Here is a 144,179-nt window from a genome sequence, read left to right as displayed (position 1 = left end):
AAGAGGGGTCTCTATCAAAACTCTCGACAATTTTTTCAGTTTGGTATAAATTCGAAAGTAAGTGAACTCTGTGGGAAGTCCCATAAGGGAAGAAGGCATACAAGAAAAAGTTATTGCAGAGGCTACAGTGAAAGGGTCATGAGTGGCAAAAGTTGAGAAAAGTTGACAAAAGTTATCGACAGATGTCCGAGCAAGTTCTAATGCCATTGAGAGGGCATAGGGCGAATTCATGAAGTTAGATGGCGATGTGACGGTTGAGGTCGAGGAGTTGACGACCACAGTCTAAGAGTTGATGAAATAGTTGGGTACCCAAGAGACCGAGATATGTGAACTCTGAGAGAGATATAGAGTTACTGGGAAATGGAATTGGTGGCATGGGTAACACCAACAATTTTGGAAACATTGGAAATGGTGGAAACGTGATGGTAGTATGTTGCAAGAAGCCCAAACTAAAGGCGATCGAACTAGCAAAGTTCAAAGGAGAAAAGGAGGCAGGATCCTTCGAAAACTTGATGTAATACATGGAACAATTCTTCAATCAAGCTAAGATTGAAGACGATGCTGAATAGATATGCACTACAGATAGGTATCTGACCAATGATGTCACAGTATGGTATAAAACACACTGCCAGAACAAGGAATAAGGAAGATTTGTGATCGAGTCGTGGGATGACTTTAAGAGAGAAATGAGAGAATATTTCCTCTTGCAAAATGTGGAGAAAATGACTCGAGACAAGTTGATGGCATTAAAGCATACATGGACTATTCAAAAATACATCTCATCCTATTCATCCCTGATGCTTGATATTGAAGACATGGTCGAGAAAGACTGTGTATACTTCTGCATGAAGTTTTAGGCCCAACAAGAGCTGACTAGGTTGAAGCTGACTGATTTGACTAATGCTTTGGTCGTGGCAGAACAAATGATTGAACACAACACACATGATGGACCTCAAACAAGGCCAAATAGCAGAGATGATTGAGGCAATGCAGCAGGTGGCCAGGATAGAAGTCAATATCGCGCACCTCCTTGATATTAAGGAAACCTGAATTACACTCGACCAGAGGTGCCAAAAGGGAACATATCAATACCATATAATCAATTTCAGAGAAATCAAAACATTCTATGTTGGTATTGCAATGAAAACCATGCCCCACTCAAAATCCAGGGAATTTCGGGAATAGAGCTGCAAATGCCATAGAAGTTGAAGATGAACACGTAGGAGAAGAAATCAAGATGAGAGCCTTGAGGAGGGTGAACACGTTAGATGGATCTACCACCATGGTGCCCACGGTCAACAAAGAGTTGATGTACTTAGAAGTGACCATCAATGGTAAGGCTACTCAAGCGATGGTCGACATAGGAGCCACACACAACTTTATCGCCCAAGAAGAGGCAGAAAGGCTTGGTTTGTGATGGGACAAGAAGGCAAGTTGCATGAAGGTGGTGAACTCAGCTGCACAACACATCTTGAGGGTATCTCAAAACATGGCAGTCAAGACTGAGAATTGGACTGGTAAAAGTGATTTTTCAATTGTTCCTCTAGATGATTTTAAGGTAATCCTAGGCATGGAGTTTCTAAGAGCAAACAAAGTTGTGCCATTGCCACATCTGAATGTCATTAGTTTTATGGGTGAGGAATCCTCGTGCATGATCCCTGCATCGACCTGACCTCAGTTAGACACCCTTGATGGGCCCCAACCCTCTCTCCTTGCTATCCTAATAAAGCTTACAAACCTAACCATACAACTTTTAGTTGAGACTGAAAACCATGCTTCTCACACCTTCACTCTCTTTTCAAAATCATGTTACTTTCATTGGATTCTTGAAAGGAGATATAGGGATGTGCCCGCTACTGGCTCAATGAAATTGAGTTGAGTTGATTTTCTAGAAGGAAGAAAAGAGGCTACGAAGATCGGATATCACCTGCTACGTCCTGGATTCCCCACCACACTATCCATATGATATATGACTATAGCAGGATACTTTCGATGGCTAGAAAACCTATAGCACTAACTCTCCCTAAAACCTGCTAGAAGACTAGCTTACTGCTGGCGTATGGCTTCCCAACTCTCCTAAGAGCTACATCCCTTCGAGGGTTTTGATCTCTTGATTCCTTTCAATGACATGGAGCACCTCTTACACTACTCGATATCTCGCTTGATTCTGCTTCAAATTTAGATAACAAGATTTCATCTCGTCAAATTTGATCTCACGGGATAATAGAAACTTTCAAGACTTTAAGACTGAGGCTTTACATTCCCTACTTGGGTGTGAGCTTTCAATTCTATCAAAACTGGCTAACGCTATTGGAAAGCTACTACTAGGCGTGGGTTGGGGGATTTTGACTTTTGAAACTCAATTTCATCGACACAGCTACTGGCATGATTACTGATTCTCTACCATACAAGATTTCATTCATAGTGTGCATTCTGTATGATGCCTTATTTCAAGAATAAGAAAAAAGCTTCATTTCATCAGGCACAATAATCGGGTTACGCGAGCTGTAGAGCTTACTGACGTGGGACATTTTTTGCTACATGAAAGCTACCCTTGCTTCGCTACTAGAACTGACATGCGAGACTAGAACCAAGGAAAGAGAAACTACATCTCTAGCTGCAAGAAGCCCTATGTCTGGGTCACTTTAAGGCATTCAAAGGAAAAGAGGATGTCCTCCCAATTTATTCTTGGATTCACGATAGAGAGGAGAGGCCCACCTATATCTGTGTTATTATAGAAACATATAAGTCCAGATGTCATTTATTAAGGACTCTCATCAATATAGTAGTCCATACCTTTATAAATGTGATTGGATTCCATACCTTTATAAATGCGAGTTGCAAAGCACGTAAACAGTTCTAAATGTAGTCCGGTAAGCTTTTCTCATGCCAGCTAGAAACAAGACCCACGGGATGTAATTAAAGTTGAGGTTCAAAATATAGAAAGCAAATAGGATGTATAAAGCCTTCTAACCGGTTTCGATCCAGTTTTCATATACGAGTCCAAATGTTTTCTCGAAACAAACTATCAAGAAGAGAGAAAAAAGAATAGCTAGTGGGAAGACAAAATAACTAGCTTGAAAGAACTATCTTTTATTAGTTGATGATCTGCCTTTAGCTAAATGACCTCTCTCATTGGTTCCCTCAATCAACTCTTATTTTGGTCTCTCTAGGAATGTATTACACATATAGCTCCAAGGTCTCGACAAATATAATCCAAACCTTCTTATTCTATAGTCGAATGATTGATTCTCTAGAGGGTACACTACTTGATTGGATATAAAGGACTGCTTCATAAAGGATCTACTGCTAGCTAACTTGACCAACTACTAAACTCACTTGATAGGTCCAAACTATCTCAAACTTGGGCATAAAAGACTTGAATAAGATCGAGACTGAGTAGGCTTGAAAGCAACATGGACGGAAAGGGATGGTTACAGAGCGAGATTGATACCTAGTCTTGTTCAAGTTTCATAACAAACACTAGTGTCATAGACGCCCATAGATCCATCAGTTGCAGAGAGAGTAGTTGATCCAAATGTGTTCGGGGATAAGTTGGGGTTATTGATACAGTTTAAGCAGTACTCCTGATAGTTTACTTTGTTTGATTATCACCAGCAGTATCGACCTACTTTGGAAAGGACCACCATAGTGCCAACGGAATCACAGTCCACTGAAACAAATTGAACCTTATTCCAAGGCTCTACTACCCGCCCAAAAGCTACTCTCTGATCCATCCTAATAATTGGCACCTGAATCTAACTAATTGGATGGAGGCCACTTAGTAGTGGGGAAACCTCTTTCTACCAGACCAATTCTTTCTATTTTGCCTAAATGTCCAGAAGCTGGGTGGTCGATAATGGTATAGTATAGTCATTCGGTTAGGCATATCCAAGGGTTATCATTTCATTCCGTTTGATGAAAAGGGTAAGTCCTTATTAAAGCCTAATTCATGGGATTGGACTGTCTTTCTTGATTTCTCTCTCCCCACAACCAAATTTTTTCCCAAAACACAAAAATGGAGAATTTGATATTGGTGTTCATTCAACTATTGAGCTAGCTAGTAGTAGAATGAGGGAATGAATGGGATGTTTGAGGACTGTAATAGGGAGTGAGAAGAGATGGGCCTCATGTTCCTTTCCCCAGACAGCAAAGATAGGGGGGAGGAATCATTCTTTGTTAGTCGGTGATGGCAATTAAATGAATTCTAGTGACGGTTCCCCCATCCAAAAAAAAAGTGCCCAATAAGGCTAGGAAGACACCTGCTTTGAAAAGTCAATCTCGGACTATGAAAGGCAATTGACTCGAAAAAAACCTTCCTCTACTCATTAATCCATCTATCTATCCTTCTTTTCATGTTATTCGCCGAGAGTTGACACTCAGATGGAAAGTGCAAGGGATCGACATTTCAAGGAATATTCTAACAACGACTATTAAAACATACCCTTTTTAGGATCTTCCCAATACTTCCCCATGTGCTTCAAGGAACAGGCAAAATCTCGGTCTGACAAAGGTGCTCTACATGATAGATAGGTGGCATACTTGGGGAATCTGATCACCACTACAAAGTGGGAGGAGGTGGCATAAATTGTTTCTATGAAGTCCGCACTGACACACACCCACAATCCAACATGCACTGCCAACTGGTTGTGAATAATCACTTAACTCTAAGTTTTATGCTTTGCCCTGCCAACACATGAAGCAAGTTCTTGCATTGGAAAACATTTCCATCCGTTCTTAGCCAATGCCTCTCCCCGACAAAGCTCATACTCTACCTCGACCCGACCAGCCTCATGATATCCCTTTTACATTTCAACCTCCTCAAGTTATTCCACTTGGCACTTGCGCCCAATCGCTCGCCAAGAATCTTATAATAGCATGATCTGCATTGAAAAAACTCATGTGCTTGTTTTTTTCCGTCAATGAGCTATGCTTCAAGTCCATTTTTTTGGGATAACTCAAAATGGACTTGCTGAGATGATTTGACGTACCCAAGTCATATCATACACTGTCAAGAAGTCTTGCCACCATGCTCACTTTGGTGAAAACATTTTTTTTTCTCAAAATAGCTCTCCTAGTCATGATCACTTCCACTCCTTACCCCCCAGGGAGCAAGAGACACATTCTTTTGTAATACGCACCCAACAACATTGACCCATCAATGACAGTTTTCAATCAATAGTTATATGTCATTCCATCCACTCCCTCAGATGGTTCACTCTTTGGATTGGATTTTGGGGATTAATCCAACTCGCTTGTATCATCAATTAGGGAGACTAAGTAGACACTGCTCTTGGTAAAGGCCTCACAGAATTCACACTCATTCAACACTACCGATACTTGGGTTGGATGAACTGCTCCTCCAGAATTCTACTTTATCTGAATATGACACCATAAGCATACTCCATAAGCTTGCTAAAAATCTGACCAACACTTTCTTCAGTCCATCGACATGGAGATGGTGGCAGAGGTGACTGCCCAACTACATCATTAGGAACTCACTCCATACCTTGTTGCACAAGAAGCTTCCTCTTCAATAACTCTCACTTAGTAGTAACCATGCCTTGGGTGCAACTTGCTGCTGAAGGAGGTGACTCCAGTCTGTTAGAACATTTTCTTATCAGAGGTAGTGAGTACTCATTCATCACTAGAAAAATATTGGTGTACGGTTAATCATGTTCATATCCAATTGACTCTTTTTCTTCTCAAATAGCATAGGTGCCCTGAGCTAGCCTCAACCCATTGCGAGGAGTTCCTCCAAATCAAACTTTACTGCACTACCGAATACACAACTTTTGTATGCTCGACCCACAGGCAGTGCCAACACCAACTCCACTCATTAATGACTTCCATCCCCGGCGGCCTGTAGCCAGGCATCATTTTCTTGGACTTGTGAGGAACATCACCATGAGAGGGGGTTCGGGGCCTGATCTTGCCCCCTTTACATCACCACCTGAATGTACGAGTGATTAACACATCCCTTTCTCAATCAACCTTTTTTTTCACTGACATCATTTTGAAACTGTCGGCAGTTCTCTGGACCGGTTCAACACAAGACAATGGTGTTATGCATTTATGTCAAACAACTAGCCCTTGCATTGGGCCCGACCTTAAAAGCTTACTGGACCTCTCACTAGAACCATGTTAGACTCATCGGTATCAATGCAACAACAACAATGGCATCACATCCACCCACTCCCCCACCCTGGGTAGTTGCCTACCGAGCTTGCCAACACACTCATTGGCATACAAATCCACTATTCTGGAGTTGTCTTCTCCAGGTTCCACACTCCACCCCAACTTCTTAACTCATTTTTAGGAGACATTGGCAAGTGTCATCTCTGCCTCGAACAAGACAACATCCACATGTTTGAGAAAACTTTACAAGGTCCACCTACTTGAGTCTCTACTGACAATCTCATCTTACCAAGTCAATACAACGCCGGTCATGTTGCCTTCTGCCATGGCCTTGGGATTAGTCTAGCCCACCCCTTACATAGTTTCACTTACCACTGACATGGTACACAGGCACATCGTCACTTATCACTTGCCAGTCATGCTACTCAAGCTTGGCTTTTCGAAAAACTTCCTTGCTATATCCTTCCAATGATTCTAAATAACCTGCGGCATCATATGACTAATCGTAGGAACATCTTGTGTGGGACGGGCCTAGCCCTTTTTTTCAATTAGTAATAAAAGGCCCTTACCTACTTCTGCCTCAATGAGGCTAGAGATTTTTGCTACTCACCAATGAATGAACAATTTCTTAAGCACACGCTCAAGGCGTGCCAAAGCATACCATGAAAAAAGTTAGTCGGGCCAGCTCGATGAAAGCCCTTGCTTTGCGAAGTGAAACAATCTTGTTCCAATAAGAAAGAAGGTTTTGAAATGGTGCATCAATTATTCCCCAGGTCTTCATTCCAGTTTCTATTGGTAACATTCAATCAACAAATAAAGGTTTCTTTCTAACCCTCTGACTCCCCTAGTAGCTGGGTAGAACTTTTTTGGGGGAAATGTTTGTGCTAGGCACATCTCTATCCTAGCTGCTTTTTCATCGCTCGACAAAAGAAAAGTAGATAGATGAATAGATTGATCTTGTTTTATCGGTGCGAAATGAGACTTTGTCCATATCCACATCCTTTTCATGCTTCTACTTCCCCTGCCACCACTCGTTGGGGTAAGAGCATAGAAATTCCATTATGTGATTGGGTCAGCTACCTTGTTGGTTGAATGTTTAATTGAGAAAGAAATGTGACAAGGTAAGCCACCAACTGCATGCTCTATAGTCGGTGCTTCCTCGTGGTCCAGAAATTCCTACTTCCGTGAAGTTTATTCAAACTAGACCGTGTAGAATGAATTGGGTTCATTGGTGTGATAGTAACCATGCAAAGCACGAGAAATAGGCATTTCTTTCTTCACCTATGGTGGGCAAATCCGATGACCACTAGATGAGAAAGAGGTAAGGTTTTCTATCAACCAATAAACAACTATTGGTGGGGTGGGAGGGGCTCGAGTCCATTATATACGTATGCACAACTAGTTGTAGGCGTAGAAGGAAAGATGCTTCTGGCTAGTAGCTCTGAATCCTTGTAACTTCCTCCTAATCAAGTCAGTCTTCATTTCATCATTAGAGTAAGAACTCTTTCAAAAGCAAGAAATAGAAAGAAAGGGGGTGAAATAGTCAATGAGGGTAATGATGGAGAAGCGAACCAAGTTGTTTGCGAGTGAAGTCATATGGGAGTGAGCAAGAGACGAGGAAAGAAGAAGTTGCCTAGTAACTGTACGTCTAAGGTTGCTTTCTTTATAGTTGCTAGTGGAATGCCGGCCTCACTGAATGAATAACTCAAATTATCGATTTGCTCCTCCTCATAGAATGGATTTCTTTGATGGTTTGGTGCAGTGGGTGGCTTTTCTTCCTCTTTCTGCTAGTATTGATGATTAGGGTCAGAATGAGAAGAAAACTATGACCCTCACTTGGAGTTGGGTTGATAGACTCGAGTCAGTAAATCTAATGTCTTCCCCCACATCTTCTTCGACATTATTCTTCTCTGAAGCATGCTAGAAGTCAAGTTGATACGTCTATAAAGAGAGACTCTCCCCACTCTCCTCTCTCCCAATACTATTCTTTCTTTTCTCTCATGTCGATCGCTTGAAACAATTGGTTAATACATAGATAAGAGACTTGACTCGTATATACGTATATTGTTGAGAAATTATGTTTTGATGATACATAATAAATATGATATGCTGTCATGATAAATAAATATGATACATGATAAATATATGATATGCTTTCATGCGATATGATAAATATGATATGCCTTCATGAATATGTTATATTATGACTGGATATGATATGTCATGCATTTAACGAGTATTTGATGCAAGGTTATTTCACCTAAGAATGGAGACAACCTGATCAAGTATAACTATTTGATGCAATCATACTACTCTGAAGAAAAAGCTTGATGGGCCATACATTCATAAAGATTATCCAAGAAGATCAGCTACTTCAAGATGAAGACTTTTTTCTTCTTTAGAGTCATATGTAACAGAACCTTCAGAAGCATGCATATTTCATATTACACTATATGCTTTAATTTATTTACAAAAAGCTAAGCTATCATAAAAGGATATGTTATTTCAAAAACACATTTTTGAAACAAATCATTGTACTTCCTACAAGCATTTATAAAATAGACATTTTGACAAGATATAATAGCTCATGATTTCAAAAGCATTAATTGTACCATCTAACAAGCATTTATGAAAAAGACAACTTGAAAAGATATAAAAGCTAATGATTTCAAAAGCTTTTATGAAAGAAAAAGATAAAATGTATTAACTCATAATACATAATCGTTCATCTTGAATTGACGATTTGAGAAAACAAATATTATTTTATACACAACTACTTATTGTTTAACAAGACAATTAAGTTTGAGAAATGACCTTTTATTTATTTAATGCTAAATACACACCCAAGAATGTCGACTTATATTTAAAGTCATTATTCTTTTTATAAACATTAAATGTCACCTCAAAAAGCATTTGAGAAATGACCATTTATAAATAAAGTACTTAACAAGCATTTATTGTACTTACATACATTTAACCAAAGAAGTGACGATTTGTAAGAAAACTATTAATATACTACAAATCATTAAATTGAGTAAAGACAAAATTACATTATAAATTACACTTCAACGTTCAATGTACTATAAAGCATTTATTTTGAGAAAAAACCCATTACAAATTAAATCTCATTTTTAATTACAAACAACGTATAGTGTACCTCAAATATTAAATTTATGGAATGATGACTTTTTGAAAAAGTAATATAGTACACATATCATCTCACACACTCTTTCATAAAAATATGTTTTGAGATGACCTGACACCTCACATCTCAAAAGGACAATCATTTTAAAAAGCAACGACTAATTTTAAAAACCTATATATATACAAACAAAATAATATTTCACAAGACACATGTGAGCTTTCAAAGAGAAAAACTCCTACTCGATACACTGAAAAAGAGCTTAGAAAAAGAAAGAGAAAAAGACAAGAAAATCCCTCTGACAAAAGAATCAATTGTGTGTAAAAAAGAAAAGAACATTTTGTTCCTCTGAGAGATTATTCTGCCCATTTTCAAAAGAGAGAACATTCTGAGAATCTTCATACGTGCATTCATAATCTGCATATCATTCTGAAGGTTCTTTAGGAAAGTGTTGTAACTTTCTGTTATCTATTGTTTCCCTTCTATGTTGAGAGAAGTAGACCTTTAAGAAAGAGGGTGTTTTCCTTCTCTGCTGAGAGAAGTAGACCTCTGAGGAAGAGGGTGTTTTCCTTCTCCGTTGAGAGAAGTAGACCTCTGAGGAAGAGGGTGTTTTCCCTTTTCTGTTGAGAGAAGTAGACCTCTGAAGAAGAGGGTGTTGTACTATTTATCTCGTAACACGGATTTTATAGTGAAAGGCTCAAGTGTTTTACTTGAGGACTAGATATAGGTCAGTAACTCGACCGAACCAGTATAAATCGTATGTTTATTGTGTTGTAATTTATTGTCTTTAATTTTTATTTTATCGATCTGTATCGTATTTCACTATTCACCCCCCTCTAGTGGAATTTCATTTGGTATCAGAGCAGGTTTTGCTGGTTTTGACATAACAAGTCTTCCAGCACAAATGGCATCAACCTCTTATGTTCGTGACATCGAAGGTCAACACGCATCTTGCCCTCCTTTCTTCAATGACACCAACTATGAATATTGGAAATGCATGATGGCCATTATCCTAAAATCTATAGACTTTGTTGTATGGAAAATTGTTGAAAGTCCATACACGTCCTCATCTTCAGACTATAGTTTATGGTCTGATGAAGAAAAGAAGATGGCAAACCTAAATGCAAAGGCTATGAATGCTTTGTATTGCGCCATTGATCAAAATGAATTTAACATAATATTAGTCTGTGAATCTGCATATGATATTTGGCACTCTCTGGAGGTTATCCATGAAGGAACTAACAGAGTAAAAGAAGCTAATATCTCATCTCTGGTTCGAAAATATGAGCTATTCAAAATGAATAAAGATGAGCCCATCACAGAGATGTTTACCAGATTCACCAACATCACCAATGATCTTAAATCTCTGGGAGAAACCTTTTCCCAAACCGATAAGGTGAAAAAGATCTTGAGATCACTTACAACTGACTGGGAGAAAAAGACCACAGCTATTGAAGAAGCCCAAGATTTATCCAAGCTTACTATGGATGACTTAATAGGCAATCTCATGGCCTATGAAGTTCATATGAAAGAAAGAAGGGAAAATAAACAACCTACGAAGAAAAATCTAGTTTTCTCAGCCATTTCTGAGAATGAGGACTCAGAAAAGGAATCTGGAATTATGCTGCTTACTCGAAAATTTCAGCGCTTTATGAGAAAGAACTGGCTATCAAATAAGCACAAAGAAAGGAAAGACTCTAAGGAAGACATCATGTGCTATCAATGCAATAAGCCAGGTCACGTAAGACGTGACTATCCTCTTCTAAAAAGAAAATTCAAAATCGAGGAACCAAAGAAAATGTTCTTCAAGAAAAAGGCTCTGCATGCTCAATGGGATGATTCAGAATCATCCACCAATGAAGAGTCAAGTGACGATAAAGCCGAAACTGCAAATATGTGCTTCATGGCAGAAGAAAGCTCTGTAAGTGAATCTTCTAAATGTTTTTCAAGAACTTTTTGAAGAATCTAGGAAAATGATTCTCAAAAACAAAATTTTAAAGTCCAAGAACTTAGAGCTTTCCCAGAAAAATGAAAAACTCAATATTAAAAATTCTGAGTTGAAAAAAAAAATTTTATTCTTACTTCTGAAATCAGTTCTACTAGTTCCAAGACTAAAAATCTTCAAGTAGAAATTTCAGAATTAAAAAGCAAAACTGAAAACCTTATGAAAACAGTTTTCAAGTTTACCAAAGGAAAAGAAAACCTGGACAAACTCCTATCCTCTAAAAAAATCTCTTTTTACAAGAATGGTATTGGTTACTCTCACCTAAATAGACCTTCTTGTATGAATCAAAATACTGCATTTGTCAAAGGTTTTGTTGAACCTAAGCAGGAGTGTTTCAACTTCAATTTTAATACCATGTATCCTCTAAGTCTGTAGACAAACCCAAATCAAAATGGATATGGGTTCCAAAGTCTAACAAAAATGGACCCGATCAGGTACCAAAAAGAAGTTTTACTTGATCTTTTGCAGGCACTAAAAAAGAAGAACAGATGAATACTAGACAGTGGATGTTCAAAGCATATGACAGGACATCGGGATCTTTTTGTTGTTGTTCATCATAAATAAGGAGGAATTGTCACCTTTGGAGATAACAACAAAGGATTAATAATTGAGATTGGCAACATTGGTAACATCGATAAACCTCTTATTAAAGACGTTCTCCTTGTTAAAGGTTTAAAACATAACCTCTTAAGTATAAGTCAAATGTGTGACACGGGTTATAATGTTAGCTTCAAACATGATGCATGCCTCATAGCAGACACCAACAAAAATATTATTTTGAAAGGTATAAGAAAAAATAATATATATGAATTACACCTAGAGAATATTACTGAACACTGTCTTATAGCTAATAATGACTCTCAACATTTATGGCATATAAGAATGGGACATGTTAACTCTAAATATATGTCTAAATTAGCTAAAAATAACTTGGTACATGGGTTACCTAAAATATCATTTAAAAAGGACTATTTTTGTGATGCTTGTCAATTAGGAAAATTGTCAAAATCATCTTTCAAATCAAAAAATATTATGTCAAGTAAAAGACCTTTAGAGTTTCTCCACCTGGATCTTTTTGGTCCTTCTAGGGTAGCTAGTCTTAATCATAATAAATATGCTTTTGTCATTGTTGATGATTACTCAAGATTCACTTGGGTAATATTTTTGAAAAATAAAAGTGATACGTTTTGTGAATTTGAAATTTTATGTAAAAAATTACAAAATGAAAAATCTTCTACAATTGTTAAAATTCGTAGTGACCATGGAGGAGAATTTAATAATGATCTTTTTTGTAAATTTTTGTAACTTGCATGGTATCTCTCATAACTTTGCCTTTCCTAGAGCTACACCTCAAAATGGTATAGTAGAAAGAAAGAATAGACCCCTTCAAGAATCTGCTAGAACTATGCTCCAATATAATAATCTTGCTAAATATTTTTGGGCTGAAGCTGTTAACACTACATGCTATATCTCAAATAGAGTTCTTATCAGGCCCTTATTGAATAAAACTCCTTATGAACTATTCTATGACAGAACTCCAAGAATAGACTACTTCAAAGTCTTTGGGTGTAAATGCTTTATCCTAAACACAAAAGATAGCCTTGATAAATTTGATGCTAAATCTGTTAAAGACATATTCTTAGGATATTCAAGTCATAGTAAAGCATACAGAGTTTTTAATAAGAGTACTAATACTATTAAAGAATCTATGCATGTCAGTTTTTATGAATCTGTTGATCAATCTGTTCATAAGCAAACTAACGATGATGATCTTGAAAGTACAGATTTTTTCTTAGATAACATAGCTAAATCTAATGAAGATGATCATCAAAGGATATTTGCTGAAATCAGAGATCATCCTCAAAAGCAGAATTTGGGAGACCTGACCAAGGGGGTTCAAACAAGAGCTCAGCTGGAACGTATTGCAAATATGGCTTTCATTTCTCAACTTGAACCTAAGAAGATCGATAAAGCCATCATTGACGAGTTCTAGATGCTAGCCATGACTGAAGAACTTAATCATTTCCAAAGAAATGATGTGTGGGATCTTGTACCAAAACCAAAAGATCATCAAATCATTGGGACAAGATGAATCTTCAGAAACAAGCTGGATCAAATAGGTAATGTTATAAGAAACAAGGCAAGGCTAGTGGCTCAAGGATACAATCACGAGGAAGGTATTGATTTTGATAAAACATTTGCTCCTGTTGCTAGACTTGAATCTATAAGAATGTTTTTGGCATATGCAAGCTATATGGATTTCAAACTATACCAAATGGATGTTAAAAGTGTTTTTCTAAATGGTTTTATAAATGAAGAAGTTTATGTAAGACAACCTCCAGGTTTTGAAAATGAACAATTTCTGGATCATGTCTTTAAACTAAAATGTGCTTTATATGGTTTAAAACAAGCACCTCGTGCTTGGTATGATAGACCTAAAACTTTTTTATTAAAAAACGGATTTTCTGTAGGCAAAGCAGACTCAACTTTATTTGTAAAAATAGTGGATGATCATACCTTAATCATTCAAATATATATGGACGATATTATCTTTGGATCTACTAACAATGGTCTTTATGAAGACTTTTCTAAGACCATGCAGAAAGAATTTGAAATGAGTATGATGGGAGAACTCACCTACTTTATTGGACTGCATATTAAGCAAACCAAGGATGGAGTCTTCATCAATCAGTCTAAATATGCTCATGAGTTTCTGAAGAGGTTCAATATGAACTCAACTGCTTCAAAGAATACTCCTATGAGCACAACCACTGTACTAGACAAAGATGAAGATGGTAAGACTGTGGATACAAAATTATTCAAAGGTATGATAGGATCACTACTATATTTAACTATTAGCCGTCCAGATATCATGTTCAGTGTGTACTTGTGTGCTAGATTTCAATCAAATCCAAAGGAATCACATCTTAAAGCTGTAAAAAGAATAATGAGATATCTAAAATGAATAATTGATTTTGGGTTATTTTATTCAAAATCTTCTACATTTGATTTAATCTCGTTCAGTGATGCTGATTTTGCTGGTAGTAAACCTGACAGAAAAAGCACAAGTGGAACATGTCATATGCTAGGGCATTCACTAGTTTCATGGTTCAGTAAGAAACAAAATTGTGTATCATTATCAACTACTGAAGCTGAATATATTGCTGCAAGCCTAGCATGTACACAAGTCATCTGGATGAAACAGACATTAAAAGACTTCAGTTTAAATTTCGAAAACACAACTATTTTGTGTGATAATACAAGTGCAATCAATTTATCTAAAAATCCTATTTTTCACTCACGAACAAAGCACATTCAAATTAGACACCACTTCTTAAGAGAACAAGTTTTAAACAACATAATCAAACTTGAATTTATACCCACTAATCAACAATTAGCAGATATCTTCACTAGACCTTTAAAAAATGAAGACTTTATACGAATTAAAAGAGAACTAGGTATCTGTAAACTAAGTGACTTATAATTAATCACACCTATTTGTAGTTTTACTTAGATAAATCTTTGCAATATCTTATGATTTTTTAGTTTATCATTTATATATATTTTAAGTTTATTTTCGAATTCGACTCTTTCTTGTCAATTCTTATTTTTTCTATTCTTATCATTTCTTTTTGAATATATATTTTTTATTTTTCTTGTCTCATCATCTCTTTTACCACTTTTCAAAGTCAAAGAGAGTCATTCTCATATTCACGTACATTCATAAAAACCACAAGTTTTTAAATACAAGACAAACACTTTATGTCACTCATTTCTTTCAAAAATGTTATATCTTTTAAAGTACATATCACATGATGACCTATCTCCTTTCACGCCTATCCATAAATACCAACTTGTTGTTTGTCTTATTAGGACATTATTCAACTTTCTATTTCACATGGTATCACTTTATAACATTCTTACTTCCATCTCTTCTCAAGATATCTTTTATTTTCCTCATTCCAAGACTCTTCATGTCTCGTCACCTCTATAATCGGATTCTTCAAAATCCGTGGGTCATTATTTATCATCGTGCAACACACTTCTTTGTTTCTATTCATCCCTTCAATCTTGTCCATCCTTTTTCAATCACACATAATAATCATGCTCTAAAAGAGCACACCATTCTGAAACCATGACTACTCTCTCAATTCAATGGACTCTCCTATATCAAGTTTACATTTTAATAAAGAATAATTTTTGAAACTATGCTTTTTTGTCATCTAACATAATATAATAAATTCTCATTCACACACTCTTCCATAGAGTGATTTGATCTCTCATTCACGAGTGCCTTAAGATATACTATTCACTCTCCACGAATAATGAACTAAGCTAAAATCCAAATTTTATTCACTTCAATTGTCATTCACAAAGCATCAAATTGTTATTAAAATAAATTTCATCCTTCTATTTAATATACTGATTCACTCCTCACAAATTCATCACCTATTCAAAAACTTCTATCAACTTACATCTTTTCCAAGTTCATTTCTTATTTTTCTCAAGTTACTTGCCATGGCCTCCTCTTCCAAATCTTTCTCTGATGATGTCAACATGATTGAATCTGCATAACTGAGATATCCAGATCTCATTCACAACTACAACTACGTAAGCTCTCTTCCCATCCAAACAAGTAGGTTAGTCCACTTCCAAGACTTCACCTCCTTTGATCTTGAAACTTTCCTACAAGACTTGGTTCCAATTTTAGGATCATCAAACACTGCATCATATTATCCCCATCTCATCAAGATTTTTTATACCAACCTCTCGATAAACCATGACCAAACGGCTGTCACCACCATGGTTCATGGTAAAATCATTTCCTTTGACATTCATTCCTTAGGATGCATTCTGAACCTTCCATCCTATGACATCAAACTCCCAAATATAGTACCTATCGATCATACCGTATTTAAAAAGGTGCTTCACTCCACACGATCCACCCACTTTCTGTGGCATTTGAGCAATCTGAAACCTCATGCTCAGCTTCTGTCATAAATCCTATCCCACAATGTCTTTCCCAAACAACCGTCCAAGGGATTCGTGCCAAACGAAATCTCTCTTTTAATCTATGTGATTTTTTGTTCCTTCCCCATCAACTGTTTGAGCATCATATTCAACAACATGATCAATTTTCGTGTCTTTTATTCACTTTCATTTGGATGTTTTATTACTCCTATTCTTAAGTACTTCAATGTGCCACTTCATAATGACGTTGTCTCCTATTCTACACATGCGTTTGATGATACCTACTTCTCTGAAGAAGGGTCACCCCCACAACATACTGACGACGAAGGCTCTGGTGAGGCAGATCCTGCTCCGACATTTGAACTAGATATATTCTCTGCTCTCGTAGATGTCCAGAACACACAGGATCTCCTGCTGAAGAATCAAGCCTCTCTGCAGCAAGCCTTTCACTCACTGAAGATTGGCCAAGATGCTCTCCTTCGCAAATTTCATTCCTCGTCTGATTTCGAATGAACTATATTTTTTTTGGTCTGTAATAATAAATTTCCTACTCTGATCCCTCCTTTTTGTCAATGACAAAGGGGGAGAAAAACCTATTTCTCCTATGTAGGAGAAATTCGATTTCTTGAACTTAAACTTTTACTTATGTTTTTATATACTATTGTCTTATGCATTTTTTATGTATGATATCATATTCAAATTATCATTATGCATATGGCTTATTGACAGGGGGAGCATATATTGTTATCATCAAAAAGGGGAAGAATGTTGAGAAACTATGTTTTGATGATACATAATAAATATGATATGATGTCATGATAAATAAATATGATACATGCTAAATATATGATATGATTTCATGCGATATAATAAATATGATATACCTTCATGAATATGTTATATTATGACTGGATATGATGTGTCATGCATTTAACGAGTATTTGATGCAAGGTTATTTCACCTAAGAATGGAGACAATCTGATCAAGTACAACTATTTGATGCAATCATACTACTCTGAAGAAAAAGCATGATGGGCCATACATTCATAAAGATTATCCAAGAAGATCAGCTACTTCAAGATGAAGACTTTTTTCTTCTTTAGAGTCATATGTAACAGAACCTTCAGAAGCATGCATATTTCATATTACACTATATGCTTTAATTTATTTACAAAAAGCTAAGCTATCATAAAAGGATATGTTATTTCAAAAACACCATTTTGAAACAAATCATTGTACTTCCTACAAGCATTTATAAAATAGACATTTTGACAAGATATAATAGCTCATGATTTCAAAAGCATTAATTGTACCTTCTAACAAGCATTTATGAAAAAGACAACTTGAAAAGATATAAAAGCTAATGATTTCAAAAGCTTTTATGAAAGAAAAAGACAAAATGTATTAACTCATAATACATAATTGTTCATCTTGAATTGACGATTTGAGAAAACAAATATTATTTTATACACAACTACTTATTGTTTAACAAGACAATTAAGTTTGAGAAATGACCTTTTATTTATTTAATGCTAAATACACACCCAAGAATGTCGGCTTATATTTAAAGCCATTATTCTTTCTATAAACATTAAATGTCACCTCAAAAAGCATTTGAGAAATGACCATTTATAAATAAAGTACTTAACAAGCATTTATTGTACTTACATACATTTGACCAAAGAAGTGACAATTTGTAAGAAAACTATTAATATACTACAAATCATTAAATTGAGTAAAGACAAAATTACATTATAAATTACACTTCAACGTTCAATGTACTATAAAGCATTTATTTTGAGAAAAAACCCATTACAAATTAAATCTCATTTTTAATTACAAACAACGTATAGTGTACCTCAAATATTAAATTTATGGAATGATGACTTTTTGAAAAAGTAATATAGTACACATATCATCTCACACACTCTTTCATAAAAATATGTTTTGAGATGACCTGACACCTCACATCTCAAAAGGACAATCATTTTAAAAAGCAACGACTAATTTTAAAAACCTATATATATACAAACAAAATAATATTTCACAAGACACATGTGAGCTTTCAAAGAGAAAAACTCCTACTCGATACACTGAAAAAGAGCTTAGAAAAAGAAAGAGAAAAAGACAAGAAAATCTCTCTGACAAAAGAATCAATTGTGTGTGAAAAAGAAAAGATCATTTTGTTCCTCTGAGAGATTATTCTGCCCATTTTCAAAAGAGAGAACATTCTGAGAATATTCATACATGCATTCATACTTTGCATATCATTCGGAAGGTTCTTTAGGAAAGTGTTGTAACTTTATGTTATCTATTGTTTCCCTTCTCTGTTGAGAGAAGTAGACCTTTAAGAAAGAGGGTGTTTTCCTTCTCTGCTGAGAGAAGTAAACCTCTGACAAAGAGGGTGTTTTCATTTTCTATTAAGAGAAGTAGACCTCTGAGGAAGAGGGTGTTTTCCTTTTCTGTTGAGAGAAGTAGACCTCTAAGGAAGAAGGTGTTTTCTTTCCTTGTTGAGAGAAGTAGACCTCTGAGGAAGAGGGTGTTTTTCTTCTCTGTTCAGAGAAGTAGACCTCTGAGGAAGAGGGTGTTTTCCCTTCTCTGTTGAAAGAAGTAGACCTCTGAGGGAGAGGGTGTTGTACTATTTATCCCGTAACACGGATTTTATAGTGAAAGGCTCAAGTGTTTTACTTGGGGATTGAATGTAGGTCAGTAACTCGACCGAACCAGTATAAATCATGTGTTTATTGTGTTGTGCCTTATTGTATTTAATTTTTATTTTATCGATCTATATCGTATTTCACTATTCACCCCCCCTCTAGTGGAATTTCATATATGAGATAGAGGAGTTCTTCCTCAGTAACTTTGTGGTAGAGTGGTCAGTTGTTAATTGATTGATCGTAGGTTTAAATCCTACTTAGGGAGATTTTATTCACGGGCTCACAACTTTTTTGACCAAGCACAAAGCCTAGCAGTGAGTATAGTCAACCTATAGTGTGTGTAGCCTTCCTTCGAGTGTAGCCTACCCTTTCTCCACTATGAACACAGACTACATGGAGCGAGCTTCTACATGTGTAGTCTATGTAGAGCAAGTTGTAAATGCGAGTAATGATTCTTCTTCTACACAAGCCGCCTTACTACTATGTAAGCCTAGCAGGGTCATAAAGATGCACATAATTCAAGCAACAACCTAAAAAGAAAGAAAGCATGAGTAGTAGAGTAAACAAACATAGAAATAGGAAACCGGCTTGCCGAGTAATAAGGAAGAAACCACACTTAACTTAATTAATTAAGAAGAAGGACAAAGGGCGATTAAGCAAAAAAAATGGAGGATTTTTTGTTTAACTTGACTATGGTGTTTGTAGGCTTTCCATTCCATTGTGAAAGGTGTCATACTTCTTTGGTTAATAGTTAGTAGTTGTGGGCTTTCATACAGACATAACAGGAGATAGCTTTGCTCGCATCCAATCTCGCTTTGTTTTGCTCTTATAGGCAGAGCCTACACTCTGTGCTCGCAGTCTACTTGAGAGCCTTCATAGGCTGAGAACTCCGGTTGCACTTTGGTTAGCTTTCTCTTATAGCAACATTGGTCTATTTTCTCTTACTTGATTTAACCTACTTGACTCAGTAGTTAGAGTATCACTTTCATACAACGAGAATCATTGGTTCAAATCCAATAGTAGGTAAAACCAGCGGAAAACCCTACTTGCTAGCACGACAACAAGGAGTAAACAGAATGGCCAAAGCATCAATTGCTTCCACTTGTGGCCTGACCAACAAACAAAGAACCTGTCTCGCCCCCCCTCCCCCTTTTCTTCTCTTCATATATCTGGGTTGTCTGCTCTATCCCGGATAGACGAACAAGAAGAAGGGAAAGAGGGAGGGGACAAATAAGGACAAATAGGGAAGGAAAGTCATTCTTTAGGGATGGAGAGGATACGTATGAAGTAACTCATATGAATCTAGCCGCCTACCTATGAGCTACGAGAAGATCAAATCGGTGGAATGAACTTTTTGCTTACCACGAAAGATGACTTCACTCCACTTTCCACCTCAAATGCTTTAGTTGCCAAGAAACTTGCAAAGCATAAGGAAGATGACTTCACTCCACTTTCCACCTCAAACGCTCTGGCTGCCTTTCCATAGTGCCTCACTTTGCTACAGGCTTTGCTCGTTTCGTGAAGCGAGTGCTTTAGAGGTATATAGTCAAATTCTTGTTTGCCAAAGTCCACTCAGTCAGAGTGTTCTCAAAGCCAATCACCCTCTAGTCAAAGGCCTCCAACGAGCAATAGTAAACTTCACATCACTATTTAATCAATAGTGTGTGCTTCTTAAGAAATGAAATGGGCGAGTGGAAGAATTCGTCAAGCCGAATACCCACTTGCCGAGTAAAGTTTACATTGCACTCAAAGATCTTGCGGGAATTCCTTCCGTTCAGGTAGCCATAGTCACTCAAGGCTATAGTACTATGGCTTGAATTCATTTCGTTGTTGAGCTCGAGACTCATCGACATTAGTCGACTTCCTACAATAGTTGGTCAGATAAAGCTTTTGGGTTCCTTCCCCCATTTCTATAATGCCCTGACACTTCGCTTTGCGAGTACTTTTTGAGTAAACTTCATTCAATAAAGTCTTGTACCCCCTTTACTCGAAACAATTCATTGAGGGTCACCTTTTTTACTTGAAGGACCATCTCTTTTCTAAGATAATAGATGAAAAATCCCCTTAGATATGGTTTTAGAGGTCAACCTCTTCCAAGCAAAAAAATAGATATGCCATATCCTTTGATGGTGTTGTATACATACGAAAGCCATTGCTTTTTGCTTTCCATATCTTTTTTTATATTTTCATGTCTTTCCTTTGTGTGAGTTGGTTTATGGATTGGATGAAGTTAGCCTCACTCCTTCTAGTCGTGATGCTGCGGGAACCAAAAAAATGTTCCGGTTTAGTTACCGAAAATAAAACTAAGTTTATTCCCCTTTGAATCTTTCATAGGGCAGCGCAGTGCCAGAATGCTTGGTGGGCCTTCACCCATAATGCCTAAAGATTAGAAGTGACTTGTTGAGTTTTCTAATGCTTTGCTTCTTGGTTTGCAATAGCGAATCTCTCGGACAACACAGGTTTCTTGCTTGCGCAAAGGACCCAATCCAACCAATCATAAATGCCCCCTTTCTTAATGACTCAGAGCGTTATGGCTTGCTCCACTATGAGCTAAAAGGCATGTGTGTTGAAAAACCATTTAGTGGAAAAAAGTCAAGTGAATTTCTTTCTTCAATCATTTATTCGATAGGCGTGATTTTCTTATGACAGGACACATGCAGTTCACTCGGCCTATTGTTATAGCAGGATTGATTATGCTAAAACTTCCTGTGAGAGCATTCATATACCCATGGGGAAGAGGACCAAACAAAACCTACCATGGTTTAACAGTTCCACAAAAATGAAGATTTTTTGAAAGATCATTAGTGGATGTCAAGTGGAGCCTTGAGAACGTCGACTCCATAGGGCAGGCCTAACCATTTACCTTTTTGTTAGTTAAGCACTTCAGGCCAGGGCTTGTTATAACCAACCTCATTGATCCCACTCAATCTTTTACACTGATGTATCGTACTCTCTAGATCAGGTCATCATAATATAATACGGAACTTCTTTGCAAAGTGAGAGAGGTTTTGCTCTCAGAAGCTCGCTTTCTCTCCTAGTGGTGTAGTGGTCAACATTCCTATGTGCTCCTCCTTGCCCCCTACGAAAGATGAAAAAGGAAACCTTTCCATCGTGACACTAACTTGGTTACGAAGGAACTATAGAAATAGTTAGTTATAAAGGAGTTAGCCTCATTCTGAGTTCCGCTGACTTGGATGAAGTCAGCCTCACTTCTTCCTTCCAGTCATGATAGATCCTTGGCACTAAGAATTCATTTTTTTTTACTTTGGTTGAAAATAAAGTGAGTTTTGGGGGGTTTGGTTCATTGATTAGTAAACCTCTGGTGCTGGTAAGGTCAGGACCGGTTTGTCGGTTGATAAGATCTCTGAGATTGACCAACCAACTAGGTTGGTTTGGGTATTCCTTTCTATTGAAAAGGAATCAGCTATCAGCGCGAGTCACCTTCTTCTAAACTTTGTTGGATGACATGATATTCTCGTTCAAATATAGGTCGATCGTACTTGTGATGGTTCCCAAGGATCAAATATTCCCACCTAGTTTTATGTTGCCACAATATTGTTTTATGGAAGCAAGCGGGTGAAGAGTTCTACCCGGTTTTGGTTGTCATAGGGGACAGGGATTGACCTTTCTAATGCATATTTTGTTGTACCGGCATAGCCCCACGAATTATTTTCGATCGGAGCATCAAGTAGTGCAACCCGGTTCTACGTCTGAAGTGCTTGTCCAAGGAGGGAGTTTGCTTTACCCAACTTCCCTTTTTTTATAATAAGGCAGAAACCCCCTACCTGAAATTCATTTCGAAAGAAGAATGAAGCCCTGTCCCTCAACTATTATCTTCCCTAAAATCAATGATTTTGAAGTTGGTAAAGATCCATCCCTTGTTTCAGTCAAAATTAGTCCCCGGGACCCCGGGACATTGGCTTCCGCCAACAGTGAACTATAAAAGATTGCATCCCATGCATATTCTACATTATAGCCTGCAATTGATTCACCTTTCGCTTCTAGGAGATCAGACAAAACTTGATTAGTTTCTGCTAGACAAGGAATGAGGAACATAACCATTACAGGGAACAAGGGGATACCGAACTGTATCTACTTTTTGCGCCATGACAATCTCACTCAAATTACGGGGACCTATACATATTAGTACAATATCCTGGGGTCCTCAACTAGAACTACACATGCAAGTTTTCATGTATGTGACTTGTTCATACTTTTCGAGGTGTTGCCTATAACTCAGGGGAAGGGAGCATTCAGAACGAAACAAAAAAGTGTGAAGAGCATTGTCTCAGTGAGTAGGAGTGCCTACCAAGCTTTGCTTGATGGCAAAGACCTTCAAACCCCTTGTCAATGATGTTGGGGCAAGGCAAGCCCAAGGAAAGTCTAGGTTGGTTCCCAACTTCATCTCGGCCGGCATCCAGCTCCCGAGGGGGTGGGGTCCTGGAGCGAACTACTCATTTGCTGTGTTGCCCCAACCCAAGGGCATTTGGTGAGGAGGTCCGGTGGAAGCCACTTTGAGGAGGCGACTAGACTAGAGTGCTTTCTTTCATCAAATGATCCATGTGGGCTTTGCCATTCCCATCCCAAGTGGAGAAAAGGCCGAGAAGAGATTCTAATAGAGACTACTGCTATCCAGAAATGAATTTCTATCTATGTTAGCTAACAGTGGTGGGCTTTCCTATGGTAGTCCCGCTTTGGCCTCTGACTGTCCATCTCGTCTCATCTTTCTTTGGCTAACCTTTTTCAATTATCCATCATGCTTTTTCCTGTCTCTTGCTTCGCTTTACACCTCATCATGGTTCTAAAAAGCTCCACATGAGAGCCTTTTTCCATGCTTGTGGACCCCCATGTGCTTACTTGAACCTTATGTAATACACCACATAAGCCACCTAATATGACTATATGAAATTTAATACATATAGTTATGTAATATAGTAAGAAAAAATTAAGAAATAAAAAGGAGAGATAATTTAGAAAAAAATAGCAAAATTGAATTTGGAAAGCTTGGGCTGAAAATTTAAGAATTTAGAAATGTTGTAATGAGAAGGAACAAAACCTATAAAGAGCCAAGGAGGAGCTCATGCCCCCCCCTTATTGGTCTCTTTAGAATTTTCTAAATCTTTCTCTCTTCTCTTTTCTCTCCTTTTTCTTTTTCCCCCTTGCTTCTCTCCCTTTTCCATTAGGTGTAGGAGGTTTGAACCTCCATTGAAGGTGGGTTGATCAAGGAGTTGCAGTCACACATCAAAAGAGTGGTGCAGATCGAGTCATTGAATCGGTCGTTTCAACATTCACACCTATAATTTTTGACAAAACAAGGTAGGGGGTTCTATTCGATACTCATAGATCGAAACTCACATGCACAAGCATATTTCGAGGCTGAATAGATTCAAAATCATACATTGATAATCACATATGAGAGGTTGATGCCGGTTACAACTTATTAAGGATCAGATCAATCTTCAAAACTGATGACTGAATTCATGTACCGATTCAAGTAGGAATTGGTCGTGAATATAGTTTGATGTGACATTGCACACTACAAGAAAAATGTTAATTAGCGATGGAAATTTGTGGTGGATTATTTTCATCCCAAATTTGTGACAGATTAGCTAGAGAAAACTACATGTCCCTAAAATTAAAATTAGTTACAGAATTAGCGACGAAAAATTTCCGTCGTGAATCCGTCGCTACTTTTCGATAAAAAATGGCGCAAAATTTTATTTCTGTCGTAAAGGTGTTTCAGATCAAACTTCAAATTTTATTTCTGTTGAACATATTATGTTGATTTTATGGTGAGTTTTGGTGAGAAACTGACAACGAGAGTGTCGACCACCATAGGTGTCGGGAAGCCAATGCCAGCAGCCGGTCTAAGAAGCCCATTTCTTGATTCTGTCACCAGCCTTCTTTCTCTCGGTAATGATGGTGGTCTTCACTCCGAGAACTCTCCAATCTGTGGATTTAATTGGAAATGGGCTCCGATCGATTTCGAGACGTCTTCCATAAAATGCCCAAGAGCCTTGTATCGCCTCTCTGGCCGATTGTTCTCGGCTTCGAGCAACTTGCCTCTGGATCATCATCCTTGCCCTCCCAAGACTCCTCGATGCATTTGCAAAAAGGCTCCTGCTTCTTTGGACACAGCCGAGTCTGTTCTTCTCTTGTGGGTCCATCAATTTCTTTTGGGAAAATCAGCAGACCTCTAAAACCTTTGACTATTGTTCTCCTTCAGAGTGGCATCCAGTTTTGCCATCTTTTGCCTGTACCATGTGGGTTACTGTTGGTTATTATGAGATTGATTTTGAGCCACTGTTATAAAACCATTAGCTACTTTCTAGATGAATACTATTTTGCAAAATACAACATTTTATTACTACCTATTTTTTCACAATGGGATTTTCTCTGAAATTTTACTACATACTCTTTTGATATGTAGATAACGAAAATTGAAGCCAAGGGAGGGGTTATGCGGCTAATAGTTGGTGGTGGAAGGGCAACAAAATCTCTCGAGTCACGTAGATTTGTCATAGTTGGTGTCTGCACTCTGAGTGAGGGTGGCAAAGTTGGTATTTTTTCAAGGGAGCATGTATACTCTGCCTTTTTAGAATTATGATCAGAGAATAAGTCCAATGTTAATCTGTTGCTTTTTAGATTGCTCTATGTAGAATTTTTCATATTTTGTTTAACACAGATTCTCTGCTGAATCAATGGCTTTTTTGTTATTGCTTAGTTGTTACCTCATAGGATTTTTGCTCTTTTAGCAAATAGCATAGCAGTTTTTCTTGCATGTTGTATTTGTGGCTTGTTTTTGTTCTTTGAACTAGATGAATATCTTTATGACAAACAAGCATAGTGTGATTAAGATTGTGACTAATATCTGAAAGCCCCATAGAATTCATCCAAATGTCATGTTTGATACTTATATCCATTCAACGGTTCTTGATGTGTTTGGATCGTATTTTGGTCAGTGTCCAAAATCTTGATGTTTGTTTTTTTTTTCTTTTTCCTCTCCTTTTCTGAATGGTAGGTACTTTGCTGAGCGTCCAGTATCTTGAGATATGTTTTTTTTCTTTTTTCCTTTTCCTTTTCTCCCCTTTTCTGGAAGATAGTTACTAGTCCTTTTCAATATACTCAGTTTCAACATGTCTTAGTGCGACTATACTGTGAGTTGCAGCCTATAAAGATGCCAATGTACCATGTTGGTTAAAGTTCATCAAAGATCTATTTTTTTTTATGATGATGAAACTCCTCAATGGTTATGCACATTTTGGGGTTGCTAGATTACTTCATTTTATATGTATTTTACCCTTGATGAATAATCTAAGTTGCCATTTGAAGTGCACAAAACATCTACTAATTGGTTATAGTGTATGTCATGCAGTTTTTTATTAATATATATTAATATAGTATGCTTCTGTGGTAAATCATGAATCTCTGACTAATGATAGTTGTAATTCTCTAATGAGTTGGTAATGTTGAATACCTTAGCATAAATTAAATAATTAAAACATGGGTGCCAATTCTCATTTCCTATGTTCATGTTGCTTTAATTATCTACTTGAAAATACTCTTTTTATACATGATTTGATCAGGTAGAGCTCTTCTATGTTAATCATCTAATTAATTGCTTTTTCGATTCAACTGAGGAGTTTATCTACATGGAATTCCGGTTTACTCTACGAGATGGTGGAATGTGTGCAGCTTTCTAGCTACTGCATATGGTGCTCGAGGTAATTCACTTTTCCAGCTTTAGAAAATGATTCTTTGGTTAGACTTTGTGATCATGATCATTATCCTCTTAGAAGAAGGTTGACAAGCATTGTTAGCTGCATATTACTAATTCTCTCCTTTTTCTTTTCTTAGACTTTTCAAATTCGCAAGATGGTAATTCACTCTCTTCTTTTCTTTTAATCTATTCAGATTTTTCCTGGATTTATAGAATCCCTCGTTGCGAAGATGGTAGCTTTCTACCTTCCGTATATTCCAAAGTTCCATGCACAAATTCCTAATAAGCTCCAATTCTGCAACAGGCAGATGACAAACTGGTAGCCCAGTGTGAGCTAGAAAATGGAAAAGGAAATGAAGATGGTGATGGAGTCAAACAACTTAAGTTGAATATTTCGTTACCACTGAAAAAAACTTCAGTTGAAAATTTAGCACAAGCTTATGGAACATCAGATGAAAATGTATGTTGGAATATGATGTGCACGCACATGGATGCACACACACATAAAGAAAGAAGGAAAACTTCAGATGCCATTAACTCATCTTTTTGTGGGTATGTGATCTGTAAACACAATTCAAAAATTTTCATTGAAATTTACAACAACCAAATAGTAGTTAGTTTTCTCCATTCAGAATTCAAATAGAATTTTCCGTTTAGGTGAAAAAAATAGTGAGAAATAAAACACTAAACTTAGTATATTAGACCCTATGCTCATGGAGAAGCACCTTACTCAGACACCACAAAACTGACATGTCACACCAGTTAACCAACTGAATTTTTAATATATATATATATATATATATATATAACAATAATAAGACTCGGTCAAAGTTGTGGAGCTTGATTCAGAGTTTTTTTCCTTACAGGAGGGGGGTCCGGGGGTTCCCCCCGGTGCGGGTCCTGCTGCGCGGTCAGCGGGCGGGGGTCCAGGGGGGTAGCGCCCCCCAGACCAGTTTTTTTCTTGGGCTTATGTTTGAGACCTGTGAACACCCCAAATTTTCAAAAATTTGTAAAAATGACCTTTTTGCCCCTAACCCCATTTTCTGAAAAAATCAAAGCAATTTCAAAGCTGAATTTCAGTCATTCTTCAGATTTTCTGAATTAAATTCCATATTGCTATATTCAAAATTAATTTCGGATCCGAATCCAGTACTTTAAATACATATTTCCTCCAAATCTGGATCAAAATGTATTTTCTGAAGAAATTTTCTCAAAAATCGCATTGAGTTCTCAGAAAAACCCCCTTGTGTAAATATTTTACAAAAACACAAGAAAATTGGTTTTAATCTTTGTTTTCTCGCAAATCTTAGGATTGTTTATCTAAAAATACAAAAAAATGGAAAAATAACATGAAAACCAAAAAAATGGGAAAAGCTACAAGAAAAATGAAGGATTTTTAAAGCCTTTCGAAGCCATTTTGCCGAAAACCTCATTTTTAAAAACCATTTTATAAAAATTTCCTAAAAAGGGGACCTCTTTTATGAAAAATTGGAAAATTTTAACGAACTCTCTCCCACGCCTCTCTCCTCTCTCCGTCGTCCGATCTGCAACAGCCTGCCTACTCTCCACCCTCAATCCTTAACAAATTTTCTTCCTGAACTCTCCATTTCCCTTTAAGAAGGAGCCTCCATCGCTTCTGTAGGGATGGAGAACAAAAACCCATCATCATCGCTTCTCTGAAAATCGTGAACCAACCTTCCCCTTTCCCTTCTTCCTTTACACTATCTTCTTCTATTTTCGGCATAATCAACTGAAGGAAACAGAGATTGCAGCAACCCTCCTTCAGCATCCATCCGTTTTCCTCTTCAAATATCCATTTTCCACATCGACCATCAGGAAGCACCATCCGTCGATCGACTGAAGTTCTCGCACCTCCCTTCTTCAATCAACTTGTCTCTTCGTTCAGCAAAAAAAAAAAAAAGGGGAGCCCTCCAGGGTAAACACGAAGCCTCTTCTTCATCCCTCGGAACTTCAATAGAACCCTGGTAAGTCGCCAATCCAACTTCATTCTAATTTCTTCTTCTGTGATTTCCTCTGAGGTTCATTTTTCTCGTTTTATTTTCCTTGAACGCGCTATGGGTGGTGTTGGGTTGTTTATACCAACCTCAATCCATCCTGTGCAATAACAACGAGATCCTTTAATCCCGACATTTTTTTTTTACTTTCTTTTCCCTTTTGTCGTTCATTTCTGAATTCCTTTTTAGTTTAATTTGCATAAATTTGTCATTTATATCTACTTGTTGAGAAACTCTGTTTTGATGTCACATAATATGATACACTGTCGGATTTGATTTTATATGATATGATAATATGTCTTCTTGAAAAATATTATATTATGACTGGATATGTTTTGCCATAAATCTAACGAGTATTTGATGCAAGGATATCTCACCCAAAAAGGATGGAGACTTCCTATTCAAATACAACTATGGTGCAATCATACTCCTTGAAGAAAAAGCTTGATGAGTCATGCATTCCTTAAGATCAACTGAAGAGATCGGCTACCTCAAGATGAAGATTTTTTTCTTCTTTAGAGTCTTATGTAACAGAACCTTCAGGAACATGCATATTGCATATTACATACTCACTCATAAAAGCTATTTCATAAAAGTATACGATAGTTTCAAAAAGCTCCTTTTTGAAAACAAATAATTGTACCTTCTTACAACCCTTTATGAAAAAGGTATTTTGACATGATTTCAAAATGTAATAATTGTACCTTATATCATATACAAGACAACTTGAAAAGTAATGTTTTTAAAAGTAGGAAAAAGAAAAAACATGAAATCGGCTACACAAAGAAAAACAAATATAATATGTTTTGAAAAGACTCTAGTCACCTTCTTTAAAGAAATTATTTCAAATATAGGAAAAAGACAAAAACATGAAATCGGCTACACAAAGAAAAACAAATATAATATGTTTTGGAAAAGACTCTAGTTACCTTCTTTAAAGAAATGATTTCAAATATAGGAAAAAGACAAAACATGAAAATCGGCTACACAAAGAAAACAAATATAATAAAGGTTTTGAAAAGACTCTAGTTACCTTTTTACAAAACCATAGAATGTCGACTTACTTGAAGTCATCATTCTCTTTGTATAGCATTAAATACCTCCTGTAAAGAATCCTTGTTAAATATCCTTCACAAGAATGTCGACTTTCTTGTAGTCTTCATTCTCTCTGTAGACTTTGAAAAATACAACATAAAGAAAACACTTGACATGACTATGTATAAATATATATCTCAAAGCACTCATTGTACTTACACTCATTTAAAGTAAAGAAGTACTTATGTACCACAAATCATTAATTAGAATAAAGACAAAACTACATAATAGCCTACAATCCAACGTTCAATGTACTATTGTAAGAAATAGACTTTTTACATAAAAAATGTATTACCTAAAATATTACAACGACTAGTGTACCCTATATTTTACTTTTATGAAAAAAAGACTTTCTCGAATTTCTCTAAAGATGTTTTTGAAATGACATAACATTTCACATCTCAAAAAGCTACGATTTTAAAAACTAACGACTACTTTTTTAAAAGCTATATAAACACACTCAAATAAACTATTCAACATGGAATGGACATGTGAGCTTACAACGAGAAAAATTCCTATTCAATATTTGAAAAGAGAGCCTTGAAAAAGAAAGAGAAAAAGAAAAGAAAGAAAAGAGAAAAAATCAAGTCTAGCTCTTTGACAAAGAGTATCCTCTGAGTGACAAACAGAACATTCTGAGAATCCTTCATTCGTGCATTCATATCATTCTGAAGGTTCTATAGGAAGTATTGTAACTCTGTTATTCACTGTTTTCCTTCTTTGTTGAAAAAAATAGACCTTTGTGAAAGAGGGTGTGCCCTTCTCTGTTGAGAGAAGAAAACCTCTGTGAAAGAGGGTGTTGTCCTTCTCTGTTGAGAGAAGAAGACCTCTGTGAAAGAGGGTGTGCCCCTTCTCTGTTGAGAGAAGAAGACCTCTGAGGAAGAGGGTGTTGTACTATTTATCCAGTGACTCGGATGTTATAGTGGAAAGCTCAAGTAATTTGCTTGGGGACTGGATGTAGGTCTGAATTTTGACCGAACCAGTATAACTTCTGTGTTTTATGTGTTGTGCCTTATTGTCTGATTATTTTTATTTTATCGATCTGCATCGTAATTCACTATTCACCCCCCTCTAGTGGAATTTCATTTGGTATCAGAGCAGGTTTGCTGGTTTCGACATAACAAGTCTTCCAGCACAAATGACATCTACCTCTTATGCTCGTGATATTGAAGGTCAACACGCATCTCGTCCTCTTTTCTTCAACGGCTCCAACTATGGATACTGGAAGTGCAGAATGACTATATTTCTCAAATCCATAGATTTTGCTGTATGGAAAATTGTTGAGCATCCATACACATCTTCATCCGCAGACTATAACTTATGCTCTGATGAAGAAAAGAAAATGGCAAACCTAAATGCAAAGGCTATGAATGCCTTATATTGTGCCATTGATCAGAACGAATTCAATAGAATATCTATATGTGAATCTGCATATGATATTTGGCATTCTTTAGAGGTTATTCATGAAGGAACCAACAAAGTAAAAGAAGCCAAAATCTCATCTCTTGTTAGAAAATATGAGTTGTTCAAAATGAACAAAGATGAACCCATCACAGAGATGTTTACCAGATTCACCAACGATCTGAAATCTCTGGGTGTAACATATTCCCAGACAGAAAAGGTGAAGAAAATCTTGAGATCTCTCACAACTGATTGGGAGAAAAAGACTACAGCTATTGAAGAAGCTCAAGATTTATCTAAGCTTACTCTGGACGACTTAATAGGCAATCTTATGGCCTATGAAGTCCACATGAAAGAAAGAAGGAAAGAAGAACAACCGATAAAGAAAACTCTAGCTTTCCCAGCTCTATCTGAGAATGAAGACTCAGATAAAGAATCCGAAATTGCGCTACTAACCAGAAAATTCCAGCGCTTCATGAGAAGGAACCGGCTTCCAAACAAGCACAAGGAAAGAAAAGATTCTAAGGAAGATCCCATGTGCTATCAGTGTAATAAGCCAGGTCACTTGAGGCGTGACTGTCCCCTTCTCAAATGAAAGTCCAAGACCGAGGAACCAAAGAAGAGGTTCTTCAAGAAAAAGGCTATGCATGCTCAATGGGATGACTCGGAACCATCCACCAGTGAAGAGTCAAGTAATGATGAAGCCGAAACTGCAAACATATGCTCCATGGCAAACGAAAGTTCTGTAAGTGAAATTTCTGATTTTTCCTTTGAAGAACTTCTAGATGCTTTTCAAGAACTATTTGAAGAATCTAGAAAATTAAGTTTCAAAGATAAAACTTTAAAATCTGAAAATTTAGAGCTTTCCCAGAAAAATGAAAAACTCAGCAGTGAAAACTCTGAGTTGAAAAAGAAAAATCTTCTTATTACTTCTGAAATCTCATCTACTAGCTTCAAGACTAAAAATCTGCAAGTAGAAATTTCAGAATTAAAAAGTAAAACTGAAAACCTTATGAAAACGGTTTTCAAGTTTACTAAAGGAAAAGAGAACTTGGATAAACTCCTATCTTCTCAAAAAGTCTCTTTCTACAAGAATGGTATTAGCTACTCTCATTTCAACAAGCCTTCTTGTATGAATCAAAAGACCACTTTTGTGAAAAGTTCGTCTGAACCAAATAAGGAGTATTATAATTTTAATTTTTTTAACTTCTCTAAGGCTGTAGACAAACCCAAATCCAAATGGATATGGGTTCCAAAGTCTATCAAAAAGGGACCCGATTGGGTACCAAAAAGAAATTTTACTTAATGATTTGCAGGATCCAAACAAGCAGAACAGATGGATTCTAGACAGTGGATGTTCAAAACACATGACTGGACATTCAGACCTCTTTGTTGTTCTTCATAAAAAGGAAGGAGGAACCATCACCTTTGGAGATAACAACAAAGGTTTGATAATAGGTATTGGTAATATTGGAAATATAGATAAACCTCTTATCAAAGACGTTCTCCTAGTTAAAGGCTTAAAACATAACCTTCTAAGTATTAGTCAAATGTGTGATACAGGTTATAATGTTAGCTTTAATCATAATGTCTGTCTTATAGCAGACACCAACGAAAATATTATCTTAAAAGGCATAAGAAAAAATAATATATATGAACTATACCTAGAAAATATCACAGAACATTGCCTCATAGCTAATAATGACTCTCAACATCTATGGCACATGAGAATGGCTCATGTCAATTCTAAATACATGTCTAAATTAGCTAAAGATAAGTTAGTACGTGGGTTACCCAAAATATCTTTTAAAAAGGATTATTTTTGTGATGCATGTCAATTAGGAAAACAGTAAAATTCATCTTTCAAATCAAAAAATACCATTTCAAGCAAAAGACCTTTAGAGCTTCTCCACCTGGATCTTTTTGGTCCTTCTAGGGTAGCTAGTCATAATCACAATAAATATGTTTTTGTCATTGTAGATGACTACTCAAGATTTACTTGGGTGATATTTTTGAAAAACAAAAGTGATACGTTTTGTCAATTTGAAATTTTATGTAAAAAATTACAAAATGAAAAATCGTGTTCTATTGTTAAAATCCGTAGTGACCATGGAGGAGAATTTGAAAATGAACTTTTTGAAAATTTTTGTAAATTGCATGGTATTTCTCATAACTTTGCCTTTCCTAGAGTTGCACCTCAAAATGGTGTAGTAGAAAGAAAAAATAGAACCCTTCAGGAATCTGCTAGAACTATGCTCCAACACAATAATCTTGCTAAATCTTTTTGGGCAGAAGCTGTTAATACTGCATGCTACATAACAAATAGAGTTCTCATTAGACCCTTATTAAATAAAACTCCCTATGAACTATTCTATGACAGAACTCCAAGAATAGACTATTTCAAAGTCTTTGGTTGTAAATGCTTTATCCTAAACACAAAAGATAGCCTAGATAAATTTGATGCTAAATCTATTGAAGGCATATTTTTAGGATATTCAAGTCGTAGTAAAGCATACAGGGTTTTCAATAAGTGTTCTAAGTCTATTGAAGAATCTATGCATGTTAGTTTCTGTGAATCTATTGATCAATCTGTTCATAAGCAAACTAACGATGATGATGTTGAAAGTACAGATTTATTTTTAGATAACACAGTTAAGTCTAATGAAGATGATCATCAAAGAACATTTGTCGATATCAAAGATCATCCTCAAAAGCAGATTTTGGGAGAACTGACACAGGGGGTTCAAACTAGAGCTCAGCTAGAACGGATTGCAAACATGGCTTTCATTTCTCAACTTGAACCAAAGAAGATTGATGAAGCCATCATTGATGAGTTCTGGATGCTAGCCATGACTGAAGAACTGAATCAATTCCAAAAAAATGAAGTTTGGGATCTTGTACTAAGACCAAAGGATCATCAAATCATTGGGACAAGATGGATCTTCAGAAACAAGCTAGATGAAACAGGTAATGTTATAAGAAACAAAGCAAGACTAGTAGCTCAAGGATACAACCAGGAGGAAGGTATTGATTTTGATGAAACATTTGCTCCTGTTGCTAGACTTGAATCTATTAGAATGTTTTTAGCATATGCAAGCTATATGGATTTCAAATTATATCAAATGGATGTTAAAAGTGCCTTTTAAAATGGTTTTATAAATGAAGAAGTTTATGTAAAACAACCTCCAGGATTTGAAAATGAACAATATCCAGATCATGTTTTCAAACTCAAACGTGCTTTGTATGGATTAAAACAAGCACCTCGTGCTTGGTATGATAGACTTAAAACCTTTTTATTAAAAACTGGTTTTTCTGTAGGCAAAGCAGACTCTACTTTATTTGTGAAAATAGTGAATAATCATACCCTAATTGTTCAAATATATGTGGACGATATCATCTTTGGATCTTCTAACAACACTCTTTGTGAAAAATTTTCTAAGTCCATGCAGAAAGAATTTGAAATGAGTATGATGGGAGAACTCACCTACTTTCTTGGACTGCATATTAAGCAAACCAAGGATGGAGTTTTCATCAATCAGTCTAAGTATGCTCGTGAACTTCTGAAGAGGTTCAACATGAACTCAACTGCTTCAAAATCTACTCCTATGAGCACTACTGCTGTTTTGGACAAAGATGAAGATGGTAAGTCTGTTGATACAAAGGTATACCAAGGTATGATAGGATCACTTCTCTATTTAATTGCTAGCCGTCCAGATATTATGTTCAGTGTTTGCTTGTGTGCTAGATTTCAGTCAAATCCAAAAGAATCACATCTTAAGGCTGTAAAAAGAATAATGAGATATTTAAAAGACACAGTTGATTTTGGATTATTCTATTCAAAATCCTCTACATTTGATTTAATCTCATACAGCGATGCTGACTTTGCTGAAAGTAAATCTGACAGAAAAAACACAAGTGGAACATGTCATATGCTAGGGCACTCACTTGTCTCATGGTTCAGTAAGAAACAAAACTGTGTATCCTTATCAACTACTGAAGCCGAATACATTGCTGCTAGCCTAGCCTGTACACAAGTTATCTGGATGAAACAAACCTTAAAAGATTTTGGTTTAAATTTTGAAAATACAACTATTTTTTGTGATAATACTAGTGCTATAAACTTATCTAAGAATCCTATTTTACACTCACGAACTAAGCACATTCAAATAAGACACCACTTCTTAAGAGAACAAGTCTTAAACAACATAATTAAACTCGAATTCATACCCACTAATCAACAGTTAGCAGACATATTCACTAAACCATTGAAACATGAAGACTTTACACGAATTAGAAGAAAACTAGGAATATGCAAACTAAGTGACTTATAAATTAATCACAATTACTATAATACTTCTTATAAGTTTTGTTAAAAGCTTATTTTAACAATTTTTTTCTTCTTATCGATTTTTGTTAGTCAAACTAGGTTTTCATATTCACGTATACTCTAAACTCTTATAAAACACATTCTTTATGTCTTTCAACTTGTCATCTTTCAAGTACACATCCATTATGACTCCTTGTCCTATCTCCTTTCACTTATATCCATAAAAACTAATTATATTAAAAGCTATCATGACATTGTTCACATCACTCATCTCATAACTCCTTTATTATTTTTGTCCTTTTGTGAAAACTTCTCTTACGATAAGTTGATTCACCTTCAACATGATAACATATTAGTTTATGAGAAATCTTGCTTTTCAAATTGTTAGTCAAAATCGAATGATTTTTTTTTTTGGTTCTCTTACCTTCTTTTAAAGATCTAGTTGCTATGTTCTCACGTAAATTTTTACTATATCATTTGATATATCATATATTACGTACACTCTATTATATCTCACGTAAATTTTTACTATATTATCTTTTATATCATAGCCTAAGAACAATCTATTATCATCTCTTCATGCTTTACATCTTTTACAAAAAGTATTGTAAAATTCTCTTTTCAAAACACTTGTACTCCACTCATTAGTACGTTTTGTATCACCTTTTTATCTCTCTCTCTCTCTCTCTACATTATACGAAGTTCATTTTCATCCGTGACCATGACTTTCTCATATATTTTATATCTCTCTCCAATCGAGACTCATTAAAACCTTGTCCTTCATTTTTTTCTCATTAGTACCTTTAGTACTTTCTCTCTCTCATACGAATTGAGCCTTCATTCTTGTCAATCCGTGTTTTTGACTCCTTTACTAGTTTAAAACTTAACTTTATTCTCTAAAAACTATGAACTTCCTCCAATCGAGTTTCTTTAAAAATATGTTTATCAAATAAACATTAATTCATGTCAATCATAACTTTATTTTATGTCTTTTATCTCATATCAATCATGATTTTTTTTTTCTTTTTTATTATTCCTATCCTACTCGAAAATCCATATGTCATCTCACTTTTCTCTATGACTACTCTCACTCCTTCCACACATATCCACAAAAATAATTCTTATATAAGCAATTATTACTCTTCACTCATGAATATTTTTTTGTCTCATCATCTCTCTTACCACTATTCATAGTCAAAGTGTGTCCTTCTCATATTTACGTATACTCATAAAAATTACAAATGTGAAGACACATTAATCATGACACATTTTTTAAGTCATTCTTTTCTTTCAAAAAAATGTCATATCTTTCAAACTACATATCCGTATCACCCTTCTTTATGTCTATTCATTCTTCTTCCACGCATATCAAAATATATACTTCTTAAATAACAAATTATTGCCTCTCACTCACTTATCTTTGTTTGTCTTATTCCAAAATCACTCTTCACGAATTTGGAATGCTTCCACATAAAGTAATATCTTGTAGAAAAAGTTGTTTGTTTTATTAGGCCATTATTTTATTTCACTCTCTTCAATATGACACTCCATACTCAATTCATGACACTTCTCACTACTCGATAAACTCTCCCATAGTATATTTGTTCAAAATTATGTCCTTCTTAACATACATACCAATATAATACCCTATCTTCCACCATTGATTTGATTTGTCATTCACAAGCCCCTTAACTTACAACTCACGAATTTCCTTATTCAAACTACAATCCAAAAATCATTCACTTCCATTGTCATTCAATTCTTATCACAATTATTTTCTTTCTTCTATTTAATCGATTGGTTCATTCCTCACCAATACCACTCGTATCCCACTATCTTCATACATCCTTTCAAACTCATTTTTTCTCTCTCAACTCCCTTTTACAATGGCTTCCTCCTCAAACAAGGTAATCACTGTTGCCGATCTAAGGTATCCAGATCTTTTTCACGACTACAACTTACTTTGCTCTCGCCCAATTCATGAAGGTAAGTTGGTTCACTATGAAGACTTCATGTTATTTGATCTAGACAGATCTCTCCCCGAACTCAAACACCTACTAGGATCTTCATCCCAAGCTGCCTACTATCCTGAACTCGTCTGACTCTTCTATACAAATTTTTCTTCTGATCATGAACAAACTACCATCACCACCAAAGTACGCAGACGCCTAATGTTCTTCGATGCTTCCGACCTAGGTAGAATTCTAAACCTTTCTTCCACTGGCACAGACCTCAACAACATCGTACCACTCGATCGCTCAGTGCTTCGAAAAATTCTTCTCTGCACCAACTACTTATAACTTCCCTGGCACATGAGGAATCTCCAACCTCATGCTCAACTGCTTGCCCAGATTCTTCTCCACAATATCTATCCCAAGCCTCCACGCAAGGGATCAGTACCAAGAAAAATCTCTCTCCTTCTCTACGCAATTTTTTCTTCTACTCCGATAAACTGGTCCAATATTCTTTTCGACCTTTTTATTCGTTATCAAAAATTCCAGTCTCTTCTATTTGGGTGTTTTATAACTCCCATTCTAAAATACTTCAAAGTACCCATTCAAAACGAAGTTATCCTCCATCCCTCTCAGGTCCTCGATGCTACTTCCTTCAATCTCAGGTCTCTGCACCTGCCCGGCTCTGATGAAGAAGCTTCAACATCCAACTTTGATTACTTCTCTGCACTGATGGATGTCCAGCATTCTCAGGATCGCATACTTCGCCGTCAAGCCTCGTTGCAGCAAACTCTACAGACCCTCCAGCCGGATCAAGTCAACCGAACACATCAACCTACTCCACCTTCGGAATAAACTTATTTTTTTTTACTGTAATATTTATTATTGGTCTGTAATAACTCTCTTACTTTGATCTATTCCTTTTTGTCTATGACAAAGGGGGAGAAAACCTGTCTCCATTATTGGAGAAATACTCTCTTTAAACATTTTTCAATATTTTATGATATTATTATTTCTATGCATAATGTCTTTTTGACAGGGGGAGCATACTTTGTCATCATCAAAAAGGGGGAGAATGTTGAGAAACTCTGTTTTGATGTCACATAATATGATACACTGTCGGATTTGATTTTATATGATATGATAATATGTCCTCTTGAAAAATGTTATATTATGACTGAATATGTTTTGCCATAAATCTAACGAGTATTTGATGCAAGGATATCTCACCCAAAAAGGATGGAGACTTCCTATTCAAGTACAACTATGGTGCAATCATACTCCTTGAAGAAAAAGCTTGATGAGCCATGCATTCCTTAAGATCAACTGAAGAGATCGGCTATCTCAAGATGACTCGGATGTTATAGTGGAAAGCTCAAGTGGTTTGCTTGGGGACTAGATGTAGGTCTGGATTTTGACCGAACCAGTATAACTTCTGTGTTTTATGTGTTGTGCCTTATTGTCTGATTATTTTTATTTTATCGATCTGCATCGTATTTCACTATTCACCCCCCTTCTAGTGGAATTTCACTTCTATCTTACTTTGTGTCTTTAGTTTAATTTTGCCATTCATTCATATGCATATATATCTAGCTCTCGATCTACCGTGAAGGAAGATCTGAGCATTCGCCCAGCATGGCTCCATCCGTTCTAATTAACCATGGGGTTCCATGCGATCCAATTTACCATGAAATTCTCATTTGATCTTCATAATGAATCTGATTTCAGGCAATGTTTAATCGGGTGTTGTTAGCTCACTTGCTGTTTTAAAATCTCTCCCCTCTGCCTTTCTTTTCTCATTGTCTTCTTTCTTTCCTCTCATTAGTTGCATCTCTGTGTTAATATCGCTTTTCAAATCAGACACATTATCTTGTTGATGTCGTAAGCCATCTCTTATCATCTCATTCTCATGTCCACACTTGACATCGCGTCGGTAGATAATTGGATTCAGTTTTATAGTTTCATTTACATGAGTTTGTACTCATCCATTATTTGCACCTCACCACATTCATATTGTCTTTGTCGTATCTAGTTCATGAAGTCAATTGTTGCATAAAACCATATTTGTTGGGCTTGATATACTACGAGTAAATTACTGCATATCTTGCATCAGATTGACATCTTGATGGTGAGGTTTGATTTACATTAGATTTGGTTCATTCGGTCGGCCAGGTGTTGAGCGAAGGATTGGTGTGCTAAGCAAAAAAAAAAGAGAGATAAGGTTTACTCGGATACTTAGCATACATCCACAGGGTCCTTACCTTTTATCACGGTCATGGGTCAAATGGGTATCATTGTGAATCATAACGGGTCCAGCATCAAGCTTGATCGACATCATAAGCACACAGTACTTCGTTTATATCAAGAGTCCTATTGACCAGTTCTGTTCTCATTCTGTACGTAATGGGAACAACGTTAAGGAAGTGGGGATATGGGGGCATTGGAAATTCAAGACCAATCTCCTGTTCCAGCATAATTATTTCATTATCTTTGTTTGGTTTACTGGTGTTGTGGTTTGGAATTCATGCAGTACTAGTTCCATTGTTCATATCATATACTTTTTTTTCTCAGGTTGTATTTGCTACGAAAAAAATTCTTTTCTTTTTTTTCCTTTTTTTTTTACTGCAGAATTATATTGTCCAGTTTTCCCTGTGCTATCCTTGCATGGTTTACATTTGTCAGTGCTCAGGGAATAATTTGTGTTCTTCAAAACTTTGGCATTATAAAATCCTATCTCCTAGCATTTGCTAAACTTATGTCTGATTCCATCACCCATCACCATCTGCCTCCTTCAACACAACATTTATTTGTTGTATCCTTGCTCATGGTATATGGTGACCCAAGTCCATCTCTTGATGAATATTGGTTTAAGGTTGTAAAATTCATTACAGTATTGCTAAGTTTGGAGAGTGAAGGTATTGCGAAGAAGCCATACGCCATATATAGATAATGCCATCCAGTCAGAGAGTTTCCTGCTGCTATTTGTGAGAAGACCTATATATATGTGTTGAATGGGCAATAATGTCATGTCCAGAAACAGACAAAATTTTCCGGTAAAAAAAAAAGAGAAAAGAGAAGAGAAAAAGGGTGGGGAATGTGAGCCTGGTTGCCAGCCTTCAAACCATGACTTGCAGCATTCTGCATATATTAGGACTTGATTAAATGATTACCTTGCCTCATGGTTGTCAGCGGTAAGCTTCTGGTTCCCGTTCATTTGATTTCTCTAAAAATGGGATATGCATCTTCTGAAATATGGGGTATTAGCCCTTGGATAGCCATTATTGTATATTCAGACATATGGATGAGGGCTTCAGTCATAGCAGAATTATAACTTGTTCAGCCCTCACATTTATATGCCTTGGGAAAGAGAGCCATACCTATAGTTTTGATATACCACTTTTTTTTTTCTCTTTCTTTTGTTTTGTTTGTTTATGTTCATATCTGTACTAGCCATTGAATGTTTTACCATCTGTCTTAAGTCAAAAAAATTACTGAATATTGCTGATGTTAAATCGACCATTTTATTCCAGTTGCAGGAATCTTCAATGATTATTGTTAAAGTAATCTGATAATTACTGAACTGCGTCTATGTGCATGGTCTTTCCGAAAGGAATTTGATAACTGATCTCCAGTAGAGCATATTTCGTATTCGTCAGCAGCTGCTACAAGGAACAACTATATCTGTGTTTGGCAGCAGATTCATAGCATGTTATATCTGTGTTTTGACATCTGATATTTTTTTTTCTTTTTTTTTTATCACATATGAGCCCCATTATGATTTCTCTAAGTTAGAAAGTAGAGTATTAGGTAACCTGCATGTATAAATAAATAAATTGGTGCTGAGCACTAAAGGTTGATATAGATTGTGTTGGGTGGCCTCTTACAGTCAGCACATACATTAACAGTTAATGTGCTGGCATTATGTAGTATGTATTAATATAGGCTAACAGTTAGTCTGTGCTATTATGTTAACAAATCAGTAGGTTAGCGAGTCTGCATCAGTATATAGGTCAGTCTTGGCTCGACAACATGCATTAATCTATATTAGATATTATGTGTTAGTAAATTCAATCAGGTACAATTAGAGGTAAGAATATATCAGTAATTCTGTACTAACAATGTATCAGTGTTGAGCAAAATAGTGTCGATGTGTGAGGTTAGCATATGTTGTCTATTGAAATTGGAGTGTCAGTTTGCATGCATGATTGGTCAATATAGGTTGTGTTGATATAGGTGTTGGTGGGTAGTGTACATCAACACCCTAATATTCAGTTATAGGTCATATTGATATAACTTGTCTGGCATATCATTAGACCATTTTTACACAGTCACTGCATTCCTGATTGAGTACCACCTGCTACACTTGTGCCTTCTGCAGCGTCACATGTTCAAAGCACACTACCTTCCTCACTAGATATCTCCCATATCCCTCATAGTACACACACACATTGTGTGCATACTCCACTAGTTGTACCTATAGCCTATACATAAGCATTTGCCATTCCCCTGTTCCCTGCTACAAACCACCAATGTCCCACTATCATTAGCTACAGCAGTATCACCTCGATACCCTGCACATACCCCATCTTCATTCACAGCCCTGTACCCCACTAATATTCCACCAACATATCCCATTTGAAAGCCCCTATATATTCTCTGCAAAGCTATCATTCACATCTCATCGTACATATTATTCTATATGCATCTGCATCAAGATATTGGCATCTATGTTAAAACCCAAACATGTATTCTGCATTCATATACATATCCTTCATATATATAGATATATATTGCGTGTATGGATGCACGCAGGCTCTTGATGTTTTATTTGTCCATCATTTATATCTTCCATCATATACTAACTTGGAATTCTGCAGGAATTGTTGAAGTTCCTTCCTAGATTCAGAACTTTATCATTTTAAACTTCGATTTCAAATAATGTAATAGTTAGATCTTAAATGAGAATCTACATTTCCTGCTTTAGGTAGAATGAATGAGCATTGTGAACATCATGAATAACTTGTTTTCATGCATTTTTTTTTATTTATTCCTCAAATTCTCACAAATGGCAACACGAATGGCACATGCACCATTTCATAAGAGGTAATTAATCCTAAGTTGATGATTTACATCAATGGCCATAGTCAGGATGTAAACAAGACTTAGTGTTTTTATCTTTTATAAAATACCACTGGATCCACACTGGATCCTTTTAAAAAATCATCATATTTTCTTTAAAAACTTTCCTCTTTTATCAGAACTTAATTTAAAATTAACTCAATATATATACCAATGGCCATAGTCAGGGTATATTGAGAGTTAATTTCATTTTAAATTTTATAAAAGCACCAAAAATGTATTTTATTCTTCACTTGAATTTAAATGTAGTTATTATATAATATATTCAATGACCATAGTCAGGGATATATTATATCTTCAACTTCATTCTTAATTCATTTAAAGAATGGAATAGCTTTTTCAAAATCCAATTTCAAATTCTTTAAATTCATTTCATCAGTTAGGATAGAATTGCATCATATTTTCAAAAATTCCTTTTCAAAATCAAAGTGATTGTGAATATCCCTTCTTCAAATATTTCAAATTCATCAATTCTATTTTATCTTCAAAGTCTAAATTTTGACTTTGAAACCAAATTCAAAGTTCAATTTAACTTTGAAATTCTTGATTCATTTTCTAAATTCCAAATTCGACTTTCAAATTCAAAGTCCAATTTGACTTTGAAATTTATTCTCAAATCAATTTTGAAATTCCAAAATCCAAAGTTAAAACTTAATCCCAACTTGGATCCAGATTTCCAAGTATAAATCCAATTCACCTTGAATCTCAGATTTCAGATCCAAAATCATTCTAGAATCCAGATCCCCATTCTACATTGGATCTCAGGCTTAAGATCTGAATTCCATTTAGGATCTAGATCCCAATTCTACATTGGATCTTAGATTACAGATCCAAATTTCATTTAGGATCCAGAACCCAGTTCTACTTTGGATCTCAGATTTCAGATCCAAAATCCATTTTAGAATCCAGATCCCAATTCTACTTTGGATCTCAGACTTCAGATCCAAATCCATTCTAGGATCCAGAACCTAATTCTACCTTGGATCTCAGATTCAGATCCAAAATCTATTTTAGGATCCAGAACCCAATTCTACTTTGGATCTCATGAAATTCCACTAGAGGGGGGTGAATAGTGAAATCCGATGCAGATCGATAAAATAAAAAATAAGGCAATAAGGCACGACACAATAAACACAGGATTTATAACGGTTCGGCCGAGTTACTGACCTACATCCAGTCCCCAAGTAAAACACTTGAGCCTTCCACTATAACATCCGAGTCACCGGATAAATAGTACAACACCCTCTTCCTCAGAGGTCTACTTCTCTCAACAGAGAAGGGAAACACCCTCTTCCTCAGAGGTCTACTTCTCTCAACAGAGAAGGGAAACACCCTCTTCCCAAGAGGTCTACTTCTCTCAACAGAGAAGGGAAACACCCTCTTTCACAGAGGTCTACTTCTCTCAACAGAGAAGGGATACAACAAAGATCAGAAAGTTACAACACTTTCCTATAGAACCTTCAGAATGATATGCAGAGTATGAATGCACGTATGAAGATTCTCAGAATGATCTTTTTCTTTTCTTACACACTCTTGTATTTTTCTGAGAGCTTTTCTTGACTTTTTCTCTTTCTTTTTCTCTTTTTTTTTCTAAGCTCTTTTCTCAGAGTGTCAAGCAGGAATTTTTCTCGTTGAAAGCTTGCTTGTATTTTCACACTGTTTTGTTTGTATATATAGTCTTTAGAAAACTAGTCGTTGTCTTTTTGAAATGATTGTCCTTTTGGGATATGAGAAGTCAGGTCATTTCAAAAACAACTTAGTGTGAAAAGATAAGTGTACTATATTGCTTTTTCAAAAAGTTTTCTTTCCATACGAAGCATTTTTGGAATACACTATTCGTTGGTGTATTTTAAAATGAGTTATTTTTTGTATTAGGTCTTTTCTCATACTAAATGTTCTGTAGTATTTTTGAACGTTGAAGTGTAGTTTTGTCTTTATTCTAATTAATGATTTGAGGTACATAAGTACTTCTTTACTTTAAATGAGTGTAAGTACAATGAGTGTTTTGAGATATTTGTTTGTACATAGTCATGTCAAGTGTTTTCTTTATGTTGTGGTTTTCAAAGTCTTCAGAGAGAATGAGGACTACAAGAAAGTCGACATTCTTTGAGAAGGATATTAACAAGGATTTCTTACAGGAGGTATTTAATGCTTGTACAAAGAGAATGATGACTTCAAGTAAGTCGACATTCTATGGTTTTGTAAAAAGGTAACTAGAGTCTTTTCAAAACATATTATATTTGTATTTTATGTTTATGAGTAAGTCGACATTCTATGGGTTTGTAAAAAAGTAACTAAAGTCTTTTCAACATATATTATATTTGTATTTAATGTTTATGAGTAAGTCGACATTCTTGAGTGTGGGTTTTATTTATAAATAAATAGACATTTCTCAAATGCTTTTTGAGGTGACATTTAATGCTTAAAGAAATAAATGGTCATTTCTTATTTTAATAAAATAATATTTATTTTCTCAAATCGTCAATTCTAAAATGAATGGTTGTGAAGTACACTAAATGCTTGAGTAATACTTATATTACAAATAGTCATTTCTCAAATAAATGCTTGTGTATTATCTTTTCATAATTTGTCTTTTCTTACATAAATGTTTATGTATTATGAACCAAAATTTCTTACGTAAATGTTTGTGTATTATGAACTAATGCATTTTGTCTTTTCTTACATAAATGCTTATGTATTATGAACCAATACATCTTTTCACATTTTGTCTTTTCTTACATAAATGCTTATGTATTATGAACCAAAATTTCTTACGTAAATGTGTATTATGAATTAATTCATTTTGTCTTTTTCTTTCATATTTGAAATCATTAGCTTTTATATCTTTTCAAGTTGTCTTTTTCATAAATGCATGTTAGAAGGTACAATTAATGCTTTTGAAATCATGAGCTATTGTATCATGTCAAAATGTCTTTTTCATAAATGCTTGTAAGAAAGTACAATTAATGCTTTTGAAATCATGAGCTATTATATCTTGTCAAAATGTCTTTTTCATAAATGCTTGTAGGAAGTACAATGATTTGTTTCAAAAAGGTGATTTTGAAATGCTATAATATACATAACGTATCCTTTTATGAAAGCTTAACTTTTTGTAAATAAATGGCTTGTATGATTTCAAAGCATATAGTCTAATATGAAATATGCATGCTTCTGAAGGTTCTGTTACATATGACTCTAAAGAAGAAAAAATCTTCATCTTGAGGTAGCCGATCTTCTTGAATAATCTTTATGAATGTATGGCCCATCAAGCTTTTTCTTCAAAGTAGTATGATTGCATCAAATAGTTGCACTTGATCAAGTTGTCTTCACTCTTCTTAAGTGAAATAACCTTGCATCAAATACTCTTTAAATACATAGCACATCATATCCAGTCATAATATAACATATTCAGTTTCACATATGAAAGCATATCATATTTATCGTATCTCATGAAAGCATATCATATTTATCATGTATCATCAAAACATAGTTTCTCAACATCTCAGACTTCAGATCCAATTCCATCTTAGGATCCAGAATCCAACTTCCACTTTTGGATCTCAGACTTCAGATCCAATTTCATTCTGTGATCCATAATCCAACTTCATCTTGGATCTCAAATTACAGATCCAAATTCCATTTAGGATCCAAAACCCAACTTTACTTTGGATCTCAGACTTCAGATCCCAATTTCATCTTGGATTCCAAATCTTGAATCCAATTCCATTCAAAATTTCAGATTCAAATTACATCTTGATTCCAAAATCCAATTCCATTTTCATCTCAAATTTCAGATTCAATTCCCATTTGCAAGTTCTAAATCCAGAATTCAAATTCAAAATCTCAATTCTATTTAGAATCCATACTTTAGATTCAAATTCCATTTTAAAAGTTCCAGATGCCAAATCAACTTCTATTCTCAATTTCAAATCTTAAAATCCAATTCCATTTTTTTCAGATTTCAAATCCGATTCCTATTTTTGGGTTCTAAAGTCTAAAATTCAACTTTGGACTCTATTTAGAGTCCAAACTTTGGATTCAAATTTCATCTTGAATTCCAACTTTCAAATCAATTATATTTCTCAATTCTATTTAGACTTCCCACATTCTGATTTCAAACTTCAAAAGTTAGAATTCAATTCCATTTCATCTTTATTCTAATTCAAAGTCCATTTACGACTCTGAAGTTTCCTTCCTTCTCCTTTATCTCAGCTTTAAAATCATTTCTCTTAAAGATCCAAATCTATTTTTCCAAGCTCTGATTGTTCCAAAAACTTAGAACTTTAAATCTTAAAAGTTCTAAGTTAGAAACCATTTCTTCACTCTATCATCATTTTCATCTCAGAAACACTTGGAAAATTTCAAAAATCATTTTCAAAAGAGAGCATACATCTTTATATTGCACAAGCATGATTCTTTGTGCATTTAGACTTGGAATAGATTCTTAAATAATTTTGTTAGCAAAGCAAAAGGCATAAATTGGACCCTTGGTTCGATTAACCCTGGTAAAGGCGTCAGGAACGGTCAAACCTCGTACCGACGAGCGGATCCCGTCTCCCAGTTTTCTTGCAAATATTTCAAAACGGAGGTGAGTTATTTTCTCAAATACTTTCAAAATTAAGGTCAAGTGAGACCCCGCAAAAGAATTCCTCTTCTTTTCTTTTCTTTTCTCTTCTCTCTTTTATTTTTCTCCCTTCAAAAAGGAAGAAAATAGAGGTTAGAAAAGGAAAAGAGAAGGAAGAGAGAGAAACCACAAGAGAAAAATTTTTGCGATGATCACAAGACCCGATTTATTATGAATCATACCTGATTTTTTACTAGCAGCTTAGTTAAAATTGCGTAAAAAAACTCTAATTTTTGGTCAAATAAGGACTTTGACCCTCATTTGATTAAAATATTCAAGGCATGTACGCCTCGGATTGAGGCGCGCCTCGAGACTCTTTTTTTAAATATTTTTTTTTAAAATTTTGTGACTGATAAAATCCGTCGCTAATATTTAGCGATGAATTTTTGATGGTTTACGACAGATTATATTCTGTCACTATTTTAGCTACGGAATTAGCGATGAAATATAATCCGTCGTAAACCCAAATCTGTTCTTATTTAGCGACGGACATGATCCATCGCTAATACATCACAAATTAGTAATGGAAGTAGCGACAAAAAAGTTCCGTCGCTAATTAGCGACCACGATTATGCGATGGACGATATCTGTCACTACTCCATCGCCATTCTGTCGCTAAACTGTTTAGCGACGGATATCATCCATCGTTAATCCACATTTTTATTATAGTGGCATACATATGTTGTATATATACATATGTATTGATATGTATAAGTACATATATGTATATAAGTGTGGAGTTTTTAAAAAATTAAAATCTAGTTTTTTTATTGCACTATGAGATTTATTCAGGTAATTCAGGCATAATCGATTGGTCAAAAAGCAGTTGTGTGAAGGATCACAAACTGATCCACTTATGGATCAATTTTGATCAATTAAGGAATAGCCTGACTAGACCTCATTGGGTTGGGTCGGTTCAGTTCCTAACAAAGAAAAAAAAAGATTAAGATTACACAATTTACGAAAACACCAAAAATGTTTTATGAGAAAACTGTTTTCATGGTAAAAGTTGTCTTGTTCGTCAAGGTGGTTGTGTGTGTGTGTGTGACTGTCATAGTCATGATCACATGCTGATAACATGTCAATTTAATATGGGTAATGATGTGTACCATCGACCATGGATTTAGACCATGACGATGATGTGAAATTAGAAAAAAAAGCATTTCCAAAAATAATTTATGTGAAAAATGTTTTTGAAATCATGTATGTATTTCTCAAATCTTCATCCTTAGGCGTATTAGAGTCATCCTTGTCATACATATTGATGTTGTGAAACTTATATGCTTATGAGTATGCATGCATTCAGTCCGTCATGACTGAAAAAAAATGATGAGAAAAAACACTTCATGATGTTTGTTTCTGAAAACCAAATCGGTTTTTGAAAGAACATACATGTGATTTTCATTTCAAAACCATTGGTGACCTTGAATAAATCAAAATTGGAGTTTTGTTTAAACCCAACCCATAAAAAGAAAAGAAAAGAAAATAAAAAATTTACAGGTTTTTTTTTTAAAGAATTAGTGAAAAGAAAATAAGAAACATATGTTAGTGGTTTCACCCGAATGTGTTATTCCTGCCTGTGTATGTAAAATATGACATTAGTCCAGTAAATCGATCGTATCTTTCTCGTTTGAAGAAGTTTTTATGAATGGTTTGCAGTGTTGAAAAGTTTACAAAATTTCTCATATTGTATAGAAGTTTGATCTTTGTTCTCAGATTGTGCACAAAATAGTGATAGTCAAAACAACAAAGTATGTATAAGCTTAAATTGATCGTATTTTCCTTGTCCGAAGAAGTTTTTATGAATGGTTTGTGGCATTGGAAAACTGATAAAATTTTGCACATTTTATAAAAAAATGATCTCTATTATCAGAGTGTGCACATAACAGTGACAGTTGAAACAACAAAGCAGATACATGCCTAAGTGAGTCCCAAACCGGTGATGGACTGGTTAAGCAATGCATGGAGTGAATGTATGATCTGAGCCTATGTTTTTAAATGCTAAATGAACATGCAGATGCAACATATAATGTTGTGTTTATGCAGATGTTAAGTGCCTAAAGGGGCATGACACAAAAAGGCTCATTTTTACATGCTTACATTGAATGCACACTGCTATTGAAGTGCATATTTTGTGCATTATCTTGAATGACCTCTCATCTCATGTGCCATCCCTAGGACATTAACTTGGATCTAAGATATAATCCTGAACTACAATCACATCCAACAAATCAATTCTCCACCCTTATATTATTTGAAATTTGCAAATTTGGTAGGACCAAAAAAAGTTTATTCCTTTCCTCTTATTTTCTAAATTTTAAAAATTGGGTAGTCAATTTTGCAAACCACGATCCTTTCTTGAGCACTCAACCAAGTCATCAGTGACCCGTGACTTGTTTGGGTTAGATGAGTCAACATTGGGACTCAGCTAATTGCAGTAGTACATTAACAAGTTTGATATAAATTCAGCTCCGCGAGCCAAGCCATGAGTTGCTTGTGAAGGACACTTGAGCTGGGCACAAACAAGAGTGCTTGGGCTCAGCTCAGTTTGTCTAGGCTTATTCAAGATAATATGCACGTATACATTTTATATACTCTGGGGCTGTGCCTTGGAAAGGTGGTCGGGATGTTCGCTTTCTATTTTCATTAGTTTTTAAAAAGATATATTTGTTTTTAATGAGACAACTTGAACTTGTGTCTTCTAGCTCGGCTCGTTATGAGTTTGGGTTCAGCTTGGCTCATTAGGGGCTCGAACTTGGTCCCATCCTCGTTGGGCCTAGATCGATAGCTCAAGCTCAGCTCGTCGGCCTAGTTTTTTTTTTTTTAACGGCATCGGCCTAGTTATTTCAGCCCAATCCCCAAGTCAAAATTGGCCTACCGCATACTTAGTTTGAAGGTTACCAGTTATGCCTTGTCAGTTGTCATTACATAATGATTGGTGGCAAAGTTCCAAATCATACAATTATAGGTTGATGAATGCTAGATCAAAGACTTTTGATGCTTTTACCTGTCTTCATTTTGTTTGTCTGACAGAATTACAGGGGAATGAATCATGTTATGGGTTGGAGCTCCACTCCCATCTATAGGAATGCAAATGGTTTGAATTCAAGTCGAATGTAAGCTAATACTATATCCAACCAATCAGATGTTGGCTACACAGATTCTAATTCATATTCAGAATCCGCTGTGGAAATCTCACACCAAATCTTCTTTTTTTTTTACATGTAATATTTGTCAAATTCAGATCTTCATCAAATTTGGCAGCAAAAAATCAAGACATGGTTTTGGCTTACCAAACACAACTAAATGAAGTCGGAATTGGATAAAATCTTAGCCATTTACACTGTAGTGTGCCTCTAACATATAGTATGGATGTAAACTGGTCAGATTTAGTTTGAATGGCAACATTACTGAATCTTGCATGATCCGATATGACCAACAGGGCTTCTGCTAAATCTAAATCTGACTAGCTTAAATAACTAATCCGAGGTGCCTTCTACAATAAATAGAAATTGGTTTTGGATTCATATTCAGATATAAAATGGCAAACTAAATCCGAATTCCATCAGTAATATGTAATCTGATGTTACTTTCATCACCAAATTCCACTGAAAGAATTTGATTTCCATTAATTATGTGACTCAAATATGAACCTTTGATATCCCTAAACAGTAACAATCCAGATCTCACATGTTACCTGGTTAATGTAAAGTGGTCAACTGTGCAGTCAGGCTGAACATGGGAAAATAATAAGTATGTTTGAAGAAAAGGATTACGATCTGCTGCTGCTCTGCCACATGCAAAAATCGTACACTTTTGTTTTTTTACTTTTACCATCATCATCATCATCATCATCATCATCATCATCATCATTTTGTCATTAATTAATTGAATACCCCTACAATACAATGCATATGCAGCAGCACCAGGAAGATGGCTGGGAGGGCATATATCAGATTATCTTTTTAGAAGCTCTAGTGACTATCAAGCCCTTTTTACTAAAAATATATTTAATAAAAAAAAAAAAACAGAGTTTTGAATACATGAGCAGAAATGTGGGTCCCACGATAAACATATTGACGGTCGATTCTCAATTTAGACAGTCTTGATTACTTGGCATGCTCAACAAGGACTACAAATACGAGTGTTTTCTTTCTTCAGACGTATTTCTTGTATAGTTTTTTTTTTTTCAGTTTTTTTACAAAAGCTTTTATTGGAAATACCATTGCTAACCGCAAGTTAGAAAATAGAATGAACATGACCAATTTACTGTTTATTTAACACATCTGCCCTTTGTCTCCTTAAAAATTAGGCGTTTGATTTTTCAGGCTACAACTTACATGGTGACTGATTTTTTAGTGACGATTACATGACCAAGGCGGCTAATTTGTTAGGCTATAAAATGGTAAAACTGAACAAAAAAAATCAAATGATCATGTTTGGCATATTTTGAGTAGTGAATTGATCATGTTTGACCAGTCTCCACCCAAACAAGGTTTGGTGACAAAAGTGAGTACCATCTACATCTACGGCATTTTTGTTTTTTTGTTTTTATTAAAGTAATTCTCACCAATATAAATTTGTATTGTTTGGTGCTTAACTTTAACGGTCAATGAAACGGCTATGATTTATTTGATACATAATGGAGATCCCATCCCATTGGATAAACAGACGAACGCCACCAAACCAAACGAACGCCATTGTAAAATGGATCAATAAGCTTTTCACAATGTTTACAATGCTTAATATGATAGACATCATGCTCATGAAATAGTTCCACCTTGGCTACAAAACATGGTCCAGTAAGCTCGATCAAATTAATCGTAGCATGATAAATGCATAAAACGTCATGTACAAATAAAAACCATGTTAATATTTTTTTTTAGGATGAAGAAAGGGAAGAACTATAAGTAGCAACAAATGGAGCAAGCGAAGGGGCTTTGGCATACCTGTGGGAACAGGAGCAACAAAAACATTATTGCTTAAATAAGCGGCAACTCCCTCCCCCGCCCATTTGCGTATTCCCCCAATCTCTCTCTCTCTCTCTCTCTCACCACAACGATCCGCAACCCCAATTCTCTCTCTCTCTCTCATTTTTTCGGAGATTGGCCGATCACCAACAAATCTTTTCGATCGAGACTCGGTTTTCTTTTTCTTCGATTTCTCCGTTTTTTTATTTGGGGCTCGGGATTTGGGGTTTCGATTCGGTGGGGAGCGAGGATGAGTGCTCCGAAGAAGAAGAATTTTAAGATCGAGCCCTTCAAACACAGGGTGGAGATGGACCCCAAGTACGCAGAGAAGACGTGGAAGCTGCTGGAGCACGCCATTCATGAGATTTACAATCACAACGCTAGCGGTTTAAGCTTCGAAGAACTCTATCGGTATACCTCTTTTCCCCTTCTTTGTGTTCACAAATCGTTGTTTTTTTATCCCCACGATCGATTTCTTGGGTTTTCACTCAGACTCTTGGCACTTGGATGATGTTTCTATTTTGTTTAAGCATTTTGATTTTGTGGGCATTCTTTTTGCTAATTTCTTTTTCCTTCTCGGATCATCTTTCGCATATTTTCTGTTAATCGGTTTCTTAAATATGCAGGAGGGTGTTTTTTTTAAATGTTATATGCCGAATGTTGCCATCGTTCGAGTGTAGGGAATCATTACTTTGGTTGGTCTTTTTAGTTTCTGGTAATCTACTTTTTTAGTCTGGAAATTAAACGTATACACCACATGTTCGTCGGTTAAAAGAGGTGTTGAAATATAGTAAATTTTGCAACTAAGTTTAAATCCAGGGTTGCTATTATTTTGGGGATCTTTTCCAAAATTGATGTGGCATGAACTGAATATAACATGTAAGCACATATATTTGTGTTATTGAGGGACTGAGTGGAACATTTGTGGGTGATTGTACTGAATTTTGATGCAAAAAGGAGCTGTAACAAGAAGTCATACCTGAGCGAGGAAGCAAATGGGAAGCTATACCTGAGGAGGGATGAAAGTCTGAGAGCCTCTGTCAGATTTGTCTGGTTGAGTCAATATCATCTGAAAGCCTACTAGCCTACATATCATGTAGCTTCATATTTTCATGTCTAATACTCTGACTTTCTCATCTTAGGGTGCAGTTATTCATGAAATTGAAACATCCATCGGTAATCCTATGAATTGTATCTCCATGCGCATGTCTCTTAGGCGGGCTCATCAGTGAGAATACTAAGGGCACGTTTGCTTTGCACTGTGATTCTTGATCACAATCACAGAAGAGTCACAAAGCTACACAAACATGAGAATGTGTAGACTGTGATTCTGAAATCTCAGCTGTGAAGCTTCAGACCTTTTAACCTTTTAACCTGTAACCAACAATCACAGGTTGAGGAATCCCAGCTAAGAACCATAAGCTAAGGAATCACAGGTCTAACCAAAATGAACGTGCCTGAGCCTATAAACATTTCCTTTTAAAGGTCTTGTAAAGTAGTTTGCCAGATTCGGTGCAATAACCTCAGTTTTAACTTTTAAGCCTGGATAGGTCTGTCACCAAACAAGCTCATGATCAGGTGAAACTTTTATTGACAGTGAGTATTCTGCAATTGTAGGGCGTTGGTTTTCATAGTAAATGTATGATTTTCTCCAAGGGCCAAAACAAGGGGAGGAGCCCTCCTATCCAAACCAAACACAACACTTTCCCTGCACTAGGCTGGTTACTATAAACTTTTGGATTTTTCTATACCTTTCGCATCCTTTTGGCTAAGAATAAAAGTCTGTTCTTTTCAGTTTATTAAGCTGGTGGCCTTTTTCCTTATTATTATCATTCTGCTAAAAGCATGGGGCTCCAGTATTGTTGTTCCTTTGCGGTAGCTATTGAAGCATCCTTTGGGATTGATGTTGGTGAGTAAGCAACTCCATACTTGATCAATCAATCCCTAGGGCCAAATCTTTGCACTCGAAAAAGTCTCAGCCACCTTGATTGGCAGAAGCAGGACACAAGGATGTGGTTCTAAAATGCCAGTTTGAAATAGACAAAGCAACTATGTTTAGGTTCTGCTTTTACATGAAATTTCATTTGAAGTTTATTTCCAATTAGATTCAATTTTATAGGTCACACTGGAGCCATAATATAAGTTTTAGTTATAATTATAAAAGGTAAATTGAAACTTGAGATATCTACAGTTTTCCCACAGACCTCTTATCCTAGGTGGAGACTCCACACTTCGAAATTTGCAAAAGGTCCAGCTCTTGGGGGGAGAGCAAGTGTCATATGTAGCCCTGTTATTTTCTTCGTTGGAGAATTGATATTCTACAAATGGAGGTCCAAATCTACAGAGGACAAAAATTGTTAGATACAGCCTAGTCTTACAGATAGCAAGCGAAGGATTTAATGCCTTGGTGATGAAAGTGCTTGACCTGGGTTTTATCGAAGGAATTCAACTTCTAGGTGTACCACAGCTAACATGTTTGTTTTTGCTGATGACAACCTGATTTTTTGTGCTCAGATATGGCATTGGTTGGTTTTGTTGAAAATATTTGCAATACCATTGAGCTTAAAAAATCAACAAAGATAAGTTCGGCCTGTTTGTTTTCAATGTGGAAGAACATTAATACAATGTGTTTGGTAGGGTTCATTGACGGGTAATGCTGAAAATGGGGATGTTTAAAGTGAAACATTGGGCATCAATTGAGAATAAGATTAGCAGAATAGCACAAAATTGGTTTGCGGGTTATTTACTTTTAGCAGGCAGAATTCTTCTTATAAAACATCCCTTCATACGTGCTTTCAATTGTAGAAAATACTAAATACCTATAAAAATGTAGAGCTATTGGAAAATATATTTTTGAGGTTTCCTTGAAAATTGTCCCAAAGAGAAAAACAATTACATTTGGTTTAATGGAAACAAGTAACTCTCCAGCCTCTTCAGGTGCATGGGGATTAGGAAAATTTGACTGATGGATGAGTTTTTCCTAGCAAAATGGTGGTGACTAAATGGATGGTGGTGCAAACCTATCAAGCATAAATATGCCTGGAGGGTCCTTCCCTTGAAATTGGGGGAAAATGCCAAGTTGGAGAATTTCAGGAATATTGAGAGGTTTGGTGGCCATCTTGAATAAATTCTATATTTTTGTACAAAGATAGGAGATGGATCTCAGGTTGAGTTTTGGAAAGACAAATTGTTAGGATTGGAGCCTTTTACAAGTTACAAGTAGATACCTACTTGCCGGCCGCAAATAAGCAATCATCAGTCGCTGACTGTTATGTAGGAAATGGTGTACGATATAAATTGGAGGAGGAACTGAGTCAATGGAAGGGGAAATTTGATACAACAGCTGTCTGATATAAAATGATAGTGCTGCAAAGGACAGATTATACTTGGAATGTGGCAAAAGTAGAATTTTTAAGGTGATATGGGGATCAAGTCCTTCGAGGAGGGCCTTTTTTTCCCCTCATGGTTGACATCTCTTGACAGAGCACCCAAATATACCTGAGAAAAATGTTTTCAATTAACTGTTTGTCAGATTTTGTGTGAAAGGGATGAAGAATCTACTTGTCAGCTATATTAGCTGTTCTTCTTTCAAAGATTGTATTTGCTGTCTTGTTCAGAGTTCCCTTTGGAATATAATAGCATAGAGGACTTGAGACGAGTTATTATTTGATGAATTGGCTAAGAATTAAAAGAAGATGGAATAAAAAATTGGCAATGATGGTGTTCATTTGTGTGGTGGTATGGAATGCGACAAATACCAATGATATTTTGAAAATATCACAAAAATTGTGATGTTTTAGTCACCATTTTAAACAGAAAATCATCATAATATATTCAAACATGATTTAAATGACACCATATTTTCATTTATATCATTTATTTTCAAAAATTCTAATTTTATATTGTATATTATTTATTTTTACTCAGTTTTAATTTTTTCTTCTTTTTTTATTTCCAATTTTTCCAATAAAAAGCGAGAACAATTTTCTCGTGAAAATTTAGCTGTTATTATGCTGTTTAAATTTGTGTCACTATATTAGTATACGTTGTTTGAAACCTAGGTTGTAAGTATCGTATTTTTACCCGTATCGATCGTATCATAAAATATAATAAATTTTTAATGATTTTTTTCAACACCCCCCCCCAAAAAAAAAAATCAAGAAAAATTAGCAAAATTTCTAAAAAAATCATACAACATAAGATAATGATGAATTGCATAAAATACAACCATAAAATCACATATGAACCATGTATGTCTCTATGAGATGCATAAGACATCATCAAACATCAACTCTCTCACAAGAACAATGCAAAATATTAAACATCTTGCAATTAAAAACATGCCACAAGACTCATACTTTCATATTACATAAACAAAAATATTATGACAATAGTTGCACTTGATTTCCAATCAGTTTCCACTCATTACTTGAGTGCCCCATTGCCATGCTGGATCATCTGATGCCATCTTTGTTGGAGTGTGCAACATGATTTCTACCTTGATATAAATCTGTAATTTTTGCGGATCCAACTTTGCGGTAAGTTGGCGGGGGGGGGGGGTTGTAGGAGGGCAATGCCCACCGAGGCAAAATATTTTTGGAGAGTAGCTTTGTAATTTTCCTCACAATAAATATTTTTTACCTTAAACCATTTTTTTGAGTGAAAAAATGGTGGAAATGCACTTTTTTTTTACCCTAACCCACTTCTTCAGGTGAAAAACGGTGGAAATGCACTTCTAATGACCTCTAGACAAATGGAGAAGTCGGCCCTCAAAAGGTATTTAAAACCCAAAATGAAAAAGTAATTTTTGGCATTTTTAAAGTGTACCGAAGGTGTATCGTGTGATACACCCTGTATCGTAAGATATAACACAATACAAGGGTGTATCGTACGATACACTCGATACGAGTATGATACACACTTGTAACGCGATACGAATGTGTATCGTATCACAAAACCCAAAAGTAACGATACGTATCGTACGATACGATACTTATGACATTGTTCAAAACAAATATATATTTTTGAAATGGATTCGTAACACCAATGTTGTATCATATGATACAATTCATAACTTTTAGGTTTTTCGATACAATACACACTCGTATTACGATACAAGTGTTGATCGTACTCGTATCGACTGTATCATATCATATCGTATGATATAAGGTTGATCATATGATATACTAGCGGTGTAAAAGGGGCCAAAACTTATTTTTTAAATTTTGGGTTTTAAAGACCTCTTAAAGGCCGTCTTCCCCATTTGTGTAGAGTCTATTAGAAGGAAACTCACACATCCTAGGAGGGTTGAGAGCAAGAGAGGGATTTTGTGCTTTTCTCGCGTAAGAGTGCATTTTCACTCAAGGAAGTGTGATAAGGTAAAAAAATCCCCATTCTTTGCTTCATTTGCACATGGTTGAATTTGAAGGAGTGTAATCTTCTTTCTTTTTTGATGTTTCATAAGATATTCTTTAATTTTTAGCAAGGTTGTAAAAAGCATATGGTAACTCGTATCGGCCGATATCAAAATAACATACACGTCGATCGTAAAAAATTGCATTTTCACTAAAACATTCTCTAAAAATTAAAAAAAATCCAAAAAAATCATAGAATACAAGATAGATTTAACTAAACATAGATATGTCATTAAACATTCATGATTCAACTAAACATAAATGTCTCATCTCATGTCACAATCAACTAAATATAGGTTTCGTTACACACAAGTTTTGTGACAAAAGATACAAAACAACATCAATCATCTTCACTGTTAAACATCCCACGTTTGGCATCAGAGTTAACATCTTGTTGTGGGCCTTGTGTCTCTTCATTTGGTTTTACTACCACTCCCTGGGCATGTGCCTCTCGTTCCCTAAATTCATATTTTTGATTTCTTCTAAAACAACATGCATTTCAACTCATGCTTCATCTGCAGCCAATGAACATCGTGGCATGTTCTACCAATCCTTGCAATGTGCTCTTTCATGTCGTTTGGGCCCTTGTGAAACACTAAATGGCAAAACCTACATCTCAAAGTAGCACACCCTATATGACCTTCAAAAATCGCACAATAATGCCACTTTGTCTCATCATCACGTTGGGGACGTCAAACCATTAACAAATCTAATCATCACAAGTACAATTGCTTAAGAAAAAATAACATTACATTGAAAAGCCAAAAGGTTTTCAATTCATAATTCATTAAAAAAGTTAAAGTTACAATTTTTAGTTACAAAAACATGTCTACGACCCTATATATAAAAGTTATGTTCACTATCAGACTTCAACTCAATGATTTTCTTCGTTTATTACATCGTTCAATAGCCTGAGATGAATATGGTTCATCTTCTAAATCAGGGACCACCTTTGACAATTTCACTCCGACAATTGTTGCACGTTCTTGTGCCTTTTTTTTATCATCTTTGATAAGACTAGTAAGAATCTCAACACGAATTTCGGTAGGAATGTGATGGGTTCATAATTTTAAGATAGAGTTATGCCCCACAACTTGTCATTTAAATCTATACAATCTTCCGTGCATTAAAAAACCACAAAAGTTACACTTAACTACTTCTTTCAATGGGGAACCCAAGTCGACTATTGTACAATATTTCAATGCGGGATCCTTTGAAAAACATCCTCCAAGACTGCCACCCTCCATCGACCTCTTAGGGCACGAATTACTAAATCTAATCACCACAAATATATAAACCGATGCTCAGTAACATACTTAGACACATATTTTGAGTTCTAACGACACACGAAATGGGTTCAAGGATAAAAATGAAAAAATATCTTCTAAAACATCAAAAAAGAAAGAAGCCTACTCTCCTCTAACTTCATTCACACACAAATGAAGCAAAAAATGAGGATTTTTTTACCTTATCTCACTTGAGTGAACAATGAGTGAAAATGCTCTTACACGAGCAAACTACAAAATCCCTTCCCTTGGGCAAGAATCGGGCCCCAAAATGCTCTCAACACTCCTAGGATGTGAGTTTCCTTCTATTGACCTCTATACAAATGGGGAAGATAACCTTCAAGCTATGTCACATGGGTGCGGGTGCGACACGGGTGCGGCGCAATTTCAAAAATTTTGGACACGGGGACTCGGCTATATATATATTAAAAATAAAATAAAATATATATATATATATATATATATATATATATATATATATATATATATATATATAAGACTCGGTCAAAGTTGTGCCCATTAGGGGACAGGTGATGAGTTGTGAAGGCATTCTGTACACTTTCTTCATACAGGAATAATTCACTTTTGGGCACTTTCTTCATACACTGTAATAATTCACTTTCTTCATACAGGAAAAAACCACAAAAACTTGAGTTGTGCCCATTCTGTACTTAAAACTTGAAAGTGTACAGGTTTTTTAGTTGTGATGGGTTTTTTTCCTTACAGCTGTAGCCCAGAAAATTTTAAAAAAAAAATTTCAAAAAAAAAAAATTTCCAAAAAATGGACCAAAATGACCCTGGGTGCGTTGACCGCACCCAAGGTCGGATTGACCGAGTCCGAGCCGCACCCGTGTCCGCACCCGTGTCGGTGCGTGTCGACACAGGTGCGGCGACCTTGGAGCCGAGTCCGTGTGACATAGCCTTCAAGAGGTTTATAAAACCCAAAACTTAAAAAATAAGTTTCAACTCCTTTTAAAGTGCGTCGCTAGTGTATCGTACAATACACCCTGAATCGTATGGTACAAGGTTGTATTGTACGATACAATCAATACAAGTACGATGCAACCATATTGTGATATGAGTGTGTATCGTATGAAAGAACCTAAAAGTTATGATCCGTATAGTACAATATGATACGATATGATACAATATTATTTTTTACCCTTAATCTCATTTTTTGTGACCTTAGATTTCAAAATGTCTCTAAGCATTTTATTGAGCATTGTTTTACATATTCGTGGTGATTCGATTAGGGCTGTAAACATATCGGATATGGTCAGATATCTGATCTGAATCCGACATATTCTTTCTGATATCCGATCTGAATGTGACATTTTTTTCGGATATGGATCCTTGAAGTAAATTTCGAATGCAGATTCAAACCTCTTCAATCAAATTAATTTTGGATTCGGATCAACATTTTAAGTCGGATCTAGAGTTAATCCGAATCAAAGTCCTATCCGAATGCATTTTTTGCATGTAAATAACATGTTTTGTTCTATTTTTTTTTGTATTCAGTACTACCATATGTATTTTGGATTCAGTTTCAATGAAACATCTTCAGATCTTATTCAGATTCAGATCTAATGTCTGCTGTTCGGATTCAAATTCAGATATGGCAAGATTTGGCCCGAATCCGACTCATTTGCACCTCTAGATTAGATTTAGTAATCCATACCCTAAGAGGTTGATGGAGGGTGACAGTCTTGAAGGATGCCTCTCAATGGATCCCGCATTGAAATTCTGTATAATAGTTGACTTAAGGTCCCCGTCAAAATTAGTTAAGTATAACTTTTGTAGTTTTGTAATATACAAGGGATTTTATAGATTTAAATACCATGTTGTGGGGCATAGTGTTGCACCCTCCTCAAACTTCGGTAGAATCGATTCAGAGTTTGGACCTGAAGGGAGCCCCAAGCTAGCATAAGACATGTACTTAAGTCTAAGCCCGATTGAAGCTAGAGGATCGTGCCTGTGGTTCTTAGCCCTCTGAGGCTGGGAAGGACGTGTTTGGGGTGCAGGTTCTTGCTGGATACGATGGGGTAGAGGCTTAAGGGTAACCGTGGTGTAGGGTTTAAGAGGTTTTGGAAAAAGACCTAAGGAAACAAGGAAATCCGGTAGGCTAAATTGGCTCGGTTGGCTAGTCGGAAAAGGGGTTTCGGTTCACATCTGATCTGAACTGAACTAAGGGCTTGCTGGACACCTAGGGACTCGTGTCAAGATTGTTCGAGGTCAGGGAACAATAAAATAGGTCGTTGGATGACTAGATGTTCAAATAGTGAAAACAAATTTTTTGGTCTAATTGGATAGATGCGGTTTTGGTTTTGGGATTGAGAAAAGCAAGATAATGCAATCTAAGGTCTGGTTACAAGTCTAAGATATTAATATCAGAGGTTTAAAGGGCTGGTTACCTGAGTTAGGCATCAGAGAGGATAGAACAATAGAACCACGACTGTAGAGGCTTCTGAACAACTTTCCCTAGGCAATGTAGCCATCTGGAATATCTGAAGGGATACGTGAAGGGCATGGGCCCTTTGCTCAAGCTGAATCCTATTAAGACTGTATCATAAAACTGAAGTTGGGTCTCTAATATGGATCGGGTTTTCTGTTTCTGATGTAATATGTAATTTTAATGTATTCGGGTATGGATCCAAATCATAATTGATCCAACCCACTTTCTGTTTTTTGTATATAAATACATACATGGAATAGGGCACGACTTCTAAGAGAAAGGAGTCTCCCTTTGTTGCCGCAACCCTTCTTTTCATCCTGCCTCCTTCCTTCTTGTACTTCACGTGTACGGTGGTCCATTCTAACATGGTATCAGAGCACAAGGCCTCTGTGCATTGAATCGTCTCCAAAGGTGTCCAGTGAGACCGACGTTCCAGGTGAGTAGTGCCTTCCAGTTTTCTTCCTCCTCTCTCTTCTACTATCTGAATCCTTCTATTTCTCACTAATATTCTTCTATTTAAGGTCTTGTTATTCTCTTATCTCAATATAGATTTCTGTACCCTCGATCGGGACAGATCTGATCCCAGATCTGATCATTAGATCAGACCCTGTGTGACTGCAAGTCTGTTCACAGATCTGAGCGTTATTCAATTCCAGATCTGATCTTGGAATCAGATCTTGCGTGACTGCAGATCTGACTCCAAATCTGATTGATTAGATCAGATCGTGCGTGATTACCTTTATTGGTTTTGGATCTGAAGACTCCCGAGGCCTGAATATCTCCAGGCGTGATTTCTTTTATCACTTTTGAACATTCTCGTTTGTTTAGATTTGAACCCAAATCTTGCGTGACTGCAGATCTGACTCCAGATCTGATCGTTAGATCAGATCGCGTGTGATTTCTTTTATCAGTCTTGGATCTGAAGATTCCTGATGCCTAAATTTGTCTAGGCGTGATCTCTTTCACCAATTTAAATATTCTTGTTTTGTTTAGATCTGAACTCAAATTCAGATTTGAATTCTTTCTTCTAGTTCTATTCCTTCTACCTTTGTTACAATCCAGCTTGAGTTTTCCTTCCAAACTTCTCTTGCATTCATATTCCATTCGTCAGAATCTATCTTAGATCTGACGTTAATCCTTGAGTATTTGGCAACAGTCAAACATGTTCGTTTGCCATATTTTCCTTGTTTCAATTTTAGTTTTCATGGATTCTCCTACCCTGCCATCTAGTTTTCTAGGTCAACTTATCTCTGAAAAATTGAATAACAACTACTTGACCTGGAAAAGGCATATACTGCCTTTTATTAAGAGTCTCGACCTCTATGGACACCTAGATGGAACGATTTCTGCACCACCAGAATTTATTGTGCAGGAATTTATGGATGATAAAGGAGAGGCTTCTAACATATTGATTCAAAACCCTGAATTTACTGCTTGGAGAAAACGAGATCAGGCTGTTGTAGCCTACATTACCTCTACTCTTTCACAAGAGGTTCTTGTAGGTATCCAGAAGCAAGAATTATGCATTTGAAGAGGGAGTTTCAGCTCCTAAGAAAGGGGAGCATGACTATTACAGTGTATATGAACAAGGTGAAGATCATCACAGACCAATTGGCTATGGTGGGTTGTATGATTTCTGATAAGGATAAAGTTTAACAAGTGCTAAACAGGCTTGGGTCAGATTACCACATGCTGGTTACATCTCTCTTGTGTCTTCTTTGACTTCCTAACTTTGAGGATCTTTGGGCGAAATTACTACAATATGAAATTTTCATCAAAGGCGAAGATGTAGGCAACAATTCAGGAAACCAAGAAGTACTGTTTGCAGGGACAAATTCAGGGAGAGGACGTGGTTACTTCCGAGGAGGATATGGACAGATAAGGAATAATCAAGGGGGGCGTGGATTGTTACCCACACCTAGCACATTGAGCTTTTCTGGAAATCACAATTTTAAAAATGTTCCAACATGTTATTTGTGCAACAAAAAGGGACATATCAAGGCAAATTGTTGGCACAACCCGCAAAACAAAAGTAAAATGAATACGACTGGATCGTCAAGCAGAGGAAGAGCTGGAGGAAATCAATGGGATGAAGACAGTGTCAAGAATCTTTTGATATAAGCTTTGTCACGATTAAATTTTAAATAGGGTGATCAAGGAACTTGGTACATTGATTATGAAACGGCAACACATGTGACAGACGATATTGGTAAGATTTCGAAACCCATCCCATATCATGGAAATGCAAGTATTAAAACTGGAGATGGAGCTCTCCATCTAATAACTTACACTGGAAATGTAAATATTCCTCTTTTCGATGGTTCCCTAAAATTGTCCAATGTTTTTCATTCTCCTAATATTGTTAAAAACATCATTTTTGTTTCTAAACTGGTTGATGACATTCATTCTTGCATCAAATTTACTCCTTCTGTCCGTGTCAAGGACCTACTCACGACGAAGACGCTCGTTGAGGAAGAACGAAAGGGAAACATGTATATCCTAAAAGAAGCTCCTTCTTCTGTTCGTAGAGTTGGACCAAAATCGTCCATTGGTCAACCATTCAAGTTGGATTCATCTAAAGATTGTTTAAGTCTGTCCTCGTATAATAAGTCAAATATTTGACATCGTCATTTGGGTCATTGTAATAATTCCTCTCTTGAGAAATTAGTGTCGAGTGGTCTTATTTCAAAGTCAAGTCAGTGTAATAAGGTTGATGGTTTCCTTTGTTTTAGTTGTCAGTCGTGTAAGAGTCATGTGCTTCCTTTTAATTCAATAAATGAAAGAGTTTCTTTTCCTTTTGAACTTGTTCATTTTGATGTTTGGGGACCTGCTCCACAATTCTCTTTGTCTGGTAGTCGCTACTATGTCACATTCATTGATAGTTATACCAGATACACTTGGATTTATTTTATGAAATACAAATCTGAGGTATTCAAATTCTTCTTTTTATTCCATGCTCTTGTTGTCAATCAATTCTCGAAAAATATTCAACATTTTCAATGTGATGGAGGGGGAGAGTATCTATCAAAGGAATTTATTGAATTTCTTCAAAATAATGGGATAAGGCGTAGAATATGTTGTCCACATACGTCACAACAAAATGGGGTCGCGGAAATAAAACATCGTCATATCGTCAAAAGTGCCCTAAGCATGTTGCATGACACTCAAATTCCTTTAAGTCTTTGGACAAAAGCATTTCACACTGCGGTTTATGTAATAAATCGGTTACCAATGAGGTTAAATAATTTAACTCCTTATTTTGTATTGTTTGGTACCCAGCCTCAATACAGTCAACTGCGAGTGTTTGGATGTGTATGCTATGTTCATATTAATAGTTCCCTACGTAACAAATTTCAGGATAAAGCTTGTAGATGCAAGTTTGTTGGGTATGCTGATGAATATAAAGGATATCGATGCTATGATCCAGACACTCAACGCATTAAAGTCTCACGAAATGTTGTCTTTGATGAGAACAATGTTCAAGACTCAAACAAGGAAGGAAAGGCCACTAAGGTAGAATAAGGCTATCAGCCGTGGCTTGCAAATGAGTTATTTGATCAGCTGGTGATCGATAACTCTGCTCCATGTCATACAGTGATAAATGAGTGTGAACCCATGGAAACCAATGCAGGATCTAGAGGGAACATGTTGACAGTTGCTTAGGAATCTGTTATGTCTCCCACTGCAAATGACAGAAGGTTTTAAGGGACAATATATGCCAGGAGAAGAGATACACCCCACACAACTGAGCAGGTCAGACGCTCAGAGAGGATTAGACACCCAATTGAAAGATGGGTAAGTTACGAGAACTTTTCCATAGAAATGCAGTTATATGTTGCGCAGGTTGAAAAACAGGAAGAACCCATTGATTTTTCTCAAGCCTCCTTGTCATCAAAATGGGCAGATGCTAGGAATGAAGAAATGAGAGCCTTGCATGAATGTAGGACCTGAGAAATAGTTCCTAGGCCGCCGGATAAGAATGTTGTAGGGTCTAAATGGGTATATAAGATCAAGTACAAACCTGACGGATCCATTGAAAGATATAAGGCAAGACTTGTCGCTAAAGGCTTCATACAAGCATATGGAGAAGACTATGACAAGACTTTTAGTCCAGTTGTAAAAATGGGAACCATACGACTTGTGTTATCCTTAGCGGTTCAACATGGATGGCCTCTAAGTCAACTTGATGTCAAAAATGCATTCTTACATGGTGATCTAAAAGAATAAGTCTACATGGAGCAACCTCTTGGTTATGTAGAAAACAATCCCGAGACACATGTTTGTAGGTTGCGACGAGCCATCTATGGACTGAAGCAAGCATCAGGTTCATGGTTTGACAGTTTTTCCATTGAAGTACAATGATATGGATTGATCTCAACTTGATCATTCATTGTTTATCCTTCGAGAACACCAGGTCAACATCTTACTCCTCATATATGTAGATGACATTATTATTACAGGAAATTCTTGTAAGCATATAGAGACCACAAAGGTCCTATTGAGTCAGAAGTTTAAAATGAAGGATCTGGGTGTTCTACGATATTTCTTGGGGGTTGAAGTGAATCGACAAAATACTAGTCTCTTGTTGACCCAACACAAGTATGCTCTGGATCTTTTAGAGAAATCAGGAATGAAGAATTGCAAGCCATTGAATACTCCTAGCATGTTAAACCATAAACTTAATACTCAGGATGGGGAGGCATATAAAGACCCAAAGTATTATCGTCGATTAGTTGAGATGCTTCAATATCTTACTTTTACAAGGCCGGATATTGTGTATGCAGTGAATCAAGTCTCTCAGTTCATGCATGATCCATATACAAAACACATGAATGCTGTTAAAAGAATTCTTAGGTACTTGAAAGGTACTCTTGGAGATGGACTTGTTTATCATCAATCAAAGCCAAAAAGAGAACATAGACAGCTTGAAGTGTATGCAGATGCAGACTGGGCAGGAGATCCAGACGATAGAAAATCAGTATCCGGGTATTGTGTTTATGTTGATGGAAACTTAATAGCATGGAGTAGTCGGAAGCAACGTGCTGTTGCGCGTTCCAGTACAGAAGCTGAGTACCGATCCATGGCATCCGCTATTGCTGAAGTTACATGGTTAAGACATTTATTAACCGAAATAGGAGAGAGGGTGAACACTGCAAATCTGTTTTGCGATAATCAAAGTGCCATACAAATTGCCTTCAATCCTATCCATCATGGTCGAACAAAACACATAGAGATCGATCAACATTGTGTTCGGCAGAAAGTTGAGGATAAATAAATTATCCCAACTTATGTACCAACAGGAGATCAGGTTGCTGACCTTCTTACCAAAGGACTTATGAGTGCTCAGTTTTGGTATCTCAAAGGCAAGTTGTCTATGGTACTGGACCATGCACAACTTGAGGGAGGGTATTAAGACTGTATCATAAAACTGAAGTTGGGTCTCTAATATGGATCGACTTTTTTGTTTCTGATGTAATATGTAATTTTAATTTATTCGGGTATGGATCCAAATCATAATTGATCCAACCCACTTTCTGTTTTTTTATATAAATACATACATGAAATAGGGCACGACTTCTAAGAGAAAGGAGTCTCCCTTTGCTGCCGCAACCCTTCTTTTCATCCTGCCTCCTTCCTTCTTGTACTTCACGTGTACGATGGTCCATTCTAACAAATCCACCACTACACACGTTGTACCAGGTGAGATGAGAGAGAGAAGAAGACGTTAGAAGAGAGACAATGAGAGAGAGAGGACGACTAGGCGTTTAGAGAAAACCTCAATTCAATATTCAATGATCAGAAGGGCTCCCCATGGCCTCCTTATATAGGTAGTGCTTGAGTTGAGTCCTAATTATATAAAACATCATCTAATTAGAAAAATCAAGAAACCAACTAAACTAGGGCTCCACACTAAATCCAAGAACAAATCAAATAAAAGACTTACCCATAGTAATGAACCCAACTTAATTAATATTAATTAATTCTAGAACTAGGGGACGTCCCATAAGTCTCTCTAGAATTACACGTCCCCTAGTTGGACCCCGCTCCTTAATTGTCATGCTTTCTGGGCTTAACACATATTCTGCTTCTCCTTTTTTTGACTTGGACTTTAGATCTTTGACTTGTGCACTGTTAGAGAAGTCATGTCAAATGCCACATCATCAACCTAGGATCCACACTGTGCTGGTCGACCCCCAAAAGGGTCTGGAAGTGGCGTTTGGATTATGGGCATTAGAGCTTAATTAATATTAATTTATTTTAGAACTAGGGGACAACCCATAGGTCTCTCTAGAATTATGCGTCCCCTAGTTGGACCCCACTCCTTAATTGTCATGCTTTCTAGGCTTTACATGTATCCTGCCTCTCCTCTTGACTTGGACTCTGGATCTTTGACTTGTGCACTGCCAAAAGGGTTTGGAAGTAGCGTCTGGATTCTGGGCACTAGATTTGGACATTTTGTCATACTCTGGTTCGTAACAGATCTACCACGCTCCGACATACCTTGCCCCCAAGGGCCAAAATTTGGGAATCTCCTTTTCAGATCAAACTCCCACTCCCATGTGGAAGTATCTTTTCCCTCACTATTCCACTTTACAAGATGTTTCTGCATCATGAAATCATACTTGCGAAGTCTCTTGGTCTTCAGAAGGCCAATGGGCTACGACTTTCGGTCCTCATCATGGGAAACTTTTACTATTATTGGCGGCTCACCATGAAACGATTTAAGCTGAGACACGTGGAATATCGGGTGTATCTGCACCTCACTAAGCAGGGCTGTGTGGTAGGCTAGCTTTCCAACCCGCTCTTTAACACGATACAGACCGAAATACTTCAGCATAAGTTTATGGTAGTCCTAAGCAAAAAGGGTCTTCTGACCTCTGTGTGAACGATCTATGTCATAGATCTACTTCATACGTTGTTGGGCCTTGACAATATTTTGCTTCAAGGTAGCGGGAATCTTATCTTGCGTTCTCAGGTCTTGATCGACATTGGGAGATGCAATTCTCCCTCCCGTTCTCATAGGCCATTACTAACAGCGGTGGAAACCCGTACAAGGCCTCAAAGGGAGTCATATCAATGACTGAATGATGACTCGTGTTTTAGGCATACTCTACCGGTCCCCCACAAAACACTGGAGATACGTCTCAACTGCCTTGTTCACAATCTCGGTTTGACCATCTATCTGTCGGTGATGGGTTGTACTGTAGTTCAGCCTGGTACCACGTAGGAGGTCTAAAACTGACTCAGGAAAATCGAGTCTTGGTTTTTGACAATGCTCCTGGGCAAACCGCTGAGCTTGACCACATGACTCACAAACTAGCGTGCGACCAACTCGGTGAAATACTCTTTGGGTAGTGGAATAAAGTGTTTATATTTTGAAAATCATTTCACCACTATCATAATCACTTCTTTCTACTCACACTCAAATATGGCCTCCACGAAATCCATGGGCATGTCCTGCCAGGCATGCTCGAGAATAGACAACGGTTGTAACAACCCGAGCAGTTTGATGGCCTCATATTTGTTTGCCTGACGTACTAAACATTTTCGCACATACTCGCATACATAGCCATTCATACCCGACTAATAAAATAATGCTTTCAGCCGTTGATATGTCTTGGAAACCACTCTGTATCATGCACTTCATGCATAAGACTCTAGATTACATCACTCTGAGGTGAAATATAGATAGGTCCTTTTTAGAACAGGACCCTACCTCTAACTGTGTGGTTATGGTGACTCTTTGGGTATGAAGTCAACTCACTCACTATCCGCTATATACCATTGTGGCCCTTCGGGCTGCACACGTGACACACTGCCCCATCATGTACTTGAGGCTTTGGTGGTTTGTACGAATCATGAATTTATGCCCCAAGAGGTACACGCGCCACTTCTCTATAACTAATATTGTGGCCAACATTTCTTTGTCATAAGTAGACAAGGGTCAACTCCTGTTCGACATTGCCTTGCTTATAAAAGCAATGGGGGTGTTCCTCTTGTGAGAGGACAACTCCTAACCCACTGTCACATGCATCGGTCTCTACAATAAACACCTTGGGGAAGTCTGACAAGGCAAGAACTAGGGCTTGACACATCGCTTCCTTCAACCTCTCAAAAGCTATAGTAGCCTTTTCAGACCACACAAAACTCTTATTCTTTAAGAGGCAAGAGTTGGGCTACGAGACCATAATTTCTCACAAAACTTTTGTAATAACCGCGAAGTGCTGTAATGGTATGTGGCCTTCATGATCGCTATCTTTTTCGGATCAACCCGAACTCCAGAACCATAGACGATATGGCCAAGGTAGCTAACCTCTGTCAATCCAAAGAGGCATTTAGATATCTTGGCATATATCTGGTGCCGATGCTCACACAGTGTTCACAGTACAATCTTCACATGCTGCACATGTGCAGGCCAAACACGACTATACACCAGTATATCGTCGAAAAAGATCAACACAAACTTGCTCATCGGCTTGAATACATCATTCATAATATCTAGAAACGTGGTCAGTACGTTGGTCAACCCAAACAACATCTGTAAAATTGTCTACGAAGAGACAATACGCATATACGCACAAATACTTTAGAAAAAGAAGTGCACAAAAGCACTCTCACAACACTTGAACAAAATACGCAAAAAGCGTATAAATAATAAACATGCAATAATGCATGTATTTCATAAAAAGCAAATGCTTAAGACTCTCAAGCTTTTTTTAAATACAAAGGGGGAACACCCCTATTTATACAAGAAAGAAGGAGTGCAAGAGGGGGCTCCCCAAAGGAGTCGTTGGGGAGCTCCCAACGGTCACAATTGTGACCGTTGGGGGCTCCCCAACGACTCTATTGGGGAGACCCCCAATGCACTTTTTTGAGAGTGCAAAAAAGAAAAATAAAACAGTAAAAGAATTACAAAAATAATGGGAAAAATTACAGCATATTCCAAATGGAATATGCGCAAAATGTAAAATGACAAAAATACCCTTTCGGGTAAAAAAGGAGAAAAATGTATAAATATATATACTTATATATAGAGATACGTATACATATAATATATGTATACGTATCTCTATCTATATAAGTATATATATTTATACTTACAATATTGATTTTGAGTGTACATTTTAACACCCTCCCTCAAACTTACGGTGTGATAACCGCAAGTTTGTCCAGAAGGAAATGAAATCTAGGCGAACAAAGAGCTTTTGTGAAGAAGTCCGCAAGTTGATACTCAGACGTCACGTATGGTAGATCAATGACCTTCTTCAAGTATTCTTCTCTGACATAATGGCAGTCCATCTCTATATGCTTTGTTCGCTCGTGAAAGGTGTGGTTTTTGGCAATATAGATTGCACTTTTATTGTCACAGCACAACTTTGTTGGTTCTCGGATAGGTACTCCCATATCTTCCAAAAGTTGTCGAATCCATACAATTTCCATGGTAGTGGATGCCATGGCTCTGTATTCGGCTTCAGTGGATGACAAAGAGACTTTCTGTTGCTTTTTACACCGCCATGAAATCAAAGATTCACCTAGGAAAACACAAAAACCAGTGGTGGAGTGACGGTTACTAGGATCACCTCCCCAATCTGAGTCAGTATAAGCAAGTAATTTTAAATCAGAAGAAGAAGATAGAAATACTCCCTTATTTACAGTGCCCTTCAAGTATCTGACGATGCGAAGAACAGCACTCATATGAACGGTTGTGGGAGCGTGCTGAAACTGACTGGCGATGTGTATAACATGTGATAAGTCAGGTCGAGTAATACTAAGATACATTAACGAACCTACCAGCTGCCTGTAAGGGGTAGGATCGGTTAAGGGAACACCATCGTCAATTTTCATTTTTGCTCCCACAACTTCAGGAGTTTCGCATACTTTGTCATCTGAAATCCCGGATCTGTCAATAATCTCACAAGCAAGTTTAGACTGAGATAAAAAATAACCACGTTGCGAATAAGCAACCTCAATTCCAAGAAAATATGTCAGAAAACCCAAGTCTGACATCTCAAATTTTGAAGTCAAGACGGACTTAATACCCTTGACTCCTTGAACATCATCACCTGTAATTAACATATCATCAACATAGAGCAATAATATGACAATCCCTGCTTTAGATTTCTTAGTAAATAGAGCAGTGTCAGTATAGCATGAGGAGAAACCATTTTCCAACATTACATTGGTAAATCTATCATACCAGGCTTTGGGAGTCTGTTTCAATCCATAGAGAGCCTTTCGAAGATGAAGAACTTTATTTTCAGGAATCTTCATGCCTGGTGGGGCATCCATATATACTTCTTCGTTAAGATCACCATTTAAAAAAACATTTTTCACATCCATTTGAAAAATGTTCCAATTTTTAATAGATGCAATAGTAATGAGACATCTAACTGTAACCATTCGGGCTACAGGAGCAAAAGTTTCTTCATAATCAATTCCATACTCTTGCCCATACCCTTTAGCAACTAAGCGAGCTTTATACCTTTCCAGGGATCCGTCGCTTTTAGTTTTAACTTTAAAAACCCATCGACAACCTATAGTTTTCTTTCCCATGGGTAGAGTTTGAAAATCCCAAGTTTCAGCCCTTTTTAGAGCAATAAGTTCATTCTGCATGGCTTCTTGTCATTCTATACATTTTTTAGCTTCTTCAAAATTCCTTGGCTCAAAATAAGAATGAATGGCACTAAGACAAGCCCTATACCGGGGTGAAAAGGAATCAAAAGAGAAAAACCGAGTTGGCGGTCTCCTATTTCTCTCAGATCTTCGGTGATCGAGAGTAGGTACAAGCTCACTATATTGGTCAATGGCACTTCTAAAGTTGCCTTGGTTTCTACGGGAGTAGGTTATCGGATCACTTGAAATCCTGTTTTCTTGATCATTGAGAGGGTTATGTTCTTCAACATCACCATCCTCATCGTGGTTTGATGATACATCATCATCACTAGATATATCATCGTTACTAGCCAATAAATAAAAAAGGAATGAGTAATCAAAATTTTCTTGTTGAGAAACATTTTTTTCAAATCCACTCTCATTTTCTAAAGACGTTACATTTCTAGAAACATATAACTTATCATCTCGAAGATCATAGCAACGAAACCCTTTTTGAGTTTCGGAATACCCAAGAAAGGCGCAGGGAATAGCTTTGGGAGAGAGCTTGTCGTTTTTATCCGTAAGTATAAAACATTTACACCAAAAAACACGCAACCTATTATAATCAGGTTCAAGCTTATATAAGATCTCAAAAGGGGATATTTTTCCTAATATCCTAGATGGTAAGCGATTTATCAGATAAACAGAAGCGAGGGCTGCTTCAACCCAAAAGTTCTTAGTAATGTTTTGAGAAATAAGCAGGGTCCTAGTGGTCTCAATGATGTGCCTATGTTTTCTTTCGGCCAATCCATTCTGTTGAGGGGTTTTAGGACAAGATCTTTGGTGAATAATTCCGTGATCCTCAAGATATGTTTTAAATTGGTTGGATAGATATTCTCCTCCAGAATCACTTCTCAAAATCTTTATATTACTATTGAATTGATTCTTGATCATTGAGTGGAAGGTTTTAAAACATGTAAAAACTTCATGTTTGTACTTTAGGAAATATATCCATGAATACCTGGAGAAATCATCCACAAAAATAACATAGTAAGAGAAGCCTCCTTTTGAAACAACAGGTGCGGGTCCCCAAACATCGGAATGAACAATTTCGAAGGTTTTAGATGAGAACATAGTTCTTTGCTCAAAAGGTAAACTTTTCATTTTTCCGAGAATACAATCATTACAGGAAAAAAAACTTTTACATAGATCCTTTGCAAAATGTAGATAAGATAACTTGGTGACATTAGGATGACCAAGTCTTTTGTGCCATATGTTTATATCTTTGTTCCGGGCAACATTACAAAAAGATTTTGGAACTCGGAGAGATTCCATATAGTATAAGTCTCCTTTTCTAAAGCCTTCCCCAATCAATTTCCCGGACCGGCGATCCTGTATTAAACATTTGTCATATGAAAATTTAATATCGCAGCCATGGTCCGAGAGTTGAGAAACAGAGAGAAGGTTTAAGTTAAGTTTAGGTATAAATCTAATTTTTGGAATGAAAAAATCTTGAGTTTCAAAATTACCTATTCCTTTAATTTCAAGAGCGGTTCCATCCGCAGTGGAAACAAAGGATGGAGAAGCATGTTTTGAAAAATCGGAAAGTGAAAACATGTTTGGGGACATATGAAAAGATGCACCTGAGTCCAAAAGCCAAGAGACTTTACCTGGAATGGAAGAGGTAGACACGGCGCCGCCGGATGTAGCTCCCTTGAGAAGAGGTTGAAGGGCCTCCACTATTTGATTCAACGAGAGTGACCCACTTGATGAGGCCTCTTCCTTTTGTGGTACACCGGTAGTGGCCATGGCTAGAAGTCTCTTCCATTTGGGACATACGGGCTTGATATGCCCCGGTTCCTTACAAAAGTGACAAATAGTGTTGCTATAGTCCCTCTTTCCTCTTTGTCCACTATCTCCTCCTTGATTTTGGAATTTAAAATAAGGAGGACGATAGGTCTTTACATTATTTCCGGGTCTTGATACAACATTAACCTCATTGTTTTCTTCATGATTACAAGGAACCACAAGAACATTTGGTCCTTGTTTACATAAACTCATACGAGTTTCCTCACCACTTAATTTGGTGAGAACATCTTCAAGAGATGGAGGGGTAAATGAGGATAGAAGTGATGACCTTATTTGCTCAAATTCCGGTCTTAACCCATTCAAAAAGTTGAAGAACCGATCTTGTTCAAGTTGCTTGTGGCGGAGTTCAATTGCCTCTCCACTCCATTTTGGTTCAAGCATGAAAAGCTCATCCCAAATGGAGGAGAGGTCGGCATAATATTCCCTAATGGACATTTCACCTTTAGTAAGGGAGAGAGCCTTCTTTTGAAGGTAATACTTATGGGAAAGATCTCTTGATGTATACATTTTCTCGAGACAATGCCAAGCTTCCGATGCTTTCTTGAATTTGATAATGTTGGCATTAATCTTTGTTTCGACGGATGCGAAGAACCAAGAAAGAATCTTGAAGTTCTTCATTTCCCATTCGTCGTGCTTCTTGGAGTATTCTTCAAGAGCTTTGACCCTTTCTTCTCCCTCAAGAATCTTGATTTCATTTCCGTCCATCATGGTTATTTTGGGTTCCGGTTCCGGAATTGAACCTTGCACATAACCCCATAATCCTTTACCTTTTATGTGAGCCTCCATGTTCCCGGCCCAAATATGGTAGTTGGACCCATTCAACTTGAAGCCAAGCGCGAAGTGAGACTCTTTTTCACCCATTATGGAGTAAAGAAAAGGAGAGGGAGGCGTACCAACACAATGCTTCAACTTCTAGCTTGCACAAGATCCTTCTAAAATATTTGAGAAGCGAGATCCACCACTTCTACTTCTAAGAATCTGAAGGCACGGTTTTTGAGGCACTTGAAAAAAGAAGAATCCCACGATCCTTGATCACCAATCGAGCTTTGATACCATGTAAAATTGTCTACGAAGAGACAATACGCATATACGCACAAATACTTTAGAAAAAGAAGTGCACAAAAGCACTCTCACAACACTTGAACAAAATACGCAAAAAGCGTATAAATAATAAACATGCAATAATGCATGTATTTCATAAAAAGTAAATGCTTGAGACTCTCAAGCTTTTTTTAAATACAAAGGGGGAACACCCCTATTTATACAAGAAAGGAGTGCAAGAGGGGGCTCCCCAAAGGAGTCGTTGGGGAGCTCCCAACGGTCACAATTGTGACCGTTGGGGGCTCCCCAACGACTCTATTGGGGAGACCCCCAATGCACTTTTTTGAGAGTGCAAAAAAGAAAAATAAAACAGTAAAAAAATTACAGCATATTCCAAATGTAATATGCGCAAAATGTAAAATGACAAAAATACCCTTTCGGGTAAAAAAGGAGAAAAATGTATAAATATATATACTTATATATAGAGATACGTATACATATAATACGTTGGTCAACCCAAACAACATCAACATGAACTACAACCCTCATGCATTCGGAAGTCTGGCTTGTGCATATCCTCATGAACCATGCACATGTGAAGATAACTGAAATGGAGGTCGTGCAACTCATCCAAAAGTTCCTCGATGATCGGGATTGGAAACTTGTCCTTTATTGTAATCTCATTAAGAGCTCGGTAATCAATACTGAATCTCCAAGAACCATCATTTTTCTTCACCAGCAATACAGGTGAGGAAAAGGGACTCACACTGGATCATATAATGCCCTAGCTCAATATCTCTCCTAATTTTTAATCATCTTTTTGGGAGTGAACATACCTGTAGTGCCAAACTGACACGGGTTTCAAACCAACCTTCAGGGGAATCCGATGGTCCTGAGATCTCATTGGTGGCAACAACAAACTCGGCCAAAATTGCAACATAATTTGCAGAAACGTCTAAAGGGATTTGGGCTGGTTTGGACTCTACCGCTTGAGCAGTGAGCAACTAAGCTGCCTGGGTACCTTTTAACAACTTCAAGGCACCTTTATGCTGAATTTCCTCCACTAAAGGGGTTTGATAGCAACAAGGATGATCTTTGATCCATCCTTCTAGACAGTCATCTTCATGGCCTTGAAATCCCACGCTTCTTTCCCCAATGTACTTAGCCAATGCATCCCAAGCACAACGTCCACCCCGTAAATATACAAGACATATAGGTCTACCACAAACTTAGATCCTTGGAGCTGCAAACTCACGTTTGGGCAGACCTCTACGCACTTAAGATGTGACCCATTGCCGACCATCACATAAAAAACTGGATGCTCTTTGAACTTGCATCCTATCTCTTAGATAACACCCTCTTGGATGAAGTTGTGGGTGCTACCATTGTCAATGAGCACATTCACCTCCTAAGTGACCATTGACTCACATGCATGGTGACACTTGAGAGTGTGGAAAGAGATACCATCACATGGCTATTCCTTAGTATCATCATTCTCTTCATCAGGCGGGTCAGGCGGATCCTCCTCGGAATCAAATTCCAATACTTGAAAGATGTGGTAATGCTTGTAACTGTGGCCCTTAAACCACTTCTTGTTGCAGTTGAAGCACAAGCCCTTCTTGATCCGCTCTTCACGCTGAGTGCGTGTAATCATCTCAACCTTAGGGTTAACGTCACCCCTTTGGCTGTTGCCACCTTCGGTTGGCTAACCTGTCTTGTTGCATGCATCGATAGGCCTGTTTGGCTTCTAGAAAGTCTGGAGCCTTTTCTATTTTTTCTCCTGGAGTTTGGCCACTCTGTAGGCCTCCTTAAGAGTCTGAACAACTAGACCTCAATATGAAGATCCTCCTGCCGTCCACCAATATAAGACCCCAACAAGGTCTTGTCGTCCACCAGTGGCAGAACAGTACAAAGGTTCTCGAACTTGGCCTCCAAGCTACCCTTCTATTTTAAGTTTTTGAGCTCCACATGGTGATTCATCAAGACTGTGGGCCCGAACCACTCTAATTCACTCTACAAAGTCTTGCCAAGATGGCTTGTCGTGTGCAGTGTCTAACCACTCGTACTAACACAGTGCGCCACCCTCGAGACAAGCGACTGCCTCAAAGACACGTGCTTCAACTGACACAGTGTGACAGGTAAAAAAGTGCTTGAGTTTAAAGATCCACTCACGCACATTCTCTCTCACAAATACAGGGACCTCAAAACGAAGTTTCTTGCCTTGATGATGATCATATGGTGGCTCACCTAGAAGAGTCATTCTGGCGCCCAAAACAACCATCCTGAAAACCAACTCCCTGATCTAAGTCGTGCTTGAGAGTGCGGAGGTTCTCCATAAACTAGGCTAAGACAACCCTCTCGATACGCTCCAACCTAATGTTCATCTCCGTAGTCTCCTGACGCTGCCAAAAAAGTTTGTCTTGCGTCTGCTTGGAAAGAGCTCGAGCCTATTATGCATGCTTGCGAACTTCCTCGCTCTTCTCAACCAACGGGGGTTGTGGCATATCCATCTGAGCAACTTTGATTTGATACCAACTTATTGCACCCTTAGGCTCCGGTGGAATCAGTTCGAAGCTTGGACTTGAAGGGAGCCTTGGGATAGCCGCAAACGAGTGTTAGAAATGGTATCCCACCTTCAAACACAAGAGGAAGAGAAGTAGAGAGGGAGAGAGATGTCGGTGGCGGCAGAAAACTCAAAAATTGGGGTCTGCGGTTTTCTTCATTAGATATATACACATACACTTTAATTAGGGTTCAGAAACACCCTTTACACAATGTATGAAATTTGCAACATGCCATTAATGAGCATGTGTTTAAATACAACTAAAACAGATTGGGTCTGGATCTTGAGGTCCAGACCCAGTCATCCAGACCCAGTCGTGACATCTTTTCACCCTCCCTCAGGTTGTACATGGTTTTGAACCATGAACAACTTTCCTTTTAACATCCAAAATTTGTCCTTGATAAGTCCTTTTGTAAACAAGTCAACAACATGATCAACAGTCCGAATGTATTCTAGTTCAATTTCTTTCTCTTCGACCTTCTGTCTTACAAAATGTTGATTAATTTCAATATGCTTGGCACGACTGTGGTAGATGGGATTGAATGACATGTTGATAGCACTTTGATTGTCATACAAGAGAATGCTTTTAGAAATCGATTCTCCTACTGCCAACAGGTGTTTGATTCATGTCACTTCGGCTGTAGCAGCTGCCATTGATCTGTATTCAGCTTCTGTGCTCAACCTGGCTATGACCATTTGTTTTCTACTGCTCCAGGAGACAAGATTTAGGCCAATAAAAACACAGTATCCTGAGACCGATCTACGCTCATCTGGATCTTTTGCCCATTCTGCATCTGTGTAAGTAATAAGTTCATGCATGTGATGGTCATACATACTCTTTCTGTACGGAAGACCATCGCCAATAGTTCCCTTCGAGTATAGAAGAATGCGTTTAACAACTTCCATATGTCCAATATGTGGTTCATGCATAAACTGAGATACCTGATTGACCGAATAGACAATGTCAAGTTGAGTGAAGGTAAGATACTGAAGCATTCCGACTACCCTGCGATATCCTGTAGGGTCCTCATACAAATCTCCATCTTGGGAACTTAGTTTCTGATGAAGTATACTAGGTGTGCTTAGAGGCTTGCAATCTGTCATACCTGCCTTGCTAAGAACATCAACAATATACTTATGTTGAGTAAGTGTCATACCTTCAGGAGTCCTATCAACTTCTACTCCAAGAAAGTATCGCAGTTTACCAAGATCTTTCATTTTAAATCTATGATTCAAAAGTTCTTTGACCTGTTCAATATGTTCATTAGAGTTACCTGTAATGATAATGTCATCAACATATATTAATAACAGGTTTACTATATCTTTGCATTTGAATATGAAAAGAGAATGGTCAAGAAGAGAGCGATTAAAACCATATTTTTCTACTTCAAGAGAGAAGCCGTCAAACCAAGATTGAGATGCATTAATCTGTACACGTATTCTTTGGAGTTCCCTTTGGCATACCGAGTGGGTTGTTCCATGTATACTTCCTCTTTCAGAGTTCCATGAAGAAAAACATTTTTTACATCTAGTTGACTGAGAGTCCATTGATGCTCAATAGCCAATGACAATATGATGCAGATAGTGCTCATTTTCACGACTGGACTGAAGGTCTCATCATAGTCTTGTCCTGACTCCTGTGTGAAGCCTTTGGCAACCAGTCGAGCTTGTATCGCTCGATAGTACCATCCGACTTATACTTTATCGTATACACCCACTTTGAACCAACCACATTTCGATTGTATGGTCTGGGAACTATATTCCAAGTGCCACACTCATGAAGAGCCTCAATTTCTTGGTTCATAGCTTCAATTCATCTTTTAGAATTTACTGCTTGATAAAACGTAATGGGTTGATCTTCTTTGCCCAAGGCGGTTAAGAAAAGTTGAAAATCCATTGTGAAGTTCTCATAACTAACCCACCTATCAATAGGATGCCGAGGCCGGGTAGACCTTGTGTATACATGTGATTGAATGGAAACAGGAGAATTCAACCCTGATTAGAGCTGGGGAAGATCTCCTTCTCACGTCGAGAGTAAATAATGCCTTTATACCTTTCGGGAGCCAATGATGATTCAGAGATCACACTTTCCTGAGTTCTTTGCACAACAATAGACACGTTTCCCTCATCTCTTTGATTACAGTCTGTAGAGCAAACACCGTCAATACTAGAAAAGAGATCTGAGTTCAACCAAGGGTGATAAGTTTTAATTTCAAGAGGAGTGTCAACATTATGACCAAAATTTGATTCATCAAACAGAACATTTCTGGATATCTTGATGCGTTTGCTCACGGGATCATAGCATCTATATCCTTTGTAATCATCAACATATCCGACAAATCTGCACTGTAAGGCTTTATCCTGAAACTTGTGTAGCATTGAACTGTCAACATGAACATAACATACACACCCAAATATACGCAAATCGTGATAATCTAAGTCACACAGACTCGGCTAGGGAGGTGCCGCACCCGAGTCGACACGCCCGACACGGGTGCGGCTTCAGACTCGGCCTGGACTTGGTCAACGAGTCGAGGCCGAGTCCGCCCACATTTTGGACTCGGTCAACTTTGACCGAGTTCAAAAATGTCTATTTGTAGGGTGAAAAAACTAAAAAAATATTTTTTTTATTTTTTATTTAAAAAAATATATAAAAAGAGACAGTGCACAATGCTTTGCACAGTGGACAGTGCTGTGCACAGTGGACTGTGCTGTGCTGCAGTCACAGACTGTGACTGTGCACAGTTACAGATTGTGTTGTGTCTATGCACTTTTAAAATATATATATATATATATATATATATATATATATATATATATAGCCGAGTCCCCGTGTCCAAAAATTTTAAAATTGCGCTGCACCCGTGTCACACCCGCACCCATGGACATAGGTGATAATTTGGATGCACACCATGCAAAGAAAAATAGGGTGATTTGTTTTCCAAGATATTTATGGGCAATCGATTTATGACGTAGATTGTTGTATGAAAGGCCTCTGCTCACAAGGTAACTGGAAGATTACTATCATGCATCATGCTCATTGCACTTTCGATAATACGGCGATGCTTTTGTTCAACAATCCCATTCTGTTAAGGTGTATGAGGGCAAAACACCTACCTACTTATTCTATTTGTCTGGAGGAAATTAATAAAGTCATTTGAAGAGAACTCACCCCCTCCATCACATTGGAAACAAGTAATATTCTCAAAGAATTTATTTTGAACAAATGTATGAAAATTTTGAAACAATTTAAAGGTTTCAGATTTACTTTTCATAAAGAAGATCCATGTATATCGAGAATAGCTATCAACAAAAATGAGATAATATCTAGTGTCAGACATGGAAGGAACTGGAGCGAGACCCCAATCATCATCATCAGAACATATAATTTCAAATGGTCTTGAAGCTCTTTTATTAATGGAATGAAATGGAAGAACATGACTCTTACACTGAAGACAACTAGAACATTTTTTATTATCGACACTTAAATTCAGACTTGACTTGGGAATAAGACTGCTTGAAACAAGCTTATCAATAAAACGACTACTACAATGACCTAGACGACCATGCCAAAGATTCGACTCAATACATTTAGAAATATTAAGAACACTCTCAGGAGAAGCTGAAGATGATGATATGAGTTTCAAGGTGGAATCAACAGGTTGAACACGAGAGGAGTGATTCTCTTGGAACACGTATATATTTCCTTGTCATTTTCCTTCAGCGAATGTTTCTCTCGTGTGAAGGTCCTTAACATGAACAGAAAAAGGAGTAAACTCGACTGAAGCATTAATGTCATCGACAAGTTTAGAGACTGAAACAATATTTTTCTTGATATTAGGAGCATGAATGACATTTGAAAGAGCAAGAAAAAAGTTGGACATAGGAATTACAGAATTTCCAATGTGCGAAATATGATGATGAAACCCATCTCCAGTGACAATACTATTTCTACCAACATAAGGAGCAAGATTTAGGAGCTTACCAGCATCACCAGTAACATGGGTGGCTACACCAGAATCAACATACCAAGTACCTTGATCATTCTGTTTGATGTTCAATTCAGCCAAGACAGATAACAACTCCTTGACTTTCTCAGTATTCTTCAATGTATCTGTTCCCTTTTTTGTCTCCAATTGTTTTCCTCGATTTTGCAGGTTATACCAGCAATTTGCTTTGATGTGTCCCCTTTTGTTGCAGAAAAAAAATAGGTAGGTATCATCCTTTTCCTTTGTAGATTAGGAGGCATATTGGGAGTAGGTAAAATTCCACGGGCTCCTTGTCTATTCTTCTCTTGACCTCCCATTTCCTGAGATTCATACTTGCCATGTCCTCGACCATAAGTAACACCTGTGGCAAGGATCTCATGTGCTCCAATGGGGTTGTGAATACCTTCGGAGAATCCCTTCAAGGTTATCTCATACTGTAAGAGCTTAGCACGAAGGTCTTCAAAAGTAGGTAAGTCTGGCAAACACAGCAAAGAAGTAACTATCATGTAATAATCGGGTCCCAGCTCGCTCAAAGTCTGCTGCACCATATCTTTGTCATTGACCGCGCAATCCACGATAGCCAACTGATCTGTGATAGTCTTCATTTTGTTTAAGTACTCCATGACCGTCATGGAGTCCTTCCTCAGCATTTGAAACTCTTTCTTTAAAAATAAAATTCTAGCCTGAGAAACTTGAGAATATGTCTAAACAAGACAATGCCATAACTGCATAGCTGAGCAATCATCTGGGATTGCCACAAGCACCTCCTGTGACAGAGTGGAAGTGATGTAGGTAACCAAAGCCTGATTTCGCTTCATCCAGGGTACATACTCTGGATTTCTAACAAATGTAATTGAAGTTTCACCCTCCCTATTCTTGCCTTCTTGTGATAAGAACTCTGGAGGGACAGGAACAAAGCCATCCAGATGTCCAGAAAGATCCTGACTCCTTATGAATGAGTTGATTTGTCTCTTCTAGATTAAAAAGTTGGAATTGTTCAGTTTCTCAGACACAAGTTGACTGAGAAAGTTGGAAGATAGGCCAGATTGCGAAGAAGGAAATGAATCCATAGTCAATGGGTGAAAAATGAGAAGGATTAAGAGACCGGGAAGAGAAATCACTTTTAGAACAAACAAAGTAAACTTAGAACTCGACTGCTTTTTTTTTTTAAAACCTGCAGGCCCGAGACAGAAAACAAAATATGTATTAAGAAGGAAAAGAAACTGCTCTAAAAGAAATATGGATCAATCAGTAAGAAGGCAAGTTAATATGAAAATAACATGTTTTTTTTGACGTATTTTCTTTCTAAAAGGGAAAATTTTAAAGTTGAGAGGTAGATAGAGTGATATTAATCAATCAAGGAAGTACAACGAACGTCTTCAGGTCGGATTCAGTTCTAACGTCAATATGAGGAAAGATAAGGAACGAGTTTGACGTGATTTCAAACTTTGAAATCACACAAACATGAATTCTGATTTGTGGGTAAAAATACCTTAGAGAATAGCAAGGCTGGACACGATCTTCAAGGGATCTGATGCTCTGATACCATGTTAGAAATGGTATCCCACCTTCAAACACAAGAGGAAGAGAAGTAGAGAGGGAGAGAGATGTCGATGGCTGCAGAAAACCCAAAATTTGAGGTCTGTGGTTTTCTTTATTAAATATATACACGTACACTTTAATTAGGGTAGTGAAACACCCTTTACACAAAGTATGGAATTTACAACATGCCATTAATGAGCATGTGTTTAAATACAACTAAAACAGATTGGTCCCAGTCGTGACATCTTTTCACAACATGCTCATTAATGAGCATGTGTTTAAATACAACTAAGATTGGGTCTGAATCTTGAGATCTAGAACCAGTCGTGACATCTTTTCAACGAGTACTCAAGTCTGAGCTCGACAGAAGCGAGAGGATTGTGCTTGCGGTTCTTAGCCCTCCTAGACTTGGAAGGATGTCTTTAGGGTGCAGGCTCTTGCTGAATACGATAGGGTAGAATCCTAAGGGTAATTGTGGTGTAGCATTTAGGAGGATATGGGAAAAGACCTAAGGAAATAGGAAAATAAGGTAGTCTAAACTGGCTCAGTTGGCCGGTCAGGAAAGGGGTTTCGGTTCAGATCTGATCAAAATTGAACCAAGGGGTTGCTGGACACCTAGGACTTGTGTCAGGGTTAGGATAGGTTGTTGGAAGACAACGAACGGTAAAATAGGTCGTTGGATGACTGGGATTTTCAAATAGTTAAAACAGAGTTTCCGGTCTAATCAAGTAGATGCACTTTTGGTCTTGGGACCGGGAAAAGCAAGATAATGCACTCTGGTTATAGGCCTAGGATATTAATATCAATGGTTTAAATGACTGGTTACTTGAGTTAGGCCTAGAGGACAATATAGTAGAACCACGAGTGTAGAGGCTTTCAAGCAACTTTTTTGGGTAGTGTAGTCTTCTGGAATACTTGAAAGGATACGTGAAGGGCCTAGGCCCTTTGCTCAAGTTGAATCCACCACCACACATGTTGAGAGAGAGAGAGAGAGAGAGAGAGAGAGAGAGAGAGAGAGAGAGAGAGAGAGAGAGAGAGAGAGAGAGAGAGAGAGAGATGTAATAAAAAAGGGCGGAAGCACCAATAAAACAAACCACTCTTTAAGAGTGATGCCAAGAGCCAAGAACATAAACACTTAAAGTGTATACAAAACCCACTAAAGAGTAAAATGACTAAAAGCATAAGTTGAATATTATTGAAGAAAGAATGAAGAGGGTGAAAAACCCTTGCAAATACAAGAGAAAGCCTCCTCTATTTATAGAGGAAGAAACTAAAGAGGAGGGACCACAAGGGGCCCCACTGATCTAGTCGTTGGGAGCCCCAACGGTCATAAATATGACCGTTGGGGCCCCAACGACTAGATGAGTGGGCCCCCTTGTAGTCTTACAATATATAAAACAAAAAAAGAAAAAAAGAAAAAGAAAAGGTAAAAAAAGAGAGAAAAGGAAAAAATACAAAAATAAAAGATTACATGGGGATTTACCAAAATACTCCTATCGGGTTTTTGGGATACAAGAAAACAAAAAAAAGAAATATGTATATATATATAAGTATATGTATAAATATATATTTATAAGCTTCAGTTGATGATAATGAGACCTTTTGCTGCTTCTTGCATCTCCATGAAACGAGAGATTCACCTAAAAAAATGCAAAAACCAGTAGTTGAGATATGATCATTGGGATTTCCTCCCCAGTCAGCATCAGTAAAAGCAGTTAATTCAAGAGATGAGAAAGAGGATAAGAAAAACCCTTTGGAGATGGTATTTTTGATGTATCGCACAATTCGCATCACGACTGCCATGTAAACTGAAGTAGGTGCATGCTGAAACTGGCTTGCAGCATGAACCACATGAGCTATATCTGGATGGGTGATGGATAAATAGGTAAGAGATCCAATTAATTGACGATAGGGGGTTGGATCCTCAAGTAGAACACCACCCTCAAGTCTTAGTTTTGCATTGATAACTTCAGTAGTTTCAACTTTCTTTTCATCAGATACTCTTGACTTGGTACAAATGTCTGCTGCTAATTTCATTTGAGATAGAATGTATCCTCCGGAGGAGTAAGCCACTTCAATACCTAAAAAATATCTCAAAAATCCAAGGTCAGACATATCAAAAGTTTTCTTTAACATGGACTTAACATCATTTACCCCCTTTTTGTTACTCCTAGTGATGATCATATCATCAACATACAAAAGTAGAATAACAATGAAATCACCTGTTTTCTTAACAAAAAGAGCAATGTTAGTATAACAAGAAATAAATCCCAAATTGATTAATACATTACTAAACTTGTCATACCAAGCTTTAGGAGCTTGCTTAAGTCCATATAAAGCCCTTTTTAATTTTAAAATTTTACCATTTAAATTCATACCAGGAGGTGGTTCCATATAAACTTCTTCACTCAAATTTCCATTTAAAAAGGCATTTTTAATATCAAGTTTAAAAATTAGCCATTTTTTAATGGAGGCTATTGCATTAAGAGCTCGAACACTAGTCATTCGAGCAACTGAGGCAAAAGTTTCATCATAATCCACCCCATATTCTTGGGCATATCTTTTGGCTACTAACCTAGCATTATATCTTTCTAAAGAGCCATCACTCTTAGTTTTTACTTTGAAAACCCATCTACATCTAATAGGTTTCTTGCCATTAGGTGGATCAATAATTTCCCAAGGTTGTGCCCTTTTAAGTGCATTAAGTTCAAGTTCCATTGCTTCATTCCAATGAGTATATTGTTTAGCATCATTATAATGAGATGATTCATGTAATGAGTGAAGGGCTAGTAACATGCTCAAAAATTCGGAGAAAAAGATTCATAAGATACAAATCTATTTGGTATTTTAGAAATACGATTTGATCTTCTTTGAGAGGATTCTTCAATCGACTCGTTTTGAGAGAATTTTTCAAGGGCACAAGGAGGATTTCTTTCATTCCTTCTAGAGTAAACTTGTGTTTGACTTGGTATATTTTCTTCTAAATTTTCATGTTGGTCATGTTGCCCATCATTTGGAGGTTCAAAATGATCCTCTATGAGAGTTTCACTAGATTCAACATGATCATCTATAACCCTTTCTTGAGGTAACAAGTCAAATAAAAAGGAGTAATCAATATTTTCATTTAGTTTATGCGAAAAACCATTTTCTTCTTCTAAGACCGTGACATCTTTTGAGATATAAAGTTTATTTTTGAATATGTCAAAACATTGATAGTCTTTTTGTTTTTCGCCATATCCTAAGAAAATACATTCAATTGCCCTTGAAGAAAGTTTATCATTTTTGTGAGTTAGAACAAAGCATTTACACCAACAAATTCTTAGCCTTTTATAATCAGGAGACATACTGTAAAGTTTTTCAAATGGAGAAAGATTTTTCATAGAAGATGAAGGGGTTCTATTAATAAGATATGTTGAGGTTAGAACCGCTTCAGCCCAAAAGGATTTTGGAATGTTATTTGAAATTAATAAAGTTCTTGTAGTTTTTATTATGTGTCTATGCTTTCTTTCCGCAAGAACATTTTGTTGCGGAGTGTTTGGACAAGAACGTTGATGACAAATATCATTTTCTTTCAAATAGATTTGAAATTCATTGAACATATATTCGCCTCTCGAATCAGATCTAAGAATGGATAGGTTTCCTAAAAATTGATTTTTAACCATTGCATGAAATTCTTTAAAGAAGGAGAAAACTTCAGATTTGCGACTTAAGAAGTAAATCCATGTAAATTGAGTGAAATCATCAATAAAGACCACATAGTACGAAAAACCTCCTTTGGATAAAATAGGGGAAAGTCCCCATACATCGGAATGAAAAAGTTCAAAAGGCCAAGTGGTGACATAATTTCTTTGAGGAAATGAAATAGCTTTAGATTTCCCAAAAATGCAATCTTTACAAGTCATGTGTTTGTCTTTACAAGTATCCTTCAAAAAAGGAAAAAAAGATATCTTTACAAAATTTGGATGACCAAGTCTCTCATGCCAAATTCCAATACTTTTGTCCTTTATAAGATTACAAAATGACTTGATGGAAGAGTCAAAAAGTCCATGAAATAAAGATCATCCCTTCTATGTCCTTGCTCAATCAGCTTTCCTGACTGGAGATCCTGCACGGTGCAATCTTTAGGTGAGAAAGAGACTTGGCATCCATGATCGGTGATTTGGGAAACGGAAAAAAGATTTAGATTAATTTTTGGAATGACTCTTACTTTAGGAACGAAAAAGTTTTGAGAAGTTTAAAAATCAAGTGTTCCAATACTTTCAATCTTTAAAGATGTCCCATCGATCGTTGAAACATAAGAAGATATGGGTTCGGAAAAAACATTAGAAAGAGAGTTTTTATGAGATGTCATATGAAAAGAAGCACCGGAGTCTAGTATCCACATACTTGGAGGTGATGAAGAATAAACGATGGCAGCTCCTGATGTTGAAGATGAAGAAGTCTTGAGAAGATGTTGGAGAACTTCGGAGATATGGTTAAGAGCTTTTTTGACATCTTCTTCTTTGACACTTTCTTCTTTCTTCTTTGGAGAATTTTCTCCAACCATGACCACTTTTCCTTTAAGCTTTGGGCAAACCGGCTCGATATGTCCCGATTCATTACAATAGTGACAAATCACTCCCTTTCTATATCCATTATTTTTGTTAAAGTGGAGAGGTCTATATGCTTTTACATTTGATCCGGGCCTAGTAACGGCCAAAATTTCATCACTCTTAATATTTATGCCAAGACGAGTTTCTTCTTGACATACTTCGGTAAGAGCGTCTTCAATGGGTAAGGCTTTACTTCTATGGAGAAATGATGCCTTAACTTGTTCAAATTCGGGCCGAAGACCATGGAGGGATTGGAAAAAACGCTTCTTTTCAATTTGTTCTCTTCTTAACTCAATATCTTCCGGAGCCACCCATTTGGGCTCAAGAAGAACAAGCTCATCCCAATTAGGGGTTAAAGAACTAAAGTAATCACGGACACTCATATCCGTTTGTCTAGCAGAACGAATTTTTTCTTAACAAAAAAATTGTCTAGCTAGATCCTTTTGGGTATAGATACCCTTAAGAAAGAACCATGCCTCATTGGCTCTTCTAAACTTAACAATGTTGGCACAATTTTTGAGGTCAATATTGCCAAGATTTTGGCATGATTACTTTCCCAATCCTCAACTTTGGATTGATGGTCATTGATAGCTTTGATGCGCTCATCCCCTTCTAAAGCTTTTTCAATCCCACTTTCAATTTTAGTGAGAACAAGAGAGGGTTCGGGAGTAGTTCCCATAACAAAACCCCAAAGTTTCTTACCTCGTAGATGATTTTCCATAGCGGAGGCCACATAAGGTAATTGGATCCATTGAGCTTAAAAGAGAGCTCTACTTTAGATTCGTGCTCCATAGGTACCAAATAGCCTTCCTTTCTTCAAAAGCTTGATAGGCACACGCCCCAAGATACACAAAAAAAGAGAAGCTCGATCACCAACCTTGCTCTGATGCCATGTAATAAAAAAAGGGCGGAAGCACCAATAAAGCAAACCACTCTTGAAGAGTGATGCCAAGAGCCAAGAACACAAACACTAAAAGTGTATACAAAACCCACTAAAGGGAAAAATGACTAAAAGTCATAAGTTGAATATTATTGAAGAAAGAAAGAAGAGGGTGAAAAACCCTTGCAAATACAAGAAAAAGCCTCCTTTACTTATAGAGGAGGAAACTAAAGAGGAGGGACCACAAGGGGGCTCCCATCTAGTCGTTGGGAGCCCCAACGGTCATAAATATGTCTGTTAGGGCCCCAACGACTAGATGAGTGGGGCCCCTTGTAGTCTTACAATATGTAAAACAAAAAAATAAAAAATAAAAAGAAAAGATAAAAAAAGAGAGAAAAGGAAAAATACAAAAAGAAAAGATTACATGGAGATTTACCAAAATACCCCTATAAGAAATATGTATATATATACTTACACGTTCTTTAGGTGGACCACACTTTTTAATTGTCATGCCTTTTGGGCTTGACATGTGTCATGCTTCTCCTTTTCTTGACTTGGAGTATGAATCTTTGACTTGTTCACCATTAGAGAAGCCATATCAAATGCCACATCATCAATATGTAAGAAAAACTCCACTACATTTATCAGCACAAAAAGTGAGGATGAGAGAAGGAAAGAGAGGAAGCTACTACAGCAAAAGGGACGTCTTCACTCACGTTAGGAGTTGTGCCCTATTTCTTTTATATAAAGGATGACTGGGTCGGGTTAAATACATTGGACCCATACCCGAAATAAATGAAATACAAATATACAACCAGAACCCAAAACCCGATCCATTTTTAATTTGGATATAAATAATAATTACTACTAATAAATAACAATCACTAATCTCAATACCCTTCCTAAGTTGTGCATGGTCTAGCACCATAGACAATTTGCCTTTTAGATATCAAAAATGTGCACTTGTAAGTCCCTTGGTGAATAAGTCAGCCACTTGATCTCCCGTCGGCACGTAAGCTGTGATAATCTCTTTGTCCCCTACCTTTTGTCGAATGAAATGCTGATCAATCTCTATGTGTTTTGTTTGACTATGATGGATAGGGTTGAAGGCAATTTGAATGGCACTTTGATTATCACAGAAAAGAGTGACAGCCTTCACTTTTTCTCCTATCTCAACTAATAGATGCCTTAACCATGTAACTTCAGCAGTAGCAGCTGCCATGGATCGTACTCAACCTCTGTGCTAGAATGTGCAACAACACGTTGCTTCCGATTACTCCATGCTATTAAGTTCCCATTAACGAATACACAGTACCCAGAAATTGACTTTCTATCATCTGGATCTCCTGCACAATCCGCATCTGTATACACTTCTAGTTGTCTGTGTTCTTCCTTTGTCTTTGATTGATGATAAACAAGTCCATCTTCAAGAGTGCCCTTTAAATACTGAAGAATTCTTTTGACAACATTCATATGTTTTGTATGCGGATCATGCATGAATTGAGAGACTTGATTTACTGCATATACAATATCCGGTCTTGTAAAAGTAAGATACTGAAGCATTTCCACTAAACGACGATATTGCTTTGGATCTTCACATGTCTCTCCATCTTGAGCACTGAGTTTATGATTCAACACACTGGGAGCATTTAGTGGCTTACAGTTTTTCATACCCGACTTCTCCAAAAGATCCAAAGTATATTTATGTTGAGTCCATAAGAGGCTAGTATTATGTCGATCTACCTCAACCCCCAGGAAGTATCGTAGAACTCCCAAGTCTTTCATTTTAAATTTCTGACTCAACAAGGTCTTCGTGGTTTCTATATGTTCATGAGAACTCCTTGTAATGATGATATCATCCACGTATATAAAGAGTAAAGTACTGACCTACTGTTCCCGAAAAATGAACAATGAATGATCGAGCTGAGAATGAACAAATCCATGCTGTTGAACTTTCAAGGAAAAGCTGTCAAACCATGAGCGGGATGCTTGTTTCAGGCCATAAATAGCTCGCCGTAACTTATTTTCTGTATAACCAAGAGGTTCCTCCATGTAGACTTCTTCCTTTAGATCTCCATGTAGAAATGCGTTCTTGACATCAAGCTGGCTGAGAGGCCATCCATACTGAACCGCTAAAGACAACACAAGTCAAATGGTTTCCATTTTCACTACAGGACTGATAGTCTCGTCATAGTCTTCTCCATACACTTGCGTAAAGCCTTTAGTAACAAGTCTTGCCTTATATCTTTCAATGGATCCGTAAGGCTTATACTTGATCTTGTATACCCACTTAGATCCTACAAGATTCTTATCTGGAGGTCTAGGAACTATTTCCCAAGTCCCATGTTCATGCAAAGCTCCCATTTCTTCATTCACATCATCAACTCATTTTGATGACAGAGAGGCTTGGGAAAAGTTGATGGGTTCATCTTGTTTTTCAACCTGCGCAATAAATAACTGCAACTCTGTCGAGAAGTTCTCGTAGCTTACCCATCTTTCAATAGGATGTCTGATTCTCTCTGAATGTCTGACCTGCTCAGTTATGTGAGGAGTGTCTCCTATTCTGCTTGACATATACTGCTCCTTTAAATCTTCTATCATTTGGACAAGACATGACAAATATTTGAGGCTCCTCTGCGATAGAGGGCATGATGGGTTCCTGACCATCCGTCAACACGTTCCCACAAGGTTCTGTATTGGTTTCCATTGACTCATCTTTCATTGTATGACATAGTGAAGGATCATGCACCTCCAACTGATCAAACAATTCATTTCCAAGCCACAATTGATAGCTTTCTACTTCTCTGATATTCTCACTTCCTCTGTTCAAGTCTTGAACATTGTTCTCATCAAACACGACATTTCGTGAAATTTTAATGCGGTGAGTGTCGGGATCATAGCATCGATATCCTTTATGTTCATCTGCATACCCAACAAATCTGTATCTCTTTATCCTGAAACTTGTTACATTAAGAACTGGCAATGTGAACATAACATGCACATCCAAACACTCGTAATTCATTATAATTAGGATGAGTACCAAACAATACAAAATAAGAAGACAAATTATCCAACAACTTCATCGGTAAGCGATTTATTACATAAACTGCAGAGTGGAAAGCTTCTGTCCAAAGATTTAAAAGAATATGAGTATCATGTAACATACTTAGGGCACTTTCAACAATATGACAATGTTTTCTTTCTGCCACTCCATTTTGTTGTGGCGTGTGCGGACAAGATATTCTATGCCTTATCCCATTATTTTGGAGAAATTCAGTAAATTCTTTTGATAGATACTCTCCTCCTCCATCGCACTGGAAATATTGGATGGTAGTAGAGAATTGATTTAGAACAAGAGCATGAAACTCACGAAAGAATTTTAACACTTCAAAATATTTCATAAAATAAATCCAAGTATATCTGGAATAATTGACGATAAATGTGACATAATAACGATTACCAGACAAAGGGTTGTAGAGCAGGTCCCAAAACATCATAATAAACAAGTTCAAAAGAGAAAGAAGCTCTTTCATTTATTGAATTAAACGGAAGTACATGATTCTTATATAGTTGACAACTCGAACAAAGAGGACTACTAGTCTTGTTGTATTGACTTGACTTTGAAACAAAACCACTTGACACAAGTTTCTCAAGAAAGGAGTTACTACAGTGACCCAAACGATGATGCCAAATATCTGACTTATTACATAAAGACAAACTCAAACAATCCTTAGACAACTCTAATTTGACTGGCTGAATAAGAGACGATTCCAACGCAGCCCCTTGAACATGCAAAGAAACCTCTTTGAGGACATACATGTTTCCCTTTCGCTCTCCCTCAACGAGCATCTTCGTGAGTGGATCCTTGACACAGACAGAAGCTGTAAATTCGATGCAAAAATAGTGTCATCAACAAGTTTAGATACAGAAATAATATTTTTAACAATATTAGGAGAATAGAAAACATTTAACAATTTTAAGAAACCATCGGAAAGGGAAATGTTCACATTTCAATATTGGATGGAGAGCTCCATCTCCAGTTTTAATACTTGATTTTTCATGATAAGGGATAGGTTTCGAAATCTTACCAATATCACCTGTCACGTGGGCAACAGCTCCAAAATCAATTTATCAAGTTCCCTGGTCATTTTGTTTGAAATTCAATCCCGACAAAGTTGATATTAAAAGGTTTTTGACGTTTTCCTCATCCCTCGGATTTTCTCCAGCTTTTCCCTTACTTGACGACCTTGTGGCATTCATTTTCCTTTTGTTTTGCGGGTTGTCCCAACAATTCGCCTTAATATTGTGAGAAAGGAGCAACTTTCTACCTAGACCTATCACCCAGAAGAAGAGAGAGAGAGAGATTCCAGAGAAAGTGCGTCAGACCCCTTGTAGCTGCGCCTTTCATTCTATTTAATATGTTGAGTATAAAATTACTAGGGTACAGAAATACCCCTTAATAACATGCTGATTTACATTATACATAGATTGGGTCTGGACCCGATCCAATATATAAAGCGAGTCGGGTCCTGCATATACATAATGATGACTTGTTTTCAGCCTCCCTCAAATTGTGCATGGTCCTGAACCATGCACAACTTGCCTTTGAGAAACCAAAATCTGTCCTTTGTCAACCCTTTAGTAAGAATGTCAGCAACTTGTTCTTCAGTCGGCACATACATGGGCTCAATCTCTTTATCTTCAATTTCAATATGCTTTGCTCGACTATGGTGGATGGGATTGAAGGACATGTTGATGGCACTTTGATTGTCACACAATAGTAATGACCGAGCAATCGGTTCTCCCATTTCTGTCAGAAGACGTCTTATCCATGTAGCTTCAGCCGTAGCAGCAACCATCGATCTGTATTCAGCCTCAGTGCTTGACCTAGCAACCGCCTTTTGCTTTCTACTGCTCCAAGATACCAAGTTTGGTCCAATGAAACTGCAATAACCGGATACTGATCGCCGTTCATCTGGATCACCTGCCCAATCAACATCAGCATAAATGACGATCTCATGGCCCCTGCCTGGATCTAATTCTCTTTTCTTGTATACCAACCCATCACCAACTGTACCCTTCAGGTAACGAAGTATACGTTTGACTGCCTCCATATGTGACATACGAGGTTCATGCATAAATTGAGATACCTGATTAATCGAGTATACTATATCAGGTCTAGTAAAAGTCAGGTATTGTAACATGCCAACTAAGCTGCGATACTTAGTGGAATCTCCATATATATCTCCTTCCTTTGAACTCAGTTTCTGATGGATGACACTTGGAGTTGTTAACAACTTACAATCTGTCATGCTTGCTCTGCTGAGAATGTCCAACGTGTATTTGTGTTGAGTAAGGGTGAGTGAATCACTTCTTTTATCAACTTCTACCCCAAGAAAATATCGCAACTCTCCCAAATCTTTCATCTTAAATCTCTGATTTAATAACTTCTTCACCCGCTCAATATGACTTTTACAGTTCCCTGTGATGATGATGTCATCTACATATATCAATAGAAGAGTAGTGACACCTTGTTCATTGTGAATAAATAATGAGTGATCTAGAAGGGACCGAGAGAATCCATGCCTTTGTATCTCTAGAGAAAAGCTGTCGAACCAGGAACGAGAGGCTTGTTTCAAACCATAGAGTGCTCTCTTTAACTTACATACATATTTTTTGGCGTCTTGTTCTGCATATCCAGTGGGTTGTTCCATGTAGACCTCCTCTTTTAAATCCCTGTGTAGAAATGCATTTTTTACATCCAGCTGGCTCAATGTCCATCCATGTTCAATGGCTAGACTCAACACAATGCGAATAGTCCCCATTTTAACTACAGGACTAAAGGTTTCATCGAAGTCTTGTCCTTCCTCTTGTGTGAATCCCTTGGCTACAAGTCTAGCCTTGTACCTTTCGATGCTCTCATCTGGCTTATACTTTATCTTGTACACCCATTTTGACCCAACAACATTTCTGTTTAGTGGTCTAGGTACAATCTCCCATGTCCCACATTCATGTAAGGCTTCCATTTCTTCATTCATTGCTTCTACCCATCTTCTAGAACTCGCAGCTTGATAGAACATGAGAGGCTCATCCTCTTTATTTATGGATGTCAAGAACAACTGAAAATCCATCGAAATTTTTTTATAACTTACCCACCTATCAAGCGGATGTCGAATCCATGAGGATCGTCTGATATCCATCATTTGTGAAGTGGAATCAGATGGTTCCGTACTTATACAAGAAATGGATGAAGGCTCTTTCTCTCGTCGGGTGTACACAACACTCTTATACCTTGTTGGCTCCAAGTCATGTGTAACAATCTCTTCCGTTTGAGTTTCATTGGTTGATGCCTCATGTGTCTCCTTCTGATTGCAATTTGCTGGACAATCTACTTTACCATTGGAAAAGAGTTCTGAATTTAACCATGGGTAGTATATCTCAACGGTGGGGCTTGAGTTGTCAGCACGAAGAGTTGAACTAGCAATCTGATCATCAAAATTCATTTCATCGAAAACTGCATTCCTTGATATTTTGACACGCTTACTCAGGGGATCATAGCACCTATAACCTTTGTAGTCTTCTGCATATCCTATAAACCTGCATTTTAAGGCTTTATCTTGGAACTTGTGCCTTAGTGAGCTGTCAATGTGAACATAGCAAACAGACCCAAACACACGTAATTCATGATAATCAGGTTGTGTGTCGAATAGAGAAAAATATGGTGACTTATTCTCTAAGATACTCATGGGTAGTCAATTTATCACATGAACTGTAGAGTGAAAAGCTTCAGTCCATAATGATACAGGTGTAATGAAATGGTGGTCTTCAACAAATGCACAAATAACTCACAAACAAGTGTCTATTGGAGACACTACAAGCATGACCCTTGAAAGGGTATAAAGGGAAGAACACTTGAAAAATAAAGAATACTTTATTTATGAACAAAATGCTTAAGAAGCATGGTTATATACATTGAAGGGGTTCACCCCTATATATACAAAACAATGGGAGAGAGAGGAGAGCTCATTTTGAGCTCTCCAAAAAGAGACGTTGGATTCCAACGTCTCTTAATATAGCTGTTGGACTACAGTCCAACAACATTTATTATTATAGCTGTTGGACTATAGTCCAACAACATTTATTATAGCTGTTGGACTACAGTCCAACAGCTACTTGCACAGTCAAGTTCCAACAGGAACTTGACTGGATCAAAATATCTAGTTTCTATTGAACTAGATGCTAAAAAAGAAAATAAAAAAATAGAAAAAGAAAATAATAAAAGAAAATATAATAATATTAAATAAGATATATATATATATATATATATATATATATATATATATATATTGCAGTTTACATTTTAACACTCCCCTTCAAACTTACGGTACAATGAGCGAAAGTTTGTCTAAGAGGAAGTGAAATCTGGGAGCAGCGAGAGGCTTGGTGAAGAAGTATGCTAATTGATATTCTGATGTAACATATGGCAGATCAATGGTTCCATGTAAGTATTCCTCTCTGACATAGTGACAATCCATCTCAATGTGTTTAGTGCGCTCATGGAATGTCCGGTTGCTTGCAATGTAGATCGCACTTTTGTTGTCACAGCACATCTTTGAAGCTTGCGTTGCTTTAGCTCCCATATCTGCTAGCAATCGTCTGAGCCAAACAACCTCCATAGTGGTGGTTGCCATGACTCTGTATTCAGCTTCGGTGGAGGAAAGAGAGACTTTCTGCTGCTTCTTGCACCTCCACGAAATTAAGGTTTCACCTAGGAACACACAAAAACCAGTAGTTGAGTGTCTATTATTGGGATCACCTCCCCAGTCAGCATCAGTATATGCAATTAAATTTAATGAAGATGAAGCAGACAAGAAGAGTCCTCGTGAAAGAGAGGATTTTAAGTATCTAATAATACGCAAAATCGCTCTCATGTGCACGGAGGTGGGAGCATGCTGAAACTGACTAACTGTATGAACCGCATGAGTTATATCTGGCCTAGTAATGGAAAGATAAGAAAGAGCTCCAACAAGTTGTCTATAAGGAGTAGGATCATCAAGAAGTTCTCCATCATCAATTTTCATTTTAACATTGACAACTTCTGGAGTGTCTACTTTCTTATCATCTGTAATTCCAAACCTGGAAACGATATCAAGAGCAAATTTAGATTGAGATATCAAATACCCCCGAGGGGAATAAGCAACTTCAATGCCTAAAAAATATCTTAATAAACCTAAGTCAGTTATTTCAAAGTGAGTTTTAAGAAGAGATTTGATATTTGCAATTCCCTGTTTGTCGCCTCCGGTGATGATCATATCGTCCACATAGAGAAGAAGAATAATGATGTCTGCATCAAATTTCTTAACAAACAAAGCAGTGTCAGTTAAACAAGGTTGAAAACCAATATCAAGCATAACATGACTAAATCGGTCATACCAGGCTTTTGGAGCCTGTTTAAGACCATAAAGAGCTTTTTCTCGACGAAGAGCTTTACCCTTAGGGATACTAATACCAGGTGGGGCTTCCATGTATACTTCTTCAACGAGATTCCCATTCAGGAAAGCATTTTTGACATCTAATTGAAAGATAGGCCATGTTCTAATGGAGGCCAAGGCTATTAAAGTTCTAACAGTGGTCATACGGGCCACAGGAGCAAATGTTTCTTCATAATCGATGCCATACTCTTGGGCATATCCTTTTGCTACTAAACGGGCCTTATATCTTTCCAGGGTCCCATCACTTTTGGTTTTGACTTTGTATACCCACCTACAACCTATAGGTTTCTTACCCGGAGGAATATCTTGTATCGTCCAAGTATTGGCCTTTTCTAATGCATCCAATTCTATTTTCATGGCTTCTATCCATTCTATATGATTTTTTGCTTGAGAATAGGATGATGGTTCAACATATGATTGTATTAATGTAATGGCGGCCCTATACGTGGGTGAAAAAGATTCATAAGACACAAATTTTTCTGGAGGTTTAGAGATTCTAGACGTTCTTCTAGGTGGGACTTCAGAGTATTTTTGTAATGCACATGGAAGATTTTGCTCTCTACGTCTTGAATATTGTAGACTAACATCCCTATGGATTTGCTCTTCATTATCATCATTTTCAACAACAATAGGACTTTGATCATTGTCAAGGTCATATCCAACATCACATTCATTGGATTTTGAAGTTAGATCAATTAAAAACGAGTATTCAGTGACATCCTTGGATTTTTCAAATTCAAAGAAGCTTTCTTTTTCCAAAAAAGATACATTTCTTGACACATATAATTTGTCATTTTGAAAATCGAAACACCTGTAGCCTTTTTTATTATCAGCATATCCTAAAAAGGCACATGGGATTGCACGAGGAGAGAGTTTATCATTTCTGTTGGTGAAAACAAAACATTTGCATCCAAAGACTCTTAATCTAGAATAATCTGGAGTTAAATTAACAAGCTTTTCTATTGGAGTTGTATTCTTTAATGAGGAAGATGGCATCCTATTAATGAGGTAGGTGGCAGTTAGGACCGCTTCAGCCCAAAAACTTTTTGGAACTTGATTTGCAATTAGCAATGTCCTAGTAGTTTCCATAATGTGCCGATGTTTGCGTTCGGCTAGGCCATTCTGTTGTGGAGTGTGTGGACATGATCTTTGATGTGTAATACCATGTAAATTGAGATAGTCTTTGAATTCGTTGGACATAAATTCTCCCCCTGAATCAGTGCGAAAAACAGAAATATCATTTTGAAACTTATTTTTAACCATTTTATGAAATATTTGGAAGTTAGCAAAGACATCAGATTTATGTTTAAGAAAATAAATCCAAGTATGTCTAGAAAAGTCATCAACAAAAATGACATAATATGTATAACCACCTTTGGAAATAACTGGTGCGGGGCCCCAAACATCCGAATGTATTAACTCAAGTGGTCGTGAGGAAACAAAAGTTCTAGTAAGAAATGGTAACCTTTTCATTTTGCCAAGAATGCAGTCTTTACAAGAAAAATTTTCAGAATTACAAAATTTTTCCAAACTTGGAAAATATTGAATTTTAGACATATGAGGATGGCCAAGCCTTTTGTGCCATAAATCCAATTCTAATTTCTGAATATTATAACAAAATGCATTCTTGGGTAATTCCAAAAAGTCCATGTAATAAAGTCCTTCTCTATGGCCTTCCCCAATCAGCTTCCCTGACTGGCGATCCTGTACCCAACAACCATGAGAAGAGAAGGAGATATTACATCCATAATCAGATATTTGCGAGACAGATAAGAGATTCAAATTAAGTTTAGGGATATATCTAACTTCTGGGATAAAAAATCTTTTGGATTTTTGAAGATTTTCAAAACATCCTATTCCTTTTACTTCGAGAGATGTGCCATCGGCTGTAAAAACCTTTGACACACTTGAGTCATTTTTAAGACATTCGGATAGACTATTAACATTTGGGGTCATATGAAAAGAAGCACCAGAATCTAAAAGCCAAGGAAAGTTACCTGGACCGGAGAAAGATGCAACTGCCGCTCCATTTGAGGCTTCGGTTGAGGAGGATACCCCTTTGAGAAGAGGTTGAAGGATTTCCATCAGTTGAGCCATAGACACAGGTGCATCTTGATCTTTTGACTCAGATTCAACAGATGCAACTCTTTTTTCTTCTCTTCTTTTTAACTTTGGACATTGAGTCCTATAGTGCCCCGGTTCATGACAATGATGACAAATAACTTTTCTTTTATCAAAGTCGCCGTTTTGCCTTCCAAAATGAGGCGGCTTGTAAGTACGAGTATGATTCTCCGGTCTAGATACAACTAAAACGGAGTCATCATCAACTTTTGGAGTACTTTTTCTAAGTCTATTTTCCTCCATAGTGAGCTCTTCTATAGTATCAACAATAGAAGGAATTTTCCGGCCTTAGACCATTCACAAATTGATAGAAATGTTCCATATCGAGTTGCTTTTGGCGAAGCTCGATGTCTTCGGCACAATGCCATTTGGGCTCAAGAAGAGCCAACTCTTCCCAAAGTTCGGACAACTCATTATAATATTCTCGAATAGTTTTATCTTTTTGAGTCATTGTCCGAACTTTATCTTGTAAATTGCATACATGTGCAATATCTTTAAGGGAATACATGTTTTTGAGGTATTCTCAAGCCTTATCGGCATGCTCAAACTTAGCTAGACTAGAGCATTTTTTAATGTCTATGCTATTGATGAGCCATGACATAATTTTTGCATGCCCTATCCTCCATTCTTTCCATTTCTTTTCATAAGTGGCTAACGCCTTACTCTTCTCTTCTTCCGTTAGAGGAACCTCTTTATCACCCTCTTTCTTGGTAAGAGATAGTTTAGGTTCCAAATCAGAACCATCCACTATACCCCATAAACCTTTTCCCCAAATGTGGTGCTTCATAATCGAAGCCCACATTACATAGTTAGTATCATTTAGCTTCATAGGAATGATGGTGATCTTATCATTGTCATCCATCTTTTACAAGGGTAAGAGAGGAATAAATAGGAGGAGAGAGAGAGAAAAATAAAAAGAAAAGAAAAAGAGTAGACAAAGGAATAAGAGAGGATACAAAACCAAATTTTTTTGTAGCACAAGTTCGCCTTTCTTCAAACAAATCTTCTTGAGCCAAGAACAAGGTGATGAAACACCTTTTGTAAATGTGGCACGGAAATCGAGGCGGAAGCACTTCAAGATCTAAGGATTTCGTAGCTTTGATACCATGTAATGAAATGGTGGTCTTCAACAAATGCACAAATAACTCACAAACAAGTGTCTATTGGAGACACTACAAGCATGACCCTTGAAAGGGTATAAAGGGAAGAACACTTGAAAAATAAATAATACTTTATTTATGAACAAAATGCTTAAGAAGCATGGTTATATACATTGAAGGGGTTCACCCCTATATATACAAAACAATGGGAGAGAGAGGAGAGCTCATTTTGAGCTCTCCAAAAAGAGACGTTGGATTCCAACGTCTCTTAATATAGCTGTTGGACTACAGTCCAACAACATTTATTATTATAGCTGTTGGACTATAGTCCAACAACATTTATTATAGCTGTTGGACTACAGTCCAACAGCTACTTGCACAGTCAAGTTCCAACAGGAACTTGACTGGATCAAAATATCTAGTTTCTATTGAACTAGATGCTAAAAAAGAAAATAAAAAAATAGAAAAAGAAAATAATAAAAGAAAATATAATAATATTAAATAATATATATATATATATATATATATATATATATATATATATATATATATATATATATATATATATATATATATATTGCAGTTTACATTTTAACAACAGGGAGATTGCTCCCGTGCATCATGCTCATTGCAGTCTCAACAATATGTCGATGCTTCCTCTCATCAATCCCATTTTGTTGAGGTGTATGCGGGCAAGACACTCTTCTCTTAATCCCATTGTGTTAAAGGAAACTAACAAAGTCACTTGAGGAGAATTCACCTCCTCCATCACACTGGAAATTAAGAATGTTGGTAGAAAAATGATTTTGAACAAAAGAATGAAATCTCTGGAACAATCCAAAGACTTCTGATTTATGCTTTATAAAAAATATCCAAGTATAGCGCGAGTAACTATCAATGAGAATAAGATAGTATTTACTGCCAGAAAGAGAAGTAATTGGGGCAGGACCCCAGACATCCGAATAAATGACCTCAAATGGCCTTGAAGCTCTTTTATTAATGAAAGCGAATGGTAAAACATGACTCTTACATAAATGACAACTAGAACACTTAGTATCAACGACCTCTGAACTCAGACTGGACTTAGGAATGAGATTATTCAAGACAAGTTTTTCAATAAAATGGCGACCACAATGGCCAAGACGACTATGCCAAAGTCTTGGCTTATTACATTCAGAAATAGTAAATATAAAATCAGGATAAAAAATTTGACGTTGGTGAGTCTTCAAGGATGAATAATCGGAATGAATGGAGGAAGGATCTTCTTGAAAGATGTACATGTTGCCCCATCGTTTTCCTTCAGCGAATGTCTTCCTCGTGCGAAGATCCTTGACATAAACAGAAGAGAGAGTAAATTCAACTGAAGCATTAGCATCATCAACGAGTTTTGAGACAGAAACAATGTTCTTTTGAATATTAGGTGCATGAATGACACTTGGAAGTTTAAGAGAGGACTTTGACATGGGTATAATGGCATTTCCAGTATGTGAGATTGAGTGATGAGATCCATCTCCTGTGACTGCTATTTTTACCAACATAAGGGGTAAGAGTCAAGAGTTTACCTGCATCACCCGTGACATGAGCAGCTGCTCCGGAGTCAACATACCAAATGCCTTTGTCATTTTGCTTCATATTCAATCCTGCCAAGGCTGCCAACAGCAAGTCCTTTACTTCCCCATCCTTCCTAGCCTCTGCTTGTGGGGCTTTCCCTTTGTTTTGAGAATTAAACCAACAATTTGCTTTAATGTGCCCTTTCTTGTTGCATAGAAAACAGGTGGGGATGGGTCTCTGTCCTTGTATATTGGGTGTTGGAAGTATACCACGACCTCCATAGGTATTTCTTCCTTGACCTCCTTTTCCTCGAAAAGAACTTCCTCGTCCTCGACCATAACTCATTCCTGTAGCTAGAACATCTTGAGTTCCTGAATGTCCATGAAAATCTTCAGTAGATCCTTTCAGAGTCATTTCATATTGCAGTAATTTCGCACGAAGATCTTCAAACTTTGGAAGTTCTGGTAAACATAGTAAGGTTGTCGTCATAACATGATATTCTGGCCTCAATCCACTCAAGGTTTGTTGCACCTTATCTTTTTCACTGACAAGACACCCAACAAGAGCCAGCTGGTCTGTGATGCCTTTCATTTTGTTCAGGTATTCCATAATAGACATGGAATCTTTCTTCAACATTTGAAATTCTCGCTTGAGAAACATGATTCTCGCCTCAGAGATCTGCGAATATGTCTGAACCAACTTATCCTACAGTTCCTTGGCCGAACAATCATCAGGAAGTGCAACAAGGACCTCCTGTGAGAGAGTTGAAGTGATGTATGCCACTAGCGATTGATCCCTTTTCATCCAAGCAACATATTTTGGATTCTTGTGAAGAACAATAGACTGTTCTCCTTTATTGTTCGCTTTTTCTTGCGAAATGAATTCTGGAGGCGGAAGAACCGATCCATCCAAATAACCAGAGAGGTCTTGACTCTTTATAAATGGGATGATCTGTCTTTTCCAGGTTAAGAAATTTGAGTTATTCAGTTTTTCAGAGACTAATTGACCGAGAAAGCTTGAGGACAAGCATGACTGCGCATGAGTATTATCCATTTGCATATTTATGCTAGAAAACAACCTTATGGTAGAAATTGAATTTATATCCCTTGTGGCTGAACAAATGATAGGGGTTCGGTAAATGTGAAAAGAAGGGACTTATATTGCGTGCGACAAGAAGGAATAGAAGAAAAGGGTTCTGTAGGATGAAATAAAGAAAGGAATCTCGGGGTTCAGTAAATGAAATAAAGGAATTTATATCCCTTGTGGCTGAACAAATGATAGGGGTTCGGTAAATGGAAGAAAAGGGACTTATATTGCGTGCGACAAGAAGGAATAGAAGAAAAGGGTTCTTCGCACAAGACCTGATGGAGCAGCTTCAGCACAAGACCTGATGGAGCATGACAGAGTTTGCAGACTGACAGGGTACAACTTCAGCACAAGACCTGATGGAGCAGCTTTTGCAGACTGTTGGAGCACCTTTTGCAGATGGAGCATGACAGAGTTTGCAGACTAGCATAGTACAACTTCAGCATAAGACCTGATGGAGCAGCTTTTGCAGACTGTTGGAGCAGCTTTTGCAGACTGGTAGGATACTGTTCACGGAACACTGTTCACGAGACCTGCTTTTGCAGACTGGCAGGGTACTCGACCTGATAGGAAGAGGTTGAGCAACTTTTGCAGACTGGTTGGGTACAACTTTTGCAGATGGATCAACTTTCTTACTCCCAGATACGTCATTGCTCTGATACCATGTGAGAAAGGAGCAGCTTTCTACCCAGATCTATCACCCAGAAGAAAAGAGAGAGAGAGAGAGAGAGAGAGAGAGAGAGAGAGAGAGAGAGAGAAAGTGCGTCAGACTCCTTGTGGCTGCGCCTTTCATTCTATTTAATATGTTGAGTATAAAATTACTAGGGTACAGAAATACCCCTTAATAACATGCTGATTTACATTATACATAGATTGGGTTTGGACCCGATCCAATATATAAAGCGGGTCGGGTCCTGCATATACATAATGATGACTTCTTTTCAAATATGTCCTTTTTTATTGCATAGGTAACATGTTGGGACATTTTTGAAATTTAGGTTTCCCAAAAATAAGCCAGGCGATGTGTTAGGCATGGGCAACAATCCTCCCCCCCCCCCTTGATTATTTCTCATCTGTCCACTCCCTCCTCAAAAACTTCCACATCCTCTCCTTGAATGCATTCCTGTAACTAATACTTCTTGGCTTCCTGAATTGTGACATACATCTTCTCCTTTAATGGTAATCTCATACTGTAGCAATTTTGCCCGAAGGTCTTCAAAGCTAGGAAGTAAAGGGAGACACAGGAGGGACGATACCAACATATGATAATCTGAACCAGAGTTACCAGTCGAGGAAGCGGGAGCGGGAAGCGTTACGGGAAGTGGGAGCGGGAAGCGAGGCACTTTCAAAAATTTAATAAGCGGGGAAGCGTGGGACCACTTAGAAGAAAATTATGAACCGTTTCGGAAGCGACCTAGGAAGCGAACCGGAAGCGATGGGGAAGCGAAAAAAATGAAAAAATGGGGAAGCGAGGGGGAAGCGCGCTTCCCATAAAAGGGGGACGCACTTCCCTTTTATGGGAAGCGTGCTTCCCAAAAAAAGGAGATGCTTCCCCACACGTTTCGGAAGCACAACGTTTCACGCTTCTGAAACACGCTTCCCCTTACTCCTAGGCACTTCCGGTAACTCTGATCTGAACCAAGCCCGTTTAGTGTCTGTTGTACTTTGTCTTTATCAGAGACCACACAACCCACCATAGCCAACTGATCAATGATGGTCTTCACTCTGATCATATATTCTTTGACAGTTATATTTCCCTTCTTTAGGAGTTGAAACTCCCTCTTTAGATGCAGAACTCTTGCTTCTGAAATTTGCGAATAGGTCTTTGCAAGCTGTTCCCACATTTCTATCGCTGAGCACTCATTTGGAATGCCTACAAGAACCTCTTGTGAAAGAGTAGAGGTAATGTAAGTGACGACTGCTTGATCTCTCTTTCTCCAAGTCGTAAAATCATGATTTCGAATCAACCTGTTAGAAGCCTCCCCTTTATCATCCTTAACTTACTGCACGACAAATTATGGTGGCGCAGAAATCGTTCCATCTAGGTGTCCATAGAGATCAAGACTCTTGTTAAAAGTCAATATCTGCCTCTTCCAGGTCAAATAGTTGGTATTATTCAGTTTTTTGAAGATAAGTTGAACTAGAAAACTAGATGGCATGGTAGGAGAATCCATGAGAAATGGGACTGAGAATAAAAGGAAAAGGTCAAGATAATTCAACTGAACGTGGACAGCAATCGGACGGTCTCCTCTTTTTGAATAACTGCAGACTGATTTAAATTGCAGGATTTCTTTCCTTCCTTTTTTTTGTTGTTTCAATCAATCAGGTCATATTCGACCTTTGATTGCTGCCAAACGCTCAAGAAAAAAAAGTTCCAAACTCGTATAATTTCAAAAAGAAGCAACATCAGGTTTGATATAATTTCAGACCAGATTGAGACAACGAAGAAACGAGATCTAGAAAGAAGAACGTCAGATCTGGACAGAACTGATGCAGCAGGAAAATGAATAGATTTTACTCTAGAATCGATTTGAGGTTGCAATAGGCAGTAGACAAATTTCAGATTTGATTTCAGGTCTGTCAGCAAGATTCATGCCTGGAAAAAATCAGATATGAAACTAGATTCCCTCCTTAGATGCAGGCTTTTGATCGGACGATCTGATCAAGGTCAGATGCAAGAAAGAATAAAAAATGAAGATAGAATCAGACGACAAACAAGAACATATCTAAGAACATATCTGGAGACCAGATTTAGGGCACAACATAATTTTATTTATTTATTTATTACATAGAGAACCAGATCAGATCTGTCTTGGTCGGATAAGAAGACTGAGAAGGACTAGATTGGATGACAGGCAGAGGAAGGAGACTCCCAAAAGAGAAGAAGGAAGTAGGAGAATAGAAGTAGGAAGAAGAGACACACCTAACAAGAGTCGATCTCACAAGACACACCTTTTGGAATCGGTTCACTGCGCAGAAACCATGATCAGAGTTTTCGCCTTGCTTTGATACCATGTAAGAAAAACTCCACTAGATTTATTAGCACATAAAGCGAGGATGAGAGAAAGAAAGAGAGGAGGCTACTGCAGCAAAATGGATGTCTTCATCTCACGTTAGTTGGGCCCTATTTCTTTTATATAAAGGATGAGTGGGTCGGGGTTAAATACATTGGACCCAGACCCGAAATAAATGAAATACAAATGTACAACCAGAACCCAAAACCCAGTCCATTTTTAATTTGGATATAAATAATAATTACTGCTAACAAATAACAAGCACTGATCTCAATACAACCTAGGACCCATGCTGTGCTGGTCGACTCCCAGGAGGTTCTGAAAGTGGCGTTTGGATCTTAGGCATTGAATCTGGATCTTCTGCCATACTTTAGTTTGTAACAGATCCACCATGCTCTAACGTACCTTGCCCCCAAGGACGATAATTTGAGAATCTCTTTTTCAGATCAAACTCCCACTTCCACTCCCACGTGGCAGTGTCTTTGCCCCCACTATCTCACTAGATGTTTCCATATCATGCAATCATACTTGCAGAGTCTCTTGGTCTTCAAAATGCTAGTGTGTTGGTCGACCCCCAGAAGGTTCTAGAAGTGACATCTAAATCCTGGGCACTGAATCTGGATCTTCTGCCATACTCTGGTCTGTAACAATTGCGGCTTCACCATGAAATTATGTACCCATTATATTCCTATTGATATTCGTGTTGAGCTTCTTACTGGTCTTATCAAAGATGATAAAAAAATATAAAAATATGCAACAATTGCTGGATTGAAATTGCCAAAGGTGGTCCTTGATTTAGAAGATAGAAAAAACCATCATCATCTTAGGATACTGAACGATGTAATAATTGAAGAAAATCATTAGATAAAGTGTGATACTCAACATGACTTTTATATATAGTCATAGACATATGTTTCTATAACTGAAAATTGTAACTTTAACTTTTGTAATGAGTTTTGAATTGAAAATCCTTTGGCTTTTGAATGTAGTGTTATTTTGTTTTAAACAACTGTACTTGTAGTGATTAGATTTATTAATGTCTCAACGTCGTTCTTGAAGGTCATATAGGGCATGCTACTTTGAGATGCAGGTTTTGTCATTTAGCCCTTCACAAGGGCTCAAACCACATAAAAGATTACATTGCAATGGTTGGTAGAAACACAGAAAAGCGCTAGGCGGTGCCTAGTCCGTGGACCCCTAAAAAAGACTAGCCGATATCTTAATTGAAAAATAAAAAAATATAAAAATATATGCAAATGAATTGCTAAACTTGGTAACAAACATGTATGCAACCTAAAATCAATCAACAATAAGCAAAAGATAAAAAACAAAACATGCCAAACATTATAAAACCTGCCCAAATATTAAAAACAATTGAATAAAAAAAAACAACTATCAACAAATACCAAATAATAAAAAAAATCTAAATTCTTAAAATATAGTGCTAAAACTAACAACAAACATGTATCCAACATAAAATTAATCAACAACAAATTCACAAAGTGTAAGATATTGCTATCATCAAGTGATCTTAACTGAATATCCGATAAAATTGGATTCGTAACCGAGTTAAGCATTCTTTTTGGTATGATATATTTTATTCCTTTTCATGATGAGGAAACTCTCACTGAGGATCAGATCGCTTAACAGGCCCACCCCTCTCTGAGGCAAAACCCTAGATGATGACACAACCACTCTGCATTAATTGTCCCCATCAGAGCAACTAAAATGGCATTTTTCATAAGAAAAAAAATATTTTCCAGCTATATAAAAATCTTAGTTTTTTCACGAGAAAAAATCTGCCATTATTTTTCTTATCTAAAAATAGGGTCAGAGAGAGAGAGAGAGAGAGAGAGAGAGAGAGAGAGAGAGAGAGAGAGAGAGAGAGAGAGAGAGAGAGAGAGGTGGAGGAAGGGGAAGAGAAACAAAGAGAGGAGAACATGAAGAAGAAGTGGAGGAAGGGGGAGAGAAACATATTTGGAGGCAGAGGGTGATGACAGAGGGCGGGCGAGCCAGTGAGTGTGTGAGAGCGTGAGGGTTTATAACAGAGTTATTAGAAGCTTCTTAGATAGGTGGGAAGCTTCCTGGAAACTCGCTTCAGAAGCGTGACACTCCTCGCTTTCGGAACTTGATTAAAATTACGATTCTTCCACGCTTCTCCTATGTTTTCCACACGCTTCATCTATTCTTCTTATATGTTCTCACTCTACTTTTCATATTTTTTCATATTTTTTATGTGTTTCCTCTCGCACTTCTAAGTCACTTCCATGTGCTTTCTCTAAATTAGCAGTACTCATTTTTAGATTTTGTTTGAAAATTTAATTTTTACACTAAAAATTCATGACATTTAATAATAGTCACTTTTATTTTAGTTTCTATTTGTGTTCCATTTTGATTCTCATTCATATATTATATTATTTTTTTATTCCTTGCTTCTCGCTTCCTATACATTTTAAAATGCATCGCTTCTTGCTTCGGCTTCCCCTATCATTTCTCGTTTTCACTTCCTAGTTTGGCAACCTTGGTTTATGACCCTCCCCTCCCCCTCCCGTGTTTTTGTATTAGAAAAAAAGTTTCTTGCCCTTGCACTTAGGCGAGGGCAAGTTAGGTGCCTAGTTGGGAAAAAAGAACCTTTTTTTAAAACCTAGGAATCTGGCTGATTCCTAGGTTTCCTAACGCCTAGTCGACGCTTTTGACTAGATATGCTAAGATGGGACATCTTTGTTTAGTTGAATCATGAATGTTTAATGACATATCTATGTTTAGTTACATCTATCGTGTATTTTACATTTTTTTTGGATTTTTAGATAATTTTTTAGTGAAAAATGTGATTTTGTATGATACAATACGTTTCTTATTTTGATCCCAACCGATATGGGTTGCAATATGCTTTTTAATAACCTTGAGTAACACACACCAGGATTTAAACCTCTAATTTTCTTCTTGCTTTTGTAACCTAGGGGAAACACAAACTTGAACTGGAGTAGGCATCAACCATTGGTCCAATTTCAAATCTCTAAATTTGCTACCATAACTTTTATTTTTTGTTCTTTTGTTGCTCTCATTTTGTGAATGTATAATTCTTTTGGGAGATACCTTGTCATCCTATTATTTTCTTTTGGCTTGCCCATAAAAGAACATTAGCCGGAGATTGGCATTTTCAATGTTCACATCTTCCGTCACCTCACTTCATTTTTCTCCTTAGCAAACTTTCGGTTGTAACACCATAAGTTTGAGGGGGAGTGTTAAATTATCTCTCTCTCTCTCTCTATATATATATATATATATGTGTGTGTGTGTGTGTGTGTCTTTTTCTATTTTTTGTCCTTGTATGTAATAGGTCGTGCCCTTTAGGGGCATTTTAGTCTTTTTGTATTAATGTAATAGGGTCTGCCCATTAGGGGCAGTTTGGTATTTTTTAGTTTTTTTACTTTTGTTTTCATTTTATTCTTTGTAGCCATTGGGACTAGCCCAACGGCTAGTTGGACTAGTCCTCATGCCTTCTCCCATTTGTATATATATGGGATCTCACCCATATCATTTACATGCTTTTCTTAAGCATGTTACGAGTAATTTAAGTTATTTTTTATGTTGGGAATGATGTTACATAGACACTCCTCAACGTTCAGCATATCTGTGTCCAGCCATGTACAACGCCGACACCAACAACATGACTTTGACACGGCTATTTTTAAACTTCAAACCGTCTTGGTATGTGGTGCATGAACACTTTAAAAATAATTGTTTGATACTTATACAAATTGGTGACCCCTAGCACTAATTATCCTTTTGAATTTTCTTTCTAGCAGATCCTATCCATTTTCCATCTAACTTTAAGAATTTTATAATTTGCTTCTCTCTCTCGTCAAACCTTTTTCCTCTCTATTTTCTCCGCTTTTGATTATGGAGAATGGTTTTGTGACCCTCTTTCTTACATTTAATACTTCATGTGTCTAATTTTTCAAAGTTTGTCATGTTTTACACTTGGCATCCATATCCAACACAACACTCATATTAGCACCCAGGTAGTATAGCTTGGAAGAAATCCATTCTCCACTATAAATTTGTGTAAGAAAAGTTTTAAATTCAATTGATTTGAGATAAGAGAATTATTTTTGAAAAAAGGTGCATAAGGGCAGTTTTTTGGGAAAAAATCAGTTTTCCATGCCCATTTGTTGTGCTTTATGAGAAAGTAGCGGGCCTAACCTTATTTGGGGAAAAATTCTCATTTTTGGTAACTTTCTTCTTGTAATCTTATGGACCTTAAAGATTCTGCAGTTTATACAAGCCAAATGAACCATCTTGCTGTAAACTTTTTTATTGCATCTACACTTCATCTAATGGGCTGCATATCTCCAATATACATTCTGTTTTAGGAATTAAACATGCTTGGCCAATATGATTAAGAGGTATGCCTGTTTAAACAATGTTCCTTTCTATTCCTACAACATAACTCAAATACTATCTAGGCATTTCCTTTTATTTGATCTTGTCTTGGCATAGGGGTTTGACAAGAGAGAGTCGTGTAAACTTTTTGGCTATTGGAACAAGTTCTCACCCCTGATCTGTACTTATCTTTTGATATATGTTGAAAGTGAGGTGAGAACCTACAAAAGTTCACTGGGATGCAGCTATGATGGTTATTCGGTACTTAAAGGCATCTCCTGGTAAAGGTCTGTTGTTTAAACGAAATCCATCTTTGGACGTTGTTGCTTACACTGACGCGGATTATGCAAGATCTGTTGAAGATAGGAAGTCAACATCTGGATTTTGTGTGTTTGTGGGAGGAAATCTTGTTACCTGGAGGAGTAAGAAACAAATCGTTGTAGCCAGGTCTAGTGCTGAATCTGAATACCGAGCAATGGCCCAGACTGCAGCTGAGATTATGTGGGTAAAATCAGTCTTGACCGGGCTTCAGGAGAAAGTATCCCTACCTATGTTGATGATGTGTGACAATAGGGCTGCTACATATATTGCCAACAATCCAGTATTTCATGAAAGGACTAAACATATTGAAGTTGATTGTCACTATATCCGCGACTTAGAATGTGTTACCATCACACATCCGCCACTACGACAAACAGTAGCAACACCCAACACAGAATCTCACTTCAAAAGACAAGGTTCCCACGAACAGAATATTTTTCCACATGCTGTTTTCAAACATCAACTGAGTCAAAAGGATCACGACACAACACCCAGCTGCTTGCTAAATAAAATCTGAGCACAACCAGCGATAACATGAGCACAACCAGCGATAAACAAAATAATTTTCCCTGTGCAATTTCACGACTGCTTTTTCTGATCAGCAGCAGCCTCAACGCAATACAGTCACAGCACCAGCACACACGACCTGTGCAGAAGGTTCCCTCCTGCTTTACCCTTCACGACTGCGTCATCCACGACCTCGACAGGCTGAATACCACGACTACAATAGGCTGTCTACTACGACTATACATCCACCACTATAGAGGCATATCACAACTAAGATAGAGATGCATACCTCGACTGCACATCCACCACGAATATGCCTCTGATTCATGCTAGAAACTGGAGTCACTCGAACTTGGATCACGCTCCCAAGGACAATGGATCAGATCTCTGCTGTATCTGATTCTTCACAGCCTTTAACAGAACCGACCCCCACTTGATTTGATTTCGCGACTTCTCTGCATCAGATCTTCACTCGATCTGAACTTCTCCACCATCCACACGTCAAAGATCATTTGTTTTGAAGCCCGCAACATCCAATCAATTTGCAACGATCAGATTTTTTTTTGTTTTTGTAAAAATCTGTGTCGACAACACAGAGAATCAAATCAGACCAGCGGCATCACACGACCCACGATCTGAGTGCTTCCACGATCAGCCACTTTCCACGTTTCACGACACATGATGCGGCTTGCTGCAGTTTTCCACGATCAGCCACAACAGCATTACACGACCCACGATCAACAACTGTATCCCAAGAGGGGACGCTGCTCTGATACCATGTTGAAAGTGAGGTGAGATGCACAGCAACCAAGGTAGAGAGAGAGAGAGAGAGAGAGAGAGAGAGAGAGAGAGAGAGAGAGAGAGAGAGAGAGAGAGAGAGAGAGACGGCTGGAGAATAATCTAACTTCTTCAATTCAATTAGGGCTACTCTCTATATTAAATAAAGATAGTCCAAAGAACACAATTACACCCAGGTCCCTCATTAAAGAATAAGACTCAAATAACCTCTACTTTAGAAAAACTTATTTACTAAAAGCATCATAAAAACATCTTAGTCTCAACAATATACATGGTGCCAATTATTTACGTATGCCAGAAGCAACCAGGTGCAGACACCGCTTTGTAACGATTCAGCTTAGCTTTTCAATTCGACTGATAACCAAACGAATGATGGGAGCTGCAGGGTGTATTGGACTCTTCCAAGAAGAGAGTGAAACTTTATGTAACTTTTTTAGATGTGAAGAGTGAAGATTGTAATATGAATTGGGAAGGTAGAGAGACTATTTCCTTGGTAGAAACCACCACGGTGTGATATTTGGTAGGCTTCTACCTTACGTACTTGGTTTTCAACTTCAACTCAGTGGAGCTGTCTAAGACTCTTTTGCAATTGCATACTTAAGTAAGAAGGAATGTTTACACGGTGCATATTCTGTTCCTCATTTGTGTTTATTTTCCTTAACACAATGGCTGATTCAAAGATTTTGAGAATGGCTTTCATCCTCCAAAGTTGTTCTTGATGGTCACCTTGATAGCCAAATTATCCTTTAGGTCGAAATGATTTAATTATTGATGATAATGCTAAAACCTCCATCACTAATTCTATAAGTAAACGTGAAGTCCTGCTCATCTTGTCTCAGTGAGCATTTATATTTAATGAATCATAAAATTTTGCTGCTAACGTGAATGGTAGGCGTTGCACCCATTGAAAATAAGATGAGAGAGAATCGTTTACGGTGGTTTGGACATATTCGGCGAAGGCCTAATGATGCTCCAGTTAGAAGGATGGAGAAATGGGAAAATATATTAGTTAAAAGAGGTCGGGGTAGGCCTAGGAAGACATGGATGGAGGTGATAGGAAAGGATATGAATGCTTTGAACCTCACCGAGGACATGGCATTGGATAGAAATGATTGGAGGAGAAGGATTCATGTGGAAGACCCAGAATGATTTTCTTTTTTGGTTCATATCGCCGACCCCAATTGTTTTGGGATGAAGGCATAGTTGTTGTTGTTGTTGTGAATGATGGCCTTCCTGTGATGTGCAACAAAATGCTGTCATTGACCTCTTTAAAAGCCTTGTCTAAGTCAAACCTTGAACAAGGCGGGTTCATTTGATTAGTCTATGAAGCATGTAGATTGGTTCACAGTGTAATCACAATATGCAAATCATGATTTCCTTCTATGGAGGAAGCTTTACTTTGAGCTGCTTTATCAAGATATCAGCTACTTCCCCTTCATGGGTTTGAGCTGCAGGGTGTCCAGGACTCTTTTATGATGGTTAAGGACTTGTAGTTCTAGATATATTCATCTTTTTTAGGATGATCCTGTTTTTGGGAAATTCTTCAAGGGTATCAATAGTATGTTTCCTACTAATCTCATGAGGCCTTAACAAATAGCGCAGCCATTTGGACCTGGATCTTTGTCAAGGTTGCCTACTACCTCTTTTCCATTTCTCTTGCAAAAGGTTTTGGGTTCTTTGGTTAGAACAAGACTGGAGGATGTTCTTAGAGAATTCTGCTCTTATTTCTCCTTAGGTACCTGCTAGTGGATATAGTTGTGCAAAGGAGACTCATGCTCATTCAGCTTGTAAGATTCATTTTTAATAAAGAATGATTAAGATGAATTTTTATATGCTATACCTTTGAATTTACTGCATAGGGATGGTAAAAATAATTTATACATGCATTCAGCTTGTAAGATTAATTTTGTAATGAGTAATGGAAGGAGATGAATTTTTATATGCCATACCTTCAAATTTATTGCCTAGGGACAATAAAAGTAATTTATTGTGTGTACTGTAGCACTTTGCATTGAGATCAAGTTCGTCATCTAGTTACCTTTTAGTGATTAACTAATTAATATCTTTCTGTTTCTTCTTAGTCATGATAGTTTTCCTCTTTGACTCATCAAGAAAGTATATATCTGTATTGACTTTTTCTCTGATTTCTTTCTGAAGCCCTATTTCATCTTTGTGTTATTGTTGCTGCTCTACTAATGTTGGATATTGTTATTTTTCTAGAAGTTTGTGTATATCAGTTTCTACATGCTTCCTATCTGCATGTCATGTTCCCGTTTTAGTGCAAAAATTGAATGAGTCATGTTTCTAATAATTCATAACTCAATATATTGCTTACCTCTCTTGCTTTTTTAATTATAGTTCTCCTTGTGTTTACTTTTTCCTGTTCAATCTTCTTTTCTTTACTTTAAGTGGTAGTATAACAATTCTGCCCTTTAAATGCAGCAATGCTTATAATATGGTGCTGCACAAATACGGTGACAAATTGTACTCAGGTTTAGTCAGCACTCTGACTTGGCATTTGAAAGAGATATCAAAATCCATTGAGGCTGCTCAAGGTGGACTTTTCTTAGAGGAGCTGAACAGGAAATGGAGGGATCATAATAAAGCTCTTGAGATGGTTCGAGATATATTGATGTACATGGACAGAACCTATGTTAATAACAATCAGAAAACACCTGTTCATGAGCTTGGTCTTAATCTGTGGAGGGATAATATCATCCATTCCAATAAAATCCAGGCAAGACTTCTAAACACACTTCTTGAACTGATAAACAGGGAGCGCACAGGTGAAGTTATTGATCGTGGTCTCATGAGGAGTATAATAAAGATGCTTATGGATTTGGGTCCTTCGGTTTACCAAGAAGACTTTGAGAAGCCGTTTTTGGAGGTCTCAGCCAATTTTTACAGTGTTGAATCTCAAAGCTTTATTGAATGTTGTGATTGTGGTGAGTATTTGAAGAAAGCTGAGAGGAGGTTGAATGAAGAGATGGAGAGAGTTTCTCACTACTTGGATGCAAAGAGTGAAGTGAAAATAACTAGTGTAGTGGAGACTGAGATGATTGCAGATCACATGCATAGGTTAGTTTACATGGAGAACTCTGGATTGGTGAATATGCTTATGGATGACAAATATGATGATTTGTCAAGAATGTATAATTTGTTTCGTAGGGTTCCCAATGGACTCTCAACTGTAAGGGATGTAATGACTTCTCACCTTCGAGAGACTGGAAAACAGTTGGTTACAGACCCTGAGAGAATAAAAGATCCTGTTGATTTTGTTCAGCGGCTCTTGGATGAGAAGGATAAACATGATAAAATCATTAGCTCAGCTTTTGGCAATGACAAGACTTTTCAGAATGCTTTGAGTTCATCATTTGAATATTTCATAAATTTAAATGCCAGGTCTCCTGAATATATATCCTTGTTTGTTGATGATAAGCTTCGCAAGGGTTTGAAAGGGGTCAGTGAGGAGGACATTGAGATTGTCCTAGACAAAGTAATGATGCTATTCAGGTACTTACAAGAAAAAGATGTGTTTGAAAAGTACTATAAACAGCATCTAGCAAAGAGACTGTTGTCAGGGAAGACCGTTTCAGATGATGCAGAAAGAAGCCTTATTGTGAAACTCAAAACTGAATGCGGATATCAGTTTACATCTAAACTGGAAGGCATGTTCACTGATATGAAAACCTCTCAGGATACTATGCAAGGATTCTATGCATGTCAATCTGCTGATACCAGTGAAGGCCCTGCTCTTGCTGTTCAGGTCCTCACAACAGGATCTTGGCCAACCCAGCCGAGTGCAGCTTGTAATCTGCCAACGGAGATTATGAGTGTGTGCGAGAAGTTCCGGGCCTACTATCTTGGTACTCATACTGGGAGGAGGTTGACATGGCAGACAAATATGGGAACTGCAGATCTGAAGGCAACCTTTGGAAATGGCCAGAAACATGAATTGAATGTTTCCACGTATCAAATGTGCGTTCTCATGCTGTTTAATTCTGCAGACCGCTTGACTTACAGAGAAATTGAGCAGGCGACAGAAATACCGGCATTGGATCTGAAAAGATGTTTACAGTCTCTTGCATGTGTCAAAGGGAAGAATGTCCTACTGAAGGTTCCTATGAGCAAGGATATTGATGAGGAAGATTCATTCTCCTTCAATGACAAATTCACATGCAAGCTTTACAAAATCAAAATAGGGACTGTTGTTGCTCAGAAGGAATCTGAGCCCGAGAAGCAGGAAACTCGGCAGAGGGTAGAAGAAGACAGAAAGCCTCAAATTGAGGCTGCTATTGTGAGGATTATGAAGTCTAGGAGGGTTTTAGATCATAACAACATTGTAGCTGAAGTCACAAAGCAACTGCAGTCACGCTTTTTGCCCAACCCTGCTGTAATAAAGAAGCGTGTCGAGTCTCTGATTGAGCGTGAGTTTTTAGAAAGAGACAAGACAGACAGGAAATTGTACCGGTATCTTGCCTGAGATGCTCTTGTGCGTTCTCTCTGGTTTTTGTCATATGAATTGTATTCTCAATCGGTAAGCAGTGGGCCTTACTTGACGCCTTATGGCTTGATTCTTCCTGGTTATTTGTTTAACGTGGATATTCTGTCTGACCTGCACTGCCAGGAAATGCAGTTCCTGTCACAAAGTTTACTTGACTGAAACCTTCATAGGATCACAGATTTTTTTCCCCAATTTTTTCCCCAGTTTCCTACTCCATGTTCTCAGAACACTGTGAATTGTCCGAATCTGTAATATATCTGGCAATTGCATCATTGTTTTTCACAGGATGGTTGCATTAAATTCATTCAGCAACCATGTGTGGAGTATGTCACCTTGGTGCTATCCAAAAATTTGGTAAGAATATGTTTCTAGCATGCGCTATCATTTGGGTTGTTTGAGTGATCCGCGTATATGGAATCTACCGATCTGCTATGATCATGACCTAACTTGTGCTGTTCTTTGGGCTTTGGAGTTGCGTGGTGCCAATACGCCTTTTGCCACTTTTAACCATGCTGCCAGTATACCATTAATTACTTTCGACAATGCTCTACATGTATAACCATGAGGTCATGACCTTGAGGTGGGTCGTTGCTGGTCACAATAGTCAAGTACTCGAGCTATCAGCACGGAAGCAAGGGCTTGAATCCTAAACGCTGTTAATACTTCATGCAATAAAGCAGGTTAGGACCATCTCTGTACACCCTTCCCCAGCACCCTAACCACAGAACACTAGGTATGGCCATATCTTGGACACTGAGCGAGCAATTCAATCATGTTGGGTTGGAATTTCATTTCGTTGTTTTATTATTATTGCAACATTTAGGACAAGAATTTAGTGGTACACATGGACAAAATGCTTTTTCAGGTTTTACTTGTTTAGGGAATAATTGCTCTTCATTTGTCTTCTGCATATGTGGCTTTAAGCTAAGAATCATACTTTTTCACTCATTGCTCTTCATTTGTCTTCTACATGGCTTTAAGCTAAGAATCATATGTTTTTCACTCATAAGATCTTTATTTTTTTTCTTTTAATACTTTTTTGGTTCATCTTTGTTTCTGCACAGATTAACTTGTTTCTTTTGTATCTATTTTTAGTGACTTCTTATGGACACATTCATAATGCATAACTTCTAAGTAATGTTTGATTATCATAATCAATAAGCTATTGCTGATGGTCAGATCATAGTTGTTGGAAGCTTTTAAAACCACAGGAGCTCACTTTGGGAGTGAGAAACCATATGCTTTTTTAGATGTTTCAGAAGCTTTAGTTATTTTTTTAATATAAAATTAATCTTTTTTAATATTGAAAATGCACTTTAATTCATGAGAGACGAATATGGATGCATGCATAGGTTATACATGAGTATAGAATGTCTCGGATAAATTTTTAGTTAGAACACATGATACAGTTTTAAAGAATTTTGATGCTAGTTTCTAATGATGTGTACAGTGAAAATGGTTAAACATGCATATTTAATAAATTATCGTTGTATTATAAATGCTTTATCAATCAAAATACTAGTCTCAAATGAAAGTTGTCATTGTAATAATGACATTGTTATATGCACTAAAGAATATTTACAGAAAGGATTTTGATACATATCTTTTACGAAATTATATAAATTTATATTCGAAACTCCACTTACCACTAAATTCATAAATATTCTAATTTTTGCATATTTCATAAATCACATAAATTTATCTGTGAAACTTACTACTAAATTTGCAAATATCTTATTTTTTGCATATACTTTTAAAAATCACATAAATTTATCTATGAAACTCTATTTACCACTTACCATTAAATTCACAAATATCTTATTCGCTTCTACTGCTTGATATCACATAAAGTCATTTGCGAATCACCTTATATCACATATATTGTACTTAAATATTTGCGTAATTATGACAAATATGTGATATTTCTTATTTTTTGTGAAATATTTTCTTGAATCATATATAAACCAATTAAAGTCTCCAACCTGATCAATTTCACATAATCTAGGTTTTTTTTTTGTCTTTTGTCCTTAACTAGTGGTCCCCCACCCAAATCCTTTTCCATAATTATTTCTAATTCATTTGCATATATCATACTTTTTTTAATATACGTTTTGAAATCTCTTGAAGTATATTTGTGAAAATCCTACTGTTCGGCAAAAATCTGTCAGTTTTGCAAAACTGTTTCTCCATATATGGACACGTCAATATAATTACATAAAACTAAATACAGTTAGTTTGCAAGAAATCAGATAACTTTAAGTTTAACAATTCCAAAGTTATATTCAATACATTGGCTTCATTACAAAGTTACAATCAAAGTTTAACTTGATCCATTCAATTATACAGCTTAACTTGATCTATCCAATTACAAATATAAGTTTAACTTGATCTATCACAAAAGTGCATAATTGTTCATAGCTCAGCTAGTTGAACAAACTCTTTTGACATCTCTTTAACCGGTGTCTCCACATTTTTATTATCTTTCGCATTCTTGGAAGTCTTTTCTTCATGTGCTTGTAGAACTTGATCACACAATTCTTTATATTTGTAACATTTTAAACTTCATTTTTTAGACTCATAGAGAAATACAGGGTAAAGTAAAGGGTCTTTGGTAAATTATCCATTTCCCTATCTTCATTACAGTAAAGCAACACTGAATATACACACAAAGAAGAAATTAATTAAATAACACAACATGCATATACATATTGTTATTCGTGTTTCCACCTATTATGACTAACCTCACCATAAACACTGCACTTGTATGACACATCTTTGTGTTTTGTTCTCTGTCTATTAACCTTAGGTCACCCTGCTTTGCAAACTACTTTTTATGGATAGACAACTATAAGAGTAGGTAGAGCGATGTGTGGGACAATATCTATCATCGAAAATAATGAATATTGATTATATGCAGCATGATACGATTCAACTGTGAAGAACTTATCACAGAAATCCTCTAATTGGTCGCCCTCATACAAATGCATGTGATTGCATGTTCACAAAGAATCTTGCTAACCTGCCACACTTTACAAGAGCACAAGTGCCTCTGAAGATCAACATTGTAACCATGAGATCAATCGCGGGCTTTGTACCATTGTCAGAGGCAATGCACTAGTTGCACACATATTTGTTGTGCTTTTTTCTTCAGTTCGTCTAGCTTTGCTTTTACCTTCGACACCACAATGCTTGTCATACACTGCCCCATAATCTTTTTTTTCTTAAAAAGTTTCAACATGAGACAAACCTTTTCAATAAGTAGAATTATGAGCTTCTTATGTATGACGAGAATTCATGAATTGAAGCTCTGCACTATATTAGATGTTAAGTAGCCACATCTTCCTATTGAAAAGTAAGTGACAACATAATTGTATAAATCTATGCTTTGTTCTTTAAGTATTGTTTTTTCCTAGCTGTTTGAGTTGCACTCCACCAAAGTGCACTGAGTGGTGAACCAATTTTTTTTGAAAAGTTTTTTGTCAAATGCTTCATGCAAAAATCAATGACATTTTGGCATGTGTGAGGGATACCATACTTTAAATTAGGATGCCTATATGAGATAACTATCAATACTCCTGTTTTTGTAAACTCATCGAAGTGTATGAATTCATGTTTTAGACGTTCTAAAACCATGCCCATGGGTCATTAAACTCTTTATCAAAAACTCTAAATGCTACATGAAATATTTCACTACAAGAATCAATAGTATGGGCCAACAACAATATACATGTGTATCTTCTTTTTAAGAACGTGTCATCTACCATAAGAACTGGAGGACATCCTTTAAAAAATCTATCAATGCTTGGCCAGAAGGATAAGAATAGATGTTGAAATTGATCTTTCTAATCGGTCTTAATATACCCTATTGATCCTCGATTAGCCTTCATCAGATGATCTAAATAAGCGCGAAGCATCTTGAATAACTCTTTGAATGAACTATACAATGCAACCTTAGTATGTTCTCACCTACACCATACTTGTTTGTAAATAACCTCCTTACCTTTCTTGTAATTGATGTCATTCATGATTTATCTTAAAGTTATCTTTAGGTTATCATGCATGCGTTTGTAAATAACACCTGAAATCCACTTAAAAGACACTTTCTTCACTACAAGATTGCCTAGTGATCCACCATATGTATGTTCACTATTATATATCTTTACTTGAAAGAAAATTACTCTACATACTTTTGTGCAATAGATATTTCAAGGGTAATCAACCATCATATGTGTGTTGTTCTTAGTGCATACGACAGTGGCTCTGTTATTGTAGATCATTAAAAATTTTGCTTTATAATTATTTTTTATCACATGATCTTTTAAAAACTCATCACAATGTTGGAGATCATTAAACCTTTTGCTTAAAGCAATTTCTCGATTGCTTAAGTGTGCTGATAGTCATTGAAATTATTCACAATCATTAAGTCTTTCATTACATAATTGCTCACACAAATTAGATGTCTCCGCTTCAATGATTTTCAATTGCTCTTCATTGTATGAGAACCCATTGAACGGGAACCAAAGGTTTATATTCTTGAATGTCATTGGTGCATCGCTTTCATTCGCCCTTATTTATCTCATGTCATTATTGTCTTCATCCTCTCTTATCGACATTGTATACTCATCATCATCGATATCATTAGATTGTTCACTATCAACATTATCGATGCTACCACTAATTGATTGTTCGATTGTACCAACTAAATCAAAATTCATTGTATCTATCACTTCATTTACTTCGATGCATGCATCATTCCTGCATTTTCAACATTAAGGATTAACTATCAAAATATCATATTCATCATCAAACCTACATCTCAACCATATATTTTATTAAAATTATACCTTGTAACTAACATTGTCATATGCCTAGGAAGATTGCATGTCATTCAAATTATTGCAATAAAGATCACTAGCACTCTTTTACCCGCATGGTTTCATATCCTTTGCAGTGATCTATTGACATTTACAACATCAATATTGTTCATTGTTTGAGACAATTGGATAATCAATAAAGGACTCAGCTCGATAGATGATGCCTAAGATATATGCACATTCTCTACAAAATTTGCATCATTCCATTAATCAACTACTCATTCATTAACTTTGCATATTTTCAAGTAAACATCATTACTAAATAACATTGATTCTACATCCTCCTCCTCCTCAACATCTATCGATATTTCTTGCTTGTTTAAGTTTGAGAAATAACTATACCGGAGGCTCAATAATTCCGTCGCATATCCGATTTTCTAAGACATAAAAGCCTCAAATTTCTTAAAGGTAATATTTTTGGAGCCCACTATTGATTTTTAATTAGTGCAACCAGTTCTACGATAGTATACTTTAGCCATTTCAGATGCTATCATTGTTTGCATATAACAACCATGATAGTGTACTTTATCCCTTTCAATGCTTATGCATAGTGAACCCTAGCCTCATTATACAAATACAAGAATAATAAGTATTAACTAAAGGACAAACAAACAATCATAAATCATCTGCAACAATATATATTTCTATGAAAAAAATCATAAACATAGTAAACCCTAAACACCAAGTCCGATAGTTAGGGAAGTCAATGACAACATAAGAAAACATACAAAAAACATCCATAGCAATAAGCAAACACAAATACGCATGAGAATATTCAATGATCATGAGATGGATCCATTCACACCCCTAATTGTAGGCTGCTATATTAAACAAAAATATGCATGGGGATACACATATATATTGTATGAAACTCACCTTTTGAACCTGTAGATAGGGAAGCCAATCAGAAGGATGATAACACAGCCTCCTCAGAATGCAGAAATTACTACAAGAGTTCTACACAGAAGTTCTTTGCAAAGACAAATAAGAAGAATAAACCCTTGAATAAAAAATGAGTATATATATGATTCAACAAAATCACAAATATTAAAAAAAAGCGCATATAATAAAACTTTTGCAAATATTTAAGTAGGAGATTTGAGATTTTTCAGTAAGCACAATATTTTCCACGAGTTTTCTAGTAACCTTTTTCCTCAATGTTTATAAAATACCAAGAATACCGAGTCTACATATTTCAACATTTTTTTATATTGTTGCATCATCTCTCTTGTACCTCTTTCTATCCTTCATACAAAAAATATGCCTATAATCAATACATTGAAAAATATAAGAAACTATGTTTGATGCTCTGGTGGTGACTATGAGTACTTTCATCTTCTAATGCCTAGAGGCACTGCAAATTTTTGTTTTCTTATTTGATACAATTAAACATTATTTGATGCTTTTTAAGCATGTTTTTTAGTTAGCTTTTCTGGAATACTTAATTTCCTTGAAGTTATTTTGTATGTAGTGGTGTTGCTCATTGATGAATAAATGTTGTGGTCGTTAATGTTGTACATACTTTAATGTCAAAGGTAATAATTTTATATTTGTTGCAAGATATCTTTTTATATAGTTTGTAGAGTTTGACACAATATGGAAATATAAATGTCTATGTCTGAGGGGCCCACACCCACATCGCTAGTGTTGGAATACAAGAAGAATTGCCAAATAAGACAAACTATATATTAGGTCATTCTATGTACTATGATGTACATAAGAATCTTGACACATGGGTAGAGAGAGTCTACTCTATAGCTAAAATACTAGTTGTCTAACATTTACTACAAAAAATTTGGGCTCAATTATTAGTTATCTTCAAATGAGCAGTATAAAACACATGAAATGTTGGTCAACTTGCTATTAACAACTTCTAGGTGTGCCAAACTAAAACAGAATGCACAAAAAATGATGAAGAGTTTGTTGCCATAATGTCTCTCATCTTGAAAACATCTAAGTAGGAGGGGAGGGGGCGGGGGGGGGGGGGGGGGTGTGGAGGGGGACTCAGCTAAGAAAAAGTTTGACTCATGCACTTATTCTAAAGTCATAGCTAACATCAACAACAAGATAAATGATGCTAGAGACGTGACCATGGCAAATGTGGATGATAGAGGGGCAGATATAGAACTTCAACAATGTGAGGAGGCACCTCAATAATGGGAGGATGCGAAGAAGAAGATGTAAGCTCTGAAGAAGAAATTGAAGTGGGTAAGAAGGTCTGGTGCTCTTGGATTGAGACTTTAGTCAATTGTTATTCTTTATATATATATTTCTAAAATATTTGCAATCATTTTTTATTTTATATTCAATCATTTATTAAATTATCATATATATATATATATATATATATATATATATATATATATATATATATATATATATATATATATATTGTAAGAGCTGTAAGGTGAGGAGAGTGATCTAATAAGCTACATGCACCCTAGTTTCAAGCACACCAGTGGTTCTTATCTCTATCAGAGGATGCGAATGACACGCGAGATCGTATGCATTTCTAATTTTTTTTGGAGATTATATCATAGAACATCAATCATCCCCTCTTAGAGGTCATTCTAATATTCAGGAACATGGTAACCAACACATTTTAGTTTAGAGATATTGAGACGACCATCACATTGAAGGACATGATACAAATCACTGAATTTAAGTTTCATGGAGAACCAATGAGTGAACATCAATAAGGAGATTTAAAGCACGTGTGATATTTATTTGAACGTGAAGGATGATAAGTTCTTGGGAGAAAAGCTGAAGTTATCATAGTTGATAAATAACTTTGACCCCAATAAGGCAAGGAGAATGAAAGAGAAACTACCGTGTTGGAGTGAACGTCGATACTAGTAATATCTAGGATAAGAAACTGAGAGTATTTTTTGCTCTACATCTTGGGCACATGCATTTTCATCAAAAGTGGTAGGAAGTCAATCTATAGTTTGTATATTGAACTGGTGGGAGACTTGAATCATGTTGACCAATATGCATAGGGAGCAACCATACTTGCACACCTCTATGCAGGTCTCAGTAGAGTGAGGACTCGAAGAATAAACATTATTGACATGGTGTTGTTGGAGGTAGTTATTCTTTCATTTGTACTTAAATTATTGATTTAAATTAAAATATTATTTAATATGAATGATATAATATATTATGTATTAATATGTTAATCCTTCTACGAATACATGCAGGTTTGGATATAGGAGAACATATCTATTAGAAGGCCCCTAAGAGGTCACATTCTCTTTATACTTTCATGTGTTTCAATATGAAATTGGCCAATCAACGAAGAGGAGACTGATCGAAGAGCGTTTGCTCATCACATTTTCAATAGTGCCCATTACTTGAAATTATTGGAAAGGCTGACCAAGGTAAATGTAAGTATTCTTTATAATAATATTTCATACTTATTTATAAGTGATGCAATACAGTACTAACTAAGAAAGAAACATCGTTATGTAGGTAAAGTGATGCCTCTACAAGGACACATATGAGAAAAATGAGAATCAAGATATGGTTGTACAAGTAAAGGCCATCGTAAGGAAGGACATTTGGTGACACAATATGAATGAAGTTGTCATGCATTCCAATGGACTTGGCTTTAATTTTTATGGTTTGGGTATGCTCGGGTTAGGATGGGTCAAGTCAAAGGCCAAATTCTGTTTCATGCTTAGGTAAGTTCTGACAAGTTTTAAAGAAAAATCTAGTTCTCCCAAAATATAACAAAATAAATGTTGAAAAAACAAGGGATGGTTCAGAACACATCATATAAGCTTGGGTTAAAATCTTAGGTCAAGGGATTCGAGGTTGAAGAGATAAAATTTTGCAAAGTTCTGGGTATGTTTTGGTTCTAGATTTTGTTTAGTTTCTCAGAGATCTTGAGAGAGTGAATTATTTTCATCAAAATAAAAATAAAAAAAATCCTAAAAAATGGGGTTTGAATAGAGACAGGTTAGAGAAGGTGTGGGTGAAACTTTAGGGTCTAGGTCATTATGGTTTGGGAATTAAAATTCAAAAAAACCAGGGTACAAGTTTGAAAGAGGTCTGATTCAGGACTGAGTTTCGAGCATAACAAGTTTTGGTGTCAAATTTAATTCTCCTTAGTTTGGGGACACATAGGGGTGACTAGGGTTAATTTTTTAGGTTTGAACTAGGTATAGTTGAGGAGATTACTTATTTTTAAGTTAGGATAATTTCTGAAAATCACAATAACAAAATGTTATTTTCAGAATTGGGTTTATGAGAAGCGTAGGTTTAGAGAGGAATGGGGTCTAATGACTTACTCGATTTGGAGAAGGTGTCTTAAGGTTGGAGATGAGTTTGGTCTATCCAAAAATGGTCTAGGAGCCAAGAAGGTGTTGCGTTGATCCATGTCCACCGAATAGAGTTAATGTAGTCTACTATGTAAAATTGGTTCTACTTAGAATGTTTAGGAACTAGAATAACCCTAAAATAGGGTGAACAAGTCAAGGGGGTAGAGACTTGTAGGGGGGTATAAGAGAGTGACACAAGTCAAGAGGCAAACTCATTGGAATAGGCTTAGGGGCTAAGGGGTACGTGAGAGAGGGATGCCCACCAAGGAAAATGCAAATTCTTGAGAGTGTGAGTGAGAGACACTTGATTCTATTTTATATCCTCAAAACACAAATAAAAGCCCCTTTTATAGGCCAAGGGAAGCTCCTTAATGTCATCAATAATGATAAAAAATAATAAATCAAAAGCTCAACTTACTAAGACTAATAAACTCAAATTATAAGAAACAAAATACATAATTCTATCTTAGGTAAAATCCTACTTCTTAGGCATTTAAGAGGACCAATTCACAAGGTCCTTACTTGAGTCTCAAGGAAGGCATCCCAAGGGTCTACACAACTTCCTTTGAGGGAGTTAAGGCCCTTTGAAGATGCCAAGAGGTGTGGCACACACGCCACCTTGGATGCTTCTAGAGAGGGCTCACAAGGTGGGTCCCGCTTGGCTATAAATTTAGGGTCATCCAATGGGTCTCATATGTTGAAGTGACTGCATGGCTGAGGTGGCTTAGCTTGCAATAAGTAGAGATGGGGAAACAAATCTGAATCAACCTACAGAAGATCCGATTGCACATTCTGGGCCTTAGGAGTTGGGTTTGGGTTTGTCGAGTTTAAGATCACATCAAGTTGAGCGTTAAATGGACAACTGAGTAGTCCAACAATTTGGCTATGGTCAGCAACCAACCGGTCATCGTGGTGCAGTTAAAAAAGTTGTCCCACTAACAATAAAGGATAGGAAAAAGGATTACCCCATCATATTTTTCTCTGAAGTTGAATACTGATGCCACGACGATGAAGACATCGACTTGTCCTCCATGATACTTATCGACAATGACGATAATATAGTAGCTCAATCCCAATATTTTGTAGACAGTCTCTCCAAAAAGAGGGTCATTGAAGAGGAACATGGGTCGATGAGTCAAAGGCATAGAAGAATTGCAAGTGGAAAATATGCAGAGTTAGCTCTTGCATAGGATGAAATCTGTGTGCCGAAAGATATGCTTGTTGCAAAAGAGTTTATTATACAAAATCAAGTTGAGCTTATTGATAACTATACTAGGGTCATCGAGGGCTGCGAGCGCGCATGAAGCATTTACAAAAGTGAACAGTGATTTATAATTATAAATCATTGTAATTAAGTAAACAATGCTTTTTAAATATGTATAGATGTAATTGTAATTGAATTTTTATTTCATAGTTTAACTTTGAATACCTATAACAGTCTAAATGTATACTGAGAATAAATGTATGTAGTTTTGAATAGTACAAGTGAATTGTATATAGTTTAAAAATATTTTATAAATGTATGTTGAATTATAATAGTAAATGTTTGTTGAATTGTAAATGAATGCTGAATTATAATAGAAAATGTCTACTGAATTACAGCAAAAATGATGAATTTGTGATTTTAGGAAACTCCACAAATAATTGTTGCGATTTTAGAAAACTCTACAAATAATTATTGTGATTTTATTGAGGTATTTGTGAAGTTACGATCATAAGAAGGTTTGCAAAAAACTTATTTTTGTGCACTTCATGAGAACTATAAGAAACAAGGTGTAAATATACATTTAAGTGAGGGTTACAGAAAGGAGATTGAAGGTTTGCATGATATTTACTAAGGTATTTGTGAAGGGTTCACAAAACTTGTTTTTGCAAATTTTGTAAAGACCACAAAAGAAATAAGTGCAAACATACATTTAAGTGATGGTTAAAGAAAATAAGGGAGGTTCACACCGTATCCGACAATTTTGATATAAAATATGTGATTTTATTAAGGTATTTGTGAAGTTATGATTGATAGAGAAGACTGCATAAATAACATAAAATTTTGCATGCTCAAGGACCACAAAAAAATATGTGTGAATATCAAATTTAAGTGAGGTTTTTCCTTAGCCGATAGGCGAAATGATATATCGCGTGAACTTTGTGAGTTTTGCTTGTGCAGTAGATTTAAAAATTTTTAGGCTATTTGCGAAAACACATTATATTTGTTGTACATTACAATCATTTTTTTGAAAAATCTTTTTTTGATGAAAAAATAAAATCTAAGGAATCATATTTTTTTGTTGAAAATGTAAAATCCAAGGGTTGATTCTTATTAAATCAACCCTATACGGTCAGGTTTGATCAAAACAGCTTGCATCATAAGATTTAAGAGTATGAAGATAGGGGATGACTTAGGGGACGAGTTGAACCAAACTGGTATTGGACATGCATGACAGCATGTTTCCGTTAAGGCTGGGCAGTGAGCCAGCTTTTTGAGGTACCCTGGTTGGCCCTAACCGAGATGCTACTAGTCAAAAATTGGACCCAGTTTTGGGTCGAGCATGAGAGAACCTAAACCCGATCCATTTTCATATAGCAATGTCATTGCTTTGGAACTTGTCTTGGATCCCAGATCGTGGGAAACAGCTATAACTAGGTCTAAGATGGTTGGTCCGGGCCCCCCTGACTCATGGGAATTTGGAGAATGGAGGAGTCTGTATGGTGCGGGGGGGGGGCTGGATCCAGTTGGACAATACGGGAACCATTCTCCCCAACGTTTCCATTGCCAAGACGTTATGCATGGTTTCTATAGTGGAAGCTATTGCAACTCAAAATAGCAAGAATATATTTGCTAGAATGTTTCTTTTTGTGCCAATCTGTTGTAGATTTTTATTAGAGAGAGAGGGGTGGTTTTAAGAGTTTTACATATCAGCATCAGCGGCCGTTGCTATCATGTCCCTCTCTCTCCCTTATCACTTAAACAAAAGCTACTAATACATATATACATGTATGGAAAAGGCTTCTTCTCTGGTTGTTTCTTCTGTTTTTCTCTTCTATATCGCCTTGTGGCCTATCTTCTGCACGACTGTTTGTGTGTGTGTGTGTGTGTGTGTAGAATTGTATTAGATTTTGTATAAACCACGCTTTTATTTTTATCGTTTTTGGTAGGCAAGATGAAGGATGGCCCTGGATGGATTGGAACAAAGAAAACCTCAGGTATCTCTGCAGTTGGAGAAAGAAGACTAAGACAGCGAAAAGATCTCTAGGTATGTCTTTGTATCCATTACTCTGCATATTTTTACTGCTTATCGAAATACTGCATACGTTCGCTTCAACAAGATTCTGGCCATACCAACACCAGAGTTCCTAATACTAATTAGATTCATTAAACTGGTGCGTGTGCGCCTGTGCATGATCAAGTTGAGCATGGACTGGACATGTTTAGCTTCAAACCCGCATCTGCACACCAAAACACTTTTACCCATGCATAGTGCTTGTCTCGGAGGTTTAGATTTTAGAGAGTTCGATTGGTTGCGAACATCCGTATGGCCTCTAAGAATCAGATGGGTGCAGCCCAGCCTCCAATTGTATTTGTAGATCAATACTTGGATCAACACCTTCCAATCATCTTGAAGGTTGATATATTGGTAAAACAAAGACAGCAACAGACATGGATTTGTATTCACATTCCTCATTGTATCAACCTCAACATACAACAATAGCTTCTATGTTAGTTCCAAAATAAAGACATTTTCAGCTTGGAGAGAACATTTGAGTTGATCTAAACACTGTTGCTGCGCCTCTCAGCCAGAAGCACATTTTAAGTTGGCAAATCTCCAGCCTGTTCGAATTCCCTTCGAATGATCATGAGCACAAACTCATTCCAAACATCCACAGGACCTGGCATACACCAGTGCAAGCAGTCCTGTGGTGGAGGCTTGCCATCCAGCCTCCGCTGTGTGGTCTTGTTCGGGTCTGGGCTTCGATAAGGCCCAGGGTGGCCATCTACTCTATAACTGAATGCCTCGGTAATATCCATCAGCTTCAACTTGGACCTGTTTGTTGCTTTCTTTTGTGCCTTGTGGAATCCCAGCACCTGTTTCTCATGCATCCCCTGTGTGAAACCATTAGGCACCAGCTCCTGTTCCGTTAGTGGCTTCACTTTTCCAGTGCATGAGCCACCCGTGTTCCAAGCTCCCCCTTCATAATGGTCTGGCGAATATGACCTCACGATCGTGAGGCCGGTGTAATTTGGATGCATGACTATGGCAGTAAGGGCAGTCTCCACAGAGATCCCATATGCTTCAACGTTGTCTACTTTTTTAGGAGTGTTCTGATCAGGCCACCAAAGTTGCCCCCCAACGATTTCGTTGTTCAAAATGTAGACAGATTGCTTTGCAAACCAATGCCCAGATGATAGAACAAGGACATCAAAACTAGGAAGGAACTCCATGAAGGTTTCATCTGGTTGGTCTAGGTGTAGTTTGTCAATACCTGCTGGTGCAACACCGATGGCCTCAGATACCTGGTGGACAAGCCAGGATGACCAAATCCGTACTATCATCACATTGTTTGACCTGAAAAACCAGCGCTGCATCTTCCGGTTGCCTCTATTTTTTGGAGCTTCTACCTGGAGATTGATTCACCACACTTTATAAATTTCAAATTTAGGAAGATAACAAGAATACTGCATCCATATTCCAGTGCAGGCAAGGATAGCAATCACAGATTACTAGCATGCGTGGTGCATCTTTAAATGGGTTTGTGGGCATATGTGTACAAGTGGGTACAGTTGTAGGAAGCCAAGTGCATGTGGGATTATTTACATGTCTGCATGAGAGAGAGAGAGAGAGAGAGAGAGAGAGAGAGAGAGAGAGAGAGAGAGAGAGAGAGAGATTGCCTGCCAGAGAATGCATAGCAAGGATTCCATCTGATTTCGAGCAACGGAATCACCAACAAAAGCCAGAGTTTTTCCATGCAACAACTCCAGAAATCTCTTCCCATTAAAACGTGGTAGATCACACTCATTAGGTTTCCACCTCCAGTTCTCATACTCGTGATCTGGTCTCCCGTTGCCCTGACAGTTCTGCATCTGGGTGATTACAGGGCAAGTGTCATTTGTGTATAGTGGCCCAGATGGGTCATAAAACCATTTGCCATGGTACAAATCACATTCACCTGAAGAAAAACAATGAACATGATTCAGCTGAATTTCTATAAACCTGAAAGGAAACTCTAAAAAAAATAGATGGCCAAAATAACCTTAATTGCTTGCTTTTGCAGATGATTGGAAAGTGGGACAAAATGCCTAAGCTTGGCTTTATTGCAAAATGCAAGTTGACCAAGATGAAAAGTTTATTTTATTGCCAATTGATGCAATCTCTAACTTAAATTTAGTACAGAAAACACTAAGAAACAACTACCAATTAAACAATGTGGCCTTCTACCCAGTGTGTCTCGGAGTTGGAGACCCAGATAAAAGCCAGACTATTAGAATGCAATACTTGCAACCACCTTACAAGGATTTCTAATCTCAAAAGATTACAAGTATGGCAAAAAACATGAATCCCAATCCTTTACAGTGTGGAAAGAGAATAAAACAATATGAAATAAAAACAAAGATGGTCATACATAACAACTTGAGTGATTCCATGAGCAACCCAAATTCCAGTTTTCAAAGGGCTGGATGAGAAAACTAGCAAAAAGTGACGTAATCATAGTCATTTCAATTGTATAATTATACCTGAAGTATTGGTCCTTGGAGCAATTGTAGGTAAAGGATTGACAACCTCTGATGACTTTGAATCACCTCTAGAACCAGAGCTGTTATTACCATTTCCAAATGCATAGGCTTCTATGGAATCATGAGTAGAAACTTCCCTGAATGGCTTTGTATTTTTTACTGTTCTATTCTGGTCGCCATTGGAGCCAAATAGTGCACTGACAGAAGCATTGCTTGAACCAGAGGTAGCCTTTTCACCAAAGATCTGTTTGTTTCCTTCTTTATCCATCTTTTTGGCTTTTGCAGAAATTGGAGATCTATGTTTATAAGATAGGTTGATAGTCTGGTTTCCAAGATATGTAAATTGTGCTTTTCTCTCATTATATACACCAAGAAAATAGCCTTGAAATGTTGAACTAACAGGCAAAACAGTCAAAAGGGTCGAAGCAAGAACCAGTATTACTGCTAAGCTAGCCAATGAAACAAGAAGGGTTGAAATTGATTTTGGAAAAGGATTTATCCATAGAAGTCCTTTAGGAGAAGCCAAGGTCATGGCTTGCCTCTTTGCAAGATGTACAGTCCAACAAAAACATGCATAGCCAACTTTTTGTATTCAAGCAGTGAATACAGACTATCTGAAAATAACCTCTAGCTTCGCCTCACGACCAAACTCAAATTGTAGAATGAAACAGTCAACTCTTCCATAAGTGCTTCCACATTGCAGAAATCAACATGATATAACCTGCAACATTTTCATGTTTAATGGTTAAGATAAACGAACCACAATAGCAGCGGTATGCCAACTACCATACAAAAACCTACCATGAAATCTCTATCACAAAATCCTAAGAAAAGGTGCAAATATTTCAAATACTTTCTTTTAGATAAATTCACCAAAGAAAGGAAGAAACCCATAGGGTGGGTTCGAGTCCCTCAGATCTGATCCTTGGATCTGAGGTCCGAGGATGTCTTCTCCAATGGGAAGGGTTAGACCAGAGATCTGAGGATCTTAACCAGTTTCACTTTATATCAGGCTTCCTTTATATCAGGGATCTACGAAGCCTGATATAAAGTCAGCCGTTTGAAACACTGCGGACCTTGGGGCAGGGCCCACACTACATCAGCCAGCCCATTCCAGCTCAGATCCTCAGGTCTATGGTCTGAGGCATTCAACTGTCCCCATAGAAAAAGTTGCATGTAAAATGTCACAAGATAGAAAGCTACAGCTGATGCTTGAAATAACCAATTAAGCGGGATCTTCACCCCCAAAAAAGATACACAAATACACAAGTAGTGCTGTGAATGATTCTGAATTGCAATTCATGGTCCATTACTAGCTTCCTCAAGGAAATTTTCTATCACTGACCTTAAATGCTCAATTTTCTTTTCAAAAATTGCATTCATACATATCCACAATCTTTGTTGGCTGTCGACTAATGCATTCAGCAATAGCAAAAAAATCACAACTTGCAGAAAGTCACAATCCTGCTATTTCTAATCATGTTTATGTTCACAAGTTAGCTCATTCTCAGCACAAAAACCATAACTATAAAATATTTGGCAAAACCTACCAAAAACGATTTTAGGGCATTATAAGCAATTCCTTAGATTTCTTTTAGAAGCATTGGTTTTAATTTACTAGTATTATTCTCTTGCTTTGTAGGAAGGAGAGAGAGAGAGAGTTTTGGGTTATGGTTTTTGAGATTTTAGATGATAAAGGGAATGTGGAGTCTATGGAGGGTTCAGTTAGTTAGAAAGAGAGGGAGAGAACATATGGTATGGGATACAGATGAAAAATGGTTCCCTAGTTTGGTGCCAATGTGTTTGTAGTTTGAAGGAGGTCTTGTTAGGAGTTAGGTTTAGGAAAAATGTGGAAGCACCAATTTTAGGGGTCCATCGACAACTAAGTCACACGGACTCGGCTATAAGGTCGACGCCCCTCCGTTGACACGCCCCGACCCGAGTGCGGCTTCGGACACGGTCAACCAAGTGTCGGACTCGGTCAACGCACCAGGGCTGAGTCCGTCCACATTTTGGACATGGTCAACTTTGACCGAGTCTATTTTTATCCATTTTTAGGGCAAAAGACGTATAAAAACTAAAGAAAAATCAATCTCTTTATATATTTTTTAAAATATATATATAGCCGAGTCCCCTAATGGGCACAACTTTGACAGAATCTTATATATATATATATATATATATATATATATATATATATATATATATATATATATATATATATATATATATATATATATATATATATATATATATATAGCCGTGTCCCCGTGTCCAAAATTTTTGAAATTGCTCCGCACCCGTACCCGTACCCGCACCCATGTGACATAGATCGACAGGAGTTAGGCTCAGTTTCTTGGTACTTTCTATATATATAGATATTATCTGTTCATTAAGTACTCTTCTTGAATGAGTGAACTTCGTAGGACTCCTATTGGAGTCACTTTGACTTTCATAGCTGCTTATGTTTGTATCCAGAGGATCTGAATGCCCAGTTGAACCTAAACCATCCCTAGAATGACTCCTAGCTTTTGGCTGGGAATTCCCTGCTTCAGTCTGATGTCAGATGAAGAATGAAGTCCAGTTCTTTTTTCTGCATGACTTCAGTCATTCTGTGAGTAATCATCCTATGGGCCATGGATTTTGGAATAGAACTCACTAATCTAACAACCTGTGGTGTGGTGCTGCTTGAAAAAAAAAACTAGTTAATGTTGCTGCTGGCTTTGTAACTACGTCTTACCTTGGCAATAGAAACATGGATGTGATCATCCTTTTAGCTTTTTGCACGAAATAAATGCATTTAGTGGCACAGGGTGCAGATTCCATTTTCACTTCTACCTTTTTGGTAGCTAAAACTCCATGTACATGCTTAACTGCCTGATTTGCTGCCTTGGCAGTATGGAAATGTTGAAGGGGGATTCAACTGCCATTTTTCCTGCCTTGATGGAAGTAGAGAATTTGCCTGACACAACTGGATGCCATAGTGATGATGGTGTTAGTCAATTTTTCTGCAAAGGATTGCATCACCATTTTGCTGCTCTACTTTGAGGGCGGAATGAAGTGCCTGAACTTCAGCTTTTATAGCAGAAAAAAAAACCCTATAAGGGCTCATTACAGGTATGCTTAGAGATTGATTGAGTTTAGTGCACTGGGCACAGGCACATCCCTGATTTCAGCATAAAGGCAGGATAATAGGTAGGCAGTGCTGTCCATTCAGTTTCTTTTTTATGCCTTAGTGGAAGTTGGCTTTCCAAAGGCAAAATTAACTGCCTGTGTGATTGGAATCCTAGTAGTTTTTGTGGTGACATGCAATTTCAGTCTCCTTATGCTTCTTAGAAGCAGAAGAGACTTCGAAGGCAGTCTTTGTGGATTGGTTTTCTGCTGCTTCAACAGCAGCAATTCTGGTAGGATTTGTATTAAGTTTTTCTAAGTGGACTGGAGAATGATTTACGTTACCAATCTCTATGCTATCATTGGTCAATCTTCTGAGTCATTCATATTTGGAACCATCATGGAAAAACATGCCAAGCTTTTGCCCAAATGCCCATTATAAAACTGAAGCTGCAGTTTCTGGAATTCTCATCTATTATGATGAGGATATATTGTGCGTGTGGCAAACCCTATAGCAAATGACATTCAGTTATAAATTCCTTTTCTAAATACTGTTAGGTTGCTCCTGTTAATATATATATATATATATATATATATATGTTTCCTAGGTGCATTTTAGTCTTTTCAATATACAAAATCTGTATGTACTTTTTCCTTTTTCTGTTTTTATTTTTTATTATTGTAATTATTCCCAGCCTCAAGGGCTTATTGGGAATACCCCCAAAGGAGTCATTAGATTCTATCCAACGGCTACATTTCTAGCCATTGGGTAGGTCCCAACGGCTCCTTTGAGCCTCTACTTTGTGTATAAATATGGGGTTAGCCCCCCATCCATCTTATCACTTCTTCAAGGGATTATTCCCCAATAATTCTCAGCCCATAAGTGGCTTATTCTTGTGTTTTCATGAGTTGACCCATAAGAGGTCATATTCTCAAGTATTCTCTTGCCCATAATTGGCATATCAAAGCATACACTTTAGTTTGTGACATGGTATCAGAGTCTCTCGACTTATTTGTGTTATTCAACTCTTTCTCAAGAGTATTTTGAGGTAGTGTGAAGATCGGGCTTTGCCTTGGAAAATGTGCCTACCAACCTTTTTCAAGATTGGCATTTTTATGAATGCATAGAGACATTAGAGCTTTAAAAAGAGTTGAAAGTTTACTCAATTATTTATTTTTCTTCCTCTTTCTTCTCTCTTGCTTTGTATTTTTTGGTTCTATGGCTGAAAAAGCAGTAGTAACGGTAGTCCCAATCAAACTTGATGAAAATAACTACAATTTATGGGCTACCGCCATCAAAAGAATCCTTATTGGTAAAGGATTGTAGGAGTACGTTGATGGTTCTACAATAGAACCACAATTCACCCTCACAAAATCCACTAAAGAAAATGATGAAATTATTAAAGAGGAGGTTTTCAAAGGAGAAGAAAAGAAAAAAGCTCTTATAGGATATAAGAAAGCTTTGAAGGAATGAGACATTGCCCATGCCAAGGTACTTTCCTTATTTATAGAAAGTATGAACATAAATACATGTGAAACTATTTTAGAGTTTGAAAGAGCCAATAAAGCATGACTCTTCATTAAACAAATATATACTCAATGCGACATTGTATTTACATGGGAGCTTCAAGACAAGATACAAAATTGTAAACGAGGTGACAAGAGTATTTTGACTCTTTAAAGTAGTGAGATCAAATGGCTAAGTTAGAGCTCGTTTGGGAAACTCCCAATGATGCTCAACTTAGAAAGAAGCAAATAAACAACGAGCAATTCTTTCAATTTATGAGAGGGTTGCGACCCGAGTTTGAACAAACGAGAAGCAACATCATCCATAGAAGACAAGATGATCTTCCTCTTATTCAAGAAGGTTTCAGCTAAGGTTTGCATGGAAGAGACTAGATTAAGGTCTCAAAATGAAATAAGAAAAGCTAGGACAATGTGTTGGCCGTTTCAAAACCAGGAGCCAACACTCACATACAAAATCCCACACTTTTATAAGAACAATAGCTATGAGAAGAATCGTGTGTATGAGGGTAAAGGAGATAGAAGGTAAACACATATTTTTTGTCATAATTGCTACGACAAGAAGAGGAAGGAAAAGAAGAAGGAGAAGATGGCGTGTACGCCTCCCCCCTCCTCCTCTCTCTCTCTTTGGGTAAAAAATCTGGATTTTGGGTTGGGTCCTAGTTGGACTCGACCTGAATTGGCCCACAACATACCCGTGCTGCCCCTGGTACCCATACCCAGGCGTGTCGACAGAGGTACAGTGGGTCATTTACTGTGTCTATGTTACATAGGATGAAAGACAAAGCTTTTGTTTAAATATAGATATATATCAAGCAAAGAAATATCATCTCAAAATGTTCAAGGACAACATTAAAAATTTAAAGGAAAAATTCTCACCTTCCTTTGATTTTTGTGAGAAGCATCCCATGTTCCCCTTTAATATTTTCCTTTGTTTTATTTTGTTGGGCAATAAGAATAGTAGCTTCTTTTTAGCTTTCCTATAATTTAGGCAACTGCCATTAGATAGAGATAGCAACAAATGAGATGGATAGACATCTCAAAGTGCAAACCACTTTGTCAAACACTTTCTTCAAATTTACCTTTCAAAGAAAATAATTCATTATCTTTCTCAATACAATATCCCTCTCAGGAAACCACCTTGTTTTGTATTGATAGCCACATAGCAAGGACTTTAGCCATGATTTTGCATATGCTACCCAACAAGGAGATCACTCAGAGTTTCCTGATCAATAGCTTCAGCTTCCTTTAGGAACGACACAAAGAGTGACTTTCCCTTGACAAGAAACCTAGATGTGTGAAGTTCTTCAAAGAGGGGTAGTATTCCTAGGGCGCTAGAAGACTTTGAAAAAGCTGAAAGGAATGATCCCGGTCATGTTATCCATGAATTTATGGATGTCGAAGCTCAATGTTCTGTATTTGATAAACAGTGTCAGTATTTGTTCTTGGACACATTACTCATGGTACCACTGAGCTTCACAGACTTTATTTGTTTCCCCAATAGAAAGCAACAAGTTACGAGATAGAGATACTCAATATCTTTTTATTGGTTATGCTGCCAAATAGACAAGGAAGCAATGCATTACCCCACTAGGTGTAGTTTGTAGAGATCTAGATAGGATAAGTTCTAAAAAAGTTCGCCTTCATTGCACTTAAATTTTTCATCAGAGGGTTCACCAAAAGTATGGAATTTCCTTTCTTTATTGGATATTCCTTAAGAACTTGCATGTGATTCTTCACCCTTGGCATCAATTCCACCCAATAATAGTAATCTTGTTAAAATGGAACCAGCTTAGAATAGGTATTTGCGGCAACCCAAGATCTACTCCCACAATTCCTGATAAATCTCAATTAAGCTATGATTAGAACATATTTACGATTGGAGCATAGCAACAGATCTTTGCAATTAGCCATTTGTGTCCTCCACCTAAAGTACAAAGATAAACTCAACCCTTTGTTTTGTTCTTCCACAATGTGTTTCATGATTCTTCTCACCTAAGCAATGACTCTTTTTAGCCAATATAAATAGTTTACATTGTCATGTTTTATCCAAGGTGCAAGAAATCTTGAATGTGAGAAAGCCACGATTACCTAGTTGCCTAGTCTATAGAAAGTTTAAATATAAGAGATTCTTCCCTATTCAATTGAAAATAAGTTCATTGTCCATAAATGGATATACATGACAAAGACGTGATTTGGTGGCACAATGGAGAGGCAGCTGTAATGAGGAACCCTGTTACATTTGAGATATTAGATACTGGCTCTCATATCAGATGAATAGTAATAGTGCTTCCCCTAATAGACTTGAGAAAGCTTATAATGGAACCTTGACTTGTAATGAGTGTCCTAAATGAGTCAGCTCTTGAAGGCTGATGCAAAAGGATATGGTAAAGTGATTTTGAATATCAGCTTCACTTCTTGCCACATTGATAATCTTATATTTGTGAGATTGCCTTCAGTTGTGATGGTTGTGGTACTCCAATATGTAGATGTCAAAAAATGACTTGAAACAATATATTCAACAAATAAAGTAAAACTTGGCTCAGTATAACACAACTGTTTTAGGGTAAAGTTTAGATCTTTTGTAGGGATTGAGATCACATATTGCCTAGAAGGTATCTTCTCTCTTGGATGAAGTTTGCAACTGGGTTGTTTGCCAGGTCTTGCATATCATATGATAAAAGTGGTCTGCACTTCTAAGCAGTGAATTGGGTTTGTCTTCTGCAGCTCTATGGACCCCTGCTATCTCCAGGCCATCCATGTGTCCGCAGCTTGTTGGGTCTAGGAGAAGCCATTCTTCTTGGAAGAAACACCATCAAGAAAACTAATGGGAACCCATTTCCTATTTGATCCCTTTGGATTCCGATATAAAGTCCCTATCCACAGAAGTTGACTTTGGGAATTTTCTCCTAGTAAGGTGAAGGATTTGTCGAGTGCCATTTACATCATCAGCAACCATTCCTTTCAATGAGTAACACTAAATCTATCAAGACGGATGAATACTATGATTCTAAGCAGTTCTTGTATGAAGTCATTTCCTTACAATCAATTGATCCTTGGTAAACTTTCAGTACTTTCCTTTGAGTTCAGTCAATTTGGATGGTTGTTTTGGAATTCTTAACTTGTTAATCATGCAAGTTCTTATAAGTTATTGAATTGCATTCTTCTATTTTTCCTTGTCAGGAATACTCTTTCTTCACCATCTGTTTATATATTCTGATTATATTGGGACGAAACAAGATCATGTTGCATTAAAAGAAACAATTTATAGACACGCAAGGAGTGGATGGAGTGACTAGGCAAAGCAGGAGAGTATAACATATGAAGATCAATGACATGGTGAACTTTAACAGAAAATTAAGCCACCAAATGAGTACTGTCTCATGTAAGATGTCAAGTCGTGACAAATTGATAGAAAAGGTGCAGATTCTGCAGAACGTTTCAAGAGATGTGCTGTTATATCTTTGCACCTGACATAACACCCACGAGGGCTCACAACTAAAATGTTGCAAATCTGTCCCACAATCATTTTTATCATATTCTCAATATGATTTATTAGGCACATAAATAGTTCAGGTTCAGCTCATATCTATGTCAAACCAAATGTGATGTTACAAACTTGAGCATAGTCAGCGCGACATTGGATTCAAGGATGGAAGACCTCTTAACAGCCCCAAATTACACCTATCTTCATGGGATCTCAGTTTCTACCAATGAAACATTAGGTGCATTTCAAAAAAATGAAGAGTTGGATATGAAAATCGCATGGCAGAAAAAAACATTGATCTAAATGGATACAAAAGGGTTTCGCCAATTGAAGAACTCAAGTTGGTTGGACATCCAAACCACACCGACTATTCACATGCATGAACCATGAAGGATGGGCCCAAATTGTTGTATTTTCTTCAATTCAACCCACTCCTTTGCTGGACCAACAGAATCCAGTCTTTGATATTTATTAAATGCTCCAGTCCACTTGCCAACAGTACATACATCATATAAACAATCATTTAATAGATGAACTTGCTTTGATTATTGAGTAAAAGGGTGTAATTAAAGCACAAACAAAACCCATTACCTCCATGACGAGGCAGAACCTGATGCCTCCATAACCCATTAGCATATTTGAGCACAAAGAGAACTACCTTTACCTCTTTTTACTGCATGCAATTTCAGAATAAGAGAAATTACTACCAGTAAAATGTCGATTAAAATTCAACGAGTTGAGAGCTATTTCTAGATCGGACAATAAACAGTCAAAAATATTAACCGATCTCGATCCTCATTATCAAGTGCAGTTAGCAAAGATCGCTAAGATCGATCTTTACCCACAAACGTTGGGCAAGATCGATCCTCATCATCAAGTGCAGTTAGCAAAGATCACGTCGATCGATCTTTACCCACAACCGTTGGGCAAGATCGATCCTCATCTGATGCAGCTAATCACGGCACATCAGATGAGGTTACCACAAGGATTTCCAACTTCATAGTTGCCGTTGAGGATAAACGTGATCTCCAACAACCTTTGGATCGTCTTCCTCAAATGAAGGAACCGGTGGACATCAAATGTATAAAATCTGTAGCATGGCCAGATTTGCCACATGTGAAATAAAGAAGCCCCTTTCCCGTGGACGTAGGCGCATTTGCCGAACCACGTATACTGACGTGTTATCCTCTTGTTTCTTTGTTTCTTCTAACGAGTTGTGATCTCGTTTAAAAAAGACTCGAAAATGAAAGAAAAAACATAGAATTGGGAAACCATCCCTGAAAGCAAAAAACAAACCAATAATGTCAGGGCACCGTTATTAGATACCAATTCCAAATTTTCAAGAGATTAACAGCACCGAGATTGATCAAAGTACATCTTTTTTTCTTTGGATTTGTGAAGGAGCTGAAGATGATGCTCAATATGAAGTGGGTATCGCTTGAAACACCCAAAATTTTAAATCCAAAACAAAAGGAAGGAATGCTGAATTTCCCACGGGATCTACAGCGATCCAAAGATTTCAAGAGAGATTCAACACAACCAAACGGATGAGAAAAATAAATTTGTTGTTGTAACTAAGCATTTGGGACACTTCATGGCACATTGTCAAAATACAAAAAAATGAGTGGAAGAAAAGAAAAGAGAAAAGTGAAAAGAAGACTGGAAGAACAGAAATCTCAATTGCCCACGAAATCTATCATGAAATTCCAACTCCAGAATTAAAAAAAAAAATGGAAAACAATAAGAAAACTACCAATGAATAAACAAAGTGGGGTTCTCAAAAAGAAGAAGAAGAACCGAAAACACAAACAAAATCCACACAGAAAATTCCAACTCCAAGTTTTCAGGAAAAAACAAAAAATAGATTACAAGAAAAGAAAATTACCAATGAAATAACAAAACTGGATTTCTTCAAAAATCCTTACAGAGAGAACAGTTGGGTTGGTGCTTACCGTGCCTCTCTCACAGATTCAGAATGGGGGTTCTTCCTTTTTGTTCGCACGAGCATCTTTGTTTTGGAAAGTGTCACCAGTGGGGGTCTCCTAAACTTCTCACACCTGTTCACTGCCCACCTGACACAACAAGAAACCGGCGGTTTCAATTAGGGGGATCTAAATGGTCCATGGTTCCGCGTTCGCGTAGGGAGTAGGTAGTAGGGACCGAGTGACAATCAGATCCTGGATCCGTTACAGTTACATTACCGGATCCAGTTCGGATTCATACTTTTTTTTTTCTTTGTTAGGGTCCTGTTATCTTCAAGGGTGGATAAGGTGAAATGTGATTGTACACTTTTAGTGTACTGCTTCACCCCTCATCTTTTAGATCTATGGGTCCCAAGCAGTGATGGAGGGCTGATCAGGTGCAGTAACACGTTATCTTCCACCATTTTCTTTCCAGTTTCTACTCTAATTGGATCTAAATTTATTAACGCAACAGTGCAAATTGAATTCCAAACGAGGTCTCAGACCCAGTTTGGCGTCAAGAGAGACCTTGGCTGCATCTAAAGCTATGTTTGGAAGCCTTGAATTGGAAGTTGTGTTGTGGTTTCCGCGATGCTCTCCTACCCTCTTGCAAACAATGCATTGGGTTCAAGCGGCAACTCCATCTCTCAACATCACACATTGGCAAAACAATATTTTTTCAGCACACTAAAAACCGTGTTTGGCTCAGAGACATAGCCTAAATTAGACCGTCTTTATCATGTTTAAAAAATCATAGTTATGAATCTTGTTCTCGGAACATTCTTGTCAAGGAGAAAGCTCTCAACTTATAATGGCTTTGACAAGTACTAGGGAAACATTTCTAGTAAAAAATAAAATACACAAACTATAGGTAAAAAAATATTTTTAAGAAGTTAGTATGATCAAGAAGGATTCAAGACTTTCACACGTTGTGAGTATTTGTGCAGTAAGTAATAACGCCCAATGAACCAAATTTACATGTAAAAACACCTTGATTTAGGTTTGGATTTTTTGTTGAATTCAAGTCTTCTCTGATCTTAACAAATCAAAATCCTGATTCCAACATTCTGACATTTGAACTTTGAACCAATTTCCTAAGCATAGTTATCAGGATACCAAAAAATGATATATGAAGCAAAAATAAACTACCTGTTAGAAAGTAACATGAAGCGTATATAAAGTGGAATACGTTTCCGAGAAAGCTCATGGGAAGTGGAAAAGAAAACATGTAAAAAATGGCAGAGAAGACAAGTGGAAGCCAAAATGACATGAAACAGGATCCAATTCCCAAGTAACTACATCATTTTCAGTGAGCATAATAGTCAACCACGCATACTGTAAACTATATATGATGCCAGCCAAAAATTTTCAGTCCTGAGACTGTACACTGGTTGCGTAAGATTGTAATGGAAATTCTAAATCTTTATTTTGGTATTCATCCCTGTCCCCATTCTCGTTTCATGTCCTCCATCTCCGATCCAAACGAGGCAAGGTAGGGCGGTGCTCCGTTTTCCCCTGGTCTACTGCCATCCCTATTAATGACTATTAACATAAACTAAGCAAATCAAAATGCCTTTCAAATACACAGTGCATGCAATATCTTACTGTTGGTGTCCAGGTAAAATGTTGCATGTGCATGTCTCCACCCTTGATCAGCTTGGGCAACCACGATGAAGAAAGCTAGTGCTAGAGCAAAAGCAAGGTGAGCATAACGAGCCATTTCTTTTTTTTCCTTCAATGAAAGCAAAATTAATTGAAAATAGAAGAGAGAGAGGTCAGATACAAAGAAGGAAAACGTTTCATGGGACAAAATTAAGAAGAATTTTTTTTTTTTCGAGTTCACATTCAGCAACTCGATTTCAATCCTTCTGGACTTGATTTCTATTTTGGATCCCTGGAGCACCAATTTAATAAGGGCCATGGAGGAAGTGGATGCATTGCTACTTTGTTTCAATTAGAGGTTCAGAGAAATCTTGAGAGTTGAAGCGATGTTTGGATCTCCTATCAATCATAGATCGTACCACGTGTCACGATACTAGCTATTAGATCTTGTGCAAACCTTTTCTTTAACTCGGTCAGATTTACGAGAATCACAATAACCTTTTCTTTAACTCGGTCATTAGCATCAATTAGTTATTAAATGTTTCTTATGTTTTAATTATTCACAATGTTTCTTTCCCCATTAATTAAAGTGCAAGGTCTACTTTCTCTAAGGTTTTATATTCCAATACATTCTTTTGATTAATATAAATAATCATCGCCAACCTGAATCAGAAAATTATTTATTAGAGAGAGAGAGAGGATCACATCAGAAGCAGCTCTAACACGAGCTCCCTTGGATGTCGTTCATCTTAAAAAAAAAAAAAAAAATGGAAGACACCCACCCATCTAAACAGTGAACAAGCTCATTGTGAACCGTTCATTTTAAAGTATTAGATGCCGTCCACCCGAAACACCAAGGACATCGAAAAAGAGAGTGAGACATCTCATTTATACAGATTTTGGATGTCGTTCATCTTGAGACCAACGGCATCATCCAGAAGTGGTTTGACGGAATATCTCGTCCCAATATTGGTGATGGGAGAAAAGAAAAACAATAAAAGAAGGCTTCACAAACAAGTAACCAAGGAAAAAGCTGCCGTCAAAACTGACCAAAAGCGTCAACGATTCCCACGAGAACCATGAAAATTTTCCAAACCCAGATCTCAGAAAACTAAATAAGCATATAAATACTTACCTTAAACAAAATATACCATGGGCAAATTCACAAATGGTGAGTCATAAGAAAAAAAATCTTACCGAGAGAATCCTCTAGCCTAGTCTGAACCTGACGCCTCGTGAGAGAGAGAGAGAGAGAGAGAGAAGAAAAAGAAGAATGACCATTTAAGTATTAACAAAATCCGTCCTAATAGGAT

At 37.0% G+C, this 144,179-nt stretch overlaps 2 protein-coding genes across 2 annotated transcripts; one reads left to right on the top strand and one right to left on the bottom strand.

The window, feature by feature from the left end:
- The first annotated feature begins 52,119 nt into the window (after positions 1–52,119).
- Positions 52,120–116,588, top strand: LOC149811959 (cullin-3A-like). The gene is made up of 2 exons (XM_089992618.1): positions 52,120–52,567; positions 114,196–116,588. The coding sequence occupies exons 1-2, from the start codon at positions 52,407–52,409 to the stop codon at positions 116,234–116,236; spliced, it is 2,202 nt and encodes a 733-aa protein (XP_089848744.1). The 5' UTR covers positions 52,120–52,406; the 3' UTR covers positions 116,237–116,588.
- A 12,418-nt stretch (positions 116,589–129,006) lies between these two features.
- On the bottom strand, positions 129,007–132,769 carry LOC149811958 (protein YLS7-like). Its single transcript, XM_089993633.1, has one exon. The coding sequence runs from the start codon at positions 130,033–130,035 to the stop codon at positions 129,259–129,261; it is 777 nt and encodes a 258-aa protein (XP_089849759.1). The 5' UTR covers positions 130,036–132,769; the 3' UTR covers positions 129,007–129,258.
- Between the last annotated feature and the right edge of the window lie 11,410 nt (positions 132,770–144,179).

This window comes from Nuphar pumila, chromosome 17 (assembly GCF_984573655.1).
Source record: "Nuphar pumila chromosome 17, dmNupPumi1.hap1.1, whole genome shotgun sequence".
NCBI lineage: Eukaryota > Viridiplantae > Streptophyta > Magnoliopsida > Nymphaeales > Nymphaeaceae > Nuphar > Nuphar pumila.
This window is presented reverse-complemented; position numbering and strand designations above follow the sequence as displayed.

Bases quoted from the DNA above. Each gene is read 5' to 3' on its own strand.
- LOC149811959 (XM_089992618.1), top strand. From the start codon at position 52,407: ATGAGTGCTCCGAAGAAGAAGAATTTTAAGATCGAGCCCTTCAAACAC. The intron at 52,568-114,195 runs GTATACCTCTTT...CTTTAAATGCAG, and splicing joins AGCTTCGAAGAACTCTATCG to CAATGCTTATAATATGGTGC.
- LOC149811958 (XM_089993633.1), bottom strand. From the start codon at position 130,035: ATGCAGCGCTGGTTTTTCAGGTCAAACAATGTGATGATAGTACGGATT.